The sequence below is a fragment of the Megalopta genalis genome, chromosome 5, assembly GCF_051020955.1.
Source record: "Megalopta genalis isolate 19385.01 chromosome 5, iyMegGena1_principal, whole genome shotgun sequence".
Classification (NCBI taxonomy): domain Eukaryota; kingdom Metazoa; phylum Arthropoda; class Insecta; order Hymenoptera; family Halictidae; genus Megalopta; species Megalopta genalis.
The window spans coordinates 1,620,264-1,764,442 of record NC_135017.1 but is presented as its reverse complement, the minus strand read 5'-3'; the positions used below and the strand labels follow the sequence as shown (position 1 = coordinate 1,764,442).

The window sequence follows — 144,179 nt, the reverse complement described above, 5'->3', positions numbered from 1 at the left end:
CGGTCGAGGCCCTCAGCGCCCGGCCCCTGCAGTGCTACCGCTGCCTTGGTGTTGGTCACACCAGGGAGCGGTGCACTGCCGCCGAGGACAGGACCGGCTGCTGCTATGGATGCGGCAGCCGGGACCATAAGGTGGCTAGCTGTTCAGCCGCTCCCAATTGCACGATTTGTGCGGGCGCGGGCAGGCCGGCTGGCCACCGCCTCGGCAGCCGGGCGTGTCCCGTCGGTGCGAAGAGAGGCAGGGGAGGCGGCAAAAAGCCGCATAAAGAATATAATAAAAATGAGGAGAAGAAAGCCACGGTGGCCAAGGCGGCGGCTACCGTGGCTAACAAAGAGAATATGGCATCACTTGATGCCACCGTCGCGCCCGCGGGGGTGGATGGAGCAAATACATCTCCAGACGCCACCGCTCCCGCGGCCGCGATGGACATCGAAGTGGGCGTATAATGGGGCCTAGTGGCCTCATAATACAGGCCAACCTGAACCACTCGGCCAGGGCACAAGACCTACTTGTGCAATTCCTGGCCGAGCGGGGTGCAGGGTTGGCCGTGGTGGCGGAGCCATATAGGGTCCCCGACCATCCTCATTGGATGGGGGACTCAGGCGGACCGCCGCCATATACTGGGTAGGTAGGCCGGGATCCCCGGCGTGCTCGGTCATCGAGCGCGACTGGGGATTCCTGGCTGTTGATTGGGGCGGCACCGCGGTTGTGGCGATCTACGCGCCTCCTAGACGGTCCCTTGAAGAGTTCGAACAGTGCCTGTCCCGTCCGGTGCTGGTCCTGGGGGACCTCAATGCCAAGGCTACGGCCTGGGGGTCTCCCAGGACGGACGCGAGGGGCCGCGAGGTGCTAGAGTGGGCGGCGGGACTTGAGCTCCGTCTCCTAAACACGGACTCGGTCCATACGTGCGTGCGGCATAACGGGGGCTCTATTGTTGACCTCTCGTGGGCAACAGCCCCGGCCGCGCGACGTATTACGGGGTGGAGGGTGGCGGAGGAGGTCGAGACATTATCTGACCACAGATATATTGTTCTCGGCCTCTCCGCTGTCGCATCGACACCCCAACGTCGCCCCGCCAATGAGGGTTCGCCTCAGCCGCGGTGGGCGCTGAAGCGTCTCGACCAGGACGCTCTGATGGCGGTAGCCCACGTCGTGGCCTGGCCAGGTACACCGGCTGGGCCCGTCGACAGGAAGGCGGAAGTCGGTGTACTGGTGGTCGCGCGCCATAGCGGATGTACGCACTGAGTGCGTTCGCGCGCGACGCACGTACGCCCGCGCCCGTCGACGACGAAGAGGAGACGACGTGCAGGCTGCACAGCTGTATGGGCGATACAGGGAGAAGGTGGTCGCCCTGTAGCTGGCCATCAGGCGGGCAAACGACCAGGCCTGGCGCTACTTCCTCGGCTCTCTGAGTCGAGATCCGTGGGGGCGCCCATACAAGATGGCAATGGGACGATTACGTCCTTGGGCGCCCCCCGTGACGGAGAGTCTGGATCCGGGAACGCACAGGCGGGTCGTGGGCGCCTTATTCCCTATTAGTGGGGAGGCGTCCCGGCCTACCCCTGTGCCAGAGGACTGTGAGTGGTCCCCGGATCTAGAGGTCACGCCAGAGGAAATGGACGGGGTCGTCAAATGGCTCCGGGGCAAGAATACTGCCCCGGGGCCGGACGGTATCCCCGGTCAGGTCTGGTTGCTCGCCATGGGCGTCCTGGGCGAGAGGTTCAAGGAGCTTTTTGACAGGCTCCTGAGGTCGTGGATTTTCCCCGACCTCTGGAAGGTAGGTCGGATGGTCCTCTTAAGGAACGATGGGAGGCCTACGGATTCTCCCTCCGCGAACCGGCCCATTTGTCTCCTGGATGAGGTGGGCAAGATCTTCGAAAAGATTATTGTTGCCCGCCTCTCGAGGCACCTGTCCCGCGACGGCCCCGATCTGGCGGACTGCCAGTTCGGCTTCCGGGAGGGGCGATCGACGGTCGATGGAATCGACCGTCTCAAGTCCCTCTCGGAGGATGCCGTGGCAAGGGGCGGGGTGTGCATGACGGTATCGATTGATATCGTCAATGCGTTCAACACCCTGCCCTGGTCCGCCATTAGGGAGGCCTTGGTAGAACACCAGGTGCCTCCCTATTTAAGGCGGGTGATTGGGGCCTACCTGCGGGGCAGGTGGGTAGAATACCCGTGCCGGCACGGGATGATTCGGAGGGAGGTGGACCGCGGGGTCCCACAGGGGTCCGTCTTAGGACCTCTCCTGTGGGACCTGGGGTACAACGCGGTCCTGGAGAAAGCCTCCCTGCCCGACGGTGCCACCATGGTCAGCTACGCGGACGACACGTTGGTGGTCGCCGTCGAGGACACCTTCGAGAGGACCATCCGACGAGCGGAGGATGCGGTGGCAGCCGTCGTCGCGAGGATCCACGACCTGGGGCTGACAATAGCCCCGGAGAAGGCCGAGGGCGTCTGGTTTCACGGACGGCCTCGGTCCCGGCCACCGGCCAGATCGTGGATCCGGGTTGGAGAAGCCTGCGTCGAGGTGAAGTCCAAGATGAAGTATCTTGGACTGATCCTCGACAGCCACTGGAGCTTCGATGCGCACCTTGACCGCCTCGTTCCCCGAGTGGATGGGGTGGCGGTCTCCTTAGGCCGCCTATTGCCCAACCTCGGGGGGGGGGGCGGAGGATTGGGTGCGCCGCCTGTACTTGGGCGTGGTGCGGTCCATGGCCTTGTATGGCGCTCCAATTTGGGCGCCAGCCGTGATGGCCAGCCGGCGCAGGGTCTTATTACTGCGCCGGCTGCAAAGGTGGATGGCCATCCGCCTTACTAGAGGTTACCGCACCACGTCCACCGTGGCGGCGCTTGCTCTGGCGGGAGAAATTCCCTTCGAGCTACAGGCGGCGATGCGCGCGTATATTTATAGGCGCATACGCGTCGCTGCCCAGGCTCGGGGGGAACCGCCAAAGCGAGAGGCGGTCGAGGGGTACGAGCTCCGGGCCCGGCGACTAGCGCTCGCCAAATGGCATGCGGAACTCTGTTCCCACGCCGGCGAGCGCGTCGCCGGGGCCCTCCTGCCACACTTTACCTCGTGGCGAGAGAGGCGGCATGGCAGGCTCACCTACCGGGCGACGCAGGTATTCACCGGGCATGGCAGCTTCGGTGTTTATCTTTGTCGCATCGGTAGGGAAGCGACGACGGTGTGCCACCACTGTGGCGCGGAGGAAGACTCGGCGCAGCATACGCTGGAGGAATGTCCCACCTTTTCAGCGCTGCGCCGAGTCCTAAATCGGGAAGTCGGTCACGACCTCGCTCTCTCCAACTTAGTTGGGGCCATGCTGGAGAGCCCTAGAAAATGGGCGGCAGCAATCTCCTTCTGCGAACAGGTAATGTTCCAGAAGGAGGCTGCCGGGCGAGGTCGTGATCGGGACCGACTAGCTCGGGGGCGGCGTGTGCGCCCACGCCTCAAGTCCCCGAGCAGCTGAGGGTAGGCGAGCGGCGGGTGAACCAGCTCTTGCTGGACTTAGTGCCCGCCACCCGCAAATAGAAGAGGTTCTCCCCTGTTGGGAGTGGGGGTGACGACTCGCCTCTTCTTTGAGGTGACTCGTCGCCCCCCCCCCCCCCGGCGGCCGCTGGGCCCAGGGCGGGGGCCCTGGGAACATTTTTGTGCAGCCGCCGTGACGCGGCGGTGCGGGGTGCGGCCCCTTGCACTGCCGAATCAAGAAGATTCAAGGGGAGAGGATTTATCTCCCTCCGGGACGCGGCCGGCCACCGCTTTTCTATCCTGGTGGCCGGCCAGGCAAGGGGGAGCCGCGGTAGTGTTCTTCAAGAGTTCCCGTGGCTCCCCCATAATCCGCCAGCGTCAGGCACAGCGTCCCTAGGTCGCCGTGGGGATTTCAGAGAGTCAAATCTCGCACTACCCCCGCTCCGCTCCCCCGGGCGGGGCGGGGGTGTCTGACCAGCAGATTTCCCCCACGTAAAAAATAAAAAAAAAGGTTTAATTTTATACATCTCTAAGAAGACTATGACATATTCAAATTTCACGAAGATCTTGAACTACTGTATCCAAAAAATATCCGAATTCACGTGGAATGACCCTTTCGATTTATATATGTTTGCGAATTCTAGAAACAAAAATAAAAATAACTGTAGAGAAAGGAGTAGTTAAGTTATTTCAATTTTATATTACATTGTAAAACTGAAGTTATATTTTCAATTATTTTAAACGTTAGCTTGTCAGTTAGTAAAATAATATAATAAAGAAAGGTTGGAAGAAGAAAATTTAGTGCGAGAATTTAGTTCGAAAATATAATAACATTTACTAGTAACTTTTTCAGATATATTTATATTTATATTTATCATATTTCGTTATATTTATCATATTTCCTAGCCAATTTTATTTTATTTTTTGTATAACGTGATAATGTATATAATCTCTACGATTAGTATACAAATTTGATTGCAATTTCAAATGATATATGGAAATGAAGTATAGTCGTCGCGTGTATGAATATGGATAATTGCTTGCAAATGTTCATCGTTCCAATGCATCCGAAAGAAAAAAACTAAAGGAGTACTGGCATGTATAGGAAAATTACATAGGCAGACATACAGATGCATACTGCCGAAGACATAACCATAATCCAAGCTTGCAACTAGCTCAGATTGCACGTCGACAGTCCTCTACTCATAAGGACTAACTATTAGTCCTACTTAGGAGTCACCCTATACGCACCAGTCTCACTATGTTCTCGATATTATAAATTCAGATCCTGCAAAACTATACTGAATCGCTCCCCAAGTTTTCGTTCTTATATGAGAATATTTTTCGCTGGAAAAATGTGATATTCGAAAGAGGAAGGTTCAAAGCAGCGCGACGTTTTCATGATTTCATCTAGAAATCTCATAGCATAAAAATGCTTGAATTCTATGACTCAATTTTTGACCTACTTTTCAACATTTATATTACTAAATATCTGCATAATAGCCTTAAATCATGAGGACGGTGAGCAGCTTGCTACCTTCCTCTTTCGATAGACTCATTTTCCAGCGAAAAATATTTTCATATAAGGGCGAAATCTTGGGGAGCGTAAACCCATCATTTTGTCGGTAACTATGTCCTCTATCTTTATCGCATCGCTGCGGAGTCCAGTCCCTTAGGTATAGTATGTAACAAGCAATAACTAATACGCGTTGCACCTAAGATATCGTATTCTGAATAGCGATAGTTGAAAAATAAAGTCTCCATAAACAATTGCACGACTCTGAGTGAACTAACACAAAAGACTCTGGATCCATATAAAAAAATTTCTATGGAAACAGTGGAATGTATTGAAAGATCTTGTAGAGATCGAATAAATCTCTGCATACAGGAAGGTCATATCTTTGAACACCAACTTCAAATAGATGATTTACTATGCATTAATAAAATAAAAATATATTTTAAACCAATGATTTTTCACAATATGTGATACATAATATACTTCATATATCAGATTATGTGCTCCCGGAAACTGTTCAACTTTTATTTGAAACATTTTTGAGTATCACCAATCATTTGCAAAATATGTGACTGAGTCCATTTAAATGGATCACCATGTGTGGCGACTTATTATTACATGAAATATTCACATTAATGATTAGTTTAAACATAGGGACTTATTATTACCTTAAGTATAGTGAATATAACAACATAAACTTTGTCGTTCTTTCAAAATGTTTTTCGTAATGTTCGACTCATTTTAGTCACGACTATACCAACCGTATCAGTCGAAGCAGTTATCATTCGCCGCGTGAATATGAAGTAAAACGAATGCCGTAACTTTTAATTTGCGCAGTGGTATAAAAGGAAAAACAAAATTTTCAGTTTCACGTTGAAATCAAACGGGAGCAAAGAAAATCAGCACAGACATGTCTCAAGTGTTTGGGTTCTATATCCTTATTATTTCTGTTTTGTGCATGTCGGGATGGTTGATTCCAACTACGGAGGCAGTAAGTAATCATTTGAAGATGCATTAAATTCGTTGTTACGGACTGCTGATATTTATATAAAATAAAAATCTTCTCAGACGATTGTACGAAAAAAAAATTAAATGAAAATGAATTGTTTCAATAATTTTGATAAGTTGAAAATGGTATAGCAATATTATTAAATTCTACTTATATCTTCATAATTTTTTTGTTATGTCTTCAACAAGTTATTTCGTTACGCAATTTTGTTGCAAATGCAAAATAAAATTTTTGCTACGAGTCCAAAATAAAATTTTATTGTCTACACTAATTGTAACATAAATGTTTATTCCACTTAATTATTTTAATATGTTGAGAATAATGCAACAGTATTATTAAATTCTTTAAATGTATCTTCTGTCTTATATTTCATGTACACATTTTTGTCTTATATTATAGTGTACCACCTGGATGAATTGTAAACATCCCTTGGCGAAAATATTATGCCCGGTAGAGTAACAATAATTTTATACATTGATATTAATATTGTTCTCAGTGCTTTCCCTATATATTTCATTAATTTAATTTATTTTATTATATATACATATGTGTGTATATTATATAATCTTTATTTATATTTAAACTTTCTATTTTCGATTTTATAGAATTACTGCAAAGCACGAAACGGAAAATAAATCCAGCTGTGCAACAGTTTGCATGAATTCTGCACCGATGACTTCAATATTGAGTGATGCAGTTATTATTACATTGGTAATCATGGTGAACAGAAAATAAATAAAACAAAAATTTTCCTGAGTCGACCATAACTTATTTATTTCATCCCTTTATCTTATTTAATACTATTTCTAAGTATTAAAATTTCTGCGGTTGATAAAAACATAACACACATTGCACATTCCATTTCATCGATTCGTCTATTATTGACAAGGTGTCTGTTACCGACACACGATGCGCGTTTTGGTTATCGATTATATTCCAATGCGTACAAAACACATCTCACTGTGTTTTGTTTCAAACTAAACCTTTATTTCATTTCCAGCTTGTGCGCGCATCCCCATCATTTTAGTGTAATAAAGTTATTCTCTATTAAACTATCTGTATATACACAGTGCGACAAATACGTTTCGAGACTGGCCGAGGAAAGCATCATTGAAACAAGATATATGAATATTTTTCGATTTTTTTATTCAAAATATTCTCCTCCAGTTTCAATGCACTTGTTACAGCGATTCAACAGTGATTCAAATGCGTGTTCTGGCTCATTTTGTGAAATTGCCTCTAATACTCTTGTTGAAGCTGTTTTGATAGTCGAAATGTCATTAAAAACACATCCTTTCAACTTCAATTTCAATTTTGTAAATAGGGAGAAGATACACGAGACCAAATCAGGCACATGCGGTGGATGATTTAACACACAGACTTGATTTTGAACCAAAAATTGGCGAACAATGATTGAGGTGTGACTCGGTGCATTATCGTACAACAGACGCCAAGTCTCTGTATCACGATATTCGGGTTGAATTCTGGTTGGATTCTGGCCATCAAACGCTTCAAAACTTCGAAATAATAAGTTCCAGTAATTGTTTCGCCAGTTGGAACTAATTCCCTGTGGATAATTCCTTTTCCATCGAAGAATGTAATAGACATTGTCTTGATTTTTTATGGAACTTCCGTGCTTTTTGGCTTGTTATGAATCTTTCGACTTCCATTCCGCACTTTCACGCTTGGTTTCTGGGTCGTACCGAAAGCTCCATGTTTCGACATCCGTAACAATTGATTTCAGGAAGTTTGGAACATTTTTGGCGGCTGCAACGACTTCTTTGGAATGATTATGACACGCAACGATTTTTGGTCATATTTCAACATTGACAAGAAAGTTGTTTAGGGAGAACTGTTACAACTTTGCTACTTATTAACCGATTGAACCAAACTTGATATTACCGGAAAGATGAATGTCACAGCTTCCAAACGTCGGTCTAAAAACATAGCTGACACTATTAGTTATTGAGATATGGTCCGAGTCTCGAAACTTATTTGTCCCACTGGGTACAGCAAAATACATCTGCATAAACTTCTTTGCAACCAAGTTGCCATTATCAATGTCCCAAAAATGTTGGAACCCCTGAAAGGGGCGATTCCTGGGGTCATCTGAAATAACCTTTCCCTTTACCAGAATATTTCCTGCGTTCCATTAACGAGTTATTAACGGAACATACGGACCAATCGGTGCGGTGGTATGGTTTGACTCACGTCCTTGCAACCATTCCCCCACGATACTGGCTCTCTGATTGGCCCACGTTTTTCGTTAATAACAAGTTAATAAAGCCGAACAGAACATGTTCATTCTCTGTTTGTTTCAAAATTGTTGAAGAACGTATAACTGAAACAATTGGTTTTAAACGTTCGATTGGATAGTGATGCCCTGCAGAATAGATCTGGTTGGCCATACTTTACTATGACTTTTCTAGATATTAAGTGAATTTCATTTCTATTTGAAAATAAATTCGGAGCACGAATCACTCCGAAACGAATAAAATGTAAAAAGGAATATAAATCCTGAAAAAATTACATTTACAATTGATAGGAGAATATCGCATAGTTTGTGCCGAGTTCAAAATTTCAATGACGAAGCAAATGTTTGGTAATCGAAACGAAATCCTATTAATCTTATAACTTCATAAAACAGTTATAGAACGATTGAAATTCAATAGACACACATTGATGAATCAGTGTATCAGAGCCATAATAAATTTACGGATGGAGGCATCAAAGTGACGCATACTTTATCTTTATTATTGAGTCACGATGTATCAATTCTGATACTGAAATGTACTATAAAATGCACATTATGGTTTAATGCACTTGCACGATTACATTCTACACGAGTATCATTATTCGGTAATGTATATAAAACACGAAAATCCAATCTGAGTGCATGCTGACATCAATAATTCAACGGAAGATCGCGAAACGCATCAATATTTTCCTGCTTTCTGCTGTTTCTGTCATTTTCCTAACGATTAATTCGGTAGTTTTCTGCCACAAGGGTTGATAAGCTGAAAAGGGTATAGGCATGTTAAGGAAGTCAAAACTGCCCATCAGCTAATTTAAACGGGTAATGTGCTATAAAAAATTATAACACTGCATTGCGACCACGGGGTCAATTATAAGGTATCCTCGATTTCACGGTTATCGATTGACTTTTCCCTACTGAAATGCATCCATAAATTTTGAAAATAAATGTGACACGTTATGGTTATCGAGGTGCATTTTTGAGAATTTGTAAGTAAATAATCCTACTTGCAAACAATGAAAAACTTGAAAAAATATGCAGATTTCTTATAGATGTAGATATTAGAGATAGACACTTATAATATTCTTAGAGTTACAACATGCTATCATAATAGTTCCTTCAGAATTTGTATAAAGTTTAAAATCTGAGAGTGAATCAAAGAATCGTAAAGCCGCTTAACTTACACCGCGGTTAGCTACAGTCTCTAGTCTGTGTACTTAAACGGTTGTCTCTTATCTTATCCAAGAGTTCTTCCAGGCCGAAAGATTCAGTTTTCGCGAACAGAGCACATGGAGACATGGAGACATGAAAATAAGATGTGACCCAGAGAATTCGGGCTTATTCCATACAAGAGTCGTCGCGGCGCCTATCAATGTTAAAAAGATAGTTGGCTAAGCAGCCGTGACCCATCAGGACTAGAAGTTTAAACTTTCAGGGATGACGTCCGTGTAATGTACGGACTCTCGAGCTGTTTACAGTGGCCTACATCTGTCTAGTGTCCGGACCATCGAGCGGCCACTTGATTCATCACGTTACTTATTTTTATTTCGATCCTGTGTTTATAAATCGTATCTTTTAACGTCTCTCCATGATGGCTGAACCACGTAAATATGTTTGCAGTATGCAGAGACCAAGTCTTTCAAATTTCTATCACGAAATGTAGTTTGATTCTATCAATCGGCGCTATGGCATCAACCTGTAAAGATATTTCGTCTAACAGAAATTTATTAGGAAGTATATGTGATAGTAGTGATAATACTAGTGAATGTGAGTATAACTCTAGTAAAGAAATTGACGATCATTGACGCGATTAGTGAATTGCATATAAGCAGGCAACGGCCTTTTTCTTTTCTTTTCATTGAAAGGACGTGGATATACGTGCAATTTACAACGGGAAGTTTTCTCTAAAAGAAGCGGACATTGCAACAATGCGGAAAATATGACAGATTCGGGGCAAAAGCGCCCAAATCTAATTTACCCTGTAAATACCCTCACGGACAAGTTACAGAGTTGAAGTTTTGCACAGATGGGTTTTTCTTGGTCAGCTATTGAACGGTATAATGCTCATTAGAAAACCTCTAAGGGCAATTTTGACCATCCTAATCGTCTAGGTCCCTTGTATGTTTTACAAACAAGGGAAATTATTCAAGATATTTCCAATTATTCAACACCTAAATAAGAAATTTCAAACATTTTATGATCCTGATTTCAATGTATGAATCGCTTTCTGCATGGAAGTGAAAATTGTCTTTTAAGCAGTATACTCCCCTCAACACTTCGAAATGTGGCATAAACCATTTGAGTTATGTGAAGTGAGTTGTAGGAACTTGTGGAAATTTTTAGTTTATACGTGCGTTATCTCTAATTGCGCCAAATACGAACAAAACTACTATTATTGCATTGCACCTTGCTGAATCATTTTCACGTCATAGATACACTATCTGGAAGGATAATTTTTACAATTATCCAAATTTGACTATGATACTCAAAATAAATGGTACAAACTGTGTAGGGTCTCCGGTCAAATAAAAAAAATTGAAGTTATAAAAAGGGGAAACATTTTCACAGCATGATGATCCTATTGTTTTATTGAAATGACAAGATGGGAAGACTGTGACCATGATATCAACGTATCACGATCATTTTACAGATATAGTAACCACGGAAGGAAAACAAAAGATCAAACTGAAAATTGTCCTTAACTACAATTAATAGATAGGCGATGTTGACTTGAAAGATCAAATGCTTCATAGTTATATGATCGAAAGGAAACGCTTGCGGAAATGGTATTAAAAATTACCTCGTCGCCTGTCAAATGCAACAGTACTAAATGGTATTGTAAAAGAAGTAGTCAAATTACAAAAGATGATCATTTACGATTTCGCACAATGTTAATCGAAAGTCTACTAGTGACACACAACATTAAAAAAAGAAATATATCAAGCACAGTACCAGATAATGCAGTTTCAAAACTTGCAGGTAAACACTTTATTTCAAAAATTCCTTCTACGGAGAATAAAACAAAACCTCAAAGAAGATGCGTAGTATGCTAAGAATACGGAAGAGAAAAAAGTCACCACATATGTTTGCTCTCATTATGACGTAGAACTATGTTTAGGAAAGTGTTTCAAAATTTATTTTACAATATTAAATTACTAAGGTGAGAAGCGAGTATTTTTCATTAGGAATAACGTAATTCTATTAATTAAATGTAGCTATGATAGATATGTAAAACTTCCAATAATTGACAAATATTATGGAAACATCCAGAGTACCTATCTGACGCAAAATATCGTCAGCTGCACGGTAAGAAACCGGGAAATTGTTACAAGTCGCATTAAGAAATAAGAAAAAATAAAAACGTTACATATTGCGTTATTATCTATCCTTCATTTGCTGTCCTTTTCTACGTTCGGAAAAGATAAAGTCGAACTCCAAATCTCGGTATAAGGCACTTCAATCTCAAGATCATCAGTCCAGCCTGGCATCATGCTGGCACGTCTAATATGAATACTCTCAGTTGAGCACGCTGTTAGCACGACTTGAGCCTAACACGTAGATGTGTCATGAGCTTAAGTAAGAGCGACCGCCATGGTTACGATCAGCCGAGAGCAGGATGCCTGCCACTCGTCACGTGAGCATATCAACCAAAATTGTTCTTCTGTGCAAAATAAAGCGGTTGACGTAATTGAGTAATGTGTTCACTCAGAGATGGTCCTCCCAATCGCATCGTCGTCGGCCGAACCTCACCTCGATTGTAAAGTCGCGCCGAAATCGGCGGCGACCTCTTTGATCGTCCATCGGTCCACGTGACCAATCACGAACAATATAAAATCACGTTTTGTATTTATAACTTTCAGGTAAATGAATTATAAAATTTACTTGTATGCAAAGTTCTATAATTTTTTTAATTACCGGGTTGCCAAAACTTCCTCGTAAACATGGCGCTGTGCGAGGCTGCCGCGCATGCGACGTCTGCCCCACTCCTTACATAGCCTTTTTTCGTGTAAACACTAAGTGGTGCTTAGATATGTGTATCAGTTAACCTTATAAGTACGGCTGAATTCTACGCGAGGCTATTTTCCTGGACGGCAGAGTCTGATATGTACTGTAGTACACAGTCTGATACTGTATGTATTCCGTCTGTATATTGTTAACACTGTTGTAAATCGATGTGGAGACAAAATAAGTGTGAAACAATGTATATAAAGACGATTATTTAATTCAAACGGTGAACGAGTGAGCTACTAGAGTGAGCCACTATAGTGGCGCGTCGTGCCTAAGAGGTTAAAAGGAGAGGTCCTCAGGGTTGACGCTCACTTTTCAATGAGATTCCTTGTGAATGATATGCGATTTTGAGGGCAGATGGCTTGTAGTTTTTGAGATAATTAATGTTAAAGTTGTTAATAAAAGACTAGAAAGACGCGCTAGCTTATAACGCGAGGATTCATGTAGGTCATATCGAACCTTCCACCTTTCCCCACTCCCTAATACTTTTTGGCGGCAGTTCGAAGGTCGTGGAAAAGGAAAGGAGTGGGGAGACGTTTCGTCCGGGGCCCGCTAGAGGACTCATCAGTAAGGCTATCCTAGTGGGCCCTTGCCTTAGACGTAACGGTGGGACGAAGTCTCGGTGTATATATAGGGATCGGAACGGATCGGCTACTAGCGGGAAGAGGAGCCCTCTGCTGGCAGGTCTGGAGGTAGCCGCCACATACCCCCCTGCCAGTGATAACGATATCTAAGATGGAGGTCCTCTCCATGCTAGGTGTTTGCTATACCTCGTGGGCATCGACGCGGTCGTAAGGATGCCTGCGTAGCTCTACTCGACTTGACCGCATTTAATGCCCGAGGTAGTGCAAACATTAGCTGATCCTGATCCTAACTGAATCAACCTACATCAGAGCCTTAAAGCTACTATGTACAATATTTACAATGATGTAGGTTGATCAGAAGGTTGCGTCGTCGTCGTTGCGTTCGTTGTCGGGGTCACCAGTTTGGCGGCTGTTCGTGTGGAATGGGAAAGGAGTGGGGAGACGTTTCGTCCGGGGCCCGCTAGAGGACTCATCAGTAAGGCTATCCTAGCGGGCCCTTGCCTTAGACGTAAGGGTAGGACGAAGTCTCGGTGTATATATAGGGATCGGAACGGATCGGCTACTAGCGGGAAGAGGAGCCCTCTGCTGGCAGGTCTGGAGGTAGCCGCCACAACTTCTAGTACTGTGCTGGTGTGGTACTCTTCCGCTCGCGTTACTGGTGGGAATTGTTCAGCTCTGACCGATGATGCCTGAACTATGCACCGATTCACATAATGCGTACGCTCCCTCATTCGGTCGAACACGTTGAATGCCACGCCGGTTTTACAGAAATTGTCCGTGACGCCACGATGAATTTTTTTTTATGTGATACATATAATGTTGAAATATTATCTGCAATAGATAAGTTACAGTGTATAACCATGTTCGACATGTTAATTACTACAGGGGTCACTGTTTGAATTAACGATGGTAATAATACAAAATTTTAGATATTGACATTTGTTTTAATTATATATATTTCTATCAATTTAGGCGCGCCGGTTACCGGTTGCCCCATGGCGTCACCGCCAAGTTAAGTGCCGGTCACCGGTGACCCCCGTGACATTCAACGTGTTAATGCATACGTGTTTATACGGATGTGAAGTGGTGCACGGTTCGAGTATCATAACAGCACAGTACTAGAAATATTAGAAAGTAGGGAAGAACTCATCTTTTATTTTTCTTAGATGTCTCCCGTTAGGAAACCTGTTTAATCACCATGTTTAATGTAATTTTTCGTGCGTTTGGTGAGTAATCTGTATTGCTCTCTTCCAATGTCAATCTTAAATGTGTGGAAGACTTATTATTAGATTGCAGATTTTATGCATTTATGGTAAAAATGAGTAGCTACAATTTAAAACAATGTAAAGGTAGAAAAAAATTAAAAATGTCAATGCATTAATTTGAACGTATTAAAATTATTAATGAAACAAAAAAATTAGTGCTGAATTTTCATTTTGCATAAACATCCACAATCTTGGCAAATACGAACCCACAATAATTATATTTCTATATTTCTTGTATTGTATTCTGTTTTTTTAAATCAAAGAATACATTAATTTTATTTTATTTCCAATATATGGCAAATTTTTTATCGTTAAAACTGTTTCAAGTCTCCTATAATTAATCAAACATCGATTTTATGAATGGAAACAGAGAGAGAGAGAGAGAGAGAGAGAGAGAGAGAGAGAGAATGGGTTTAGCATAATTCCGAACCTACAAATGTGTACATATAAATTATTCTTTCCATCTATATTTTCACGATTGATTCGTTCGTTATGCATCGCTGTATTATAGTTAACGCTTGGTCTGTAACCGCACTAAACATTATCCCTTTGAATCTCAGTATCTTACATTTCATTTCCATAATCAATTGGTAGCAGTCCAAAACACATGTTATTTAAATCAGTAGAAAGAAGGAGTTTTAAAGCAATGATTTTCCTATAATTATAAAATATTCTATATAATATGTAGCATTATGTAAATCAGGGGCAACAAACTACTTCTCCGTCGCGAGCCATACACCTTCGCCTTTTAACTAATTAGTTTTCCTAGTACCAAAAATGTGAGCAACAACTGACAACTAGTAATGAGAGGAATTGGCGTTTGTGCGAAGCGGGGTGCGAAGAACGAGTGACTGTGGTTACGAGACGCGCGGGCCGCCAGTCGGTCACTTCTGATGAACATAAATGCATGCTTATTATGGTTTCTTCATTGCATCTTCTACATTTATAAGATTTACTGACCTCTGGAATGTTGGAATCATTTATGGAATGATGTTAACATTTTCTTTAATTAGTTGATTCGCATAAAATATAAATACAAGTTAGGATTACAGCTCATTTTCATTGACTGAACAGTAATGTTCAGAGGTGCAGATGCATGCAGAGAACAGTTATACTTTTCATTAATCAATTCATGGAAAATTACGAATCACTATGAGACATTATCGTGGAAAAGTATGCTGAAAATATTACAGATTACTTGTTTCATCCCAAAATTCGTTTGAACTCAGAAGATATTCTTTGCCAATTGAAAAAAATATTCACAATTCTCATGAATGCATTAAGAATCATTGTACTTTCAAGTTATTAACAACATTCTATAATTAAAAGTGTCATGTTCTTCAATCAAATATGCCGAAAATTTTAAAAAAGAATAGAAGCAAAAATATTAAATAGGGTCGACAAGCCATTGTATTAAAGAGAAGCAATCTTTTTCATAAGAAATACTGCTCTTGAAATATCTAACTTTCAATGTTTATTACAACTATAGTATTCATTAAATTATGTTACTTCATTTCCAAGATATATGGACATTTAATAAGCGAAGCTTGTCGACTAGATATCGCTACGAGACATTTTATCTTTTGACAAAATTTCATTGAATTTTTTAATCCAGCTTACTGCGCGACGGTCATTCTCCGTTGGATGCTCAAACTGAATAAACGTAACTTTAAGTTTTTGTATTTTATTACCGAATCATAATTCACTTATTTCCTTACCAACTTATTTCCGACCCGCTCATTAAGATTCTGAATACACGTATTTCCTTGAACCAGTAAAGACTAAATCAATTTCCCCGAAATGACGGTTCAGATTAGGATGTTTTCGGTTTCTAATCTTAATGCAAACATATTTTCTTAGTACCGTGCAGCTAAGCTGCATGCTTCAATTACATATCAGTTCATGCCGTTTATATAGAGGTACACTCTTACACGAAAGTGTACGAACACTAGTATAATTTTGACTTCTACGCCATATATTTAAATGAATATACCTCGAAGGGAAAAATCCTTTACGGTATATTAAATTAGAGTATATAAATGTCAAAATACTAAAAACTTTCGATTTAGTATAAGGGTCGATGCACATCTACGTACTAGGTTCGGGTCGTGCTAGCAGCGTTCTCGATTGAGATTGTTCACGTTAGACGTGCGAGTATGGTAACCAGGCGGGACCGATGACCTCGGAACTGAAGTGTTTTAGACCGAAATTTCGAAGCTCGACTTTATCTTTTTCGAACGTGGAAAAGGACAAAAAATGAATGACAGATAATAACGCAATGTGTAACTTCTTTATTCTTTACTATTTCTTAATGGTGCGTGTGAACACGATTAAAGAATCGACCTTGGTTGACCTTGGAGCACGACCCAAGCCTAACATGTAAAGGGTGTCCCAAAAATGTTCATTCTAAGTAACTTTTTCCTTTGCGAAAATGCAATCTGCGGCTTTGTTTACGAGTTATTAACGAAAAACACTGACCGGACTGACGGGGGAAACCCATTGGTTCCGTGGCGCAATGGCGTCGATTTGCGACGTCGCCATGCCCCGGGCCAGGGTCTTCTCAAGGAAGGCGGTATACTGGTGATCGCGCGCGATAGCGGAGTTACGCACCAAGTGCGTCCACATGCAACGCCAGTACGCTCGCGCCCGTCGACGACGACGAGCGGTCGAAGTGCTGACTGTCCAGCTGTACAGGCGATACAGGGGGAAGATGGTCGCCCTGCAGCTGGCCATCGGTCGAGCAAAGGACCAGGCCTGGCGCGATCTCCTCGGTTCTCTGAACCGAGATACTTGGGGGCGCCCATACAAGATGGCAATGGGACGATTACGCCCCTGGGCGCCTCCTGTGACGGAGAGCCTAGATCCGGGGCTACTCGAACAGGTCGTGGGCGCGTTATTCCCCATTAGCGGAGAGGCGTCCCGGCCCGTCCCTGAGCCAGGGGACTTTGAGTGGTCCCCGGATCTGGAGATCGCGCCGGAGGAAATGGCTGGGATCGTCAAATGGCTCCGGGGCAAGAATACTGACCGCGTCCTGACTGGTGAGTCATTGCGGTCTTAAATGCATCAATACAACCACGACAGGCTATCTACAACAAATACGCAAACCGGATACTCTTTCGCACTCTACTTTCATTAATGCCTCAACCACTGCTGATCTACAGTTAAAATCGGGCAATGATGTAGAAGAAGCATTAGAAGGAATATTTTACACATCATATTGTAAAAGCAGCTACATTCGCAACACCGTTCACAACTGAAGAAGTCAAACAGATAATACATACAAGAATAAATCCTAAAAAGGCCCCTGAATATGACTCAATCACAGGTAAGGTAGTCAAAGAGCTTCCTAAGAAAAGTATTGCAGTATTGCGATTTTCAACGCCGCAGTACGCACACTTTCCTGAACAGTGCAAAATTTCACATATTATAATAATAAACAAACCTGGTAAGCCCCCATATGAAATGGCAACATACCGCCCCATCAATCCTTTACCAATTCTTTCAAAGTTATTAGAAAAATTATTGTTCAGGCACTTAACTAGAACCAATACTAACCGAATCTAAGATACTACCAGAACATCAATTCGGCTTTAGAAGACAACACTTGTCAGTCCAACAAATTCATAGGATTATATAAGAAAAGGTCCAGAATGCAAACGATATTATTCTGCTGTCATTTTGAACACTAAACAGACATTTGACTAAGCCTGGCACAAACGTATCTTATACAAACTAAAAATCTCTCGGGGCGGCGCCGCCCCGATCTCCGTGGCCAGGTATCCGGCATAGTTACAATAGAACTGTCGAACCCGCCTACGATGTGAGTACACGAGAACACGGCGACGGCCGTCGGAAAGTCGGTCCGAAAACGCCGACACTGCGAGGATTCCCGAGCTTTTCGAAATCATCGGTTTCGGATCCAAACTAGATCGCGAATCGTACCAGAATCTCCGAGCTAACCGAACGCGTGCGATTTCGCCATACGCCTCGGTGCCTTCGATGCAGGCTACATTTCTCCCGACAACACCAAGTTCCCGAAGAAACCTTCCGGGCGCGACGAAGACTCCGTGAAACTTCGTCAAACGTCCTCCCACCCCCGGGAACGGACGGAGTGGAGGGGCCCGAACACGCGAACCCCGAGTTCTCCAAAGGTCTACTCGCCCCCACAGCTAACTCCGAGCCACCACGTGATATTAAGCGAAAAATTACTGAAACGGTGCGGTCGCTCATCTGGGAAACTCACACTCATACCACCCACGCTTCATGGGGTCCTTTCGTGCAGACATAGACGACTTCAGGACGTCGAAATGTGGATCCTCCTTGAGGTTCCGATGTCTTGGTGGACTTTTGGTCTTGGTCGTCCCTGGGTTGGTTGGCCCGTGTGCAAGGTGTCCCTGATCATCCACCTACGCACGCGTAGGACGTTTTGAGGATGGTCAGCAATAGGGTATGGTCCCATTCCAGCGGCAGCCAAGGGATGCACTTTCCGAGGGTCGGCGGCGGGTACTCGGCCCGCTTCTAAAAACTTCGGCGGGTTCGGCCCTCTAGGATCGAATTTTCCAGGCGCAGGTACAGCAAATTTTTCCCCGGGGAGTACTCTCGTGCCGGCGTCGAGTTCGCGCGATACCAGTGGGCGTGATCCGGTCCTCTGCCATGGTGTGTTCCTCCGCTTATAAAATGGCGGGGCGTCGTCACAAAGTGCCACGTTACATCTCCCCCCCACCCTAAATGGGACAAGATCACCACCCGTCTGTCGCTTTCCGCGAATTCTTCTCGGTGGCTGGGAGAGCATTCCCCGGAAATTAATCCCTCACACTGGACAATACTTACGTTACCGGGTGGTCCGCCAGCCTTTTCGAACGGGGCACCTTTTCGATATCCGGACGGTACCTATCACGGAACGGGGTAGAGTTGACACGAAATGGATATCGATTTAGTACTGATGTACTAGTTTATTGAACATAAATTTCTAGCTGTGATGCTATACAATAACCAAATAAGAAAAAATGTATCTTTTTCTATCTCCTATACAAAGTTTTAGTTTTTAGCCCCCCCCCCCCCCATGCCGCCGATGTAACAGTTCCTCGGACGCCACTCCGGCCTACACACAGGTGCGGATCAACACCTTTGCCTACTCGCACCGAAAACAGTGGTGCGTGTGGGACCCAGAGTGCACACCGCGCCGGTGGTCGCAGTCGCGGCAATTCCAGCACGGGGCCTGGCTCCTTTTTCTCGGCCCCCGGTGTATCACCGTCCTTTTATTTCTGTGGCGCTCCTGGTCGGCCTCCCAGATCTCCCACGCCACGGTGTTCGCCAAGGGGGCAGGGGCCGCCGGGGTTTCCGTGGGTGTATCGAATGGGAACCTCCTCGCTGCAGGTTTTTCTTCCATGGGTCTCCCCGCAGCGGAGGGTGGATGCCATTGCGGCCGATACTGCCCCGAAGGATGCCCCCTCGACCGCGGGTCCCGGCCACGGGGGTCTAGCCACGATCTTCTTCAGTGCCCGGAGCTAAGCCGCCAGCGTCGCCAGTTCATCCTCCACGCGGTCGGCCAAGTCGTCGACTGTCTGCGATATTATAGCTGTTAGGGAGACAGTAGCCTCCCGTCGTCCTTCGGGACTGCCGTAGTTATTCATCTAGGGCGATAATGTCATGGTAAAAAAGTTGAGCCGGGCTGAGACCCGGGTAGGTGGAATGCCTTCAGGTCCTCAATGTGGACCATGCCGGCAACCTTCCCTCCGGCACGCGTAACCCATACACCACTGGGGACAGGTGTCGGGACACCTCCAAAGGGCCGGCAAACTTCGGGCAGAGTTTTGCCGCAGCATGGTTCGCGGCTGAAGACCATACGCGATTGCGTTTCAAAACCAAGTCTCCTACCCGAAATTGCGTGCCTTCCGATGAGTGTTGTAATATCGCGATTGTGTGACCACCCCACTTAGGGTGGTCCTTTTCGAGATACGAAATCATGGTTTCCGATACGCGGTTCATCCTCTCTATCGGATTTGACTGTGGGTAATATAGCGGGGTGATGGAAATGGCGATGCCATATTCTTTTGCGAGGTCATGTATCGCTTGATTTACGAATTCGGTCCCGTTATCAGTAATTAGCACCCCGGCCGTCCCCCATCGGGTGAAGACGAGGTTTTCGAGGGCCTCGACTTTCTACTTAGTGGAAAGGTCTTGTACTACCAAGAGATACGCGAAGCCGCCCGTACTGGAAGGAAACGGACCCATTATATCTACGACGGCAACCGTCCACGGGGCTTCAATGCGACGCCGATCCATGAGCCCGGAAGGGAGCGTCTGTTCGACATCCGTTAAGTGGCAGTTAGGACAGCGACACACGTATTTGACCACCGTTCTAAACATCCCTGGCGACGCGATTAGGTAATAGGATATCTCTACTCCCAGATAGCCCGCCTGCTCCTCGTCATGGGCCTCGCGCAATATCTCGGGCCTCCGATCACTGGATACTACCAGTTTCCATTCATCTAGGTTGCGACCTAGTACTTCCGCATTTAGAGCGTCGGTCCTGCGATGGAAGAGATTTCCCCCCGTGTATCGACCAATCCGGGTTTCCCTCTACTAGGCGGTATTTTTCCACGTACCACGTAAGTGATGGTCGCGATTACAATGTCGTCCAAATATACGAACGCATACGGCTATTTTGTCGTGAGGCTTAACGGCTGATCGCTGAGAATGCTCCCGCCACCGGGGTGCCAAGTTTGTCGTGGGGTGCTGCTTAGTAGAGTTTAAATAACGGGCTGCATAAGTACTAGAATGCAGTAAGTAATATCTTCTATAAAGCGAAAACATAACAATAATGTTTTCCAGCTAGTCTTGCACGCTGTATCTATTGCTGTCGTGTGGCGATCAGTAAGGAATACATACGGCGCATGTGCGTCGATGCGGTGCTTGCGTGGGGTGTTGATCACTCGCCATCGCGGTCGATAGGAATGCCGGCTCTCCTACTGCCTCCTATTATTCCCTACTGGCCTGCCGGCCAGTTGGGAGTAAAGCTTGCTAAAATACAGCAAAATTCCTTCCAGCCGACACTGAGTCAAGCCTGGAACTTCCTACTCAGTCTAGTGATCCCTGCCTGGGAAGATTGGAGAAGGCGACGATTTATCCTTACTTGGGCTCTTTGCGGGTGTTCCCGTTGGTTGGTAGATCATTGATTAGGTACCACCGGTTGCCTTGACCGGTAGTTCTTGCGTTAGCGGCAACGCACTAATTGGGCGTATCCCAATTCCACGCCCGTGTGTACGCCGCACGTTAAATCAACATAGATGAAACAGTATCTGTAGACCACACAGCACGGTTCCCGCGAGGTCGGTTCAAAGCGAAATTCCTCGTGCGGCTGCAACGCGAAGTACCATATCGCCCGATAACACTCTGTATTCTTCGCGGCAGCGCGCCTGCTCGTAGGTGCGTCGAGCCGAGGGCCCGGGGAGGCGCTCTCGCGGCTCGATGGTCGGCGAACGGCGGGGTGGTGAGGAGCCGTCGCGCTATTGATTTTCGCGTCTCATGCGATCGCCTTTCCCTTCCGATTTCGGCGATTTACACGCGATTCGTCCTTCAGCTCCTTCAACGTCGCAATGAATCTCAGTGGGATTGACGCACGTAACTCGCTCCTCACCCCCCCCCCCCCACAGTAGATGTGCTTGATTTTCCGATCCTCGGGCTACGATCGATGCAACCGCTTAAGCATCGCTTTCTATCGATTCCTGATAGACGGGCTCGCGAAAGTTTTTACGCCATGCGGCCGCGAATTCCTCTCAGCTCGATATCCCCTCGCAAGTGTCATACCACAAGGCTGCGACCCCCGTAAGGCAGACCGGTACGCATCGCAAGAACTTTTCATCGTCGAGTTCCGAATATCGGCGTATTTCGGCGAGCTTGGTTAAGAACGCTTCGACGTCCTCCCCGCGCTCGCCCGCAAACTCTAGATGCCACTTACGCATGATCTCGTAAGCCGGTCGCCTCCTAACGCCCTTGAGTCGCTGACTCCGTCCCCACCCGAATGTGACGGGCTGCACCGCGGGCAATTACGGTTCTCGAATTCCTTCCCGCCTTGCTCCGACACGCGGTGTCGCGGTGTCCTATTCACGGGGACGGTTCTACGGGTCCCGTATCCCGATGAGATTCCTAACGCGACGCGATCTGGTCGCGGCCCCATCGGGGGTGGATCCGGCAGCCGGCGCGCGCAACGGGTCCCTCCACGGAAAGCACGACGGACGTAGCCGTAACAGAATGCAGGAACTCCCAGCGAACGTCGGGAGTTTGATGATCGCACGGTTGCCCCCTAGCCTGACACGCTGTACAATTGCTGTCGTGTGGCACTTTGGGGGCAAAGCAAACCACAAAACTCCTTACACGGACGCGGAGTTAAGACTGGGTCTTCCGTACCCAGCCTAATGAACGATGAGCGAAGGCGGCGATTTACCCACGTTCGGACCCCTCGTAGGTGTTCCGTCGGGGGGTAGGTACTAAATTTCTTGTGTATGCCAGATCTGGCGAGGAAACATATCACGCCCTTTCTGAAAACTTCGACATGTTCGGCCCGCGGGGTGCGAATTAGCCGGGCGCAAGTACACCAAATTTATCCTCGGGGAGTGCACTCGTGCCGATGTCGAGCTCGCGCGATACCAGTGGAGGGTGATCCGATCCTCTGCCGCAGCGTTTTCTTCTGCTTATAAAATGGCGGGGCGACGTCACAAAAGCGCCACGTCATAATACGCATATAATATATAACTAACTGACTATGTATAATCACAACTACATCGTGTTAAGCGTGAATTTAATCAGGAAAACGAGACAAGTATGGCAATAATAGTCTAATTCAGGGAAACGAAATGTTTCGTATGGAAACGGATAACTGCCGTAATTACGGAGAGGTTAGTGAAATCGGCACTATATAAAACTTATAAAATATAACTTATATTTTTTCACACGAACATATATATAAAACCTTAACATTTTTGGAACACACACACACGCACACACAAAATTGACGTAGAATTGTTCTCGTACGTAAGGGCGCAACGAAACTTTTGAAGTCATAAGCTCGCAGGGGAGTGTTAACTGATCAGAACAACGCATATCAGACGAGAACAATATACACCTTGGCCGATGTTCGAATTGGAGCATCGTCAGGTGTCGATTGTCGGTGACTCGAACACGGCGTTCGAAGTATCCGCTGAGGCGGGCGTTTGGCGGTCGAATCAGTTGTAAATAATGGATATTACAATATCACCCACAATCATGTTTTGAATCACGCGCCATATAACATGTATGCACCTTGAAGTAGGGCTCCTCCTGCTTCCGTCGGAGCACTACACAAAGACAGTGTAAGAGCAGTCGTGGTCGTGGGTGCGTACTCCTGCTAGATTAAGTAACTAGAAATGTCCACGGAGAGACATAACCTAATTGTATTCATCATATCTTATTAAATAATTATCAAAACGAATACCACGAGCCTCGATTCATTATAACAGAATCAATGTACGTCGACGATGTAAACTCTTTATGGTACGGCGCCTTTCGCCGTTTTCTTGCAAAAAACGCCGCGTCTTCGTCGCGGTTGAAAGTCGAGCGCATATTGACCCGCGGCCGCGATACGGCCCGGACACCAAAAATAAAATAGTTGCATATTTTATTCCAAAGTCTGAGCTCACGCGAATCTTTCATGTTTTCCGAATACTTCGATTCTCTGTCTGCCTTCCTCTTACTGCTGGATTGCATATATAAAACATCTGATCGTTTATTTAAAGTATTTATTATAAATCATTTCAGGGTAATCGAACCATGGTTTCGTCGACGGCTTTAATCCAAGACTACCGTAAAGGATAAACCATTAGACTAGTCTAAAATTGGAAATGTTGTAGACAGGAAGTTAGATGCACAGTTGTATACCAGAGAGCCGATCCCAATGATAACCAATGACTCCAGTTTTCCATTGTCGGATACAACTGCAATTATACGATGTATATATCAGTGAATTGAAATTGTAAACATTATGTGATAAGTCAAATAAATTATAGATATACGTGAGGCGTTTGCAAAAGTTTTTTGTTAAAATTACTTGTATGAAGAGCATCGTATCTAATTACTACAATGCAAAGCCTATTATACAAATTTACAGTTCTTAAATTGATTCATAAAATAAGCAGTAAGATAAATTCAGTTGATTACATTGTAATTATTATATTGTAGTACAGGAGTGGAGCGATCGCGAAATCGTGGCATGACTAAATAATCATAACTTATAAACAACTATAATCTTTATTTTAAAAGGAGAGATCCAGGTCATGACCTCACTCTTTCATAGATTATAATGAAAGGGCTAAGACCCGTTAGCGAGAAGAGTAGTGGGTACGAAGGATTGGACTCCGTTGCGGCCGAAAAATCGCGAAGGATCACTGTCGAGCGAGCGAGCGAGCGAGAGAGAGAGAGAGAGAGAGAGAGAGAGAGAGAGAGAGAGAGAGAGAGAGCGTCAGGGGCCGAGAGAAGTCAGAGGCGGTAAGTCGTTTTCTGTGAACCTTCGTCGAATATCGTGTGGTGGGCCGGAAGTAGGCGCGAGGGCGAATAAACCTTCGGAGAACTCGAAGTTCTCGCGCGTGGAGACGCATCTCGCCCTACGACATCGTCCGTTCTCGAAGATGGGGGTACGTTTGACGAAGTTTCGCGGAGTCTTTGTCGCACGCGTTCGGCCAGCTCGGGGATTCCGATAAGATTCGCGATCTTGCTTAGGAATCCAGATCCTAAAATTTCGAAGAGCTCCGGAATCCCCGCAGTGTCAGCGTTTCCGTCGGCCAGTGACGTGCTCTCGTGTACCCCGCGTCTCGTAGGCGGCCTCGACAGTCAAATTGTAACTGTGCCAGACACCTGCGTTTCGTGGCGACTTTCGTTTTGGCCACGAATTTGAAAGAATTCAAGAATTCAAAAGAAACAACTGCGCGTCGCGCGGACGAACATCCTCTTCTAACTTTGTAACACAAACACGATTTTGTAATTAAAAATCTAATTTAGAGTCTATCTTCACGTCGTAATTCTATCCGCGAAATCCGCCCGGGCATTTGGATTACCCTCCCGTATTCTCGTGATCGAATCCTGGACCCCTATCCTGTAGATTTTTCACGCACCCGCCGGTTTCCGACTCAGCTGCGGAGGAAAGCATTTCGCGTTTCGCGTAGCACTCTTCTGGTGCCTGACGCTCCGTATCCGATTTCTCGGAATCAAACTTTTTGGCGGGTAAACCACGCACATGCGGTCGTGCGTGGCCTTGGCTAAGGGCCTTAAAATCCCGGAATGGCTCTTGTCCGTGTCTAGGAACATCCGAAGATCGGGATGACGTCACTCAACATATGTTAGCTCCTTTTGGAAATGTCAACCAAACATTTGTAAACATAGCTTAGATAATTAACTGCAGATAAGAGAATAATTTTATATGACATAAATAAATAATAAAAAATAATTTAATATGATAATAATTTTCCTTATTTTCACTTGTTAGGGATAACACTCTCTAATCGTGCGTGTTGCGGGTGTGTGCATCGTATATGTATTTTGTGTGTCGTCGCGATCACGTAACCTCAATCGCATCAATTCGGATGAGTGGCAGTATCCCGCAAGGTGGGGATGCAAAAACTCTACTCTGAGCGTTCTGTTTCGTTCTTACAGTCGATCCGGCAATAGAATTACGTTAGCAGAATCCAGTATTGAATTTATCGCTGTTGTAGTTACAAAATCTTGTAACAAGCATTAGACAAAATCTGGCTTAAGTTGTAATCGGACCGATACCGATGCCAATGATGATATTCAATCAATTCGATATCAAAATACTCAATAGGAAGTATCCATACCTGTTTGATACCTTACAAGAGTATTGATACACATTTGATACCTCTACGTAAGTATCGATACCTGTTTGATACATTGTTTTACTCAATCGCAGTTTGCCACACTCACCATGGCAACTCTGAACAAATGAACGAGACAAAACAAAAGATTTATAACGTTGCGTCGGGACGAGATAAAACTGTATTTAATTAAAGTAAAGCTAAATCCACTGACCTATTGGAAAGATAATGGTAAAATACAGCAAAATGTTGCGTTTGCCAAGAAATATTTTTGTATAATGGCAACTTCAGTGCAGGCGCGAATACAGAACGCGTGTACTCTAAAACTGAAGAATTGATTTAAAAAAAGATAAATAGACTGCTAATAGAGTTAATGAATTGTTATATCTTAGTAGTTATAATAATATTTTCTTTATACAGGGTTGCTCCGTCCTTCAACGAAATTTTCGTGCTGCATCCGTCTAACTTTTTTCGGGACGAATTACCTTTCTCTTTTATCCCTAAAAAACATTTATTGGCAGAGAATCTTCGGCTCAGCGAGATAAATTAACAGTCCTTCAACGAACGACGTGCAATCGACAAAAGGTCACGTTCGTTAGGCTTTCAATTTCGTAGAGTCATAGCCTTCTTCATTGCAGTTTCTAAGTTTATGATTTTTTCGAGCCGTCTTCTTTCCGACAATAAAGTCATTTCTGCACTTTCGAATAATGCATACCTCATCGGCAGCATTCCTTATAACAGGGTCGCTAGCACGCATCGCTTCGGTCGCTCGTCCAGGGTTTCTTGCTACCTGCGGCACTGCGTGCTACGTCACTTTTACATCCCCTTCCATCGCGTCACTGGCTAATCAATTTCTAGTCTTCTGTCCATGAAACGGTATAAAAACTCAAAACCGATTCTTCTCTTCGTCATTTTGTCATTAGTCATTCGTTAGTCATTTTGTCATTAGTCATTCGTTAGTCATTTTAGTCATTAGTCATTCGTCGGTCATCGGTCGTTAGTAATTCGACAATCAGTATCAGTTAAACTCAGTCATTCTCGTTCGGTCTCTAGTCCGCGACTTTGTTTCAACAGACACGCGCTGTTCACTTCAACTAAGTTCTGAATCGCAGTCAATCTGCTTCAGTCAACTTCAGCAGACTCCAGCTCACGCTAGTCTACTACATTCAACTCTTCAACTTCAATAGACTCCAGCTCACGCTAGTCTACTACACTCAACTCTTCAACTTCAGTAGACTCCAGCTCACGCTAGTCTATTATTCAGTTAGTGAGTCAACTCAACTTCAGTCAACTACAGTAGACTCCAGCTCACGCTAGTCTACTACTCAGATAATCTTGCAACCTCCGACCAACGAATTGAGTGCTTATAGTGCTTCAATTCATTCTCCAAAATTAAAACAGCTGTTCTTCTTTAATTAGACGAACAGCGATACTAATCAATTCCGTCGCTTAGCGTAATCGGCCTTACAACCCGAGAGATTTTGTAATCGCGGAGATTTAATATCGGGTGTACTCGCTGTACACCCTACAAGGGTGTTCCACAATTATTTTAACAGCTGAAAATGAGGGGTAGCTGAGGTCACTTGAAGTAACTTTTTCCTTTGCGAAAATGCAATCCGTGGCCTTGTTTACGAGTTATTAACGAAAAACACTGATCAATGAGAGGTGAGGGCGCGAATTACAACGTGGTCGATCGATCGAGTGAAACTTGCTTCGACCGTGGAGCGCGATAGAAGATGGGGGCTCCGTGCTGCGTTCGTATCAATGAACAAGTCACGGAGCGTGAACATCCGAATTTTAATTTACTACGTTACAGTAATCATTTCAAGAAAAACGCTGTTCACCTCTACTTTAGCACGTCTGAAGAATATTTACTTATTTTTCGGACCCGAAATAATATGTAGTTCAACCGTGACAGCCGTTTTAATTTTCTGGTATGCGTGACACCTCATGTGTACCATATGAAATTTTTATGCAAGGTGTATAGTGAAGATTAACAAAGTTCGTAAATGATATTTTAATTTAAATAATTTCATGTCTGAACAGAATTCAACGAATGATTCGCAAAGCTAATGTGATAATAAATAATCGCGTTAAGGTACGTAAAGGATTTGTTTATTACAGAAATATGAAACATATTATCAATAAGAAACTCACCCATTTAGTTGAGGATGCATTTGCTGACTCGTACGCACTTACCTCGTACAACGAACAGCTGATGCCAGGTCGATGACCGCAACATTCGAGGGATACTGTCGGTGGAACCTCTGGTATGGTTATTTACGAAGTTCACCTACACTGCATTGTCACCAACCACTGTACACTTAATTAATCACTGATCATACGAATCACTTGTGGATAATACGAAAAATCACTGAGACTCGTTCGCGGATAATCGTTTATTCGACGCGTTTGTTCGGGAGTCGACTTTCCATTGCCGAAAAATTCAGGCCTCGACCGTTCTAAAAGCGCAGGGTACCGTCAGTACAGGAGGTCGGCCGTAGTTTACGCCTCTGCACATCTGGTATATTTCATACCGCGGTACCCTGCGCATTTGGCCGTTCGGAAAAAAAGGTATCGGGTGTCATTTCCTCGGATGACCGAACAACGAACAACAAGGAACAATGATCGAGGCCTGAATTTTTCGGCAGTGAAATGTCGACTCCCGAACGAACGAGTCTCAGTGATTTTTCGTACCATCTACAAGTGATTCGGATTATCAGTGACTAATTAAGTGATCAGTGTATGGTGACAGTGGAATGTAGGTGAACTTAGCAAATAACCATACCAGAGGTTTCTCCGACAGTATCCCTCGAATGTTGCGGTCATCGACCTGGGATCAGCTGTTCGTTGTACGAGGTCAGTGCGTACGTGTCAGCCAATGCATCCTCAACTAAATGGATGAGTTTCTTACTGATAATATTTTTCATATTTCTCTAACAAACAAATCCTTTACGTACCTTAACGTGATTATTTATTATTAAATCAGCTCTGCGAATCATTCGTTGAATTCTGTTCGGACATGGAATTATTTAAATTAAAATATCATTTACGAACTTTGTTAATCTTCACTATACACCTTGCATAAAAATTTCATATGGTACACATGAGGTGTCATGCACACCAGAAAATTAAAACGGCTGTCACGGTTAAACTATATATTATTTTGGGTCCGAAAAATTAGTTAATATTCTTCAGACGTTCTAAAGTAGTGGTGAACAGCGTTTTTCTTAAAAATATCACTTTTACGCAATAAAAAAAAATCCGGAAAGTTCACGCTTCGTGACTTGTTCAATACTTCGAACGCGGCTCGAGTCCGTCCCGACCTTCTGTCAAAGCCTCGTATTGCGGACTCTCGAACTTCGCGCCGACAGTGTTTTTCGTTAATAACTCGTAAACAAAGCCGCAGATTGCATTTTCGCAAAGGAAAAAGTTATTTAGAATGACCTCAGCTATCCGACATTTCCGTATTGCGAGACATTTTTGAGACACCCTGTACAGACACCTGGCCTATGTTCGAAGGGAAGCATCGTCAGGTGTCGAAGGGCGGCCGTTGACTTGGCATAAAAAATGCCGCGTTTAACTTGTCAGCCGAGGCGAGCGTGTGACGGTCGGGTCAACGTACGTCGATGATGCCAATCGTTGTTTTGTTCCGACTTTCGCCGTTTTGCAAAAATCCGCGGCGTTTCAGGGCCGACTTTCCGTTGACCGCCGCCGTGCTCTCGTGCACACCGTATATCGTAGGCGGACTCACTTGACAGTCAAATTGTAACAGCGCTGAGCACCCGTGTTTCGTAGTGACTTTCATATTGATCACGAAATTGGTACGAATCTACTGTACCGTTGCCATGGAGCCAGAATTACGACAACTGCGCGCTGCGAACGACCATCCTCCGCTAACTTTGTAAAGAGAGCGGGCCCTCGGATGCAGACGCATGGCTGTGCGATTTTATATATAGCACATCTGCCTCAATTAAAAATCTAATTTAGAGCCTATCTTCGCGTCGTGATTCAGTCCGCGAGATCCGCCCGGCCGTATGGGTTACCCTCCCCTATTTCCGTGATCGAAATCTGGATCCCTGTCTTCTTCTTCTAGTTCTGTAGTGACTCCAAATCTCGAGGCACGAGCGAGTTACCCGGTCCAGTCTATCACTGGAGTTGATAGACGTAAGCGAGTGAGCGGTGTTGCCAACACAGTCCGCGTGGCCGATTCTGGCAGTGCTTCTGGCAGTGGCGAGCTGACCGGGTTATACCGGAGGTACCTCTAAGGTAAGAGGTCGGAAGCGTCACTACATCGGGCTGAGCGGAAGGATCGTACCGGGAACCTCCCAAGGCCAGGTTCTTGTGGTAGGGACTTACCAGCGTGGTTATCCTAGGTGCTTTTAGGGTATGTCGTCAGGGAGAACGGTACGGTTGAGGCACGAGAGGGTAGTGTCGGGAATCTGCCTAAGCCAGGTGCTTTTGGTGAGGACTCACCAGCGTAGAATTAAGGAAGATCTGGAAACGATACGTCAGGATGTTGATTTAGGTTAAAAGGATGAAGTATCTATCATGGTACTAAAATTATCAACAAATTAGTTTTACAAAAGACAGTTTTGGTACACACAAAGAGGGGTCATTATATAGCATAACTACTTTTTTTTTGTAAGTGAAATAGTGGAGAAGATTTCAAGGTCAAGTTAATTTTTCTAATTGGAAACATATTTTTATTTATTCATAACAATTCTGGAACGAAGTCAACGGTCTGCTACATAACATTCAATTTATACCACATAATTGTACGTCAAAAAATTTGAGACTATTTTTCCATTGTTTCAAATTAGACGAAGATGTTATTTGTTTTTATGACGGATTCGTGGATATCATGGACAAATAAAAATTATTCATTAATAACAGTACATTATTTACATGCCATGTTTTAAATTAAAAACTACACTTTAAAAACTAATGTTCTATTGCAATCACATACTCAAATTTAAATGAAATCTTCAAGAATACCTTAATCAAATGGAGTTTAAATAAGGATAACTGTAATGTATAATATGTAACTGACAATGTAGCAAATATAGTAAGTACGTTTATGACACTCAAGAGAGCGTATCCCCTATTTTTATCACATGTTGCAAGTAAATAAACAATGTAATATTAAAATAAGTAATAAATTATGAATATTTCACATTTCTTTCAGTTGCTAATAAAAGACGAGATCAAACATTCGAAAGATTTAATTGTAATTTTAAAAAAGTGTAAAGCGATTGTAAAAATTTTCCATCGCTCTTCGTCCGCGGAGGAGAAATTAAAAGTGGAGCAAAGAAAATATTACCCAAATCGTAAACCTTTCAAATTAATTCGTGATGTCGATGGAACTCGCAATATATTCGACGAGCATTAAATACAGTTTTGTGCGAATCACGAATGCCTGACATTATCAGTAGTCGCAAATGGCCAATGATTTAAGCCTCCGCGTAATTTGAATCATGCAGTGCCCGGTTCCGAGGGGAGTTGGATCACGGCCGAAAAAAATGTAGAAGTGGCAACTTGCATAAAAATTTCATATGGTACACATGAAGTGTCATGCACACCAGAGAATTAAAACGGCTGTCACGGTTAAACTACATATTATTTCGGATTCGAGAAATTAGTAAATATTCTTCAGACGTTCTAAAGTAGTGGTGAACAGCGTTTTTCTTAAAAATATCATTTTTACGTAATAAAAATAAATCCGGGAAGTTCACGCTTCGTGACTTGTTCAATACTTTGAACGCGGCTCGAGTCCGTCCCGACCTTCTGTCAAAGCCTCGTTCTACGGGCTCTCGAACTTCGCGCCGTCACCTCTCATTGGTCAGTGTTTTTCGTTAATAACTCGCAAACAAAGCCGCAGATTGCATTTTCGCAAAGGAAAAAGTTACTTAGAATGACCTCAGCTACCCCATATTTCCGTATTGCGAAACATTTTTGGACACCCTGTATAAATCTTTCAACGAACTTTCAAATGGACATTGAACATATTTTGGAAGATATAAAACGATACCCCAATGATATCTTCATAAGGTATCAAACAGGCATCGATACTTTTGACTGGTATCAAACAGGTATCAATCCTTTTTGTGGTATCGAACAGATATCGATAGTTTTGTAAAAAGTAAAACAGGTATCAATACTTCTGATACCTACATCCTTGATATTATTCCATTTGGCATCATAATTTGCGTACTGGTATCGTTACGTATCTATTTGGTATCGATTCGATCACTAGGTTAAGTGCATGCGAACTCGAAGAAAATTCACGTTCGATTTTCTCGAAAATAAAACCTCAAATGAACTCTTAATCTACATTTTCGATTACTTTTCATGCTGAATCACTCCTTTCTCAATTGCACATTTATCCACAGAACACTTTATACAGTAATTCTCCCTAATTGACACATTGTGCATAAAAATTAACCATTTAGGAAGAGGAGATAACGATTATTCGAGCCTTACGGCTCGTTTTTATAGTTGTTGACAATCGGTAACTATAAAAACGAGCCGCAAGGCTCGAATAATCGTATCTCCTGTTCTCAAATTGTCCATTTTTGTGTACAATCTGAATATCAATTAGAGAGAATCATAGTTAGTGCTGTTAAATTTCGTCGTTAAATGTGTTATGGAATCAAAACATTGAAGTGTGTAACTGTGTTTTAAAAGTAAGTATAAAATTGAATAATTTCTCACCTGAGTAAGCAGTAAGCAAGCACAGCAAGGTATATCCCAGAATAAGAAGATAATGAGGTGCCAAAAATATGTGACCCCACGTGATTTCCAACAATCCTAATAATTTGCAAGATCCACCTATTACTAAAGCTTTCCACAAGTGCGTCATGTTGTCCTTATCAGTTCTCGTTTGGTAGAAAAACTTCTTAATTCTCGTAAGAAAAACAACGACAATAAAAAAAGCAGCAAACGAGATAGCAGTCCGAAGTAACACTAAATAAAAGTTGCAATGTTCGTCGAAAGCAGGCTGAAATGCTTTCAAAACTTTAGTGTTCGACTCGCTGTAGTTGCATAAAGAAAGATTCCGGAATGATTCGATGAGCCAAATAATTATGACCAGTTTCCAACAATACTTCAAATCACAGTTGTAGAGGAGGTGTCTATACGCCCGTTTATCTAGTAGTATTAGATCGACTAGAATTATCGCAGGATCATACTCGATATATTTGTCAGCCAAGTGACCACACCTATCCTGAAATAGAAAATATATCAAGTCATTATTATTATTTATTCGGAAAATCGTGGTACAACCGGCAAGGGAGTGATTTTAAATGCAAAAATAAGTCGAGAAAGAGGAATAACATTTTTTTATTTATGGCTCCGTTTTCGAGAAAACTGAGTTGAAACATATTACAAGTCATAACGAGAAGTAGAATTGGTATATGATGACCAGACGCGCCAGTTGATTCCTATTCAATAGTATTACTTTTTCAACCTAATTTTTCTAAAAAACGGAGTCTTAAATAAAAAAAAATGTTATTCGTCTTTCTCGACTTATTTTTGCATTTAGAATCGCCCCTTTGCCGGTTGTACCACGAATTTCCGAACACCTTGTATATACCCAGCTTTTTTACTTTGCGATTATTAAAATCATACAGATATTTTCAGACAATAGATTTTCACGTTATATGTACAAATTGCAGTGAATATTCCGTAAAGTTTAAATGAACATTATAAATATCATATAATTTTCATAAGGCATTGCAATCCATTTAATATTAACACTCAGCATTTCTAATGTGATCAATACATTTAGTACATGATTGTGAATGTCTATACAATTAGGAAGTAGCTTTAAAACGTTGAGCGCCGCGTCGATAACATATGGGTGACACTAATTTTTAACTAGGTTTTGAAATTAATTTTGATTGGAATGTTATGTTCCAAACAGTATTTTACACTCTATTTTTTTTCCATTCGTTGAGAAATTCAATCGGTTTGTACCCTGGTTACCATAAGAAATTTTAAAAAAAATTCATTTACAAAAAGGCTCCAAAAAAATTAATTCACACAAAATAGCATTCAAAGGTTAACTTATATTGTGACATTTCGTAAGATTATATAAGAACGTATAATACATTCCGAAGACGTTATGCAAACGTTTTCAATCTAGAGCACCGTATATCTCATCCATCCAGGCGTTAAAACCACCAAAAAGTTCATGTGCACCTGTAATGAAGAAATTGTGATTGGATCCTGACAATCATTTTGATCATGTCCACAATTAGAAACCTCTCGTGTTGTTTTATATGGTAAGCAATAAGTTTCCAATTTTGCATTAAACAGATTTTCTAGTATTGTAAAACTGGGAGGTTTAGGCCGTCCTTTTTTCTTTAATCAAATTTGTCCTAGCTACACTTGAACCTCTGGAGAATGTTATCTGCATACATCAAATAGCTTGCTTGCAAAAACATAGCGAACAAAAGGAAGTGGAGAGGAGTAGAAAGGCAACCACTCAAATTTCACGCCTCCCGCGTGTTTGCCATGCGTGACAACCTTTGCCGTCGAAAAAGGGGACCCTACACTCCCAATCTAAAAGATAGCACAAGTGTGTTATCTTGTATTATAATCGTGACAACATAAAAATTTTGAATCGCACGTAGAAAGTACTTTATGTAGATACGTAAACATCCCTTAAACTGACTTGCTGTAAGTCCGATTTCTCAGAAGAAATGTAAACATATCAACAAGCACGGACAAAATGATAGCACGTTCAAACAATGTTCAAACCATTATAGCACGTTCAAACCATTTGTTTAAACGACATGACCGTTTCTGATCCAATGTTTGCATCGCGTAGATGTGCGTCTGTTCTGCTATGTCTTCGAACATTTCTTCGGTAACAAATAGTAAGTAAAAATCTTCTTCATACCATAAATAATCCAATAATGTTATTCCTGATGTACCCGTGAATGGTATAGTATGTATAAGTAAAGATTGATTTCCACTTGGATTTATCCATTGGTCTGGTAACATATTAGTAATTTTTTTGTGCTTCATTTTCACTTTCGCAACTATATACATTTCGGCGGCATTTTCGTCTAGGGCGCGCGGTAATCTCAATTGATGCATCGCTTGTCTCATCGGAAGATGATAATATAAATCTACGTGAGCGTCTAGTATCTATTTCAGTGGAAATAGAACTGGAACTATCTTCGTCGTATACTTCAATATTAACTATCATTGGGGCTAAAAAATTAAAGTTGAATAACTTGCTCAATGCACAAGCGAGGATTGCCAAATCGAACTAGGTATTGCAGCGGCATGGCCTCACCAAAGTTCAGAAACAAGCTCTGTTTGGCGGCATCAAAGCTTATAGAACGATTTTTACCTATGTAATGCCGGTCATCGCTCGTGTGTCGCCAATATACTTGGCGATAGCGGAGTGCAGATACGTAAACAGAGTATCCCAAAATTATCGTATTTCCGAGAAATGAGGGGTTCCTGAGGTCATTTGTAGCAACTTTTTCCTTAGCGAAAATGCAATCCGAAACTTTGTTTACGAGTTGTTAACGAAAAACAGTGACCAATGCGAGGCGAGCGCGGGAACTTCGAGAGCCAGCTGCACGTGGCTTCGGCAGAAGGTTGCGACTGATTCGGACAGCGTTCGAAGTAACGAACAAGTCACAGAGCGTGAACTTCCGAATTTTTTTACTATGTAAAAGTAATATTTCTAAGAAAAACACTGTTCACCTTTATTTTAGAATGTCTGAAGAATATTTACTAATTTTTCAGACACGAAATAATATTAATTATTAATTGAACCGATTACGGTGAAGATTAACAATAAGAATAACGATGAATTTCGCTGCACGGTATACAAATCTCCAGGTATACAGTTGTAAGATTCTTTCAGTAAGTCGCCAGGAGCAATCGTGGACATTATTAGTGCAATCTACGCACTCTTTCAAATGTCGGAGGATACCTTGTTAAAGAACTTTACGATATTTTACCTGGAGATTTGTATACCGTGCAGCGAAATTCCCCGTTCGAGGCCGGTACCCGTATCCTAGGCTCTAGGACCCCCCCCCCCCCTCCCCCAAGTACCGGCCGCAGTGTATAAGTACGTACTGAACAGTGAATTTCACGGCCCGGTATGCAGATAAAAAATCGTAAAATTCCTTAACTAGATTTCCAGTAGCAAGATTGGGATTTTTAGTCGTTCTTCAGTTTTCCTCGAGTCAACGTTGCAATGTATTCCTCGCAGGAAAAATATCGTATCTCTTCGGTTTTTATGGAGTGCGTCGGTGATGCGAACGAAACAGTGCGGAGGTTAAGGGAAGAGTCTCCGAAAATCCAAACAATTGGATGTCTGAGAAAATTAAAATATAATTTTTATCACGAGAGAGTTGTGGATTGCGGCGACAGCGGAACTGGCGGACGCGTTCCGTATGGACGTTAGAAGCAGAAGAAGCAATCCTCGAAGAGTTGGAAGCAAACGACACCATGAGCCTGTCAACAAGAGGAATCCAAAGGACATTCGCACATTTTTCCCGATTGCTGACGATTAATTAAGTGGCCAATGTTTTGTGACAGTGATATGAAAGTGAACTAATCAAGTGGTTAGTGTTTGGTGACAATGTTGTAAAAGTGAAATCCGTGTTTACAATGCCGATCCTACCTCAGGCCCCTCCGACCACATTCCTTCCTCGATAAGGCCAATGACCTGGGAACATTGTGCGACGTCAGTACATCGACATTGTGAATTGTGTCCGAAATTTCCAAGCAGCAAATACATCCTCATCTAATTGGGTAAATTTACTATTAATCATATTTTTCACAATTCCTAAATAAACATATCCCTCATGTTCTTTGTCGCAATTTATTGAATACACAGAATTGAAACAAAATTATCTTTTGCATGGGTTTGACGGGATTTCTTATTGTTAATCTTCACTGTAATCGACTCGATTAATAATTAAAACGGCTGTCACGGTTAAACTACTTACTATCTCGGATCTGCAAAATTAATAAATATTCTTCAGATGTTCTAAAATAAAGGTGAGTAGTGTTTCTCTTAAAAATATCACTGTTACGTAGTAAAAAAAGTTCGGAAAGTTCACGCTCCATGACTTCTTCATTACTTTGCAAGCGGCTCAAATCGGTCGTGACCTTCTGCCAAGGCCACGTGCAGTTCTCTCTTGCAGTTCGCGCGTTCGCTTCGACATGGTCACTGTTTTTCCTTAATAACTCGTAAATGAAATCACTGGTTGCATTTTCGCTAAGGAAAAAGTTGCTTCAAATGACCTCATGAACTCCCCATTTCCTGCAAGTACGATAATTTTGAGACATTCTCTATAATTGGGAATCTAATATTTCGTAATAAAGACCCACGATTGTCAAGTGTACTGCTTTACATCGACGAAGTATACATTTAATTAGATTTTCTAATACTGCTGATATATATAAAGGCTACGAACTTATTCCCTAACCTAATATATATATATACGTTTTTATATTTTCTTTTATTTTACAACGATTTTTTGCTGTTTGACAAAGTGTATAATATTCATTCGATAGAGCTCTTTCTGCTCTACAAAACTGTGCTAATCGTCTTTTCGAGGAGTTTAATTCTGTATTACTTTTGAGGCTTAGAAATGGAATATCCAGGAGGTGAAAAGCAAGATTTTCAACACCTTCTATTCTTCGCTTTTCATCGAGGCCAAAAAGCTACTGAAGCAGCCCGGAACATTTGCAAGGTATACGGAGAAGGTGTCATAGGCGAGTCTACAATACGGAAATGGTTTGCGAAGTTCAAAAATGGCGATTTTGACGTCAACGACACGCCCCCCAGCAGAAGACCTCCTGAATTAGTCGAAGAGCGTTCTCAAAGCACTTTTGAAGGAGGACGGTCACCAAATAAATCGTGAATTGGCCGAAAAAATGAACTACGATCATAAAACGATTCTCAATCAATTGGGAGCCTGGGTGCCTCACGAGCTTAACGAAAACAACAAAGAAAATTCCTTTCAAATAAAAAATTCTAATGACCATTCTTTGGTTATAGCCGCACACAAATCATCGGGCTTATTAAATGTTTTTCCTCTTAATATTGTTTCAAAATACTCAATCGAATTCAAGTCTAGTGATTGAGCTGGTCAGTTAGGAAGAACAATCTAATTGTCTTCAAAACATTTCATGACACTTAGGATCATTATTTGCATAAAGACTCATCCTGCCGATATATTATGACGTGCATGTGGTAACATAATTTCTTCTATGATCGCTTTATATTTTATTTAATCCAATTTGTCATTTATTCGATAAAGGGGGTCTGTTGCATCAAAAGAAAAACATATCCTTCGTGCTTCGCAGAACCTATTGTGTATTTGAGGCTAAATCTTGTATTTGCTGACCGTCTAACAAAGCTTATACCATCTGTATTCGATAAATTGAACTTTGATTTTTGCGCCACTTTTCTGTGGTACAATTGACATGCTCTTTGGCTAGGAATGACCTATGATTCAAAATGAACAGTTTCTGTGCTGCAATTCTTCCATACAGGTCCACAGGTCATCCACAGTTGAATCTGGCTCGAAGGACCAAAAATATATAGGGTGCACAGCGTCTACACCCGATATAAAAATTCCGCAATTACAAAAATCTCTCGGGTTGTAAGGCCGATTACACTAAGCGACGGAATTACTTAGTATCGATGTACGTCTAATTGAAGAGAAACAGCTGTTTTGGCGAGTCTTAACCTTGAAAGTTGAATTTGGAGCACTATAAACTAAATTCAATTCGATGGTCTAAGGTTGAGAGACTACGATAGATGGTTGACTAAAAGAGTAAAGTTGACTGAAGCAGACTGAGTGCGATTCAGAACTCGATTGAAGCGGAGTAGCGACTAGCGTGAGCTGGAATCGCCTAAAGACGAGACTGTGAGCGACTGAGAGTTTTGGTAGACTGAGAGAGTAGACTAGCATGAGCTGGAATCTACTAAAGTTGTCTAAAGCAGACTGACTGCGATTCAGAATTTAATTGACAGCGCGACTGTTTTGAACGAGATCGAGCGATTGAGAACTTCGCAGACTGTGATAATACTACTGACTAGCGCGAGCTGGAGTCTATTGAAGTTGACTGAAGCAGACCGACTGCGATTCAGAACATGATTGAAACATCGCAACTGGTTGGAGCTTGCGAATACTAGACCGTGTGAGAGCGAGTTGAATTGGTTTCATAGCACGCAGTGCAGCAGGTAGCGAGAAATCCCGAGCGCGTGACCGAAGAGGGAAAATATGGCGAACCTGCTATAAATCAAAAAACATGCTGCCGATGAGGTTGCATGTAAAATTTCTAACGTAAGTGTGAATGCACGTGCAGCGGACCCACAAGGTGGAATGGAAAGAATTTTTGAACGCGAAAATTCTATCCTCCTCAAATGGCATGCCTAAGACGACCGGATTTCAAGGACCGATCATAAAAGTAACGAAGTCCAGATGTTGGTCTGAGTCGCTTGAAAGTACAATTATTCGAGTCGATGACTTTCTGACTTGCACTCCACGCCGCAAATGTATGCGCTCATTTGAATCAAAACTTCCAAAATAGATGGATAGGCCGTCTTAGATCTGTTTGAATGTAATTATAAAAATGCTGATAATGATTTTATTGGCCCTTTTCGGGGCCACTCCATTTTAATGCAGGATCAAACAATTACACCATAATAAATCAATAAAAATACACACACCCTATCTTCGCCATGGGATACCTCTACAATTTTGGATTATCAGTATTTCGAATTATCAGTGATTAATAAAGTGGTCAGTATTTGGTCACAGTGCAGTGAAAGTGACCTTTGTGTTAACAATACCTGAGGGCCCTCCGACAGTATCCCTTTAACGCTGTGGTCGTCGCTCTGGGATCAGCTGTGCAGTGTACGCGGTCAATGCACCGACATCGTTACCTATAATTTCGAACAGCAAATGCATTCTCAACTAAATGGGTGAGTTTACTGTTAATGATATTCTTTACAATTCTTAAACAAACATATCCTGCGTGTTTTTTAACGGGATTATTTATTATTAAATTAGCTTTACGGTTCGTTTGCTGAATTCCTGTCGGATACGGAACTATTTAAATTAAAATATCATTTACGTAGTTTGTTAATTTTTACTGTACACCTTGCTTAAAAATTTCATATGGTACACATGAGGTGTCATGCACACCAGAAAATTAAAACGGCTGTCGTACTTATTATTTCGGGTCCGAAAAATTAGTAAATATTTTTCAGACATTCTGAAATAAGGATGAACAGCGTTTTTCTTAAGATTGCCACTGCCACGTGGTAAAACAAATATCGAAAGTTGATATTTTTCGTGACTTGTTCATTGATTTGGACGCGGCACAGAGTCCCCCTTCAGCTGTCAAAATCAGTGGTAGGAGCACATGGCACTCGTTCCATTGACCACGTTGTGTTTCGCGCCATTGTGTCTCATTAGTCGGTGTTTTTCATTAAGAACTCGTAAACAAAGCCGCAGATTGCATTTTCGCAAAGGAAAGAGTTACTTCAAATGACCACAACTACCCCGCATTTCCGTAATGCGAGACATTTTTGGGACACCCTGTGTACACATAGCGACGTTACGTACTGTATACAATACACATACCGGCGTACGTGCATTGCCACAAGGCAAAAACGTGCGTTCGCGAAAATCGGCTCAATGTGCGCACCAATCAGCGCTCTCATACTTCTTGCGTAACTGGCTCCCGAAAAGCAACTGTCCTGCCGCCCCTTTCCGGGTTCCAGGTACTTCTGGTACGACATAGGCTCTAGATCTCGTGGCACAAGCGAGTTTCCCGGGTGAAGGTGAGCAGTGCCTTCATCGTTCCTTCAGTTTAACACAGGAGTTGATAGACGTAAGCGAGAAAGCGCTGTGGCGAACACAGCACACGCGAGGCCCGGACATCAGTTCGCGATTCAACAGGGTCACGACGCGAGGCCACAGCAGCGGCTCGTGACCGTCCGATAGTTACGTTAGCGTTAAGTTAGATTGTATTTTTATTATCCAAATCAAAGAGCATTCTTTCTTTTATTTCTTCTATGTAGATACTGTAAGGAGCATAACTGAACCAATAACTATAAGCTGTGTATAAATCATGATTTATTGCTAAGAAGATAGGAGAATCTTAAAAAATAAACATTATAGTCATTTTTATAATAGCCAGAAGTAACACAAGAAATTTTTTCAGTAATTAATATCTCCTCGTTCATGACAATAAAAATAGATTAACTCGGTTTTGCACCGGTCCATAAAAGGAATGTTTACGTGGAATGTTCTTGCAGTGGGTTTATATCTAGCAGTTTCGTATGTTTACAAAATGTTATTACACGTCTTAGCACACAGTTTCTCACAATCAGTCGTTTAAAAAAAAGTAATTTCTCTTTTGAATGACGGCATGTCAATACGCCAGACGGCGAGAAAGTGTAGTATTAGTCAGTCGACAGTGCAGAGAATAAGAAAAAAATACTGTAAAAGTATATTATTAAATGTTGGAGGAAGACCAAAAAATTATCACTGCAGGATGAACGAAGAATTATACAGTTTGTCACATCTGGTGAAGCTTCAAGTGCCACTATAGTTGCAAAATTATTAAAAGAAGATACGAATATACAAATAAGCAAGAGTGGACAGTACGAAGAACTCCCTCAAAGGAACTGAGTTTAGAAGTTTAAAAAAAGAGAAGCCAATGTTATCGAAGAAACTAAACTTCGTTTGGAATTCGCCAAAAAATACCAAAACAGGACAACTATTGAATAGGAACGGGTCTTTAGTCAGATGAGACCAGAATTAACAGAATTTGTTCAAATAGCATGTCTTTGTGCTGGATTCGTAAAAATGAAATGCTTAAACCGCGACATGTAAAGCAAACGATAAAGCATGGAGACGGATCCCTAATGCCTTGGGGGTGCCTAATAGCATTTGGTGTTGGATCATTGTACCGAATTAATGGCATCAAGAATCACAACATGTAGAAGGATATTTTACAAGATCATCTGATAGCGGCTGTTGTAAATATGCCTTTTGAAGAAGAAAATGTAATTTCCATGCATGACCGAGATCCTAAGCACACTGCTAAAAGTGTAAAAAATTGCCTCAGTACTGAATAATTCTCTGTTCTGGATTGGCCTGCGCAGAGCCCAGATCTCAACCCCATAGAGAATCTATGAGGTTTACTAAAAAGACGACTTCGGGATTTATATGACTCCTAACCAACTTCAACCACAGATTTGTATAATAGAATTCAAGAACAGTGAGAACAAATATCTGCGGATTATTGCAGAAAATTAGTAGAAAGTATGCCAAAACGAATTAGTGCAATTGTGCAAGTAAAGTGGTTGTTCACGAAATATTAAAAAATAAAGAATATATTAAATATTGTCAAGTAGCAGACGTGGTGCAAAACCGATTCAATTTATTGTTGTCATTCCTAAACAACAAGACATTAATTATTGCAAAAATTTCTTACGTTACTGCTAACTGTGATGAAAATAACTATAATATTTATTTTTCGTTACTCTTGTATATTCCTAGCAATAAATAATGATTTATAGAAAAATTGTGGTTGTTGGTTCAGTTATGCTCCTTACTGTATGTATTAATTCAGGAAAGTTCGACCGTCATTATTATTGAATAAGTGATCAATGTTTAGTGATTCCTGCACATATTTCTGGGCACACACACACATAAAGTGGATTTACAATTAAATAGGTGAGTTTCTTATTAATAATATTTTTCACATGTAAAAGAAACGAATCATTTACGTTCTATAACGGGGTTATTTATTAATAAAATAGCTTTGCGAATTATTCGTTGAAATTAAAGTATTATTTACGTACTTCGACTTATTGTTAATCTACCGGGTGTTCTGTTGTAATTAGACTACATATTATTTCGAGTCCGAAAACTTAGTAAGTATTCTTCAAACATTCTGAAATAAGTATGTATAGCGTTTTTCGTAAAATTGTCATTGTCACCGTTGTAAACAAAATTCGAAAAGTTCACGCTTTGTGACTTGTTCATTGATTCGAACGCTACACGGTGCCCCCCTTCTTCTATCACACACCTCGGCCGAAGCACGTTGCACTCAATAGATCGATCACCTTGTAATTTGCGCGCTCGCCTCACATTGGTCACTGTTTTTCGTCAATAACTCGTAAACAAAGACGCGGAATTCATTTTCGTAAAGGAAAAAGTTATTTCAAATGACCTGAACTACCACCTTCTTTAGCACCAACAAAAAATTGTTTTGTGATACTGAGGACCACACTACTTATGTAGCAAACTTCCAAACTTTCAGAATTTTTTAGTTCGATAGCTTCCCTTGTCAGTCGATCAACAATCTTACAGTCCCCGCGTTCGCCTTTCATTTGTCACTGTTTCTCGTTAATAATTCGTAAACAAAGCCGCGAAATGACCTCAATGACTTCAAATGACCTGAGAAACCCCACATCTTCCACTTGTACAATTTTATGTAATATACATTACCTGGTTATGTAAATTACGGATTTTCCGTTGAATTTCATCTGGTGAGCACTCCAATTCAACTACCTTTTCATTTATGATTTTATTTTTCGTATCACGATCTCGATACTGTAAATTCTGTGCATTCCACAAAATTGAATTCTGCTCGTCCATGCTATTAAATGGAAAGTTTCATCTTTCGACCACGCTTTACGGTTAGTCATTTTACAAACACAACTTAAATTTATAACTCCTTTTAAATTTCAGAATGATTACAATAAGTCAAAAAAAAGGGAACAGCACTTTTTTGTTTGAGGCTTCGTTTTTGAGTACATCCGTGCTGAAAATTCCTTGGGTTCATGTGCATACACTTGGCTACACTATATAGTAGTTGTTATTGCGTCTGTATACTAAAACTTCATCAATGTGTCGACATACACTATTGGTCGTTTTCTATCACTTAGTAGAAATGTAGATAATCAAATTTTGCAATCCATAATAGAGCATTCGAGAATGAGATTGAATTGGAATACTCGATATATAAATAATTGAAAAACTCACATTTGTTATATTCAGTGATTGATACAATGTGATTTTAAACAAGGCACTTTGTCACTAGTTTTGTCATTGGTAACAATTATGAACAATTTTTAATGAATATTTTGTGCACCATTGATGCCATGTTTCCTAGAGATGAGTTCCAAACAAATTGTAGATCCGTTTTTTACACAGATAATATCACATTCACATTATACTTGAATTTTTGACGGAAATCTCCAATTTACTTGTTACGGCAATGGATTTTTATTTTCACATATCACGAGTTTACAGTGAGGCCAACACAAGTAGGGAACACTTGCAACAGAAAATACTGTCTAATACGTTGACTGCCGCATCACCCGTATTCGGATGATAACAAAAGTTCTCATTAGCCGACGTCACCCAGAATTCGAGTGACGCTGATTTGACTACTTACAAAGGATTTCCGAAAATATTTGGACAAATATATTCTACAGTAGGTAATAAAACTATTGAATTTTTATAAAAATGGTTCAAGATATACCCAAAAATTGGGTGGAAAAAAAAGAGAAAGAAAATTGAAAGTAGAGAGATGGAAGAACAAGCCGGTCCCCATACTTTATAAGAAAAACCCATGGTCTATGTCAAAGGAAAAGGAAAGAAAGCTAGAAATAGAAGAAAATGAGAAGGAAATTAGAAAGAGGACTTGGACAAAATAGACAGATGAGAAGAAGGAAAAGAAAAGAAATGGACAAGGAATGAAGGGAAAACACCATAAGAAGGAACGAATAAATGAAGAATCCCAGAAAATAACGAAAAAAAGGATTTAAGAGAGGCAAAGAACACTCAAGAATATGGAACGACAAGACAAAATAATAAGGAAGAAGAAAATACAGAAACTTTTTTAAAAAAATCTGGATATATATAAAGACTTTCCCAATCAGAAAAACATATCAAACATATAACAGGTAAAACTGCGAAAGAATGACAAATTCCAGAAAGGCAGAGAAAATAAGGAACCAAAAAACATAATGACCTCCACATTGAGATGGATTCCTGCCAAAAGATATGACATTTTGGAGAGGTCGTCCTCAACTGATTACAACAAACAACCCAGTAGGGACTTTCAGAAAGAAAGAAAAGAATAGCTGAGAATATAAGCAAAGTCTATACCAACACGAGGGAGGAAATAAGACAAACAAAGGAAGAAAACGCCAGAAAAAAATAAGAAAAATAGAGATTAGGAAAAAGGCAATAGAAACGGCTCTATGGGTCAAAAATTTTTAACCCGCATACATTGTAGGCAAAAAGAAAGAAGAGAAACCAATAATAGTGAAACAGAAAGACAACAAACAAGATGATAACATGAAAAAGCTATGGAAATCCTGAAACAGGAAAGGAATAAGAATAACACAAAAGAAACAAAAGAAAAGGGTCAGACAATTATATTACGATGTCTCGAGAGCAAAAACCAAAAAGAAGAGTAAACAGAAGAAAGAAAAAATAACGCAGTGACGAACAGCAATGGAAGAAGAAGACAGAGAAAATTCTAAGAAGAGAAAAATTAAGATAATAACGAAAGAAAAACTGATATATACAGAAGCAGTTTCCTTCCCGTGGGGGATGGTAATGAATACAGTAACAGACAAAATCTTAGAGATAAGGAAACTATAGAGAGTAACATCCTCCCCAAGGGAAAAACGAAAAGAAAGTATGAGAATGAATAAGCAGTATGAACGTGAGAGTGAAAGGAATCGTCGCGACAGTCAGGTAAGTCAGAATAATATAGTACACTGGGGACAGGAGTCCCCATAAATTGGTAAAACCACTAGAGAAGCCCAGATATAGAAAACCTCAATATAAATTGTATTTATTACAAAGAACAATATAAATATAAGACAGACAAAAGAGTTTGGTATTATTATACTAACCAATATGAACTAATTGGAATCGAAGTTATGGATAGTACTAACTGATAGGAACAGCGCTCCCTAACCTTGCGTGTATGTGGTGTATTCATGCGACGATCAATCGTGACGAGTCGGTTAAGTGGATGGGTCGATCCGGCAGGATCGGGGGAGTAATGCTCCATTCGATAACGAGCGAAACGCAAGCTGCTCGCGGCAGCAATTCGGTAAGCTGAGAGACTCAAAGAATCGTGTCTTGTGGTTCCTTGAGATACACTTTCAACTCCGACTCCGTGACACTAATGGAGGAACTACGGCAAACGACCACGAGATCGCTCCCGAGAGCCCGTAATCTTTATACAATTTTGACGACAATAGTTCGTTCGCAGCGCAACGTTGTCAAAAGAACAAGAATTTATTGCGACTGTGCGGTACAGATGGTCTCAAAAAGACACGAAATCGCAAAGCGCGGATATTAGGTGCAAATACAATTGACTTACTTCTCCAAGAGACGAACGCGAACACGACGGAGATCGTTTCTGCCTACACGCGGAGGAGCGGGCGCGTACTCGCGAATTCCCCTAACCTTCAGGACGCGATAAACAAGAGCGCGAAGGCTACACTTCTTTCGAAACGCAATTCCCTGAGAAAAACTTGCGAACGCGATTACGATCTAATTCAACACTAAATGTCCTGTCGTTTCCGGTGAAGCGCCGTAACGCAGAATACAGAAAGCCGACCTGAAAAGATGCTCGTCTTCATACTAAATTTTCCGAACCAGTTCCCGGCAGATCGCCGGACTGGTAATACTCCCGTAGCCACGAGACACTTTGACCGGTACACTAGTTGGTTCGCACGCGATTTAAAATGTTGTAACGTGACGTGAATTCGCTCGGCAGTGGTTCCTTGCGGTTTTCGACAGCGATCGCTCTGTCCTGTTTTACAAAGATGAAGAAAATAATTGTAAAGTTATATTATGGCAAAATACAACTTCATCGGGTGTTATCTAGCAGTCCCATCACGACGGTAGGCAATCTGGCCGCTGTGACGGCAAGTACTATAGAGGAAATCTGTGGAATCGACAGTGGGTTGCTCACGGGTAACAACATGGAGTCACCATTCATGGCGAGGAGGATCCTAGCCTGGCAGCGTGGAGTTTCTCTCAAACTTCGCCAAGGCTTTGGAGTACTGTTTGCAGGGGCAACTGATGGATAATCAGTTCGGCTTTACTAGACGTAAAAGCACGATGAATGCTATGAGCCGGCTTAAGAATACATGGAATACAGCAAAGCGTAGAGGCCTTCACTGTGCGATGGTGGCCCTAGACGTCAGGAACGGCTTCATACGGTGCTCTGGAGCAACAGCTTGAGAACCTTGGTGAGGAAGGCAGTTCCATCCTGACTCCTTGGCATTGTGAGGAGTTATCTGAATAACCGTTCGACTTCCTAAAGAATGCAGTCTTATACGTTTATTGGCCCTGCTTGTTAGCGTCCGCAGCCCTGATCAGGCGGTTGCAGTGATGCCCGAGGCCCTGAACAATTTGAGCAAATGGTTTTCTAGAAATTGATTGTTCTTAGCAAAGGGGAGACAGAAGTTCTCCACCAGACAAACTGAAAACCTGCAGAGGCACTCCACTAAAGATGGGCGTGGTTGACATTCGTAACCGGGTCGCGATCCGTTACCTAGGTTTGGTACTCGAGGTAAACTAGATGTTGGATGCGCACGTCGGCAGTGTTGCGAGAGAGCTGCTACATATGCGGATATGCTGGCATGGAAGGCGGAGACTAGGTCTAGAATAATTCATTATAGCGTAGTTGTAAGAATTATGTACACGGTTGGGGTACACGCGGCGTCCAGAGGCAAAAATTGACAACATATCAACGCGGTTTAAAGGACGATCCTTGCCCGTGTGGCAAGATCGTATCGCACCGAATCCCTCGACGCTGTTTATATTCTGGCAAGTATACCCCACCTCCGTTGGTGTTGGTGGCGGACGAAAAAAAATAGCCGCTACATGTCCCGAGCTGAGTCACTTAATATACCGCCTAAATCCCGCCTAATCTAATCCCTAAGATTGGCGACTGGACCGAATGGAGCCCTAAAATTCTCAACTACTATTTGACTTAGTTACTTACGGAGCATGGCTGCTTCGCTGAGTTCTCATTCAGGATAGGAAAAAGACAACCCTGAGCACACCCTCGTGAAGTGCGAGACCTTCGCCAACAAGAGGGCGAAGATGGAAGATATCGCCAATCCCATCCGGCTGGACAATGTCCGGCGTACTCGTCTGCCCCTCAAGCAGTACATCAAAATGATACTACAACGCAAGGAGGATCTCATTAACCCCTTAACTTGTACGCTTGAGTTAATTCGAGCGCGCTAAACAGGCCAAACTGAACATACTCGAGATAATTCGAGCGGCGTTGTATTTTATGCTGCTATAATTTTTCACACTCGAATATAATCGAGAATTGAAAATAACAATGTGAAAGCAAAGAAAAAAATCGTTTTATTGATATTTATCATTTACATGGGATTGTAAGCTATAACACTTATTTATTCAAGAATAAAATATAGCCTCTTTCCATGGAACAAAAGCGCAGTATATCAAAATTCTCCACCAAAAGAAAAGTTGAATCTGGGGCGGTAACAAATGAAATCCTTTGAGGATGAGGATTTGGTTGAATATTGCTTATCCATTTCCAATTAACGGCTATATCCACTTCTTCAAAAAATTGATTTTTTGGCCGGTTTTTTTCAAAAAAAACTGTGCGTTAAGGGGTTAAGGAAGAGCAGCGTCGGATCACAGGATACAGACTACCAACCAGAGTAAGGTCTCAGGCTAACCGTGGAAATTGTTAAACAACACTAAGCACGTGTTAGTACAGCTCTTCCTCTGTGCAGAAATCCTGAGAGAGGACATCGCGAAGGCCAGAGCTAAAGGGCTGAAACTCAAGGATGGGTTTAGTGAGTACACCTGAACTTATACTTATATCCAGGGACTTCCACATATCCAGCCAACCTACAACTTACATCGACGTACTTAATACATTTCCATCCTCAGGAAAAAAAAGTAAAACTCCATCAAGTACTAGACATTGTAGGCCAATAAAGTTATTATTACAATCCAAAAGTACTGAATTATAAAACATAAGATAAAAAAGTAGAGGAAGAAATAAAAACATTACCTTATGTGAGAATATTGATAGAAAAAAAAGAAGTCACAATAAATCCAACACTCATTTTTACGATAGATGATGGTAAAGTATGTAATACTCTAATGAATATGTTCTCTCAAAAATGTTTTATATGCGTATGTAGGCTCACGTGAAATGAACAAATAGATAGAATCGGCTACGATTTCGGATAATACATCGCTGCTTTGAGTGCTTCAATAAAAATTTCATGCCGTTTACAAATTAAAACAAAAACTGTTAAACGAGATAACAAAGAAAAAGATCGAATAATTGATCCGAGTCAAGATTCGAAAGATCAAGCGGCTCGAAAGAATCGAGTAGCTTAACAGAAATCAAACGGCTCGAATGTAAGCGAGCAATTCTTATACATCATACACAGCACGCTATGATCGAGCGTCCTGAGTTATCCGAATAAACTGTTCTACGTGTACAATAAACATATTGTACATATTACTGCTTTATCTTAGATATTTTCAATTACTGTCCAAGATATGTTTATACAGCTTGATGCGCACATTTATTCGGACACCCACAGTCCACGTAAACAAATGTATAGAATTCAAGCACGGCTTCGGATGAGCGCAAGGGCGCAGAACAAAACTCGTAATTGCAACCTCGCAGGGGAGCATTAACAATCATGCGTTATCGAAATGTGCGGCTGTATACAGGGTGTTCCACGATTATTTTAACAGCCGAAAATGAGAGGTAGTTGTGGTCATTTGAAGTAACTCTTTCCTTTACGAAAATGCAATCTGAGATTCTGTTTACGAGTTATTAACGAAAAACACTGTCCAATGAGAGGTGACGGCGCGAAGTTCGAGAGCCTGCAGCACGAGGCTTTGACAGAAGGTCGGGACGGACTCGAGCCGCGTTCGAAGTATTGAACAAGTCACGAAGCGTGAACTTTCCGGATTTTTTTTACTGCGTAACAGTGATATTTTTAAGAAAAACGCTGTTCACCTCTACTTTAGAACGTCTAAAGAATATTTACTAATTTTTCGGACCCGAAATAATATGTAGTTTAACCGTGACAGCCGTTTTAATTTTCTGGTATGCATGACACCTCATGAGTACCATATGAAATTTTTATGCAAGGTGTACAGTGAGGATTAACAAAGTTCGTAAATGATATTTTAATTTAAATAATTCCGTATTCGAACAGAATTCAACGAATGATTCGCAAAGCTGATTTAATAATAAATAATCGCGTTAAGGTGCGTAAAGGATTTGTTTATTAGAGAAGTATGAAGAATACTATCGATAAGAAACTCACCCATTTAGTTGAGGATGCATTTCATGACTCGTACGCACTGACCTCGGACAACGAACAAATGATCCCAGGTCGCTGACCGCAACATTCGAGGGATACTGTTGGAGGAACCTCTGGTATGTTTATTTTCGAAGATCACTTATACTGCATTGTCATCAAACACTGGCCACTTAATTAATCACTGATAATCCGAATCACTTGTGGATATTATAAAGATCACTGAGATTCGTTCGCGGATAATCGTTTATTCGACGCGTTCGTTAGGGAGTCGACGTTCCATTTCCGAAAAATTCAGGCCTCGACCGAGGGTCCTTGTTGTTCGTCATTCGGTCGTCCGAGAAAATGACACCCGATACCAGTTTCTTCGAACTGTCATTAATTACGTTCTAAGAGCGCAGGGTACCATCGGTGATAGCGGGTCAGCCGAAGTTTACGTCTCTGCACATCTGGTTTATTTCATATGGCGGTACCCCGCGCTTTTAGAACGTACTTAACGGCCGTTCGAATAAAATGGTATCGGGTGTCATTTCCTCGGACGGCCGAACGACGAATGACAAGGGCCCACAGTCGATTATCCGCGAACGCGTCTCAGTTATTTTTTATATTATCCACAAATAATTCGGATTATCAGTGATTAATTAAGTGTTCAGCGTTTGGTGACAATGCAGTGTAAGTGAACTTCGTAAATAACCACACCAGAGGTTTATCCAACAGTATCCCTCGAATGTTACGGTCAGCGACCTGAGATCAGTTGTTCCTTGTCCGAGGTCAGTGCGTACGAGTCAGCAAATGCATCCTCAACTAAATGGGTGAGTTTCTTATCGATAATGTTTCTCATACTTCTCTAATAAACAAATCCTTTACGTCCCTTAACGCGATTATTTATTATTAAATCAGCTTTGCGAATCATTCGTTGAATTCTGTTCTGTTCTGTTCATTTACGAACTTTGTTAATCTTCACTATACACCTTGCTTAAAAATTTCATATGGCACACATGAGGTGTCATGCACACCAGAAAATTAAAACGGCTGTCACGGTTAAACTACATATTATTTCGGATCCGAAAAATTAGTAAATATTCTTCAGCCGTTCTAAAGTAGAGGTGAACAGCGTTTTTCTTAAAAATATCACTGTTACGTAGTAAAAAAAATCCGGAAAGTTCACGCTTCGTGACTTGTTCAATACTTCGAACGCGGCTCGAGTCCCGACCTTCCGTCAAAGCCTCGTACTGCAGGCTCTCGAACTTCGCGCCGTCACCTCTCATTGGACAGTGTTTTTCGTTAATAACTCGTAAACAAAGCCGTCGATTGCATTTTCGCAAAGGAAAAAGTTATTTAGAATGACCTCAGCTATCCCACATTTACGTATTGCGAGACATTTTTGGGACACTCTGTATAGACACCTGGCCTATGTTCGAAGGGAAGCATCGGCAGGTGTCATATTGACCACGGAATTGGTACCAATATACCGTACCGTTGCAACTGCGCGCCGCGAACGACCATCCTCCGCTAACTTTGTAAAGAGAGCGGGCCCTCGGATGCAGACGCATGGCTGTGCGATTTTATATATAGCACATCTGCCTCAATTAAAAATCTAATTTAGAGCCTATCTTCGCGTCGTGATTCAGTCCGCGAGATCCGCCCGGCCGTATGGGTTACCCTCCCCTATTTCCGTGATCGAAATCTGGATCCCTGTCTTCTTCTTCTAGTTCTGTAGTGACTCCAAATCTCGAGGCACGAGCGAGTTACCCGGTCCAGTCTATCACTGGAGTTGATAGACGTAAGCGAGTGAGCGGTGTTGCCAACACAGTCCGCGTGGCCGATTCTGGCAGTGCTTCTGGCAGTGGCGAGCTGACCGGGTTATACCGGAGGTACCTCTAAGGTAAGAGGTCGGAAGCGTCACTACATCGGGCTGAGCGGAAGGATCGTACCGGGAACCTCCCAAGGCCAGGTTCTTGTGGTAGGGACTTACCAGCGTGGTTATCCTAGGTGCTTTTAGGGTATGTCGTCAGGGAGAACGGTACGGTTGAGGCACGAGAGGGTAGTGTCGGGAATCTGCCTAAGCCAGGTGCTTTTGGTGAGGACTCACCAGCGTAGAATTAAGGAAGATCTGGAAACGATACGTCAGGATGTTGATTTAGGTTAAAAGGATGAAGTATCTATCATGGTACTAAAATTATCAACAAATTAGTTTTACAAAAGACAGTTTTGGTACACACAAAGAGGGGTCATTATATAGCATAACTACTTTTTTTTTGTAAGTGAAATAGTGGAGAAGATTTCAAGGTCAAGTTAATTTTTCTAATTGGAAACATATTTTTATTTATTCATAACAATTCTGGAACGAAGTCAACGGTCTGCTACATAACATTCAATTTATACCACATAATTGTACGTCAAAAAATTTGAGACTATTTTTCCATTGTTTCAAATTAGACGAAGATGTTATTTGTTTTTATGACGGATTCGTGGATATCATGGACAAATAAAAATTATTCATTAATAACAGTACATTATTTACATGCCATGTTTTAAATTAAAAACTACACTTTAAAAACTAATGTTCTATTGCAATCACATACTCAAATTTAAATGAAATCTTCAAGAATACCTTAATCAAATGGAGTTTAAATAAGGATAACTGTAATGTATAATATGTAACTGACAATGTAGCAAATATAGTAAGTACGTTTATGACACTCAAGAGAGCGTATCCCCTATTTTTATCACATGTTGCAAGTAAATAAACAATGTAATATTAAAATAAGTAATAAATTATGAATATTTCACATTTCTTTCAGTTGCTAATAAAAGACGAGATCAAACATTCGAAAGATTTAATTGTAATTTTAAAAAAGTGTAAAGCGATTGTAAAAATTTTCCATCGCTCTTCGTCCGCGGAGGAGAAATTAAAAGTGGAGCAAAGAAAATATTACCCAAATCGTAAACCTTTCAAATTAATTCGTGATGTCGATGGAACTCGCAATATATTCGACGAGCATTAAATACAGTTTTGTGCGAATCACGAATGCCTGACATTATCAGTAGTCGCAAATGGCCAATGATTTAAGCCTCCGCGTAATTTGAATCATGCAGTGCCCGGTTCCGAGGGGAGTTGGATCACGGCCGAAAAAAATGTAGAAGTTGCAATTATTACTTGGCGGAACGCCCGGGGAGAAACCAGGCGTCGTGGAATGTACATAATAACTTTGTCCGACCGCAACTTTCTGCTCGGACTACCGGTTTGCCTCGCGAGACCGCCTCTGCAAGGGTTCCGAAACGTCGAACATCGATTAAGTTCCCACGGGAACCAGTGAGCAATTATTTGGCATTGATGATAGGGGTCTTGAATTGTCTCCAACCCTCTTGGTAGGAAACGCGACAAATAAAGACGCTATATTAGGGCACGAAAGTCGCGCTCTGTAGCACCATCTCTCCGAACTCGGCTACCATCGCCATAGATGCTCTTCAAGCGGAACTTCTAAAACGGGAATTGAAAGACGTCGAACGATGGTAGCGTCGACCCACGAAAATTCTTACGGTCGAGCTTGCCTACGACGCGCGTGTTTACGAAGTCCCAAAATCAGCGGGACGATTAAAATCGAAAACCGCGGGGCAGTTCGAATAGGCGGCATCCTACACAGAGAGCAGGATATGCCTCGCGACCTTGAGCCCCCGAAGGGGGCCACATGTGTCCGAACTGTATGTATTCTAGGGGAACACATCCGGTCAAAACCGATCGTATCAGTCCGTCGACCAGAAGGAAAGGGTTGGCGTCGCGGGGTTAGATGTTGCAGCGCGTCGTGGCGGTCCATCAGTCAAACAGCCGTCGGCCACGGTGACATGCTGGAACTGTAAAAACCGGGGTATCGCGCAAAAGAATGTCCTGAGGAATCTTGATGCCTCTATTATCGGCGCGGATCCCCTAATTATTTTTTCCGCGATTGTACCCGACATAATCTGGGAAACGGGAATACGAGTCGCTCGGCGAGGCCAGAGGCCGATATGAAATAATATCCGTGCGCGTCTGAGAAGCCATTAGAAACATATGCTTCCATCAACACGTGGACGATTCGGACATTAATCAACACAGGGTCAACGATAATATTTATTAGCCGAACGATAGCGAATCAATTAGGATCAGAAATTCGCACCGAGTGCTCAGAGAGGCCGTGTTATTTTTTATTGGCAACGGGTTGGTAGACCGAGCGGCCAAACAAGCCCATTTTGTGTTAATTTGATCGCGCCACTGCTATTAGCGATCGACGTGATCGCGACATTTTGCATAGTCGCAAATGATACATCGCCACCCTCCATATGTTGTGAGCTGTAGCTCCTCTCAGGGGTGGAGGCTGGACGCCTAAAAGAATTCCTTGACACCGCGTTGACCAACGATAATAAACTCTTGGGAGTAACGGACTTGATCCAGCACCGATTCGATCCCTCTCCTATTAAACAGAGTTATTACGCTGTGTCACCTAAGATTCAGAAGGCCGTCTACAAGGAAGTAGACAAACTCCTGGCGGAAAGGGTGGTCGAATCATCGTCAAATGCTTGATCAAGTCTCACTGTAATGGTGAAAAAGCCTACCAGCAAATACCGTTTTGGTTTAGAGTTTCGAAAGGTCAACGAGTTCTCCAGGAAAGATGCATATCCTTTGCCACTCATGACTCGGATACTCGATAAATTATGATCAGCCAAGTATATCTCCACTATCGACCTTAGCCAAGCGTATTTGCCGTACGAGTTATCGGTTAATTAGACTCCTGCATCGGTTAATTGGACCAGAAATGGAGTCTCAGAAATGGAACCTATTTGGACGACATAATCATCGTCACAAAAACATTCGAGGAACACCTAGAATGGTTAGGCCACGTAATAAATAAAATAAAATCGTCAGACTTTGTAGTAAACTCAAACATTGTAAATTTTGTAGACAAGAGGTTTGATACTTTAGCTTTGTGGTCAGCTACGAGAGGCTGAAAATAAATGCGAAGAAAATCGAGCATATAATCTCATAACCCCCTCGCCGTAATATTAAAAAACTGAGACGCTTCCTGGGGATAGCGCCTTGGTGTAGACGTTTCATCCCGGGTTTCGCAACAATTTTGGGACCCTTAAATGTGCTTTTGCGTAAGGGACAAACGCAGGAGTAGGGAGTCGACCAGGTGCTACGTCTTCCAAACGGATGCAAGTACCGTTGTGCTTGGGGCCGTGTTAAAGCAAGAAGTCGATGATGTAAGGAGAGTAAGTACAAAAATTTAAACTGTATTTGGAACGATAGCGGTTTACTGTAATCTCGGATCACAATAGTTTGCGGTGGTTAAATAACTTGTGTAATCCCTCAGGGCGGCTGACATATCGCCAGGGAGCATTATAAAGTAACACAGGAATCAGAAAAATACAAAAAGCTCAATCGAGGCGAAGGTTTCTATGTACTACCGTCGGACAGATCCACTGGTCGCAGAAGTATTGGAAAGTGATGGGGTTGAACAGAAATTAATGAACCCGGAGGAGGAGAGACAAGAAATACTCCGCGAAAATCACGATCGGGCCCAAGTTAACCGTTTCGTACCATCGTGAAAAACATAAGACGCGGGCCCACCTGTCAACGTGCGAAAGTGGAGCAGACACTCCCTTCCAGGTTAATGAACAGGAGGTACATTGAAGTCACGTAGCCGGTCGTCGCTGCCCATATAATGGGTCCGTTCCCAACGAGGAAAACCGGTCACTCCTACATCATAGTCATCCAAGATCTATTCACGAAGTGGGTGGAATGCACGCCACTCCGTCGTGACACTGAGACAAAAATAGAAGAGGCCCTGGAAAAGTTAGTTACACGATAGGGCGCCGCCGAGGTAGTACTGACCAATAATAGGACCGAGTACGCGAATCAATACCTAAGGGAATTCGCGGAGGAATATGGGCTCGAACTAACTACCACTCCACTGTACCACCCACGTGCGAATTTTAAAAACAATGATCGTGGCGTGTGTATATCGTAAAGATACATAAGAAATGGGACGTGCTCCTCTATAAGTTTTGGTTCGCATACACTACGGCTTGACATTCGGTTATGTCGAAAACGCGGACGGGCCGTGTTTATGAACTTCGAGCAAGAACCTCTCGCGTGCAAGAGGGGGAGAAACCCCTAGCGGAACTTGAAGTGATCGGCGAAGACGACTGGAGCGATCGGATGAAGCGACTACCAAACTTACGCAACTGGGTCGTGGAAAACTTGGACTTGGCCTACAAGCGACAGGTCCAGTACTATAATGCACACCGTCGAGATCAGTGATTCAAGGTAGGGGACTTGGTACTAAAGAAATAGCGGTTACTACGTATCGTCGGTTATACAAGGCGTCGCGGCGAAATTGGCAACAAAATGCACGGGGCCGTATAAGATTGCGGAAGAACTATCACCCGTGGTTTTCCGACTAGAAACGCTCGAAGAGAATTCAATCAACAAATAGCACGTGTGGAGGTCCGGAGAAAAGGAAAACCCATTTTAATTCCCCTTTGATTTTCCCTCACAGCCTAAAGTTTGAAGCAAGAATGACAAGTCAGCACCATATGACGCTGTTGGACCTCTCGGACGGGGAGGAGTGAGGCCCTCGGCGAGTCACATTTTGCAGATTGTGCGGCTCTTCTATGCGGGGTGTCGATACTGGGCCGATCAGGCCAACACCGATGGAGCGCAGGAAGAGGACGAAAAACGGAAGACGGTGGGGGATGGTACAATGAGGGAAAAGGTACAATGTTCCATCAAGATAATGCGAGACCTCATACAAGTTTGGTAACTCGCCAAAAGCTCTCCAGATCTGCCATCTTCGGATTATTACTTATTCCGGTCTCTACAAAAAATTTTCGGGAGAAAAACCTCTACTTCAAATGAAGACGTCAAAAATGGTTTGGTTTAGATCTTTTGCCAGCAAAGATCAGAAGTATAAGCGTGGAATCATGCTACTACCAGAAAGATAGCAAAAGGTATGGGCCAAAAATGGATAATATATAATTCAATAAAACATTATATATAATAAGAAAAGGTTTTTTCATTTTCGCAAAAAAAAACGAAATTACTTCTCAAACAACCCAATATTTAATACCCGAGGTCCCTTCCCATTGCGGGAAGTGCCCCAGCAATCTTCCTGTCAAATCTTGGGCATCCTGTACTATTCAGGTCAACGTCGGTCTTCCGTAGCATTGCGTGTACCGTGTGGACAAAGTTGTGACCGCGTGTGGCCTGACCTTTCATTCCGCAAGACCCGGAGACGTAGAATTCTCGATTTTTCGGAAACAGGCTTGGGAATAATACGACGTGACAGCATATATAGATATGTTATACAACATATTAATAATATTAATTAATTACATAGTGTTTAAAAATGTCGATGTATATGCCTTTTTGCTTCTGACTACAAAAAGTGCTTTCCAGATTACTGAACTCTCCAGCACAGTAAATTTCTTTCACAAAAGATACATTGAATTGCATAATAAGTTTGCTGTAGATAACGAGACGCACTTTAAAAAGCTTTACTGAAAATTGCTTATCATGCTAACTGAAATTAGCAAACATGTTATTTACCTGTTACAACGTTGATATATATGAAACCACCTTTTACCTACTTTTTGTAGCTTGAACTTCAAAAATTTCAGTTTAAGAAACAAATAGTACTTTCTAACAGGTTTCATAATTACATAGATATTTGCAGCTTAATGATAAATAAAATGTAATTGTATACAATTATTCGTTAATACAAATAAAAATTCAATTCTTATAAAACTGAAAGTTGCGAAATGAAACTGTTTAGTGATGCAAGATGAATTTTCTTATGGATCTTGAACCCCCCACCCCCCCCCCCTTTGTACACTGTTGGCACCAACGTATTTATAATGTGCTACAGATTAACCCTTCTACAGTGATCATAAAAATTTACATTAGTAGCGTTCTCAATTCACATAAACCCATTAAAAAACTATTATATGAAAAGTTATAGTATAATTAATATGAAAATACAAAAGAAAATAATTTATTTAAAGAATTCAAAAATTTGATTTTACTAAGGGGATAATTGGAAAAGTTATGTAGATCTACAGTGATAACTTTCATTAATATTCGCTTACTTTTTGAAACACAATAACTTTTAAAACTGGACTAGACGATTTTAATTTTTTTCTTAGATGATAGAGAAACTAATAGTATACTAGACAATGACTAAACTACTCTGTTACAATTTTACTATTATTTACAGTGACAAAACAAAATAAAAACTCGTTTTTTTGTAGATCTGGGTAAGTTATATGCATGTTAAAAATTTCATCAAAATCATTTGACCTCGATTATGGTTGAAGTTTGCAAAAATTGCAATTTTGTCCCGATTTTTTACACTTTGAGCATGCATATAATTTACCGAAATCTACAAAACGCATTTTCTACATTTTTATTATAGGCTCAGATAAAAAAGTTAAAAAAACGAGAATATTTTATTTTGTTATGTAACTCTAAGTAATAGCAAAATTGTGACAAAGTAGTTTATTGTAGTAGTTTATTCATTGTCTAAAATACTAGATCCTCTGTCATCTAAAAAAATTCAAATCGTTTGGTTCAAAAAAAGTTAGTCAGTTTTAAAAAAAGTTATTGCGTTTTTAAAGTAAGCGAATATTAATGGGAGACACTGCACATATTCAGGGTTATACACATCCGAAATGCTGTAGAAAGGTTAAAGAAATCTAAGTAAATAAATTCAAAAACATTTTTAATTTTTTGATCTCATTATCAGACTAAAATATCTGGTTATAGAAAGCTTTGGACTAATAGGTGAGGTTATGATAACATAACAAAATGCTTGAACTGCTACGGATTAAAGAACTTACAGTAGAGTCTCGTTTATACTGTTTACAAACTTTACACTCTTTACACTTGAGTCTCCTTTACACTTCCTATAGCCACTATGAAATTCTTAAAGAGCTTCACATCCCGAATAAGAATCCGAAAACCGAATTGCTCCATCACCCTCATTTCCCGAAATAAACGAGCTTTTGTAAAAATCCAGAATTTACGACAAAAGTGAGGTGTTGTATGAAAAGTAAAAACGTTAGAAAGTTCTAATCGCTCTTAGAAGATAGAGAAGAGTTTTCCGCATATAGTGGCATACAATTTATTAATGATTTTGGTCCTAAATAACTATAAATTATTGTCAGTTTAAAAATGTGCCGACGTGCGTAGTTTCTCCGCAATATTCTTGTATTTTTACAAGAAGTTCTTTCTCCAGTACGAAAACTCTACCCACGATCGGATTCTGCAGACATTTCTGAAGAAGAAATGGCCCGATAGAAGTGTCGGAATAATATACATTTCGAGCAAGCCAAGAAAATATTTGTCTGCAACGCGTGTACGATGTTTTACAGCCATGAGCTCCGCTGCTTGTTTCTCTCGGCTCGGCATGGCCGAACTATGCGTAATCAACACTGATGGAGAGATCCAATGGGACACCCACTTTGTGTAAATAATATTTGAATTTCTTTCAGACGCATTAACAAATTAAGATTACAAATTACATTAATACGTGTCTTATATATGATTGTCCAGTCCCAAAAAGTGAATTCAGTCAGCCATATAGGATGTTCCACAATTATTTTAACAGCCGGAAATGAGGGGTAGCTGAGGTCATTTCAACTAACTTTTTCCTTCGCGAAAATGCAATCCACGGCTTCTTTTACGAGTTATTAACGAGAAACACTGACCAATGAGAGCCGAGCATGCAAATTACAACGTGGTCAATCGATCGAGTGCAACGTGCTTCGATCATGGAGCATGACAGAAGAAGGGGGGGCACCGTGCTGCGTTCGAATCAATAAACAAGTCACGGAGCGTGAACTTTCGAATTTTTTTTACTACGTGACAGTGATAATTTTAAGAAAAACGCTATTCATCCTTATTTCAGAATATCTGAAGAATATTTACTAATTTTTCGAACCCGAAATAATAAATAGTTTAACCTTGACAGCTGTTTCAATTTTCTTAAGTGCATGACACTTCACGTGACGATTCGCAAGACTAATTTAATAATAAATAATCGTGTTAAAGAGCTCCGTCATGCCCCGCAGAATCCGCAACGAAGTAGGTAGCCACAATCCCAAAGAACCATGGCAATAGAAGATTTTAATGATTTTATCCCTTTTCGACCCTTTTCAGAGCCACTTTATTTGAACACAGAATCAAACAATTCGAAACCCTCCCCTTCCACGATAGGATACCTCTACGATTTTGGATTATCCGTGATTAATTAACCGGTCAGTGTTTGTTGACAATGCAATGGAAGTGAACTTTGTGTTAGCCATACCTGAGGTCCCTCCAACAGTACCCCTTGAACCCTGCGGTCGTCGGCCTGGGATCAGCTGTACATTGTACGAGGTTAGTGCACCGACATCGTGAACCACAATTTCGAACAGCAAACGTATCCTCAACTAAATGGGTGAATTTACTGTTAATGATAATCTTTACGATTCTTAGACAAATACATCCAGCATGATCTTTAACGCAATTATTTATTATTAAATTAGCTTTGCGAATCGAGACGTGTAGTGTCATACACTTAAGAAAATTTAAACGACTGTCACGGTTAAACTACTCATTATTTCGGGTCCGAAAAACTAGTAAACATTCTTCAGACATTCTGAAATAAGGATGAACAGCGTTTTTCTTAAAATTATCAATGTCACGTGGTAAAAAAAAATCGGGAAGTACACGCTCTGTGACTCGCGGCATGGAGCCCCCCTTCTTCTGTCAAGCACCGCGGTCGAAGCACGTTGCGCACGAGTGATCGACTACGTTATAGTTCGCCCACTCGCCTCTTATTGGTCAATGTTTTTCGTTAATAACTAGCAAACAAAGCCGCAAATTGAATTTTCGCAAAAGAAAAAGTTACTTCAAATGACCTCAACTATCCTCCATTTCCATATTGCAAGACATTTTTGGGACATCCTGTATTATGTCTTACTGTATATTATTATTGTAACAGCTACGACAAAATCAGCTAAAGTAATACAAGTGCAGTGAACTTCTGTTGTTCTGCAGCAAATGTCAGCAAATGATGATATAAATAATCCCATGTTGTTTGTTGTTAGTTCAGTTTAAACGAATATTACGTGGAGTGTTTCCCTTACGACTCTACATATATGAATAAGTATAATAAATATATAGTAAATTACATACGCATTCCAATAGTTTCAATACATTCGGGCAGTAAGTCCTATAAAGTTCTTCAATTTTAGCACCACAATTTACACAGTGGTACATTTATAATGCTTGATATTTTTCTGGATTGACACTGCAAACACACTGTAGATGTCTATAATGTAAATAGTCAAACGTCACCTGCAATGAGATATATAATAGTATAATAAGACATTGTATATATAGATTGTCCCAAAATTATCGTATTTCCGGGAAATGGGGGGATTTCTAAGATCATTTGAAGTAACTTTTTTCTTAGCGAAAATGCAATCCGTGGCTTTGTTTACAAGACATTAACGAAAAACAGTGACCAATGAAAGGCGAGCGCACAAGCTGCATGTGTCTTTGGCGGAGGGGCGCGACAGATTCTGGCCGCGTTCGAAGTAATGAACAAATCACGAAGTTTGAACTTTTTTTCACCAAATTTTTTTTAAAATTTCACGCTGTTCACCCTTGTTTGGATGATATCCTCACCCTCGATTTGAATCAGCACTAATGGATAAGCGGAGCGGAAGGGTTTAAAACCTAACAAAAAAGGAAAGGGTGGTACTCAGTTTACAAATTAGTACACGATTAAACAGTGTAACAAGTCGGGCAGGATGCCCTTACGTTTGTTAACAATAACGACAACAGAGACCGCTGAGTCTTACAATTTTCTCGTTTAAATTTGTACGGACAAAACGAGATCGTATTTCGTCGCTCGACGAAATGTCGAATTGATATTTTGTTTCAAACACAAAAATGATATTTTTGTTTCAATAATTTCGTATCCAAACAGTTATATTCACGTTGAAGAACATCAATAAATATGTTTGTTTGAGAATTGCAAAGAATATCATTAAGAGTAAACTTACCCATTTAGTTGAGGATACATTTGTTGCTTGAAAATGTGGGTTACGATTCACGATGTCGGTGCACTGACCTAGCATAATGTTCAGTTGATCCCAGTTCGATGGCCATACCGAAGAACAAGCATCTCAGTCGCACAAGCAGTGGGATCTTTCGGTCGGCGCTTTCGGACATTCCTTCGATTTATGTTCTTTTTCATTACACGCACGCGCTTCGTCTCGCTCGTGCCAAGCGACAAGAAACACTCGTTCGGACGACGTATTTCAATAATTCCATTGTAATTTTTGTTTGCTCGTTGTGAGCACATTTCAGTCGATGCATTCCAACAAGTATTTTGTGAGCACATTTCGGTTGGCGCATTCCGACAAGTATTTTGTGAGCATCTTTCGGTCGGCGTATTCCAACAATCGGCTCAATTCATTGTTAATAAACGTATGGGCATCCTGCCCGACTTGTTATACTGTTTAACCGCGTACTAATCTGTAAACTGTGATCCAACCTTTTCTTTTTGGTTCGGTTTTAAATCCTTCCACTCCATTTATCCACTCGTGCGGGTTCAAATAGAGTGGGTCGATCCTAACAATAGCATTTATCTTAAAAATATCACTGTCACGGAGTGAACAAAATTTGGAAAGTTCTTTACTTCGAATGCTGGAAATACGATAATTTTAGGAAACTATGTATATATTACTTTATGTATTAGCACAGGTCAATAGAAAATGTTTTTATAAATGACTATATAAACGACATTTTTTGATCAAATCTGTAAGTTGATACTCCTTTTAAGGAATTAAAAACTTGACCAATCAGTAGGATATCTGCCTAAACCAATATAGTAGTAAAAAATTAATTTCACTTGCTTTTCAGATTTTTAAAGGGGGTGTACATTTTTTGGTTCTATGAATAAAATTTATAAAATCTTCTGGTATGCTTTTGGTAGAAAGCAAGTAGTCAAATTCGATACTGTACTTTCCGATTACATCCCTGTTAAATCAAGAATACCACAAAGATCTCATCTCGAATCTTTATTATTTAAGCTATTTATCAATGACGTTCACACATGTTTCCATCTTTGTTTATTTCTTCTCTTCGCTAATGACTTGAAACGTCGTACTAAGACCACTACCAGACAGCTACTACCACAATACGAAACCGATTCGGTTTATGAGACTAGCTATCTGACAGTGACTCTAGTACGACTCAAGCTAAATACAGTTCGGCAAGACGCGAGGAAGGGAAAGGAGCCTAGCCGTTCCCGCATATACGAGGCTATAGCAACTGTCAAGAGTTTTAATCTCAGATGGACATGCGACTTTAAAGGTTCATTTCCACTGGCTTAGCTTTTGTCAATTGAGCATGTTATACAGCTTTATCGACACAATGATGATTTAGGTTTTGGCTTGGGTCGGTACTGAACGGTACGAAAAGCCAAACGTCGATATTCTTCAATCGAGCTATTGGCTTCATCGTGCCTCCTCTCGCGTTATGAGAAGTCCCGTACAAGTAAACTTTCCATGTTGTCCTTATCCATATCTGACAACCATACTCGTACAAAAGGACACTTTGATCAAAACGATTCGGCATCGTCTATGTATAACACAGCCTGGACAAATTTTATTTCAAATAAAAATAAAATAATAACTATTTGAAATCATTTACTTCATACCGTTATTTTCAGCATCGTTATTCGAAAATAAAAATAATATATTATAGGCGGGATAGCGGAATGAAACGGGAATTGGCCATGCCTTCTTCTCTTGGAAGAATGATATATCGGTTGAAAGGATGAAAAGATTGGATAGTGGACTGTATGATAAAAAAACACTGGTCTAATAAAATTATATATATATATATATATATATATATATATATATATATATATATATATATATATATATAACAAATAAGTAATATAAAATATAAAATAATAAGTAAAGTAATATAAATATAAAATAAATAAGTTTGATACAGAGGAAGGAGATATACAAGAAAATGATAAAATGTCGTGAAGCTCATGAAAGCAAAGGCAGAAGGATTACAAGCGTAACTGGACTAGTGCAACTAGTGCATACTAGACGTTCCTCCGACAGTATCCCTCGAATGTTGTGGTCATCGACCTTGGATCAGCTGTACGTTGTACGAGGTCAGTGCCCTTCGACATCGTGAGCCACAATTCCAGTCATCAAATACATCCTCAACTAAATGGGTGAGTTTCTTATTGATAATATTTTTAATATTTCTCTAATAAACAAATCCTTTACGTCCTTTAAAGCGATTATTTATTATTAAATCAGCTTTGCAAATCATTCGTTGAATTCTGTTTGGACACGGTATTATTTAAATTAAAATATCATTTACGAACATTGTTAATCTTTACTGTACACCTTAAATAAAAATTTCATATAGTACACATGAAGTGTCATGCACACCAGAAAATTAAAACGGCTGTCACGGTTAAACTACATATTATTTCGGGTCCGAAAAATTAGTAGTATAGTAAATATGCTTCAGACGTTCTAAAGTAAAGGTGAACATCGTTTTTCTTAAAAATATCACTGTTACGTAGTAACAAAAATCCGGAAAGTTCACGCTTCGTGACTTCTTCAATATTTCGAACGCGGCTTGAGTCCGTCCCGACCTTCTGTCAAAGCCTCGTGCTGTGGGCTCTCGAACTTCGCGCCGTCACCTCTCATTCGTCAGAGTTTTTCGTAAATAACTCGTAAACAAAGTCGCAGATTGCATTTTCACAAGAAAAAGTTACTTCAAATGAGCTCAGCTACCCCTCATTTTCGGCTGTTAAAATAATTGTGGATATATGTCCATATTGTGACGTTGCACTTTTGTGACGTCACCCCGCTATTTTATGAGTGGAAGAAATCGCCGGAGCTGAGCACCGGATCACTATCTATGGGGATACGCGAGCACGACACAGGCACAAGAGCACTTTCCGGCCGAGACCGTTGGAGAATTCAGGGACGTACCAAGTACCCGACTCAGATCTCTGAAAAGGGCACCCCTTTGCTGCCGCCGGAATGGGACCTACTTTATTGTTGACCATCCTCAAAACGTCCTATACGCGCGTAGATGGAAGAACGGGGACACCTGACATACGAGCGAACCAACCCTTCTTTCTTTTTCCTTTTATTTAATGTGGAGAAAATCTCCTCGCCAGACACCCCCGCCCCGCCCAGGGAAGCGGGACGGGGGAACTGTGGAGTTTGACCCACTAAAACCTCCGCGGGAAGCTAAGGACACTGAACCAGTCGCTGGCGATTCAACGGGAGAGCCACGGGAACTCTTGCAGAACACTACCGCGGCTCCCCCTCGCCTGGCCGGCCATCAAGATGGTAACGATGGCCGACCGCATCCCGGAGGCAGATAAATCATCCCCCCTTCAATCCAAATGATTCGGCGGTGCGGGGGGTAGCGAACCTACCCTGGGACAACTAGAACCAAAAGCCCATCAAAATATTGGAATTCCAAGGAAGATCCACATTTTGATGTCTTAGAGTCGTCTTATCCCGCAAGGAATGGCTCCGCTAGGCGTGGGTGGTGTTGAGGTGCCCTGCAAGGATGTTAGGAACACTCCTCCGGCCGTCTGGAGCGACCAAACTTGAGAAAAGACGGATTTGGCCTCGGTCACAGGTCTTCCGCGAGATGGTCCTGAGGAAATTCCATGTCGCGTGATTAGGAAGGCCAATTAAGCTAATATCCGTTAGCGAGTAGAGTGGTAGGGGGTATGAGGGTTCGGGCTCCGTCGCGGCCGGGAAATCGCGAAGTCGAGCGTGCCGGATAGTTTAACGAATACAAGTGTACGATTGGCACGAAGGCGAGAAGACGAGGACGAGTGAGAACGAGAGAGGGAGAGAGAGAGAGAGAGTGTGTGTGTGTGTGTGTGTGTGTGTGTGTGTGTGTGTGTGTGTGTGTGTGTGTGTGTGTGTGTGTGTGTGTGTGTGTGTGTGTGCGATGGCGAGGACGAGTATGAGCGAGAGGGGCAGAGAGAGAAGAGAGGACAAGGAAGAGTGGAGGAGCCGCGTGAGGCTGGGGGCGGTAAGTCGCATTCAGTGATCCTTCGTTAATTTTTTGCGTAATGGCTCGGAAGTAGGCACGGGGACGAATAAGCTTTCGAACGTTTCGCCCTATGATACCATCTGTTTCCGGAACGGAACGTTTGACGAGGCTTCGCGGAGTCTCCGTCACGTCCAGGTTTCCTCGGGGACTTTGCGTTGCAAGGAGAATTCGGTACGATTCACGATCTTGCTTGAAAATCCGGATCCTATAATTTCGAAGAGCTCGGGAATCCCCGCAGTATCAGCATTTTAGAGCCGACTTTCCGTCGTTTGCTGCCGTGTTCTCGTGCACCCTGCGTATCGTAGGCAGACTGTCAAATTGTAATAGCGCCGAACACCTGTGTTTCGTGGCGACTTCCGTCTTCACCATAGAATTGGTACCGATCTACCGTACAGTCGCCACGGGGAAAAAATTACGACAACTGTGCGCCGCGGAGGGCTATCTTCTGCCAACATCGTAAAGAGCGCGGAATCTCGGGTGCAGCCGCGTGGCTGCGCGATTTTGTAAAATCCTAACTCGATTAAAGTCTAATTCAGAGCCTATTTTCGCGTCGTAATTCTGACGTGAAATCCGCCCGGCCGTACGGATTACCTACCCCTGTTCCCGTTCTGTCTCTTATAGATCTTTCTCGCGCCCACCGGTTTCCGATTCAGCTGCGGAGAAAAGCACTTCGCGTGTCGCGTGGCACTGTTCTGATGCCTGGCGCCTGGACTTAATATCGCGCTCCGCATCGGTTTTCCGGGGAATAGAGCTTTGTGCCCGGTAATCCATGTACATACGGCCATGCGTGGCCTGGCCTAATGGCCTTAACCTCTTGCACTACTTTCACGAGTCTGACTCGTGATGAAAATTTTGTGCCAAAATTGAATATCACGAGTCTGACTCCTGCTACAATTCCATGTCAAACATGAATATCACAAGTTTGACTAGGATATTCAATTAATTTATATATTATAATTATTTTATAACATTAATTAATATTATATCACTAAGGTGTCGTGTTTCAGATTGCGCCACTCGAGCTCCGCCGCTCGGCTCTTCCAGCAACCATTCCGGCGGACAAGTTTGGCACGGCTTTTTCCGAGTTTCGGCGTAGTGCAAGGGGTTAAAAGCCCGGAGTCGTCCTTGTCTGCGTCTAGGGACTCGCGGAGATCAGGGCGACGTCACAGTGTGTGTGTGCGTGCGTACGTGTGTGGGGGGGGGGGGGGAGAGGAGAGAACTGTTAGATTTGAAAGGTGATGGGCGTACACAGTCGCTTGACGTAAGCGAAAGAGAGAGCGTACAATTGATATAAGGCGTAGAGATTCATAGTTTAAGCAGCAAAATGAGAGTGTTTTGGTGTAATCAATTCCTGACACCAGAAAATCCCTATAATAATGCGGACGAACTCGCTTCAGAACGGCAAAAGAGTGCTCTTTTATATTTTATTTTATCATAAGTTTCTGAAAATGCAAAAGAACAACTTGTCCTACAACATTTTTGCAGTTGGTCAGAATTAAAAGAACAATTGAAAAGATTGTAGACGAGATAGAAAACATTACTGTCAAATAATAGAGGACCTGAACAATTGTAAACAGCTTCGTTTTGAAAATATAAGCTTATATTATCAAAAATTATTAACTCTATCCTCAACGGCTCTCAGTGCAATGCAGCAGTATTCATCCGATGCTCTTGTAATACTCTCAAAGCAAAAATCAGTAAAAGAGATAGCATTAAACCGATTTGTTTACTATAGTTTACTGTGAATTTCACAAATGCTGAGATGAAAAGAATTTAATAATTTAAATTCTACATATACTACAGCGCTTGTGGTAGAACATGCCTTAAATATACACAACTATAATAAGTATAAATCTTGTACCATTTGTGAGGGACATAATCACGAAACTTCACAATGTAGGATCTTCCGGACTTTCCGGTTCCGATCAGAATAGAAATATTAACAACGTCAAAACTTCCCAACTAAATCGGCTCTACTATCAGAAACAAACATCTCATTAATTGCAAGGCTGTAAATCAAGCACCGATTCGCATTTCACTCTCAAGACAAATTGATCCTTCACGGTCCAAGCCTAAACAATTCTGCAGAAACTGTAGGAAGTTGTTCAATTCCCGAGCAATTTGAAAATTCAATAATTGATACCAAATTCTAAATTCTAAATCAAGCAACAAATGTCCCTTATAACGACTTGTTAGGAAAGAATTTCTTGCAGAAAAAATTTGCTGCCATCGATTATGAATCTCGCATGCTTACGCTCAAATCCCAATCGTGCATCAAATTGTACAATACACCTCAAGGCTCCAAAAGGAACTCCTATCGAAATTGAATACCGAATTCAAAGAAGGTACCATTCCTGAAATCAAGTTGTATCAGAGCGTTCATTTATCAAAAGTAATTACAAAAGTGAATAAAAGTAATAAAGATCATGCTACTATTCTAAATACGTAAGTAATAGATTTATACATGAAACAAATTTCGATTAACCTGCACCAACTTCCGCCTAATTCAACAATTCTGTTATCTAATAATCCTAACAGTCTTTAATAAAAATAATGGAAAACATTAGTGGAAAATTTAAGATTAGAGCATTTGAATTCAGTGTACGCAAATCAATCATAGACATACGCATAGGATATAACGATCTATTTCATTTCTCTGACGGCATTTTAATTATCACTAACGATATACAGCATGATATTCATGAAGTAAATAGACAAATAGAGAAAATGCTTAATTACAAAACTTAAGTAAACATTTGTCGAAAGTCAGTTATTCTGAATACCTCTACATTGACGAAGCTGCAATAAACAATGAAAATATTTTTAAAAGTATGTTCTGCGAAATCATACATTACATTTTCAAAGATACGAATATTAAGCCTACTGTTTTAGATACTAACCATGCTATTCCAAAATCGAAAGAAGAAGTTACACGAATTGTACAAAACAACAACGATTCTAAGTTGGTGATTCTGTTTTTTTTAGATCCTATAGAAGAATCAAACAATTTTACATGTGAGATTACGAAAAAAGATATAAAAAAAGTTAATGCCCATCTTATTAGGTGAATGAAACCAATTTTTGACCATCCAAATCATCCGTGCAAATAACATCCACATCAAGAAAATCTTTCGAAAGGTTACTGCTTGATATTGTTGAACCCCTACCGCAGATTATAAATAACCGCTCCATAATAACCATGCAAGATAACCTAATAAAATTCTCTTACGCTTAACCCATAAATTACGAATCACAAATTGTTGCTACAGAATTAACATTAACTAAGTAACGCATACAGAACTAACCATAACCATGTTCGGAATTCCTAAAAGAATATTAACAGATCAGGGAACAGATTTTATATCACAACTTACGAAATATCTAACTAAATGATTAAAAACGAAACATTTATTATCTTTTCCTTACCATCCTCAAACAAATGACGACTTAGGAATGTCGCATTTAAACTTAGAAAAGATTATCTCAAACACTACACAAACAACAAACAATCAGATTAGAACGAGTTCGCAATTTTTGCAATGCACGTGTGTACATGTATACAAATCTAACGGATTTACGTCATACAAAACTCTCTTTGAAAGCGAAACACATTTACCTAGCACCATAACTTGCGCGGACCTGTACTAAATTATTCATATGTCGATTATATAGTAAACACAAAACAAAAATTAAATTACACGCAGAAAATACGTAGGAATTGGTATTGCAGCGATAGGTTTCATTATGAAGATATTCGGCCGCGGGTCACGTACGCCGAAATCGTACGATCGAGTGCGCTAGTCAAGTGCTGCGACAGCGCGGACCCTCCCCATGGTATGCGCTCTGTTATCAATATCGCGAGCGCCTAGCATTTCGCGTGAAGGCGAACAGGGTCTTCGTCGCTTTTCCGGTTTGTCCGAGCGACTTGTACGCAAGCGAGACGTAAGCAAATGAGCAGCGTCGCGAACCCACTCCGCGTGGCCGATTGAAGTTGCTGCCTCAAATTCAGATTGACGCGTGAGAGGTACTTTCTCGTCCGCAAGGTTCATCTGGGGGAATTAGTCGACTGTGTCAGACCCGGATCCTTCCGGGGTGAAACGCCGTGGTCTCAAATAGATTTGGGTCAAATGGCAAGAAGTGGATTTGGAAATCATCCAAAGAAAAGTTACAGAAGAGACACATCCTTCCTACTGTCAAATTTGGAGGGGGAAACATAATGACCTGGAGATGCATGACTGTTGAGGTTGTTAGAAGTAACCACAGAATAGGGGGAAGAATGACTGCCAAAAATTATGTTAATATTTTGGACCGTTATTTGAAGAATAGCATAGAAAAATCGGGAAAAGAAGATAATAGGGTCATTTTCCAACAGAATAATGACCCGAAACATACCGCGAAGATGTATAAGTTATGGTTACAGGAAAAACAAATTAATGTTCTTGAGTAGTCGCCTCAACCCCCTGATCTTAACCTCATAGGAAATCTATGAGGTCTTTTAAAAAGATCAGTGGCGGTCTGTAACCACGCCAATACTAATTTAAACGCTTTTAAAGCGGGGAAATAGATAGAGAAAATGTGCAGATATTGCACAAGATTGTTGTAAAGCATTAGTGCAGAGTATGCCAGGACGCATCGAAGCAGTTATCAAAGCAAAAGGTGGAAACACTAAATATTGGTTAATAAATAATCACAGTCACATAACTGTTCATATCAGTGTACAAACTATGTATTCCATTCCTTATATAAACTTTAATTTTTCTTAAAACTTATTCACTTACAACCTTCATCGCCAACATCTCTTGAAGTTTTACAATATTACGGCAAAAGCCCTGACTGTAATTTCGAAAAAAATAACATGCTGAGAACATGTGAACAAATGTATGACTCACTGTAGAAGAAAAGTGGAAGTTATGGAGTCGAAGCAGAAAATAAGTGTAGGTATAGGAAAAAGGTTTAAACAGTAAAATATAAAAAGTTACGAACAACGAAGCTTGGGAGGTTAGGGTCCGCCCTAGACTCACATCGAGGTACAAAGGTACGAAGGAACAGAAAAGAAAGACCCAGAGAACGACGTTCCCAGCTCTATCTACAAATATCGGAAGATCGACTAAAAATGGAGCTGGTGAACAAACTGGTGGAATATATGAGCATACAAAACGGCAAAGAGCCAATAAGAAAGAAGGACGAAGCCGAACTCAGAAAAAAACCGATCAAATCAAAGGAGCAACAGAAAAAGGATCAGATTGAAGAATTCTAATTCGGACGGCGAAGAAATAGAAGAGAAAAGGTGTAAAAGGAACGACGCAAGAAAAGCGTCCATCTAAAGTGCCGCAACGGAAAATCTGAAAAGCCTGGCCGCGTTACTGGCCAGCGAAATAAAGGCCCTGAAGAGAGACCAGAACGCGCTGTAAGAGATAGCGGCGCAGGAAAGAGTCATGAACCCAGCAGTAGTCGTAGCGGGGGCCATGGCCAGAATTGAGAGCTTACGGTCTCTTGCATAGTGGCCATGGAGACCCGACTGCAGGCCGTCCGATGGTCGGGGAAGTGACGCGAAACAGGTTGATGGGTGAAAGGGAGGTGGATTGTCCGGGGGGACTCAGCCCGGGGAAGGGGAGATGCAGGGCACTCCGGGTTGCCGGCTCCCGGCAGGAGGCGGAGAGGTGGACCCTGGTGACCGGGAAGGGGCGCAAGAAGATCGCGAATAAGACCCGGATAGCGACGCATCCCTCGGCTACCAGTAACAAAGTGGTGAAGAAAGGGAAGGATCACTCGGCGGAAGAGAAAGCGGCGGCACCCAGATCCGGGAAGGAAAAGGGGAGTCGCGGGCTAGGCCACACCCCGAAGACGACCGCTGTGACCACCACCTTAGGCGATAACTATAAGCTATCTTATATCGAGATAATGGGAGCAGCAAAGGAGAAAAACGACCTAAAGTAGGTCGGTATAGAGTCTGGAGTATGGCCCAGAAGATCGAAAACTGAGATCGGCTTTGACCGCCGCGGGGGGATGCCCCAAGGCGGACATCAGGATTGGGGAGATCCAAAGTCCCACCTCAGCGGTACGAAAAACCGCGGCGACTGGTCGCCTGCTGATCGGGTGGACAGCGGCGAGAGTCGAGGTGCCGGCGGAGCTGCCGCTCCAGTGCTTCAAATGCCTGCAGACGGTACATGCGCACGCGCAGTGCACTAGCGTAGTGGCCCGCTATGTGCAGACTTTGGCAGGTCATCGGAGCACAGCCTGGCAACAGTAGTGAGGACATCAGGCATGCGAGAAACTCCGCTAGCTGAAGGATCTGGTGACGGGACCATGAAAACCGCCAGAGGAGCGCAAGGTGACTTTCGCTACTACGGGTGACTATAATCAGCCGCCACAAAGTGTCGTCTATACCCAACGGGGGACTATAGTCACCCGCCACAAAGTTCTACCTATGCCCGACAGGCGACTATAGTCACCCGCTACAAAAATTAAGCTAAAATTTAAGACAAGTGCATAGAGACACTTGTTTAACACAAGAATAATTATACTCAGTCAGTCGTAAGTCAGATGAGTCAGTATAGTTAATTATAGTATAATTATATTAAATTTATACCAATAACATATCAGACGTACAACAATAGAAAGGCATAACTGATTATTTTTCTAAACTTTGTATGATCCTCCAATTGCAATATATTTTTAAAATTTTCATCCGTTCTAGAAAATGGTTAGAAACAGTAAAAAATCAAAATAATAAAAGAAAGCGGTATGATGAGTCGGAATCGGAAGATGACCGAATTATTTCGTACAATAGAATTCGAAGCAATGTATTGAGCACCTCTGAATCCGAAGAACAAAATTCAGTAGCTCTTGAAAAAGATATATTGGATAGTACATGGACCACCGACCCAGCCCGACTCGAAGTTCATGACTTAGTTATTCTGCATCAATTTTCTGGACTATTTCCTGTTATTCTTCTCTGAGAACTTTGTAGAATTTATTGTCAATAGAACAAAAGATTATGAGAAACGCGTAAATAATAATAATAATAATGCTCTAACATAAAGATGTTGATGTTACGTAACAAAAAGCTAGCTCATTCTGAGTATTGGGCAAATGACGAGCTTTTGAAAACATTGGCGGCGGTTGAAGTGTGTATGTTCCGGGTGCGGAACGGAGTGGGGAGACGTTTCGCCCGCGGCCCGCTAGAGGACTCATCAGTAAGGCTATTGTAGGGGTTCTGTGTGAAATTAAATACTCCAGGTTCCCTACTAGACGTGTGCACACTTCGAGGTTCAGAGACGGAGAGCCACGAGGAGGAAAATGTGCTCCTCGTGATGGCGGCAGAGAGACACCGCGCCTGCGCCATACGCTGGCGGTCGGAGTGGGGGAACCACGTTCCCACAGACTCCCCCCCCCCCCCCCCCCGAGTGTGAACGTACTCATTTTATTAACAAAAATATAAAAATTTTTACATCTTACGGCGGTGGCCGGTGCTACACCCATTGACGTTAAGCTCAGGCAAACCAAAGCCTTGTACGAGACGCGCAAAGGTAAAGACGCCAGACTAGGTAGCATCGTCGTTCCGGCGGGGGCCGACGATGCAAAACATAGGTTAGCGGTCGAGGCGTACAAGGTGTGGCAATCCATGTGGAATTCTTCCCACAAGGGCCGCACCACCTACGTCTTCTTCAAAAACATAGAGGAGAGAGTAGCGGCCAAGTGGACGAAACCGAACCACTACACCACGCAGGTCCTCACCGGCCACGGAAACTTCCGGTCGCGCCTACGCGAGTACGGAGTTTCCGACGGTGAGGAATGCGCGTGTGGTCACGGATCGGACACGGTCGATCACTTCCTCCTCGACTGTCCTAATTTCGAACCGCAGAGAGAAGCCCTCCGCGAGGTAGTACCAGACGGAGACTGGAAATGGCCGGAAGCGGCACAACACTTCGTGTCGTCTCCAGAGGCATTCCAGGTCTTCTCCGACTTCTGTAGGGAAGCCCTTTGGCTAAAGGGCTTCATGTAGGCAACCCCGGACACCTGCACTCCCCAGGACCCGGAAGGGGACGACTCACGTCCCCATCATCAACAACCCCAAACCCCTACCCATCCCTCCCAACTCCCATCCTTCCTCCTAGGTCTTCGCTTAGTGGACGCGAGGCGTCGCGTCACGAGTTCGCCTCCCCGTGGTTCCCCGTAGGCGCTAGCGAAAGGAGGGTAAAACCAGAATTTCGCTAGCGGCTAAAGAACTCGTCCATTGCAAACGGCTCAATGGCACGTGCGGACTTTTCCTCGGCCCGTCCCCTTGACGGTGGTTGAACCGGGGGTAGATGATAGTTTAGCTGTGTATGCCCGCAAGGGCGAGGAAACATATCCGTGTCACCTTCGTGGAGACCGGATTCACACTAAATGTCTTCCTCGAGGGGTCTACAAAGTCCAACCCCGCCTCCACGCGGCGGAGACCGGGCAACGCAGATCTGTATTTGCGGCAAAAAAAGGGCTATGGCACCCGCCCTACCTTCCTTCCCCATCACAGATTCCTCCCCATCATGGGTCTGTGGAGCTGGAGCCGCGGTGCGGTAGTCACACCGCCCGCCGCCGCGGTCGACGGCATCGCTATGCCCGTCCGCCCGTAAACTCCGAAGGAGCAGCTCAAAATGATCCAACAGCATGGGCTGGCTGCCTAGGTCTCGGCAGTCAGGTCTTAATGCATGTTGGAATCATAAAATAGAATTGTCACTCGCCTACCTAGCACGCTGCAACTTGCTGTCGTGTGGCACATGGGAGTGAACACAGTCGGCGAAGCCGTCGAAGCGACGGTGGCGTGCGGTGCCGAGCACCCGCCACCGCGGTCGCAGCAAAATAGACCGTCCAAAATACCTACAAAGATAGTTGGAGTAGGATACACTGCCTACCCAACTTAAAATAAACCAGAACACTCCTTACACGGACACGGAGTTAAGACTGGGTCTTCCGTACCCAGCCTAATGACCGATAAGAAAAGGCGGCAGTTTACCTACGTTCGGACCCATCGTAGGTGCTCCGTCGGGGGGTGGGTTGATCATCGTTGTGTATGCCCTGGCGGGCGAGGAAACATATCCGCGTCACCTTCGTGGTGGCCGGATTCACAATAAATGTCTTCCTCGAGGAGGAACGTCGGTTTGAGAAGTTCGGTGGAAACGGTGCGCACCGTCCCATTCACGTCGATTTGGTAAACTCTCTCGGAGTTGCGTTTGACCACTTTATGTGGTCCCGAATAGGGCAGTTCCAACGCCCTTTTGGCCATGTGCCGCAGAAAAACGTGCGAGCACGAACTTAGTTCTTTGAATACAAATGAACGTTTAAAATTTTTATGAACGACGGGAATGGGGCGCACTCGTCGCATGTATTTCTTAAATTCCTCGAGGAAGACATTCGGATCGGGCGTGGTATCGCCCGAGAGGAAGAATTCCCCGGGAAGCCGTAGAGTGGTCCCGAACAAGAATTCGGCCGGAGAGGCTCCAACATCGATGGTAGTACACGTGTCCAATCCTTAGTCGCGTGGCACATTATCGATGCTTTCAGAGCTCGATGCCACCGTTCTATTAGTCCATTGGATGCCGGATGGTAGGGAGAGGTCCGGACTCGGTCACACCCGATTAGCGTCAGCAGGGCTGAGAACAGTCGCGACTCGAACTGGCTTCCTTAGTCCGTAGTAATGACCTTGGGAGCCCCGTAAGCGCGACATCCACGTTTCGAAGAATGCTCTTGCCACCGACTGCGCCGAAGTGTCCCGCAAAGGAGCAGCTTCTACCCAACGGGAGAATCGGTCAATGACCGTTAAACAATAACTGTACCCGTCCGACACGGTCAGCGGGCCAACAATGTCCAAATGGACGTGGTCGAATCGACCATCCGGGGCAACAAAGTGCTCGGGCAAGTGGTTAGTATGCCGTGAGACTTTAGCTCGCTGACATTTAATGCACTGCTTGCACCACCGTGTAACATCCCGGTGAATGTTGGGCCAAATGTACCGCTGTCTAATTAATCTGTCGGAAACCCTGGCACTCGGCTGGGCCAGATTATGTACAGTATTAAAAACTGTCCTTCGCAACGTCGCGGGAATGTATGGGTGGATCGTCTCACCAGATATTTCACAAAATATCGGTATATTGTCCGAACCGAACAGTAGTTTCTTTAATTTAATCGAGACATCGGCGGATTGGCATAATTGCTTTAGTTGCTCGTCCGTTTCCTGATACTCGGAGATTTCTTTCAAATTGAGTTCAACGGGAAGGTGGAGTGCGTCGACACGTGACAATCCCTCGGCTACGACGTTGTCCGCCCCCGGAATGTAGTAAATGTTCGTAGTAAACTGCGCGATGAACGAGAGCTGGCGGATCTCACGCGGAGAAGCCTTCTCGAGCTTCTGTCGAAACGCGTAAATGAGCGGCTTGTGGTCGGTAAGGATTGAAAATTCCTGGCCTTCCACATAATGCCGGAAGTGCTTAATAGTCTTGCATACCGCCGTCAGCTCGCGATCATACGCGCTGTATTTCACCTGTGCGGGTGAAAACTTGCGCGAGAAAAATGCCAGGGGTTCCCACCGTGATTTTAAACCCCGCTGTTCAAGGACCGCCCCCATTGCAAGATCGGACGCGTCAGTGACAATGCGTAAGTCCGCGCCCGAACGAGGGTAAGCCAGGAGAGTCGCTTCGACTAGCGCTTCTCTGGTTTTGACGAAGGCATCAATAGCCTCTTGGGTCCACTTGATCTCGCGTGTATCGTGCTTTTTCGAGTCGCGAATGAACTCGTTAAGCGGCGCTTGCAAACGTGCCGCATGAGGTATGTTCCGCCGGTAGAAATTTACCATGCTCAAGAAACGGCGGAGGTCAATGACCCTCTTGGGCCGCAGGAACTGCGATATGGCTTTGACGGCTGATTCCAAGGGACGAATGCCCTGCGGACAGACAAGATAACCTAGGAATTCTATTTCCTTAACCGCGAAAACACATTTCGTGAGGTTCACCCTTAAATGGTGTTCCTGCAGGCTTCTCAAAACAATACTTATATGACGCATGTGTTCCTGTTCCGACTCCGACGCAATTAAAATGTCATCAATGTACACGAATACGAAATCCAGATCGCCCAGGATCCTATTAAGGAAGCGTTGGAAAGTCTGGCTAGCATTCTTCAGACCGAATGTCATGAAGAGGAACTCAAAAAGCCCAAAGGGTGTTATTACCGCCGTCTTTTCCACGTCTTCCGGAGCCATGGGAATCTGGTTATATGCCTTACAAAGGTCGAGTGACGAAAAATGCGTCTTCCCGCTTAAATTGGTCGAGAAATCGTGTAGAAGGGGAGTCGGATACTTGTCCGGAATCGTCTGCTTGTTCAGCCCTCTGTAATCTCCGCACACGCGCCAAGTGCCGTCCTTCTTCAAGGCCATATGGATGGGACTAGCTCATGGGCTTGAGGAAGGGCGGCAAATTCCGGCCGCAACCAACGCTTCAAACTCCTTCTTCGCCGCGCGGAGTTTGTCCGGATTGAGTCGGCGAACCCTCTCTGATACAGGAGGACCGGTCGTTAGGATGTGGTGCAACACATCCACTGATTTGGAGGGCGGCATCTTAGCGGCGCCAAACACCTCCGGGAAATCCGCGAGTATATGCTTCACGCGCGGGTCCGGAACAACGGAGCTTACAGTGCTATATACTACAGATTTCGCCGTCGCCACGCTGTAGAGGCTGGTCATCGAGTCGACCAGTCGGCCTCTACGAAGGTCTACCAACAAACCATAGTGTTTGAGGAGATCCGCTCCAATAATCGCGAAGGGCACTGCCGCGATGCAAAAGTTCCAAGTTATAGCGCGGCGCAATCCTAAATCGAGGGTCCGAAACGATTCACCAAAAGTGTCTATTGTCGTACCGTTGGCCGCATATAGACGGAAACCGGTTTGCCTGCCATGGATCCGCGAATTGGCAGGGACCACGGACAGATCGGCACCCGTATCGATAAGAAACTGCTGGCTTGTAACGCGGTCGCGTACATGTAATCTGGACGTCTTGCGCCTCCCTTCCAAGCCCGTCCCAGCAATGGAAGGTTTATTTAGTTTCCCGTGGTGAACTCATTGTACTTAGCGCACTACGACTTGCAGGAGCGGGGCGACTCGGGGAAATTCGCATGCTCATAGCACAATTTACGCGCCGGACTCCTATGTGGGGTACGACCGCGTGATCCCGACGACCTCGACAAACGCCTTTCCAAAGCCCCGAACTTGGCCGTCAATGTGCCTATCTGGATGGTCAGGCGGTCCAGCCTTTCCTCAAGCACCGTTAGTCTCGTCGCGGTTTCCGTGGCGGTGGAGTGGTCCCCAGACGCCGGTGCAAGGGCTGCTGCAACAGCAGCCGCACGCACACCAAAATGGCTGACGCGCACGCAAAAATGCTGAATCACGGCAATATATTCGACACGCGCGTTTCTGGGGTCTCGGTGGGTTCCGAGAGCCTCTGACGGTAAAATTACTGGCGATACCTCGCCGAATATGCACCGGTGGCGGAGATTCCGTCCGCAACTGCGTGCCACCCGGTCTTCCGGGCCCCAGGAAATTCTGCGGTCCCCGGACGGTATGATCACGGGCGGACAGGTGTCGAGAAGGCGCCGGTGGCAGTGGCTTCGCGCTTTACCTCAGCAGGGAGCAGGCCGTCACGGAATTGTGCCGGGAACCTCTGGAGCCAACGTCGTCTTCCACGTGGTCGAAGCAACAGGTGGTTTTCCAGCTGGAAATCGATGAAAAGGCGCCGGTGACGATGGCTTCACGCAGTCCCTTCGAGTTGCACAGTTAGCCGGCGGCAGTAGGCTTCTACCTCGTCAACGTTGATGCACACGGAAAAACGCGTTCTTAATCGAACGTCGGGGTCACCAATGTAGGGTTCAGTGTGAAATTAAATACTCCAGGTTCCCTACTAGACGTGTGCACACTTCGAGGTTCAGAGACGGAGAACCACGAGGAGGAAAATGTGCTCCTCGTGATGGGGGCAGAGAGACACCGCGCCTGCGCCATGCGCAGGCGGTCGGAATGGGGGAATCACGTCCCCACACTATCCTAGCGGGCCCTTGCCTTAGACGTGGGGGTAGGACGAAGTCTCCGTATATGTAGGGATCGAGGCGGATCGGTTACTAGCGGGAAGAGGAGCCCTCTGCTGGCGGGTCTGGAGGTAGCCGCCACAAAACTAAAATTTTTGGCGAAATAATGTCTAGGGACCGATTTTTATATTTACTAAAAATATTACATTTTAATAGCAATGATATGTAAGCAAATGATAAATTGTACCAAATTCGCGAAATCTGTGATATGCTTAGAATAAGCTTTAGGAATGCACTATATCCTTTTTAAAATTTATACATCCACGAAAGTCTACTGTTATATAAAGGCAAGTTGTCCTTCAAATATATTCCATCAAAGAGGAATAGATTTGACATTAAATCCTTTGTGTTATGTGATAAGGAATCTGGATTTGTTAATTTTTAAATTGATTTTTAAATTTACGACGGATTCATTTTCAATATTACCAACGTAGATGCAAATATAGGAAAATCTGGGAACATTATTGTCCAGGTACTCAGACCTTATTTAGACAAAAAACATTCCCCAAATATGTTGATAATTGGTACTCAAGCCCTGCACTATTTATGTTTTTACATCAAATTGGTACTAATGCCTGTGGAACAATGAAAAAAAGACGCAAAGGTATGCCAAGTATGGATGAAAAATTGAAAAAAGGCGAGGCGAGTTTCTGGTCGTCGAAATATTTACTAGCCATGAAATAGCATAACAAAAGGGATGTATATATGCTATCAATTTTTAACACCAAAAAATTTGTCAATACGAAAATCCATTATCGTAAAAAAGAATGATTATAAAACCAAAATGTGTCGTGGATTATAATCGTTTCATGGGAGGCGTGGATAGAACTGACATGATAATAAGTACAATTCATTCCCAAAGGAAAAATTGAAAATAGTGTGAGAAGTATTTTTTTCATTTATTGGATTTATGTATATGGAATGCCCATTGTTTGAATAAGTTAAAAATTGGGAAACATATATCAATGACGAAATTCCACCTTGATTTAATTCGATAAATTTTAAGACGCTATCATTCATCGAAAGCCACGCAGAATTTTAATAAATCTGATCATATTAACACAACGCGTCTTACTGCAAGACATTTTCCATCACCTTATATGAATAACAAGACAAAGAGAAAAAAATGGTTTATGTGTGTATCCATGTTTTGAGAAATTTCATACAGTATATTATTATTAAAAGATTATTAGTCAATATTTTAGTATAATTATAGTTATTACTTTGTTGTGTAATGTAAAAATATAAATTGTATTGTTGAATTAAAAATATATTCATGGAGCAATACAGAACACAAATCATTTTCCTGCAAAAGCAATGTGACAAAGTTGTTTCCGAGACGAAAGTCTTGGTCCCGAATGCTGAAGACTGCGAGCGCTTAATGATTCCACTTTCGGCACGGCGATCCGTTCCACGCGAGGCACTTCACGTCGAAGCCCGCCGCACAGTGGTATACGGTATATTACAGTGGTAAAAGCCTGAAATCATGGCCAAAATCCCAAAAATCGAAGTTGTCGTTGAGGAGTTTTTGACTTACGGATTGGTTAGTTTAATTATGCGTCCGAGTGGTGGGAAAAACGAAATGACCCATACTTTCATATCTGAATGACAATTGCAAGCGACAGACTTACAATTTGCATTTGTTACACTACAAAAACAAAACGTATACGATGATTCGAAAGCAATCAAAAGAAGAATCACTCTCGAGCAGTGTATTCCATCATTCTCCTCTATAATGTCACGTAATAGCTTTCGCCAGATTTGGAACACGTGGCATTTTTAGAATAATCAAACAATAACCAAATCCAATAAGCTCGGAAAGATTCAACCCATACTCAGTTATTTACTAGATAAATTTAAATCTGTGTACACGCCTAGGAAAGAACTTTCGCTTGATGAAAGCATTATTGCATGGCGTGGAAAATTATCTATAAAAACATACAATCCGGCAAAAATAATAAAGTATGGCCTACCAAAGTAGGCCAAATCGTATATTAGTAGTGGTACGACAAATCGTATATTATGCAAAGCAAAAAATGGATATATTTCGAACATGGAAGTGCGGAAGGCAAACAATTGGACCAGACTATAATGTCATTACTAGATAAAAATATGTTTAGGATATCACGTATATGTAGACAATTATAACAGCATTCATACCGCAGAATTGTTTATGAAAAATGGTACACGAGTTTGTGGTACGATTAGAGCAAATAGAGACGTTCCGTAGTGTTTAAAGCATGTCAGATTGAAAACTGGAGAATATGCATTTAAAAGAAAAGGTGAAATTTTAGTATAGGCGTAGAAGCCAAAACAAAAAATCGTATTCATGGTTTCGACAATACATTCGAGAGAATTAACAAAAACGAATAAAGTGCATTGGAAAACAGAAAAAGAAATTGTAAAACCGCATTCCGTCATAGATTATAACAAATATATGATAAGTGTAGATTTGGCTGACCAGTATTTATCATATTATTCTATCTTGAGATAAACGGTGAAGCGGACAAAAAAACAGTATAGTTTCTTTTAAATTACACAATGTTTAATGTATTTAGATTTTATATTGAGTTAAATGGCAAAACCATAACATATAAACAAATTTTTACACGCTGTTGGACGTTCCTGGATCGAAGAATACTCAAGTCTTCAAGATACATCAAATGATAATGATTTACGTACTTCTGTACTCGTTCTCACACCACGCACGCCAATATTTGATTACCCTCAGATACTTTTGGGTGATATGAAGACCCATAAAGTGGTTAAAATTGTTGAGTCAAGAAAAACAAACCGATATGTACGACGTCTGTGTAAAGTTTGCTCTGCTAGCAAAGAAAGAAGCGAGAGTAGCTTTATATGTGCTCAATATCTAGTACCCCTACAACTTGGACAATGTTTCGAAAATTACCATACATGCCTTAAATATTAATATTTTTGTTTTCTGTTTATATTATATGTAACTATATTATATACAGTCCTGGACATATGTGCTATCTTTAATTTCTCGAAAACTACGTGAAATTTCTCAAATGTAAATTATAGTATTTAAAGCTTACGACACGAAAGGAAGGAACATCTTAATAGACAAGACCGTTCTCACTGATATTCGTAGTTCGTCGAAATAACGTGTAAACACAAGGGCTGAAATAATAGCACACTTAAACTTCGTTACCATTAATCAGTAGCTTGTGAGCTTTTGATCAGGTATTAACCAGTGCTACAGAATACACAATCAGGCAACAGTAAGGGGGTCACGGAAATAAATTAAGTGATAGTGAGATTATAGAAATAATTGAACTCAAGGGTCGTAATTTGAATGTTTCTCAAATTTCAAAGATCGTGGAAAGAAGCAGGAAAGTTATACATAATTTGTTAAAAGACCCGGCACATTATGGGAAAATAAAAAGTTCTACAATTAAAAACAAAATCGATATTTTTAATTTATATTTTTCGTTTCTGTTAAATTGTATATGATGAATATTCAATCAAAATATACCATTTGCGAAAATGTATAAAGTTTTCGATATTTTCTTTAGCTACTCATTGTTCAGAAACACGCAAATAAGGCCGGCGTTAGGACTTTAAGGGGCTGATACGTTGCCGGCACGCAGGCTATACATGTCTTATATGTCGCCACAGCTTAATCTGTTAAATACCTAAATCCGACAGTAAAATTTGGTGGCCATAATGTAATGGTGTAAGGTTGTTTCTCACGTAACGACTCTAATTCATTAATACAAATAAAAGAAACAATGAATAGATTTGTGTATTGCGACATGCTACAAAATTATATGCTGCCATTTGTCAATGAAAAAATATTATCAGGGTGATCATTTCAACACGGTAATGACCCCAAACATTCTTTTAAGTTAGTTGAAACGTTTCTTGAACAAAATGTTAATGTAATCAAGTGGCCAAATCAATCCCCAAATTTGAACCCAATTCAATCCCAACATCTGTGGGGTTACGTTGGACGTCAATTAGGAAGACATTCTTTTACCGATAAAATAGAGTTAATGGAAAAAATCACGAAAATATGGTCAGAAATACCGGTTGAGTTTCGTATTCGATTAATTGTATCAATGCTAGGCAGATGCCATGCAATCCTCAAATCCAAGGGTTATACATCTTATGAGTGTTATGAAAATTACAGACGTCTATACACCGCTGTTTTGATTAAAGATGATTATACAGGGTGTTCCACAATTATTTTAACAACCGAAAATGAGGGGTAGCTGAGGTCATTTGAAGTAACTTTTTCCTTTGTGAAAATGCAATCTGCGACTTTGTATACGAGTTATTTACGAAAAACTCTGACGAATGAGAGGTGACGGCGCGAAGTTCGAGAGCCCACAGCACGAGGCTTTGACAGAAGGTCGGGACGGACTCAAGCCGCGTTCGAAATATTGAAGAAGTCACGAAGCGTGAACTTTCCGGATTTTTGTTACTACGTAACAGTGATATTTTTAAGAAAAACGATGTTCACCTTTACTTTAGAACGTCTGAAGCATATTTACTATACTACTAATTTTTCGGACCCGAAATAATATGTAGTTTAACCGTGACAGCCGTTTTAATTTTCTGGTGTGCATGACACTTCATGTGTACTATATGAAATTTTTATTTAAGGTGTACAGTAAAGATTAACAATGTTCGTAAATGATATTTTAATTTAAATAATACCGTGTCCAAACAGAATTCAACGAATGATTTGCAAAGCTGATTTAATAATAAATAATCGCTTTAAAGGACGTAAAGGATTTGTTTATTAGAGAAATATGAAAATTATTATCAATAAGAAACTCACCCATTTAGTTGAGGATGCATTTGCTGGTTGGAATTGTGGCTCACGATGTCGAAGGGCACTGACCTCGTACAACGTACAGCTGATCTTTCACTGGACTGTCACCAAACACTGATCACTTAATTAATCACTGGTAATCCGAAACACTTGTGGATATCACGAGGGATGTCTGAGACGCGTTAGCGGATAATCGTTTATGCGACGCGTTCGCGAACAATTGTTTATTCGACGCGTTCGTTCGGCAGTCGACGTTTCACTGCCAAAAAACCCAGGCCTCGACTGTGGTTCGGAAGTCGGTGACAGCGGGTAAACAAATCCTTGGCTGTAGTGTTAAATAAATAAATTTTACGTTTATTTTTAAGCGTGCTATCTTTTTGTCCTGACACTGTAGGTCATACTGTTTTTGATAACATATTCAATTTTAATATTTCTACAACATTTCGAGATGCGATTCTTGGATTTCGTCGACACTTTTGACAATTCGTCGATATTCCTTCGCGGTGGTACAACGTTTATGTCCGCGACTCTTTACATTTTCAACGGTTTTGTGTACTAAGTATTTCTTTATACATTTTTTCTACTTTACTTTTGGAAACACCGAACTTTTTTGCTATCACACGATAACTTACTTAATTGCGGCAGTCCGATATAATCAAATAACGAATTTGATTTGAATATTATTAATTTTATTATTAATTCGATATCACAGCGTAAGGATGAAAGCAATGCTTCACATTTATTTACATTTTTTGACTTGGAGCGTCCACGAATGCCCACGTATTTTTGTCCCTCGACACCCTGCTTTTTCTTTAACACGTTAAGTGCCCAGCCCGATTTGCTTGCCGTTCCGTTCAGGCCCAGACGCGGCCGTCACCGCTGAGGGACGAGCCGAAATATCGGCCTGAGGACCGGAATTTTCTCTACCGAGGGTCCTCCTCTCCACTTAGCCTCACCCTCGCCTTGGGAAAGTGCCTGACCTTTTCCAATTGCAATAAACCCTTCTTTGTATTCACATCTTGAGTTTTCCCAAAATCTCCACTTCTTGCCAGATGATACAAAAACGAAACGCGAGGCTAAACGATACCTGGATGTCTAACGAAACCTCAGTTGCACCTCAGTTGCACTATAGTAGATCTACCAGTTTTCTTGTTCACCATAAATTCAAAGTTTTTTATCGCCCTAAAAATGTTGAGTGGATCAGAAAGTGATACATCGAGCGAATTAATTTTGCCGCCTAGAAATCGTCGTCGCCGTGCTTTGCTCTCATCCGAAGACGATACTTCATTAGAGAATGTGCATATACACAACGATATACCACAAGATCAAGAGTGGTTTGATCCGAGAGGGAATCAACCGAAAATCATAACCTTCACGAGTGTGTACGGTGTTGACACAAGAAACATAGAACTGCAGAATTGTGTCAATATAGCAGACTTCTATGCGTTATTAGTCACTGAAGAAATGCTTGAAGAAATGAGTGAACAGACGAATATGTACGCAACACAAAAGCAATCGATGATGACTTCGAAGCGTATAGAGCGGTGGGTCCTTACCAACAAGGAAGAGATCAAGCGCCTTTTTGGGCTCATTATTTGAATGGGACTTATAAAATATCTAGGTACAAGTTTATACTGGTCCACGGATCCTGTATATTATCATCCGTTCCCCCATAAAATAATGAGCAGAAATCATTTCCAAATACTTTTGAGAATGCTGCATTTCACAAACAATCCTACAGCAGATGTCACCAAACGCTTATGGAAAATACAGCCAATTTTAGATGAGCTCAACAAAAATTTCAAAAAGTATTACAATCCAACAGAACTTGTCTGTGTTGACCAATCCATGATCCTATTTCGTGCACGGATTGCAGATTGGGATACACGTACAACTTCCGTGTCTACAGTGGAAAAGTGTCAGATGAAGTCAACACAACGCCGACAAATACGGTTATGAATTTGTGCCAAGACATATTTCACAAAGGCCACACAGTATGTACGGAAAATTGGTACACAAGCTTAACTTTAGCGAAACAACTCCTGGAACGGAATACGCATTTGATGGGTACTCTCCGAAACAATCGGAAAGGCAATCCGAAAGATGTAGTGGCCAAAAAACTGAAACGGGGAGAGTGCTTTGCACAAGAAAGTCGGGAAGGAATCACGATTTTAAAATGGAAGGAAAAGCGTGACGTATTATTACTTTCCACTGAACATTCTTCCGAAATGGAACCTGTTCGCAAAAGAAGACAAGTCATCCATAAATCTAAAATTGTAATTGATTACAACGTGGGAAAAAAATCGATCGACCTTTCGGATCAAATGACCGCATACAGCAACCCATTGCAAAAATCAATGAAGTGATACAAAAAATTAGCACTCGAACTTCTGTTGAACACAGCCATTGTAAATTCTTTTTTTATATATCGAGAAACAACAGGCCAGATAATATCTATAACAGAATATCAGAAAAAGCTGATCCAGGCACTCACACAGCGCAAGGACGAAGAAGCTGACAGCAGAACAAAACCTCGGCATCATTTGATGAAAAAGGAAGGCACTGCTCATAAAATTCGGAGATACTGCGTCTAGTGTTATAATAATAATTCCCGAATATTAGGTTCAAAGATGGCAAATAATTCAAGAAAAAAAGTTAGCACCTTCTGCAATGAATGCAAAAGCAAACCACACCTCTGTTTACCCTGTTTTAATAAACTACATTATCTTTTTAAAAATATTATATTCTTTTTTTTCAAGCCTTGACTGAACAAAAACCGATGTCCCCTAAGCAAAATATTTAGTCTCACGTCAGTGCGTAAGGACCGACACGCGCGATCATGTAATATGAACCTAAAGTCTGCGGCCGGTCCCCCAGGGACCGGCGTATATCTTATTTCAACACCAGCTCATTCTGAGCGTTAACGTTCTTTTTGTTTATTTCCTCTTTTCTTTGACATTTTAATGGCAACAAATGAGATTATTTTACATTAGATAATACTATTTAGTTTCGAAAGACGGTATAAGAACTAACAATAAGATTTTTACATAAGTAACGTTAAAATCAAATACAGTGAACGATTTTAAAAAAGATTACTGCTCACTTTTTCACATCTTTGCCCCAAAGAACGATAAAAAGTAATAGATTTTAAATTACATATAATTTAAATTATCTGATTAGTTTATTAAGAGATTGATAATTATTGTTAAATTGCAGACAAACAATATTCTGAAATATATACAGTGAGTCGCATTAATATTCGGATTACAATAATAATAATATTAATAATATCAATACTATTCGAAAAATTATTACTCCCTTTTATTGTTTATGATAGTATTATTGAATCAATTTTTCTCTCATATAATACAGCACTTCTTATAGTAAGTAGAAACATAAATTTTGTTTAAATACTTTTGTTCCAAATACTTCATTTTGTCCATAATACCATCGATAAAAACTAGTTCACCTACACGTACAGATAAGATATAATCCCGCACTATTACACTCCTACCACCATGTTTCACTGTCGGTTTTAAATTTAAAATATTTAATTCTGTATTTTTTGACTGTCGGATCCGTAAAGATTAAATTTGTTTTCATCCGAAAATATTACATCATTCCACCATCAGTTGTCTTTGTAAAAATATTCTTTTGCAAAGCTCAATCTTTTCTTGCGATTTGCATCATTCACATACAGCTTTCTACGAGGAACTTTTTCGTTGTAATCATAAGTTTTTAATACCCGTCGCACTGTGTTCGGGTGTACCTTCTTCCCAGATTCTACGAACAACTCTTTTGTTAATTTTGTAGCATTTTGTTCAGAATCTTTCTTTACTTTTCTTATTATCTTGCGTTGGTCGCGAGGATCTAATGAAGGATTAAATCGATTCAATCCTCACGGATGTACCGACGTGTAATATCTTCCACACTATATCCGTGCTATATCTCTATATGATTTTCCCTTTTCCTTGTGATAAATAACCAATTGTCCGATTTCAAAAGACGTATTTCTTCCTTTTCGTCCCACTTTCACAAGTAAAACGTCTGATATCATCAATACTTTCTCTGATACCGAATTCTCGCAACGAATTAGATGTTGTGTTTATAAACAATATGTGTTGACAACGTCGTCAATGTAGTACAGTATCTTACTCTGGCATCTAAGATGTTGTGTCCGAATATTTTTGTGACGTAAATAAACAAAATTTTTGATTCTACTTTAAGAAATGCTTTATTATATGAAAAAACAATTAATTCAATAATACTATCATAAACAATAAAACGGAGCAATAATTCTCCTAATAATATCATGTATAACTCGAATATTAATGCGAGTCACTGTATGTAGTTCAATCGTTGGATAAAGCATAAAGTTCGCGAGATCGGACCGGAATGCCACAGATAGCACCTCGACTGACTCAATAGGATAAATAGACAACCAAGCTAATTAAATTGCGTGCTACGCCGCACAGTGGGCCTATCGCATACCAAACGCGATAAAAAGTCTTTTTTTTTTAATATTTCTATAGTGAAGAATGTATTCACATATAGTTAATTAAGAATGTGAGCCATCATTTTGTATTATTTTTTTTAACATTTATCAATTTTGTATATTTAGAGTAGAGGACTTTAAAGTGGTTCATCTCGAAATCATCCGAAAAAAAGATCGTCATTTATAATTGTATCATTTTTTGAAATTGAATGAGTAGCAAAATCAAGTCCACTTAGTATAGTTGAATTATACCAAACTTCGTATTTATATACCTGCTACTTTTTAAGTTATACCTAATTGAACGTGATCAATTTTCATTTAATTTTTTAATTATGAATGCAGTGGGATGCAGGGTTCGCTTTGGTTGCATTTTGTAGCCTGAAGCCTTACCTTCATTTAAAAAAAAAAGTAGCTGCCAAGGCTACCAATGCGAAAATTACAAAAATATATACTTGCTTCGGCATGTGCGAGTGTTCTTTATAATCCCGTATTGGGTGTCAATTACGCTCGCGATTCCGCGAAACAAATGGAAACACAAACATCCTCGTCTCGGAAACATATGCAACAATCGCGCATTTCGAGCATTTGTTATCTGTCCTTCGCGAGTGCAGTATTTACTCTGTGTGGCGTGTACCGACTATTTAATGGCGTGTCTAGTTTAAAATGTTTATTTGTTGAAAAAATATTGTGTAATCATCGAGTGAGCCAATTAAGTATATACTCGAATTTAGCCATGCCTCTTTATTTTTTATGAAGGCGTATTTATTTTTATTCCTTCTAAGCAAAAGATTCTTTTTTATGACACTTTTCCTTAATTTCAAGGTTCGTTAAGAAATAAAATTTGTTCTATGATGGAATTATACGAAATTATGACACAGCATGAAGATAGTAATTTTGATAAGAAGCTCGAATTTTTAGAATCCACATTGATGAGTCAAGAGACTTATTACACAGAAGACACAAAAGTTATAACAGGGGCAACCACGCAAATATTTTGCAGAACTGTATCAATGTGGCAAAAGAAAGAGGACAGAAGATATGAGGGTCAACTTAGAAGCGGAAGAACTACAATATGCAGCAGAGTCTAAGTTCAGAATGTCTGGACAATTAGGTGCATCTAAGCTAATAAGGGAAATTGGAGAATCTTCAGGTAGTGCGAAAAAAATGAGAATGGCATATCTAAATGCAGAAAAAGACAAAAGAAAGCCATTAGCGCTGTTAGAAGCTCTACAAGTATATTTTGATGCAGATTTGTCGCGTAATCAATATAATATTATTAGGACGATCGATTTAAAGCTTTTTCCACCATATAAAAAATTACAGATCGGTAAACCTGATTGTTATCCGAAGGAAGAAGCGTTTCGAATTACGGATACCTCTGCGGAAGTAAACATACAAAACCTGCTGGACCACACAGAGAAAAAGATAATGAAATATTTAGAAGATGAATTGTTTATATTAGAAGAAAATGAACATGACCTAGAGCTAATTAGTAAATGGGGGTGTGACGGATCCCAACAGTCGGAATATAAGCAAAAATCTCAAAATAAAGAAGATTCGAATGCTCAATTATTTCAAATAACAATGGTGTCATTGCGCTTGATTTGTGGTAAATGCATCTATTCAAATTAAATGTGTTTAGTTCACAGGAATAATCTACTTGAAAAATATTTTTATTCATTTTGTAGGAAAGAAAATTATATGACAAAATCCGCTTCCGTCATTGCCATACTATTGCCGCCCAATCAGAATCAAATTTGAGCAGGAAACACCTGATGTTATTAGATTTGAAATAGATTATATGCAGAAACAAATCGACCAATTAATTAAGACTCAAATAGAAGGTCAGAAGAAAGCGATTTGAATAACTTTTAAACAATAATAACAAATTTTATATATTTTTATATTTTACTATAAAATTTGATACTTTTGTTACTTTAAAATTTGATTACTCCAAATTACAGAATCTCCAATATGTATAAAACATACCCTTACTTTAACAATAGTCGATGGTAAGGTATGTAAACGCTGCTACTAACACGGTATCGACCATGAAGTGTTACATATGCGGAACAACATCAAAAGATTTTAATAACCTTTCAAGAAAAGGTTATTATAAAAGTTGATCCGAGTACACTGAAGTTCGGTTTATCTATATTACTTGCAAGAATAAGGTTCTTCGAACATATATTACACTTGTCGTATAAAATAACTATTACAAGATAGCAAATAAGAACTGAAGCCGAGAATACTATTGTTTCCCAAAGAAAAAAGGAAATTCAAGAAAAATTCCGAGAAAAACTGAACTTGTTAGTAAATATGCCGAAACAAGGATACGGTAATAAAATTCAAATATTTACCATCAATTTGAAAATAAAAATATTTACTATAAAAATGAATTTGGAAGAAGTGAATTTTTATATAATGTTTCAGGCAATTCCAATGATGGAAATACAAGTCGAAAGTTTTTCAAGAATGCGGAGGTAGCAGCTACAATCACTGGCGTATATATGTTACCGTGAATGACCGAAATTGGAGAATGTCGACTTTCACCGGTGAATGTCAACAGATACCAAATACGTCGGTGAAAGATCGAATATTTCATTACATTGTTGTACATTCGGAACCTCTCCGGTGTGTGTCGACAATCACAGATATGCTCTGGTGGAGGTCCAAAACAGAAGAGTCAAAAAACAAGTGACTGGCTCTCTCCCGCCAAATCCTTTGTTCTGCTCGGAGTCAATCAGCTTTGTCAGTCTTATGCAAGCTTTGATAACGCGAGCAACGTTTTCTTAATTTTTTTTCCGATACCCTAATTTATACTAAATGGATACTGCAGTAAATCGTGATCTTTTTCTTGAAAAGTTAAATGCATTAATTGTGGGTAAACGAGAAGACAATTGTTTTTATTTTTCTCAAGAAAAGTATTCTAAAATACTTTCTGAAGTGGTTTCTGCTAAAATTAAATGCAACACACCTTTGGATTACAGACGATTAAAACGTTTTGATGTTTTAAAAATTAATGATGAAGAGAAGTTAATTGTACCATTAAAACCAGGGGAAACGAACATACAGTATTATGTTACCAATGAAGAATTGCACAGTATACTATATGAAACTCACACCAGAATAGGCCACGGAGGAAGAACACGTATGCTTAAAGAGTTGCAAGTTAAATACAAAAATATTAGATATGAAGTTGTAATGATGTATTTAAATTTATGCAAACAGTGTCAAATGAAACACAATGCACCTAAGAAAGGTATTGTTGTGAAGCCAATGGTTAGTTCTGAATTAAACTCAAGATGTCAAGTTGATCTGATAGATCTGCAGTCAAACAGAAATGGCGAATATAAGTTCATAATGGTGTATCAAGATCATTTAACTAAGTTTGTCCAGCTACGACCTTTGAAAACTAAAAGAGCTGAAGAAGTAGCGCATCACATTCTTTCAATATTTTTAACATTTGGTGCACCAGCAATATTGCAATCAGATAATGGCAGAGAATTTAGTAATCAAGTCATATCCGAAATATGCGCTATGTGGAAAGATGTTAAAATAGTTCATGGAAAGCCTCGTCACAGTCAAACACAAGGCTCAGTTGAAAGGGCCAATCAGGATATACAGAATATGCTAACTGCATGGATGAACGATAACGATACAAATAAATGGTCAGATGGTTTATCCTTTGTTCAATTTGCCAAGAACACTACATACCACGAAGAAATACGCCAAAGTCCTTATGAAGCCATGTTTGGCGTTAAAGCAAAAAGAGGCATAGCATCGTCTTTTTTGCCTGGCGAACAAATCGCAAATATTAAAACTGAAGAACAACTCGAAGAAACTGCCAATACTTCTGAAACCGAAGAACAGCTTGAAGAAACTGTTAATGCTTATAAAAAAAATTTGAACGGTGGTCATACCGAAAACCATATTCCAAAGAAAAATATTGAAGAGGACCTACAACCTACAACGTCTTCACATTAAATTCTGACTGAAAAACACGAGTTAATTTCTACAAAAAGAGCGGCCGCGAAAGAAAATCTACTGCAAGCAACAAAAATGTTACGAGCCTCACAAAAATAATTTCCTCCTGCTCAAATTGGTGATAATGTACGAATACAAGTCCCTGATGTCGACCGTGGTCGTACAGACATCCGAAATGTGTTAGCGGTTGTTGTTGGAATAGAAGACTCCGACTTACATAGATGAGATTTCTTTTCAAGAAATGTCGCTGAGAGATGCAGCTGCAGCTAATTCGAGAAGCGGGGGACAAGGCTATAGACGCTGTCATTGCAAAAGGAAGTGTTCCACAAATAAATGCAGTTGTAAAAGCAAGGGACTCTTGTGCAATTCAAAGTGTCATAATAGTTTAAGTTGTTGCAATAAATAAGATTTGAATCACATAAGTAAGTAATTTTTTTATTACTATTATCTTCTTTTCTCATGTAGAATGTACCGTGTATTTTAAATTCTTGGTCATTCCTTTCAGAAAGAGAGGCGAAAAAGTTACGTCACCCTTGTGGCGTTTTATAGCGACTGAATTACGGAGAAGAAAATATAAATCTCCAACATGTTCAACATTCACCATTAGTGCATGGTGAATGTCAACATTTATCGGTGTAAGTCAGAAATAAGGGAATTTAGCAAATATTTCGGACATACACCAAGCGACTATGTGAATGTTGACATTCACCGGTGAAAGTCGACATTCTCCAGATTTCGGTGTTTCACTGTAACATATACACGTCTAATAACAAGATATAGACTAAAAGCGAATGCTTTCTTTCATTTCTTCAATGATACTCATTCTACGAAAATGTTGTCTTCTGCTAACATTTTTGAAAAAATTTATTTCTATTACGAAAATAGACTGAAAGTTATATTAGAAGTTATATCTAGTGGATACCTCATAAATATTAATAAATTCAAGATTTATACTATGGATGCGGCAAAACTGTACGTTCAGTTATATAGCTGATATCCATTGACGCCAACACTCCATAATCTTATACATGGGCCAATAGTGATTGAAAATGCTTTAATGTCAATCGGTCATTTATCAGAGGAGGCAGCAGAAAAATATCGATTGCAGCATGAAGAAAATGTAGTAGACAAGTATGCAATAGGGATATTTTGAACTGGTCGAATTAAATACCGATATTCTAACTTACTACTATACATTATAACTAATGAAAAAATCAAATATTATTTAATCACTTTAATTATGAATAGGCTTTTAGGCTGATATCTTCTCTAAGAAAACCAGTAATTAAAAAATCGAGCTCTTATACTGAGGAGAGTTTGGAGATGTTTCTTCAGGAAGAAGAAGAAGAAGGACAAGAAAACGATAAAGATGAGGAAGATGAAGAAGAAATGGTTCAGGGATCATCAAGTTCCAAAAAAGTTCCAAATGTGTATTTACATGAGTTATTAAAAATCGAAACGCACTAAAAGCTAGTGGAGGAGTAGCTGTATCAGTAAACAACTCACTGTTTGGCGAAGAAATCCATATTAACTCAAACATGGAGGTAACTATGATTAAAATACATTCTTCTGCGAAATTACATGTTTGTCATATATATTTACCTAATAGCTACCACCTAAATAAAACCGAACTAAATAATCTTATTGATCAGTTACTGAAACCCTTCATTGTGACCGGAGACTTCAACAGCCAAAATACTCTTTGAGGCTCAGAGGCTCTTTTATTAAACCATAATTTAATTGTGTTAAACGACCTAAAACCGACTCATTTCATCGCAGCCAGCGGGACCTCCAGCATAATAGACTTAACTCTATGCAGTGCAAACTCATCAAAAAACTACCTCCAACCAACTCCCAGATGGAAATTTAAATCAGCAAATTGGAATGATTATCGTAGGCTAATCGAACTAAACATCCCAGCTCTAGGCACTGATAATAATAATACTAACTCACACAATATAGATTATATAACCAAAGAATTCGTCTTTATAATAACAAATACAGCCGATAATTCAATTCCAAGAACAAATTCTAAAATAGGTAAAAATCTCTACACCGTATCTTGGTGGAATCAGGAATGTGAGAAAGTAATTAAAAACTATAAACACGCCTTTAGTAGGTATAAAAATCAAAAAACAACCGAAAACACGATAAAATTTAAAGAACTTAGAGCTACGGCAAGGAAAATTATAATTAAGTGTAAGAAACAATCCTGGATAAACTTCCTATCTACAATAAATAGTTCTACCCCAACAAAAATCTTATGAAACAAAATCGTGATCACAAAAAGTGATCCAAAACACCTACCGTAAAAAGGAGACAAATCTATGAACAACAATTATACAGACAGCAAACTCACTAGCTGAAACATTCGCAAAAAATTCAAGCGATTTTAACTATGACAACGACTTTCTCAGTTACAAAGCAAACCAAACATTTCCTGGAACCGAATCGATAGCCAAAATTAATAACCACCACCTATAATTAATTAACAAATATTTCACAAATGAAGAACTAACAAGAGTACTAAAAAAATTGTAAAAATTCCTACCTTGGTCCTGATGGTATTCTCTATATCCTATTGGCAAAGCTTCCCTAGAAAGACTCAACATCTGTCAAAAATCTACAATATAGTATAGAAAAACGGTGTTTTTCCCAAAGTGTGGAGTGAGGCTATAGTTACACCAATCGCCAAACCGGACAATGACCCATTATTATCAGGAAGCTATCGACCCATATCGCTAACAAACAACATTTGCAAAATATTAGAAAAAATGGTTAACCAGAGGCTGCAATGGGTACTAGAAAATAACAATGTAATATTCCCACTCCAAAGTCGATTTAGAAAGCATCACTCTACCATGAATGAATTAATTAATATAGAATCACAAATATGCGATGGCTTGATTAACAAACACTACAGTGTACTTATATCCATGGATATCGAAAAAACATATGATATGATCTGTAGAGAAAAAAACCCTAAATATCTTGAAGAAATTAGACTTCTATGAAAGTATCTTATCATTTATTAAAAATTTTCTAGAAGTCAGATCCGTTAAAGTGATAGTGAACAACTGTTTTTCTGAGTCCATGATTTTACAAAATGGAGTCTCCCAAGGCTCCGCGATAAGTGTTACATTATTCTTAATATCTATAAATGCCATTCTTTCCATAATAGATTCACCAGCTAAAGCCTACTTATTTGCAGATGTCTTAACTATTTTATACAAAGAGAAATATTCAAAAACCACTCAAAGCACGCTACAAAGCATACTAAAAAATTTACAAAGCTGGTCAAATAAAAATGGCTTCCATTTCTCTGAAACAAAAACAAAATATATAGTTTTCTCTAAACAACACATATCACCTAACATCAAGCTAACATTGGGAAATTCAGAACTGAAGCAAGTTACTGCAATCAAAATTTTAGGGATAACATTCAACAAGTGGGGTTAACTACCGGTCAATTTGACTGTTTCTAAACTTTTATACAACTTTTGCTTATTTAAACGTTATCACATCACCATCAAACTTTACAGCTTTTCTTAAAATATGCATACAATGTGTAGCGTAGAGTTTTTCTTTCGTGCAAACGGTCAACGTAATTTATGACTCTCGTTCGACTTAGCTATTTTTGAGTAAAGCCATTTTCGAGTGTTCTCAATATCAAACAGAGAACGCCGTAAATTAAGCAATTATTTGAAGAGTACTTGAAACAAACTTGTCGGTCTTTTGCCAAGTGGATGTGGTGCGGGTGGCCAAAAGAAATGCCTCACGGCGTTATCACGACAAACTTCATCTTCTGCGATCACCTAACCGTTCGGAAAACAAGCACACTAAGGGTATAAGGAATAGGCAGTGAAACGGAAAAATGAACAGCTCTGATTAGAAAGACCCAACGCGTGGGTTAACCAATCGGGGTTGTTTAGGATTTAGCTGAAACTTTGCACGTTTGTAGATTTAGTCATCCGGTTCAAGAAAATATAGCATTATAAGGTTATTTAACTACTCAGTTTTTTATTTTATGATTAGAGCTTTATTACTACCTTAACTACAGATTTATTTCAAGTCATTACCGAGTACCATTGTGACTTAGCGGCAACATCCGAAGGTTCCTACAGGCTGCGATTCGGGATTTGAAACCTGTCTGTAATTAATAGTTTTTTTTCAATCTATTTTGTATTTTGTATTCTTCTTTCGCCCATAAAAACATATAATCTTAAATAAATTGTGAATAACATCTTTTGATAAAATAATTTATTTTCTACACTTTCTTAAACCAGTTTTGATTAAACCTCTTGCTCATGTACAGTGACTCGCATTAATATTCGGACACGATATTATTAGAAGAATTATTGCTCCTTTTTATTGTTTATGATAATATTACTGAATCTTTGGCGGTGGTAATGTGTGTGTGTGTTAAGTATTAAAGGAGAGCCCGTGCGGGCCCGTGCCTTAGACGTTGGGATATCAGTAGGAAGGACGAAGTCTGCATATATACAAATTGAGGCGGATCGGTTACTTGCAGGAAGAGGAGTCATCTGTTGGCGGGTCTGGAGGTAGCCGCCACAAATCAACACAAATAATAAAGCACTTCTTAAAGTAAGTACAAACATAAATTTTGTTTACTTATTGCACATGTTCTTTTGTATAATAAGCGATAAACAAGATTGTGACAAAATTTAACGTCGCAAAAATATTCGGACACAACATCTTAGATGCCAGAATAAAATACTGTACTACATTGACGACGCCGCTAATACACATTGTTTATAAACAAATCTTATAAACAAATAAAAATTCGTTGTGAGAACTCGGTACCACAGAAATTATTTATGATATCAGACGCTTTACTTGTGAAAGTGGGACGAAAAGGAAGAAATACATCTTTTGAAATCCGACAATTGGTTATTTATCACAAAGAAAAGGGAAAATCAAAGAGAGATATAGCCAAATTATTAAATATAAGCAAGAGTAGTGTGGAATGGTGGCCGGCCAGGCGAGGGGTGCGACGGGTATTAAAAACTTATGATTACAACGAAAAAGTTCCTCGTAGAAAGCTGTATGTGAATGATGCAAATCGCAAGAAAAGATTGACAGTCAGAAAATGGTGTGGCGTAAAGTAAATACAGAATTAAACATTTCAAATTTAAGACCGACAGTGTAACACGGTGGTAGGAGTGTAATAGTGTGGGGTTATATGTCGTCTGTAGGTGAAGGTGAACTAGTTTTTATCGATGGTATTATGGACAAAATGAAGTATTTGGACATTTAAAAAAAAAAATTTAATTACAAATGCTATAAATATGGGTATACGTATAATTTTAAGCTTTATCAGGACAATAATCCTAAACTCAAGGCCAGAATTGTATAGGAATATTTATTATACAATTGTCCAAAAGTACTGCATCCTCCCCAATCACCGGATTTAAATCCGATTGAAAATTTATGGGATCAATTGGACCGTAAAATTCGTACAACACTTACATGGACAACAACAGTGATAAAATAATATTTGTTAGACGAATGGAAATGGATTTCGCCGGAGTATTTAAATAAAATCATCTGTAAAATGCCGAAGCGATTACATGAAGTAATGAAACAAAAGGGTCAACCGACAAAATATTAATATTATGATAACATGATTAAAAATACTTTCATTTTATATAAAATTAATGTAATTCATTCACTGTCCGAATATATTTTTGCGACGTTAAATTTTGTCCCCAATTTGTTTATTGATTATTACACAAAATTACACAATAAATAAACAAAATTTATGTTTCTAACTACTATAAGAAGTGCTTTATTATATGAGAAAACAATTGATTCAATAATACTATCATAAACAATAAAAGGGAGCAATAATTTTTCTAATAATATCGTGTCCGAATATTAATGCGAGTTGCTGTAAGTATTAGTTACACTCTGATAAACCTTCTGACCAAATCTGGGCAAAAGTTATTATTATCATTTGAAAAATCATCCTCCGGATTTTCATCCAAGGAAATTCGTGGCCATCGAAATGTATTCTTCGATCAGTCAGCTTTCATCCAGAACCATAGTAAAAAGTCAGAATGAATTCATCAGCCTCTTCATTACAATCTTCATTAGTTAATATCTTCGTCGAAAGCGATTGTGCAAATGATCACAATGATTGATTATGCAAATAAAAAGCAGCAGTTAAAGGATGCTTTAGCGTATTCGGAAGAACGCCTTCGTAATAATAATTTAATTGCCAGTGAAACATCTACTGTGATTTCTGATGCAGACATGGCAATGGGTGATAACATATTTGAAAAGATCGTCGACATAATGAACGATATAACCTTGACATAATCACGTTATTACAGAGGAAAATCTCATTGCTAATAACGATTCATTATCAGATAAGGAGAATATATATCAATATGTCATGCATGAGAATTCCTTCGAGGACGAATGGTATGAACCCGAAGAAAAAGATATCGTTTGGATAATATTCCATAAGATAATAAAATTAAAGTGGTGGTTCTAACACGTCAGTATCCGTCATGGAATATAAAGACACTACGGGTTAAACGAAGCATATTTTTTGAATGAGGAAGGGGGAACAAAATACGACAAATACCATGCAATTGTGGATCTGTGATCGATTTAAAGAAACCAGTGAAAACTTTCAACAAGTTACTACTCGCCAAGTCCAGCAGTGGGCGTTAGAAGAAGCCTCCTAATATCAATCTAATAATTTCATATTAATAATATAATAAATAATATACTAAATATAATAAATAATTTTATACTAATAGATTCAAATTCTCCTCGGTGGGTTTTACATTTTAAAAGTAAACATCGCATTCGACAAAGAAAAATCACAAAATATGTTTCATTCAAAAAAACCGAACATTTAGTAAAATATTAAAAGCCGCCAAAAACTTTGGAAAAATAATCAAATTCATTACATCATAAGTTGATATCAACTACATAAATAATACGGATCAAATAGGGTACGAATATCAATCTACCTTCGATGGAACCCTAACAACGAAAGGAGAAAAAGCTGATGTTGTTAATAGAGAAAGTATCAACAAAACTACCTATTTATACACCGCACAATACACATTAACAACGTCAGGAACCCAAGGAGAAAATCGAACCACATGTGCAGGAAAAAATAGACGAGTTAACAAAAATATATAAAAATGTTATTGTCACATGTTCCCAATTAAGAAAACTAACGCGAGAGTTATATAGAACATATTTAAAATCAGTGCTACAGCCTTATGTAAATAATGACAAATTTCTTCTATTAATTGATTCTTGGGGAGGACAAACAAATCATGCAACCGAAAAATTTTAAAAAAATTCTTTTAATGAAGAACTATGTAGTTAGAAAAATAATTTCTAAAAATAATTTATACCAGTTGCAGACGATGAACTAAAAATATTTATTGTTTCCGATATTTTAATGAGTTTAATTCCTAAGGTTATTGGACCAAAAATAAAAGCATAGAAACACCATATTTTAAAGATGTTATACCCCGTAACTGATTTATCTTTAACGCTACATTTTTACATTTTTCTCCAATGGCTCATTAATAAGAATTCAAGAAGTTAGATATTAATAATAAGAAATAAATTTCTTTCGAATGTATGCACCAAATAAAAAGATATCGATTGATGAATTATAGATGTATATGTAGTGATGCAATGTAGAAGCCATATACATTTTATACTCAATTTATTAGAACTAAATGAGCGAGATTTGGTATTAAGTGTTGTAAACTATGTGATTCTAAAACGAGATACATACACAATTTTAAAATATACGTAGGAAAAGATAAAACTAATGCTAGATCTGCTAGCAGAAATGTTGTTATAAATTTATTAAAAAAGATTAGACTATTACACAAAAAATATTGTTTATTTATTGATAATTACTACAGTTAACCGACTTTACATGAGGAATTATATAATACGCAAACAAACGTGCAAGGAACAGCGAGATTGAATAGGAAAGAAATGCCTCGGGAACTAAAATTACTCGAATTAGAAAAGGGAGAAGCTGTTGTATTTTCTACGATATGGCGGTCATAAAGTGGCAAAATAAGAAAGATGTTGTTTTATTAACAACTATGCATAACTTAGATTTTGTCCAAACGGACGAACTAGTTCACCTACACCTACAAACGAGACCCCACTATAACTATAACCCCACACTATTACACTCCTACCACCGTGTTTCACTGTCGGTCTTAAATTTGCAAAAGAATATTTTTACAAAGACAACTGGTGGTGGAATGATGTAATATTTTCAGATGAAAGCAAATTTAATCTTTACGGATCCGACAGACAAAAAATAGTGTGGCGTAAAGTAAATACAGAATTAAACATTTCGATGGTATTATGGAAAAAATTAAGTATTTGGACATTTAAAAAAAATTTAATTACAAGTGCTATAAATATAGATGTACGTACAGTTTTAAATTTTATCAGGACAATGATCCTAAACACAAGGCCAGAATTGTATAGGAATATTTATTATACAATTGTCCAAAAGTACTGCAGCCTTCACCTCAGTCGCCTGATTTAAATCCAATTGATAATTTATAGGATCAATCGGACTGCAAAATTCATACAACACCTACAAAGACAACAACAGAGATAAAACGTTTATTAGACGAATGGAAACGGATTTCGCCGGATTATTTAAATAAAATCGTCTGTAACATGCCCAAGCGATTACATGAAGTAGTAAAACAAAAGGGTCAACCGACAACATATTAATATTATGATAACATGATTAAAAAGTTTTTCGTTTTATATAAAATTAATGTAACTCATTCACTGTCCGAATATTTTTGCGACGTTAAATTTTGTCACAGTCTTGTTTATCGCTTATTATACAAAAGAACATGTGCAATAAATAAACAAAATATATGTTTTTACTTACTTTAAGAAGTGCTTTATTATATGAGAAAACAATTGATTCAATAATACTATCATAAACAATAAAAAGGAGCAATAATTCTTCTAACAATATCGTGTCCGAATATTAATGCTAGTCACTGTATACAACATATTAAACGTCATGGAACACCGACAACGTTCCCCGTAAAGTGAGACCTAGAAAAACTGATCAAAGAACCGACCGTAAGATACATCGATTATGCAAATCTGACAGATTCAAAACTGCTATTGCTATTCACAGTGAAATATTACCTAATCTCCAGGAAAAAATAGCTGTCAGAACTGTCCAGCGAAAACTGAATGAGTTTGAACTATATGGACGCGTTGCCAGAAAAAAAAACGCTTATATTAGAAAAATATTATCGAGCTCGAATCGTATTCGCAAGGGAACATTTAAATTGGACTATTCAGCAATGGTCCAGAGTAATTTTTACTACAATACTAGATGTGCAAAACTTATCGAATCCATGCCGCGAAGATGTGCTGCTGTTATTAAAAATAAAGGTCTATATACGAAATATTAATGTGCTACAATCTTCACCCAAAGAAACCTGTGAAAATACAGAAATTTCTGTATGTACTTAAATATGTGTCCGCAGAAAATTTGAGATCTACGCATAAAAATGCAAGAAACATTTTAATTGTAGTAAATTAAAAAAAGACCATTTTGTCATTTTCTTATGTATATCGTAAACTTGAAAAAAGTATAATTGAATTTTGTATACTTGCTTTATGTATAAATGCATAATCAATAATATTTAATTTTATTAACTGTACGTAAGTATATGTCCGCCACTGTATGTTAATTCGGAAAGAAACACTTTTTAAATGCGATATTTGCGATGTAGCATTATGTAACGATCATTTTTAAAAAATACCATGTTAAATAAACTCTGAGAACCATACGGAAGTCATTTATTAGTGAAAATAATAAAATTGCCGATATATGGCCACGCGCGGTGATACGGGCCAACTGTCAGTTGAACGCCGCTAATGTCTACACACAGAAAGGGCCTAGCCGACTAAGATGGTTAAAATTTCCCTTAGTGGTTTTTAATGAGTATAATACCGTTCGATAACTCATAAAGAAAAACTCATCTGTGCAAAATTTCTATGCTGTAACTTGTCCGTGAGGGTAGTTACAGGGTAAATTAGATTGCGCGCTTTTCCATGCATTTCCCCCCTTCGGTGGCTTTTTAAAATTTTTTAAAACATGTGGCTTATTTTAGGCATCAAGCGGCATATTATAGAATTTTTTCAGATTTTTCGGTTGTAAGTTATGGTTATCACATATGGAAAACCAAAAAAGAAATCGAAAAATTGAAGATTTCTCGAAAACAAAAATAGGATCTTTTTTTATATTAATTCTCTAATAAAGTACTATCACAAGCAGTGCACTAAATTTTTCTCAGATTTTTCATTCGGTTGGGTCATTGTCAAAAAAAAAAATGAAAACCGAATTTGTCGACGTTTTTGCTGTGGGAAAGAAAGTTATTACTTGTTGGGTTTATTACAAGTATAGATTAAGTAATTTAGAACGTTATTACATTGAAACAAGCAATTTTTTAACCTAGAAAATGTGATTTAAGAGAAAGAAAAAATTGTGATGTGCACATTGCGATATATACCTAAATGTTCGTACATGTTTCAAGATCGTCGATTGGCGGAGTGAGTAAGCTGGTCGATTACGGAAATATACTACGCTGGGATTCGAATCCTGTTGTAGACAGAGTCTTTTCCTATATCACACTTCATTTTTCCAATTTCATATCACATGGTTTATTCGCATTACTTTAAAAATATCTTTTTAATGTTTTAAAAATATTTTGTTTAATTTTTGAAAAATATTGACAAGTCGGCAAAATATATTGAAAACGTAAAACGATATCTTAAAAAAGAGTTGGTTTCTAGGATGAAGACTTAAATATTTTAACGTAAATATTTTTAAAAAAAGTACTAAAAATAATATTTTTAAAACATTAAAAAGATATGGTGTAATAAATGTAATAAAGTTAAAAATTACTTAATCTACACTTGCGGTAAACCCAACAAGTAGTTTTTTTTTTCTCATAGCAAAAACATCGACTTTATCCAATACCACGAACAATTGGATTATTTAATGACATGTTACACATCATTTCCCGTAGATTTTTACACGCTGATTTCATACCTAATTGCCAAATTTACCTACGGTTTTTGAAAAAAATCGATTTAAGTGGAAGAATTAACGAGAACCTACTAAGATAAATCTATCATTATTTCGACCACTGCATAAATAAATCTTGTGCATGAAACTGTTTTCTTCACAGATAACGGAAATATAAGCAAAGTTTAAAGTCTACTTGTTTTTAAATACTAAACCTTGAAAGACACGGAAGACTAAACGCTTCAAGGAAGTGTCCTAATTATCGAATTCCTCAAGGCTGGAAGTGAAGTGATCAGAGTGAAAGTACATTCGTATCGTAAGTCGCAAGGCATGTAGCATAAGGTGAAGTCCGTGTCCGGCGGCTCAACCAGTTTCAGTCGAGCGACGGTGTTCCCACTGAACGGTACCAATGGAGTCGAATACTATCTTGCTTCCGAACGGACAGTGCATGCCTCTGCTGGGCTTCGGCACGTGGCAGGTAAAGTTCTTTGTTTCCATTCAAAATTCGAGGGTTCTTTTTATTTATAAATTTTATTTTCTTATCTGGGGTTCGTATTCATCAAATATGCTATTTCGGAAGGAAATTTAAGTGTATCTCAAAAGTAACTGTGTTAAATAACGTATACAATTATTGACTCCTATACAGTAATTGACCTTTTTCTCAAAAAAGTGGAAAGAATATAATTCTATATATAATAAAATTAAACTATATTTTGATGAACATCTTCGTTACAAATATACTTTTATTTAATTACGATTCACACATTGTAAGTTGATCCAAAAATCCTAACACAACAGCCAATGATTTTTCTATGTTTTTACTTAATAAGATTTTTAACTAATATCTGTATATCACTTCCTTAATTAAGATAATTATCTTTATATATATAAAAAGTTGTAGAATCATTAATGAATATTATTATAATTTTTGCGTTTACTTTGTACTATATTAGAAAATATAAATTGCTAATAATATAATTAATATTTTAGCAATAATAACAAAAACAGGATTAAATTTTCATTTCGTCGATGTACCCGCCACAAAAAAAGAGTAAATAATATTATTATTATATGCAAAAATGTTTACATTAGTTTAAGAAAATGTGAAGATTGTGCATGACCAATACAATCATAGTATTGTCAGATAAGAAAACTTCGATAATCGACCGCACGCAATGTAACGTGATTGAAGTGCACAATGTAATTTTCGAAATTAGAAGATCACCTTCCTTTTTTAAACTGGAAAGTAATATTTTCCTCACTGTAGATCGAAAGAATATTAAAGGGTATAACCGGGTAAGAGGGTCGAAAATGCCCTTGAGTCGAATTAAAATCTACATTTATAAAGACCGACATCAGACCTTCTTGGTTCAGTTCTTTCCTGACCTTCATGCTGTTATTATTGTCATCAAGGTGTTCACTTTTGGTAATTGTATTAAAATTAATATGAATATTCTGTTTGTGATATTTATCTTTTATGACATTTTCATTCGTAATTATGTGCTTAATTTAATCTTTTGACATTCGAAAGTATTCATAAAAATTTTGAATTATGAACGATTAATTTTTTCGAAAACGGAAAGTTGTTTGTTGTTACACTCTGAGCTCTTTTTCTATACTGTATTCTATAATATAGAATTTATACTAATCAGATGATATGAGATGAGAAGCAGGGGCTCGGCAGGAACAATGGCAGCAATCTCGTGTTTATATACGGATAAAGAACTTTATGTACAGAAGATGTAATTCTCGGATTAGTATCGGCCTGGAGACAGACTGTATAAATAGACCTTAATACATCGTCGCACTGTGTGGCGTTTATATAAGCGTTCGAAACAAAAATCATAACTTCTAAGCTAATGAATTTTCGCGCGAGCAACATGCTTTAATAATTTGCCAAAAAAAATACAAAGATGCATCGATTTGCATTTAAAAAATTCCTGACACCTTTATTTTTTATCGAATAAAAACTATTATGCAGACTTTTATTAGCACAATTTACTGATAACTAAATACTGAGTAACTTATGTCCGAAAGATTTTTTCATTAGTTTTGTGTTAGTGCCTGAAAATTCGTAGCGATCGTTTCGCATATTTGGATTTGAGACCGGTTTTAGCTAAATATTTTGTTAAATAATTCGGAAGATCGTAACTTTTTTCAAAAGAAGTTTTTATAATATTAAAATGTTGCTATCTGACGAGTATGACGGAATAAGAACCCCAGAATATATTTTAAGCCGATTTTTTTTTGAAACCTAATCTGAACTGTAGACAAATAAATTGAATTTAATTATTTCACTTCGGGTCATTTCGGGTTATAGAGTAATTACAATTATGTAACGCCTGGCCATTACCTTCTACAAAGATTACTTGGCCACTATGTTGCGTTGTGAATTAACGTACTATTTGATCTTCCTAATATTCACTCGGAAAACTCATTTGAAATTAATCTGCTGCTCAATTCTTTTAACATTCTGTTGCTAAATATGATTATTTAGACATTTTAACACATCAATACACATAGTTTTAAATAGATATGAAGCGATGACTTCCTTTAATTTTTGTCCACTGACAGCCATATCGTGCGTCGATGCACCATTGAATAGGGCACCAAGAAAAAACATACTGTGTAAAATTTTACCCCTGGATTATTCCACGCCAAATCGATCACTTTTTTCTCTGAGTGTCTGGATTTTATTCAAACTGAAATATGATATAGTCCATGTGATATTATGGTGGATTTAAGTCATTGGTTTGTTAGTTTAGAAATTATTTAAAAAATACAATTCTCTGAAATTTACGATTTTTGCTCATTTTTTACAAATTTTTTTTTTACAAATTTTTATCTTGAAAACTATTGATCGTATCGAAGTGCACCTTTTCGTTGAACTTGGAAAAGTTCATCCTTTCTAAATAAATTTTGATCTGATTAAAACGTTGATTCCACAACGTTGATAATTATAAACAAATTCTTATTGTTTAAATACGAGTTTGAGGTTGCGTTTTTAAAAAATCGAGGAAAATACTCTAGTATTCCTTAAACTTTTCTCTACAAAAATATGTGTTCCGAAGGATGATACGATGCATGTTAATGTCACAGTGAAGTGCCAAAGTTAGCGATACGCCGCTATGACAATCGGAAAACCAAAATATTGAGTCGGCAGGAAAGTAATTTCGGTATTTCAATGTGAAATAAAATTCAATTTTTTCTATACAAGAAATGAACTTTACTCAGTCAAATATTTTCCACTCTGCTCGATGACCTTTTGCCATCTTTCTGATAACTTCATGATTCCACGCTCATAAAACTTCTGGTTCTTATCAGTAGAAAACCCACTCAAGTGCAATTTGTGGCTATCGTTATCATTGAAATTTTTACCATTTGATAAGTTTTATAAACTTCGAAATAAATGATAATCCGATGGTGCAAGGTCAGGGCTATATGGAGGATGTAACATCACTTCCCAACCAAGCTCCAATATTTTTGCACGTGTTGCTCAAGATGTGTGAGACCTCGCATTGTCGTGATGGAACACAATTCCTTTGCGATTTGCCAATTCTGGCAAATTGACAGCATGATCTTTTTCTGATACAATTCAGCTTTCGATATGGTTTGTACTGGTTGTTCATCGTGCTTGGACCATGACCATTTTCGATTAATGTTATTATAAATGATCCATTTTTCATCACCAGTAATATTTCATCTCAAAAAAGGGTCGATTGGATTACATTTAAAATGCGTATCGCAAATATTGATTCGTAGTATTAAGTGAATTTTTTCCAATTCATGTGGAATCCAAACATCGAGCTTCTTAACAAGACCAAAACATCTTATGTGATATTCAATTGTTATGTGTGATGCATTTAACCTTTTTGCAATCTCTCGTACAGTTATATGATGATTCAATTCAATTATGGCCTTGATTTTGTCATCATCAACTTTAGAAGGAAGACCAGAACGTTGGTCATCTTTAAGTGAAAAATCTTCAGAATGAAATTTTTTGAACCAATTCTGACACGTGCGTTTTGTTAAGTAATGGACACCACAACTTCTCTTTGTGAGCCTCGGCCGCTTTCTTGCCTTTATGAAATTAAAGTTCATGTTCATTTTTGCACTCCATGATTAAAATTGACAGGAAACTATCAGTTGTAAACAAAACTACACGGAATTTGTTCCTATAGTAACCTAAACATGTCAACTACCAAAGCTGAAGACAAAAAAATTGTAACCTTAACAAAAGAATGACAATACAAACAACGCTATCTATTGGTGCAAACCGAAATTACTTTCATCCCAACCCAATACTATTAACCCATATTACTAGAATGAAGTCTAAAATCATGATTAGCAAGGCTAACGTCATTACTAACATGTTCGTTCATTTAGTACCTGTGAAAAAGTATCATTGTTCAATGGAAACCACAGGAAGGCGGTGGACTTATTCCATCGGGTAGGGCGAGAAGATTGATAAGAACGAAACCAGAAGGATGACAAGGATGGGGTTAGTTTAAATGTTGAGGTTAAGGGTTACGAGTATGGAAGTGGTGGAAATTATGATATTACGTCGAACTATGGAAGCTTCTAAAACCACTGATAGTTAATGCTGCTGCAAAGCGAGCTTGTGAGCTAGCAGTATAATTTTGCTGGTCGTCCTGATTTACGTAATCGAAAGAAATGTTTGTAGAGCATGCTTTGGCATGCAAATAAAGCTCCAGGTGTAAGAATTTGATTTTTTAATGATCGTTGTAAGCTTGTGCCTATTGCAATTCTTTCGACGGTTCCTCCAATTCCGACATATAGTCTTTTACCATGTGCCGTTGCAAAAAATGCTATTCAGCAATAAAACCAAAATCGCTAATGTGATGAGGACTAGATTTGTTTTAGTGGACAACAGATATAGTATCCATGTGTCGGTGATGCCTTGTGCAAGGCCGCATGTCCGCCGCGTAATGCCTGCAGGATTATTGTAAAAAAAGAAATCAGGCCAAGAGTAGGTTAGTAAATTTCTTCTACGGATATAAATAACACTATCCTGGTGGCTGTAAGCCTTGCTAATTATATTTTTAGACTTCATTGCAGTAATATGGGTTGATAGCGGTTCAGTTCTTCGACCGTCGTAACAGAGCGCGTCGCTCCGTCCATTCACCTGCGACGAGGACACATTCGCTACCTTCGGTACTTCCATTCTACAGAACATATATTTTTGTACAGAAAAGTCCAAGATAAGAATTTGTTTATAATCCTCAACGTTGTAGAAACAATTCTTTAATCACATCAAAATTTAGTTAGAAAGAATGATCCTTTCCGAGTACAATGGAAAAAAATGCATCTCAATACGAGCAATAGTTTCCGAGATCAAAATTCCTACGTTCCGCCCATTTTCACAAAAATGGGCAAAAATCGTGGACGTATACGTGAAAAATGAATACACAACAAAAATCGTTCGATCCATTTAATATTTATACAAAAAAAATGTAATTTTGTGTGGAAAAATGATAAGGCATTTTGAATATGAAATAACAAAAGCATTCAAATGAATTAAAGTTATATAGTTTAAGTTATGGTAATGTGAGGACTGTTATAAAATTTATTCAAAGCTGTGTGAATAGCGCTATCTACTTAAAATTATTCAAGGAACAGATAGAGACTTACGCTCACAGAATTGCTGAGACAAAATATATATTTCAGAAAATCTTAATGGATAAGTCTCAATCGAACATTATATGAAGGTGGAAAAGTGTATAATGCAGTATCCGAATTAAAATTTGCAATTTTAGAAGCTCGAAAAAGCTTGGATCAAAAGTATATAAAGGATCTGTATAGAAGTTTACCAAGAAGAATAATCGAAATGATACATTGTAACGGACAGTCCACACATTGCTAAAACTTAAACATACTATATAATTTTATTTTATTTGAATGCTTTTATTATTTCATATTCAAAGTACCTTATATTATCCACGCAAAATTTCACACCTTTTGTATAAATAACAAAAGGATCCAACGATTCATTTAATTTCTTCATATATTACGTCAAAACTATTACTTTATTTTATTGTGTAAACTTTTTCCGCGTATATGTAACAAATATATGTCTTTATCTAACAATCTTAAGGTGTCTTATCAATCTATCCACCAGTATAGTGTTACAAGCCATGGACCAGGCAGCATTGCGTGGCCGAAGGTTTGATGCGCTTTTGGAATTTTGATAAGGGAATTGTATGGACTAGCCAATGTTTATCTCATCACCGGGGCGCCACTATAGAGATAAATGTTTCGTGAACTAGCCGATGTCTATTTCATCATAGGGACATCACTAGGTATGGTAGGGTAGAGATTTAGAGTTTGGTTACCTCGTAACTTTTACAAAGAAATGAGATAATTGAATATGGTAACTTAATAGACTCGTAAAAGATAGTCTATTACAAGCTTTCAGTTTAATACAATTGTATGTTGTTAAGTGTATCGCGGATTCTTGATCGCACTCATAGTTTGTCGTACTGGGTAGGCGGGACCTTATAACCTTGAAATGATGTACGTACTCGGTTAAAATGCTCGAAAGAAAGTCAGATTCTATCTCGCTAAAGTTCCTTTGTCAGTAACTGACTTGAAAATAAGCCAAATTTTAGTCGCGTTTGGGCCCTTTATATACCCAAATTTTCTTGAAAAACAGTAGAGGAGATGTCCATATGTGCCCTGATCCCAGAAAATTCGTCATCGTATCCCTTCGAGGATATTTGACTCACAATACAGTAAAGTCTCCCTAATTGATGCTTAGATTGTGCACAAAATTGGACAATTTGGGAAGAAGAGATATGATTATTCGAGCCTTGCTGTTCGTTTTTATAATTATGAATTGTCAACAACTATAAAAACGAGCTGCAAGGCTCGAATAATCGTATCTCCTATTTCCAAATTGTCCATTTTCGTGCATAATCTGAGTGTCAATTAGGGAGACATTAGTGTATACGTTCCTAGAAAGGAGTAAGAAAAATACGTCGGAAATTCTCCATACGTTACAATAGCAAAATGATGACTTAAATCCACCCTAATATCACATAGACTACATCATATTACACTTTAAATAAAATCCCCGACATCGAGGGAAAAAAATGATCGAGAGACTGGCCTGGAATAACCTCCCTATACCTTGATTGGGAGGGTAATTATGGGATAAAATCGAAAAATCAGTTTTTTGCCTGTTTTCCCTAGTTAATGATATTTAAAAATTCTGAGGAAAATCTGAGACATCCTAGGCGCCAAAACATAGAGTCCGCAATTTTCTTCAAATTTTTAAACTGAAAATCCTGTTCGTAAAAAATCAAAAACATCAAAAAAAGTAGTGAAATGCAGATTTCACATGAAAGTGCTAGAGTGACAATGTTGAAGTTTTTACAGCAACGATATATTATTATAATTATTGTTCATGATTTTTTCAGATTTTTTAATTGGCTGCGTCGTAGCCAAGAAACGTAAAAAGTGATGTTTTCGACGTTTTTCCCGCGAAAAACTGAGCTAATCTTAAAATTGTTTAAAAAAGTATGTTTACCGAACATTGGACAAAAGATTATATTACCGATAAATTTCTGGACACATCATAGTCCACAAAATTGCTTATACCGCAGGAGTACAAGCAGAAATTCTACATGTATCTAAAAACACAACAGATTTAATACAATCGTTAAATGTATTAGAATATGGAAAACCTTTGCACACAGCTTTTCTGATTCCATCGTATCACATGATCATGAAATAAATTTTCACGAGCAGAATAATATAATAAAACTATAATCGTCAACGCACAATCAGTTTTCGTCTGCAGGATTTAGAATTGTATTCAAATACATATATTTGGTATAAAAGCAGCTACATAGGAGACCGTCCAGAAAACTTTGACAATTCGGTTGATTACTGTTATTTTAAAAAGGTATACACATTCCGACGTGCGTGGTGCAAAACATTTTTGGCCTACAACATTTTTTTCAAAAGTATTGTTATTGTCACAATTACACAGAATAACTTATCGTTATTCATTATAAACAGGATTTGTTATTAAACATATTTAACATCTATATTCTTTGTTTTATTTCTATCTATTATTAATAACCTGTAAATTATAATTGCATCTTGGGCCAAATAATAAACATCGTAGAAAAGTTAATTGCAGAAACTTTCAAATAATAATCTACGTCGAGAAGTTAACTGCTGCAGATAACTTCTCTGAGTGGACTATTAATTGACCATTTGTACAATAAAAAATATAAAATAGATTTGCACGAATTTTTCAAACAAACAGTCAATTTTGATATTTAAAAAAAATGTCACGATAAGAGCTATTTACATTATTGTAAAGAGCTCTTGACAGGCTATTAAACCAAGTATATCCAAAAAATAAAATTTCAAAAAATCAAGGGGAATGGGGGTAAGTTATGGAAACAAATTTTCTGTTTCAATTACAGCCACATTATAGAGCACAACATACTTTGTATATAATCATTTTTTAATATCTTACACCATTTTGAATATACTGACGATAATAAGGAAATTCGTAACATTTTTGAGGGGCTGTTTTCACCCCAAGAACCGTTTTAGAACATACTTAGGAAAATTATTTCATTTTTAGGATGACTTAAACTACATTTGTACAAAGTTGTAGATTTTATCGAATTTTCGATACCGATGTTCCCAGGTGAGATTCATTGATAGCCATAACAACTGTCTACCCTACTCATTGCAACAAGAAGTGAAATGAATAGCTTTTGTGATTATCAGCATACCTCAGGCAGCACAAACATATATTGCGCTTATCTGTCCATATCAGAACGATGATAATACCTTTACTTATTTAAAATTTGAAATTTATTTTAAAGTCCCCGACATCTTACACGCAATTGGCCCTCGTGTAATAAAATAAAAACCATAGAGAGCCAGATTATCAGCAAAACACCTAGTTACGTCCGTTCGCAAGTCACCCTAACGGGCCTTTCTACCAAGTAAAACCCCATCTAGCGGTTATTTTCTAACCATCTTGGGCCCATCCGTAGTGGGCCGTCTTATACCCTCGTGAAATTTGTAGTGGGCAGTGATCACTTCGCCAAAAAGAGACACTGTCCAAAGAGAAGTTGTCTAATTAGACAAGTACGAGTCCTCCTGATGTACATTTCTCATATAAAAACGCGACACTGACCAAAACACGAAAATTCACAATTTGCTAGTCCTGATGACATAGTTGTCGACGTTTAGATAGTCAAGCAAGTTATTTGCACATAATATACGATATTATGTTGTTCCGATAACAAATACTCGCACAAAGTTAATTCGGCGTGTGTAAGTCACGATAGACTGAGGTACAACTTACTGAAGATCTCGCGACCCAACACTACTACGTACAGTACCGAACAAAAATAAGTTAAACCACGTACGAAAACAAGAACACGAAGACAAGACACGAAAATACGAGCCACGAAGCTCCTGGAAGAGCACAGGATTATGGACAAAAACACCTTTTTTTATTTCATTAAAAACATTATTAAATTACTAATTTGTATCATGCAAAGAAAATATGTTTAAACTAAAAAATGTCTGAGAAGTCGAAATATATTTTTAGTGCATTAAATAAAAATTCTAGTATTTAATGAGAATTTCGGCAAAGCAAAAATTTATTTTTGGTGGTGGCTAAAGGTGACTGAGTTAAGAAGAAGGGAAAGGGAAACGTTTCGTCCGGAACCCGCTAGAGAACTTATCAGTAAGGCTGTACTAGCGGGCCCTTGCCTTAGATGTTGGGATGTCGATAGGACGGACGAAGTCTGTATACAGGGTGTTCCACAATTATTTTAACAGCCGAAAATGAGGGATAGCTAAGGTCATTTGAAGTAACCTTTTCCTTTGCGAAAATGTAATCCGCGGCTTCGTTTACGAGTTATTAACGAAAAACACTGACCAATGAGAGGCGAGTGCTTCGGCCGTGGAGCGATAGAAGGGTGATAGAAGATGGGGGGGGGGGGGCTCCGTGCTGCGTTCGAATCAATAAACAAGTCACGGAGCGTGAACTTCCAAATTTTATTTTACTACGTTACAGTGATAATTTTAAGAAAAACGCTATTCATCCTTATTTCAGAATGTCTGAAGAATATTTACTAATTTTTCGGACCCGAAATAATATGTAGTTTAACCGTGAGAGCCGTTTTAATTTTCTGGTGTGCATGACACATCATGTGTACCGTATGAAATTTTTAAGCAAGGTGTACAGTGAAGATTAACAAAGTACGTAAATGATATTTTAATTTAAATAATTCCGCGTCCGAACACAATCCAACGAACGATTCGTAACGCTAATTTAATAAATAATAATCGTGTTAAAGGACGTAAGAGACTTGTTTGTTAGAGAAATATGAAGAATATTATCAATAAAAAACTCACCCATTTAGTTGTAAATCCACTTCATGCACGGAAATGTGTGCAGGAAGGTAGTGCATTGACCTCGTACGATGTATGATGTACTGTAAAGCTGATCTGTATCCGACGGTAACGAACAATCTCCAGGCAGGCTATTCCAACGTTCACTTTCACTGCATTATCACTAAACATATATCAATAATATCTGCTGACGAACTTTCCTGGGTTAATATGCATGGCCCTGAAAAGAGACAATTTTTTAATGCTGCGTGTTCAAAGTTCGTATCGTTAACAACACGTACTGCGTACGAACCGCAGAAGATTAGCAGGATGGACGACAATGTTTCGTTTTCCTACGAGCGAGTTTCAACTGTTTCCCATCGAACGCGAACATTGTTGGCCATCGTGCCAATCTTCAGCAGTTCGTTCCAAGCATTAATATGAAAAGGACATTGCGAGAGAATTTTCTTAATTATTCTTGTACGGCGCGATCAACGTGTTTACTTCAAGGGTGCTGTAAAGGGTTCAGGAGAACATTACGAAATATGTCAACGCGATACGTGTTTTTAACGGAGCAAACTTTGAACGTGTCGTATTCAAAAATCGGCTGTTTTCAGGTCCATGCATATTAACGCAGCAAAGTTTGTCCGCAGATATTATTGATAAGTTATCAGTGTTTAGTGATAATGTAGTAAAAGTGACCGTTGGAATAGCCTGCCTGGAGACATCCTTCTGTTCGTCGCCGTCGGATACAGATCAGCTGTGCAGTTCATCATACATTGTACGAGGTCAATGCACTATCTTCCTGCACACATTTCCGTGCATGAAGTGAATTTACAACTAAATGGGTGAATTTCTTATTGATAATATTCTTCATATTTCTCTAACAAACATATCCCTTACATCCTTTAACGCGATTATTATTTATTAAATTAGTTTTGCGAATAGTTCGTTGACTTGTGTTTGGACGCGGAATTATTTAAATTAAAATATCATTTACGTACTTTATTAATATTCACTGTACACCTTGCTTAAAAATTTCATATAGTATACACGAGGTGTCATGCATACCAGAAAATTAAAACGGCCGTCACGGTTAAATTACTCATTATATCGGGTCCGAAAAATTAGTAAATATTCTTCAGGCATTCTGAAATAAGGATGAACACCGTTTTTCTTAAAATTATCACTGTCACGTGGTAAAAAAAAATATCAGAAATTCATCCTCCGTAACTTGTTCATTGATTCGAACGCGGCACAGAATCTCCCTTCAGCTGTCACACTCAGTGGTAGGAGCATGTGGCGCTCGATCGATCGACCACATTATGGTTCGCGCCTTCACCTCTCATTGGTCAGTGTTTTTCGTTAATAACTCGTAAACAAAGCCGCGGATTGCATTTCCACAAAGGAAAAAGTTAATTCAAATGACCTCAGCTACCCCTCATTTTCGGCTGTTAAAATAATTGTAGAACACCCTGTATATACAAATTGAGGCGGATCGATTACTTGCGGGAAAAGGAGCCATCTGTTGGCGGGTCTGAAGATAGTCATCACAGACTTAAAGGTACGGTAATTGGGTCATCTACCTTACGTACATTTCGTGGAATAATACAGAAAATACTAAAGAAATTGATGCTCAAAAAATTATTATGATCAAATATGCTATATTTTTGTCCAGTACTGTACATATGTAGTTACACGCCCACATACACAATTATGTTTTATTTATATGTGCAGTTATAAATAAACCAAATGAAAGCACAGAATTTAATTAACATTTATATGTATAACTAATAATTGTAGACTCCATATCTTTATTTTTCTACATAAAGATTTTAATTGTAAGTAAGACAAATACAGCACGAAATGTTAGCTACGAATGTATTTATGTATTACAAACATTTTTAAATATATTACAATATACAGATATTCGTTATTAGAGCAAAATTTATTTTAAACAATCTATTGAAAAGAACAATTATAAAATTAAACATAAACAAAACAAAACTCAAAATGATACATTGAATATTTCATGCAACTATTATTGTGTTAAATTAACGCAAAAATTTTCTTGAGCACTTCGTGTATACATAGGTAAATGTTTCTATCACTCTATCTCCAATTTTTTGTGAATAAACACTTAATTTAATGTTTTAAACTTTTAATATTTAAAACTTGACGGCGATCTACGTACATACTTCTAACTAATATATCTACCTAACCTAGATCTACCATTTGAAGTTTTTTACATATCTCAGTACATACTTAACAATATATCAATAATATCATGGAAACATAATTGAGATATATGGAGAGACTGACTGCATAATATTATCAGATTATACATATATTATAAACCTAAAATTCTGGACATTTTAATCAATCCACACTATTATATGAAGTGCTGAACGAGAGAATAAGTTAATATGTACAAGTTGAGGGACTATTCAAGAAAATTTACTGTATAAATATAATAAAGACACTTTCATAAGAAATCATTCAATACATTACATTATTAGAGCAACGACTAAAATAAAAAATGTGTAAAATCTAACTAAATTGTATCTCCACATTTTTATGTGGCAATGTATATCAACCAATTTTGCTGTTAAACAAATTTACTATGCAGCAGACATTTCTTGTATTTTGTGAGATAATTTATACTTTTCATTGTGTTCTCATAAAATAAATTACTGAATAAAAGACAAATGAATGTAATTTCTAAAGAATTTCTGAGAAAAAGCAAATTTTTAAGTAGCAATACATTTTGTTTCAGTGGAAACAACTATTATTATACAACTGTTACTACATTAAAATGTAAATCTCATCATTAGTATTTGTATAACAATTACTATAACAAATACTATGCTTTTTGTCCATGACTGAATATCCTCGAAAAAGCAGCACCACAACAGTTACGGCAGTGATTGTTTCTGCATTCATAATTATCCACAATTAGGCGTGAAAATAATTTGTACATTCAGATGTATTGTATAATCTAAACTGTTTTATAATGTACTCTCTTTTCCATTTCATATATTGTTTTAGTGTTATATAATATCACTCTCTCCCCCCTGTTTAATTCAAACAAAATAAGAATCTTATTTGAAATTAACCTAGTAATGCAAGCGTTCTGTAAACTAATATTGAAATAGAATGAAGTTGCAGTGATAAAATGAAATTAAGATTCATAAGTGTAAGATTTTTGTCCAAAATGTGTATGAACAACTTTAATTTACACAAACATATCTGTAATCTCTTATAACTCCATTATTTAAAAATATTGGATAAAATAAACATAAATCAAAATATATGTGCATAGAATAACATAAATCCCAACATATATGTCAAGGTTATTCATCAATATTCTTTTACAACTTAATATATCCTTTGTTCAACTATTTCTATTATGTGTTTTCTATACGTATAAATAAATTCATGATCAGTTTTTCTATTATGTGATCAAAAATCACATTTGTGTGACATTTAAAGAACCTCGTAGATAATTTCAAACAGAAAATCTACTAGTTAAGATAAAATGTAGAAAACAGGAAGTAGGAGCAACTAGGTATGAAAGAAGTTTTGTCGAATTAAGTTACTATTATATACTTCAGTTTTATTTACAACACATTTGTATACGGCATAAATTTAGTAAACAAGTGATATTAATATTTGTATTTTCGTATATGCAAATCTGAATATGTCAACTGTTTGTCAAAACACAAAAATGAAGTATAAGAAATAAAAGACATTTACTACATAATATTTTTGAAAATGGGAGAATTCATAGATGTGAATGCTATATTAGTTACTATTAACAAAATCTAACGATCATTGGCAAATATGTTAGAAGACAATAAGATTAAGTTTTTCAAGAAAAGTAATAAAACAAAGATTGCATGAAGTTGAATTAAAATGTTGCAAGAGTAAATATAGGTCACATATTAATAAAACAAATGTGAAGAAAAAAATATTTGCTTTTATGAAAAAATATCTGGCTAAGTTATTTTAATTTGGAAAAATGTAATATGGAATAATGAAAATAACAAATTATGGCAATTTAAAAAAAGCATCAAGTTTAATGATGAATAAATTAATCATATCAGAAATCATTTATTACGACAACTGTTAAATTTGATGGAGCATTATTGATGATGTCAGAGTAATTGTCAATAATTAAAATTAAATTAAATTAAACTAATATATTAAATAAAAAGTTATAAGAAGCACTGAAATTGAAAAAATTGATTCTGATAAATGATCTAACAATAAGACACAACAGAATCTTATTAAATATGTATAACAGAGACTAATTCGATACAGTGATTCAAAGCCAAAATTGTGCACCACATATCAGAAAATGTTTTGTCTCATAAAAAAGTTTAGGGATCATATGGATTAGATCATCTCACAGCTAAAATCGTATATTACTAATATCCCTATTATTTTTCACAGGGAAGCCCTGAAAATAAATGAAAATTATAAAACATATGGAAGTATATAGTGCTTAGCTCATTGGGTTGTGTTGTAAAGTTGAAAATTGAAATTCAGATAGAGATGAAGCAAACTACAATAAAATAGCAATTAATTGTTGTAAGAAATTTTCAAAATGGTAAAAGTTATCGCAATGTTAGTACTGTTCAATATATCGTGAAATGATATCAAAATGAAGATAGAATAAATAATATGCCAAGAAAAAGCTCCAAACGAGAAACTGAGTGTGCATGATAAAAGATAATTAGTGCCCCTAAACTTACTAACGAAGTTGAAACATATTTAGGAAAAAGTGTAAACCTCAAAACAATAAAAAGAGTATTAGAAAAACAAAATTTATTTTAAGCCTCTCGTGAGTGAGGAAAATAGAAAAAAAAATTATATTTTGCAAGAAACTGTTTGAACAAAGATTTTAATTTTTGAAAAGGACTATTTTTAGAGATGACAACCTAATGAAGAGTTCAAAATAAAAAATTTAAACTGTACTATGAAGCATGGAGGTCAATTAATGATGATCTGGGGTTGTACGTTTACTGCTGAAATGGGTAGTTTAGAATTTATCGAAGGCAATATGAACAAATATGATCATATATATATATATATGTAAATATTTTGAAATAGAATTTAAAAGAGCAGTGTTGAAAAATTGGGAACAGTAGACTGGCTAAACCGTGGGAACCCAATAAAATATTAAAATTTAATTTAAGCAACTTATGTAACTTATTAAACGATTTTTTTAAATGTACGGTTTTAGCTATGACGCATTTTGTAGACTAAGTACTAGTAATTTCATTTTTCTGTGTACATAAAAAGGTTCATTTGTTTTTGTATTACTACATAATAAATATAGGTAAATTTATAATATATTTATCCATATTTGCATCGACTGCAAGATCATTAGCAATAGAAAACATTAATTATTCACTGAATAATATATACATTTACTGAATAAAATATTTATCTTATAATAAAGGAAATTGAAATACATATATGACTGCAACATTAATTCGATAAACAACTGCGTATATATTGCTATATTTGTATCATTGAAGAATACAAACTTTTTCTTCGACATTAATACTGTTCACATTTTTACTTATGTTAGATTATAATTGTACTCATGTGTCTGGAACTTTATGACGAAACTATGCATTTAGAACATTCACAGTTTATTAATATGTATGTCTGTTCAAGGAAACGTAATCTTAACTGTGATACATACTTAAGCAAAATTGAGGTTAAGAATCGAACCATCCATAAGGATAAACTGCTGAATTTGTTCCTTATTATAAACTTTCTAATTATTCCACAAATTGTTTACCATACTTCTCTTTATAATAACATATCAAAACAATATAACAATATTGATGCAACACATTATTGAAATATCTTAATAAATAGTACTAAGTTTACAAGCATATTAATAACTACTAAAAAGATCTTTAACTTACTTAGTTGTTCATGTGTATTCTATTATTCAATCAAAACCAATACTATGAGTTCAACAATAAATTTCACGTTCATCGAAACAAGACCGGTTTCTTGTAACACATATGGCACATGTAGTAAATACTTCTCATCTGCAATTATCTATGCTCTACAACCGTATGTACTTATTCGAAATACGCTTCTAAGTAGGGATGCTATTTCATCTTTCTTCTTATTGGCTAGCGCAATTGAACATATATTATGAAAATAGTAAATTTGAAATTTTGTTTTAAGCAATAATTTCACTTTATTCATATAATAGTGTTTTTATTAAATCACTTTTATTCCATCTTTTTGATCTGAATACAATTATTTACGATTACATGAATTCATTTATGTACTTTCATTAGATTTTGTATTGTATTGTATTGTTTATTTGTATAAATGAACAAAATTGAAAACAGTGTTATTTAATTACTTTTTTGTATTTTTTAACATCAATGAAAATATGATATTAGCAATACTTCAACATGTTTAATAGCTACTATAGAGTAGATATTATTATAGAGTATAAAATATAAAATATATAATTTATCTCAATTTAAACAGTAACATTCGATGTTAATGTAACTATTAAAGATATTTCTATACAATTTATTTATTTTTTACATAACTTATTGCTTTTTTTGTATTTTTGAACTTAAAAAAATTCAAAGTTAAAAATTTAATTTACGTTCTTTCGAATAAGACAAATCAGACCTAGACAAAAATATTTTCCTTTTGAATTATTATTAGACCAGGAATCTTTTGTAAGATACAGGAACAATTTAGAAATTTCTACTTTTTGATTAATAAATTTAATAAATTGAGAATAATATATTCATACTCTCCAATTGTTTTAATCTTTCTACTATTGCAAATCATAGTCAGTCATTTTTGTCATGAATGTATAAAATCCAGAACTTATTTATTTAAATTTGAAATGAGAACACAAACATTTAAACTATAATAATGAAAGAACAAAAATAGAATCTAATGACATCATTTCTTTTCAAGGCAACTAATGAAGAAGAGCTGGAAACCGCTTTAAATATTGCCTTGGAGGCTGGATACAGACATATAGACACAGCTCCAGTATATGAAAATGAAAAAGTAATTGGTAGAGTCCTTAAAAAATGGATTGACTCTGGAAAAATAAAACGATCTGAACTCTTCATCGTCACAAAGGTAGTATAAACACAGCTATAATTTAACTACTCTATGTTACTCTTACTGAATCCTTTTTATTTTCCTAAGTATTTATTATTCAGAAAATTATTCGGAGTGTAGCATTTAAAACATGTCATTTAAATATTTTACATAGTATTGTTGATGGGGAAAAATGCATCAAATAAACCGTGCTTGGTCTTGAAGGTATATGTATAATCTGGTGTCACTAATTATGAAAGATATAAAGGAGACATAGAGGAGATGAAATGTCAACTGGATTTTTTAAATAGAATACCTTTTTGTATTACATTAGATCAGTGCAAAAAATCGTACCTTATTTCAACAACATATTTTTGTATTTTGACAATATTTACATTGTAAACAAAAATTTTGAAAAAAGTAAAAGAAAGATTCCTTTGTGCCATGTCATTCTCTACAAATTTTAGAAAAATGTAATGGTGGTAAATACTGTAAAAGAACGTTCGATACGTTTAGCAAAACTGAACAGTTTTTGTAAATTGTCTACAAGTAATTGTCTACAATAGTTGGAGATCTTATGCTTAATTTATTGTACAATTATCCCAATAGCAAACTGAAAAATTCCACAGAAATTCAAAAAATCAACCTTCCCGCGTTTTAAAAAATGTTAACTAATGAAATTTATCAACTGATCTGTTCCCACTTGTTGTTGGTATATGTATTGCTACTATAATTACTTATAACAGTTATAATACAATGACATTCATTCACATTTGTTTCTATTCATCTATATACTTCTATTTCTGAAGAAAATTAAAGAAATAAATATTCCACAATAAACCTTAACCAATCATGACATGCAATGTATAAGAAACGCTTACGCTGATAGATTTAATGAAATTCGTCATGAGGTGTTACTAATATTTCAAATTATTAGATCTTATATCAAGGTTGTTGATCTGACCACTTGTATTAACAGTGAGTTAATAGATGTATTTCCTTATAGAAATATCCTAAAACTATTATTACACAATCTTCTATTGGAGTTGACCTTGTACAAACTTGAACGACTTTCCCAATACATATCCATTATGAAATACTGTGCGTTACATACATTTTATGATATTTTATGACATTTATAATATTTTCTCTTGCAATTCAATAGTAATTTCGATTTCATTTTTACTAATTCATTGAATATATGGCGAACGGTAATAGTAGGAACTATAAATTTTCTGCTCAACCTAACAATTTAGGTTTGAGAATGGTAAAATATTATAAAAAATGTATATTTTTGTAAATGAGAAGATCTATAGCAAAACAAAAAGAATTCTGGAAGTTTTAATATTTGATTCTTGGTTTCCTGTAAAAATGATGATTAAGGAAAGAAACGATTTTCAAGTTAGTACTCAGGGCATCAAAATCAGGAATCAAGTATTAGTTGTTGAAATGCAAAAAAAGAAGTTGAAATTATTATATTAAATAAATACGCTGTGATTGAATGGAGTAGTAAAATTTTATTTTTTTTTTACTAAAGTTTACAATCCATTTACTTAAAATGAATTTCATTTATGTTCATCTCCATTACAAAATAAAAATGTATAAATCAGAACTTTAAAGTACTCCGATTTCAATGGCCCTAAAACATGTTGTAAAGGACGATATCCTGAACAACTTTTTCCTTTTCCATTTACGGCAGCCGAACCTTAGTTTTCGAGATATTAAGGAAAAATTGTTGTTGTTGCTGCATTGAATTGTCTATGCGTGTGTGAAGCAAGGCGACACTCCAATAAACGAACCAAAACCTAACCGGATACTCATTGATAACAAATGTGTATATAAACCCGACGTGCTCTAAATAAAGTAGTCATTAACCAAGCAGATTCAAACCAAGCAATATCTCTTTATTTCGTTAATACTATAGACCTTTTCCACCAGTCACATATTCTAATTGCTATGTTCATATTCTCTACGTAAATATTCAATAATTATAGTATTGTCTAGATTCCTTTGATTCCACGGACTTTGAAATAATTCAAGACAAAATCGATATTTACTTTGTTCATACCGAGATAGTTCCTCACGCGAACCGGTGATTTTAAGTATACGGTAAGAAGAGAGTTAAAGAGCTATGTGTGTATAGTGTGCGTAAGCTGCCAATCGCCGCTCCTTCACTGTTTTCTTTCAAACATGATGACGCACCAGGAAGGACGCTTGGTCAAATATAGAACATAATCAGAGGTTTAAGATAGGTAATCTTGCAAAAATGCCTTCATAATATAAAATACCGCCAACATTAGTAGTAACCAATATGCACTACGAAGAGTTAGCCCAACAACACTATGACAGGGTGAAATTTGGTTACATTCGAGAGCTAACCCTGTTAGTTAAATTTCCACTCCACCTAATTTGAACCTAACTCAAACCTAACTGTGTGGTTAGGTTAACCTCGAATATTTTAAACTTCTTTTTGGCAAAATTTTTATACTTGTATTTATTATGCAATTCTGCTTCTAAAACTGTATTTTATGCAAACTATTCTGCTTTTAAAATTGTGAACAAGAACCCCAATCATTAGTAATCTTTTTACATGCGTTGTGCCTAATGAAATTTCTGTTTCTTTTCTTAAACTCTTTCTTCTTGTCCGGTAACATTACATTAAGATTAATATTGAAGTTATCACTGAATGTTATGTTATTCTAAATATTTTCATTTTATATATATTGCTCTGCAAATTTTAGGTTATACATATTTCTAGCAAAGGGACGGATCACGAAATTGCTTGTGTTAAGACTCACTTCTATTGCGTTGACTTTGCCCTGCCATGCTGTTCTGCCGACAGACTGAGCTGATCCTAATAAAATCCGCGTTTCCATTGCGTCGGCATAGGCCAATCGGGAAGGGAATTAGGCAAAGACAAACAAGTTGGAAGTGTTGAGTATCTTTTTAGTACCATTTGAGAAGAGTACAGTTTCACTTGAGAAGCCAAACGCTATATGCTGATTCGTTTTCCATCCGATGTCGGTAAAATATCGAAGGAAATCGTGCTAGATGGAAAAAAAGAACCTTCAGTCATTATTTGAAATATCATTTCAAATAACATGTTATTTTTTATTACAATTATTTGAATGATTATAGAGTTTTTAATATTTGGAGCTGGTTTACACCTCTTCCCTTTAAACAAATTGTTGTGTAGATTTCATAAAATAAAATCTTTTTGTTCATTATCATTTTGCAGATTATTTCGTTTGATCAGTTTGAAAAAAAAGAAATAATGAAATAATTTATTATATTTAAAATCGCTTTATCTCAAATAAATTGATAATATTTTTATGTCCAAATAACGGTACTGAAAATAATGGTGTGAAGTAAATGATTTCAGACAGTTATATTTTATTTTTATTTGAAATAAAAATTGTGCAGTTCTGTGTATCATCTATCGGTAGATCTCATCCTGCGAATTTCTCAGTTACGACAAATTTCCACAGAAAAAGCTTCTCATTTCTGCGATATATGCGTCAAAGCGAAGCGATTGATGTATAACATATGCAATTTCGTGATCCGTCCTTTTGATAGGAATGTTCCAATTTTAATTTGTACTCTATGCGATATTGCTATATTTCCTCTTAATAAAATTGATATTACATTATCATTAGAAGGTTAATCTACTTATAATTTCATATAATGAATAATTATTCTTCAAGATTTTTAAAAGTATTGCTGATCATCCTGGTTGCTTGATTTCCAAATTTGGTATAAAAAGCTTTTACCATACTTTTTAATGTAATAAGTATGTTTGCGATTTGCATCTGTACCTTTTTACAATTTCCCAGATCTATAATTCAATGTTTTGACCAGCGTATACACGAAAATAAGTTACGCAAAGGGATAGGCGATGCATGCGCAGGAGTTCCGCACAGCGGTGTGGTGCGTCTCCCGCGTGAACATTATAATTCTGAACTATGATTAGACAGAGGCCTAACGTCGCGTGGCGATTGTAATTTAGAATTACATATAATGTTCGCCCGGTAGACACGCCACGCCTCTGTGCAGGACTCCTGGCGCATCCGTTACCTATCTTATTCCTTGGAAGAGCTAACGAATGTCCCTATTGTACTACAGCTGTCGCTGCTGTATAGGTATCGCGTAGTGTCGCATCTGTAGCTAAGAAATGCGATACAATAGAGACACTTTTCAGCTTTCTGAGTGTCTCCGACACCGCCGCACGAGGCTAACTAGCAAGGATCGCCCCACCATATCACTTTCCTCCGCTCCCTAAAGTTGGAATTTAGCAGCGAATCCTGATAACCAGGATTATAACATACTAGGAAGAGAAAGATAAATAAAAGTAATTACTTTAATCTCATCAACTTTATTTTATTAAAATAAATCATCAAATAAAAATATCCGAGTTATTAAAATCGCTATTAAAAGCGTTACGAGTTTATATTTTCTTTTACTGCTTAAAATATATAACTACAACAGATTTTGATTTTATAGCTATAACAGATTTTGATGATTGTTTTTGCACGCCGTTTCAGTCACCGATTTCAACGGCTTTGGAATATGTTATAAGGAACGATATTCTGAACAAATTTTCCCTTTAAAAAAAAAACAGCGGTCAACCCTATTTTTGGAGATATTTGTGAAAAACTATTGCCATCGTAACGTTGAATTCTGCCTATAGTTGTGCATCTGTGAGTGCGTATGCATCAATTTGATTGCTCGTCGCTGCGCCGCACCTGCCGCTCAACTTCTGTTTATGGACAAGGATCATACATGGACTTTTTGTATGGTCGATCTCATAGCTGAACCCTATTACGTGATCAACTCCAAATCGGCGAGACCGTAGCTTTTCGACAAGTTCACCAAAAATTTAATTACATCCTTTTTAGAGATAGATCCTTAATTGCAAATATCTGGGAAACTAGAGAAGTCCACATATATTAGGGATGTGATTAGGCTGTTAGTGAACATGTTGAAAAGCTACTGCTGTACGTACAAAAATACATGCAAAATGCGGATTTCTTGCCGCTTCTGTGTATGAGATTTTTATTGTCTGTCAGTTATCGCGACTGTACAGAGTATCTCATTTGAAGTTACTCATTTGAAGAACTCAATTTTCTCCTAAACTATAGCTCGTTTCAAAAAATATTTCAAATGAACTTTACACTGTTTCGGGGGGGGGGGGCACCCTATAAAGATCACGAATTTTGGCTGCTTCCTAGATATCAAAGTGATCTTTCTTGGTTCTTTAAAATTAAACTGCATATTTTTTAATATAAGCAGATAGTGCATTTCATGATCAATTCATTGACTTATAATACTTTGGTCGCTCAAGGTTATTTAATGCCGTTTAAAGTTTACTTTCGTTATGTACGAAAAAATGTTCCTTATCTCATCTATTGAAAAGGACGACCACGACATGGATTAATTCTGTCTCTGAATGATAGCTTCGTATCCTTCAATGGTCTTCAATTAATTTGGCGGCAAACATCTCTAATTCCGTTTCATATTTTCAACGGTAGTGGGTTCTGGTAAACTTCATCTTTTATGCAGATCCACAAGAAAAAGTCTAGTGGTGGTAAATCTGAAGATCTGGGTGGGAAAGGGATCTAGAATTGTGGGCGGTAGCACCATCATGTAGGAACCACATTCGAAATCTGATAGAGAGGGGAACGTCTTCCAAAAGATTTTGCTGTTCATTGTTCAGAACATTGTTATAGCGTTCTCCTGATAAGTTTTGAACGGCATTAAATAACCTTGAGCGAGATCTGGTCTTCAAAGATCAAAGTATAATAGGTAAATGAATTGACTTTGAAATAAATTCTCTGCTTGTAAAAAACATACAAAAACACTTACAGTGTTCGATTAAAAAAATCAAGGACACCTTGAAATCTCGGAAGTATGTCCATCCAGCAAAAATTTGGACCATTATAGAATGTCCACCTCGAGATAGGGTAAGGTTCACTTTAAACATTTCTTATAAGGAATTATAGTTTAGGATAGGACTGGGTAACTTCTTTCGACTGCAAGCCATAAGCTCTCACCGTTGGAATGGTGATTTGGCGGTGGTGGGTGCGTGACTGTGTTAGGGAGAGAAGGAGAGGGGGAGATGTTTCTCGTCCAGGACCCGCTAGAGGACTCATCAGTAAGACTATCCTAGCAGGTCCTTGCCTTAGACGTTGAGATGTCGGTAAGAAGGACAATGTCTGTATATATAGAAATTGAGGCGGATAGATTACTTGCGGGAAGAGGAGCCATCTGTTGGCGGGTCTGGAGGTAGCCGCCACAGTGGAAAATGGGCAATTTGGGAAAAGTTATAGTTACCGATTGCGAACAACTATAAAAAAGAACCACAAAGCTCGAATAATCGTATCTCTTCTTCCCAAATTGTCCATTTTTGTGCACAATCTGAGCATTAATTAGGGAGAATTTACTGTACTTAGGTTCCGTAGACATTACTGCATGCACCTTACTATACACAACCAGTGCAGCCAGGAAATGTCACTACGCAAGACGACGCATACTCAGAGAGTTCCACACAACAGCGTGGGGCGTTTACCGGGCGAATATCGCAATTCTGAACTGTGAATGCGACGTGACGCAGAGTCTTTGTCTGATCGTAGTTCAGAATTGTCATGTTCGCACGGTAGCCCCCCCCCCCCCGCCGCGGTGTGGGACTCCCTGCGCATGCGTTGCCTTACGTAGTGACTTTTTTCCTGATTGCACTACACATAATATGGGTAACCTCGCGCACAGGAAATAATGTCATATCGTTTAATTACCACGCCGCAAGCGATGGTGTCGTATGAGGGTGAGAAATGTTTGAATATGCATAGCAGTAACAACATTAAGTATTGTAGGTAGCAGTAACAACAGCTCTATCTTTTTCTATCTCCAAAACTGGAGTCGATAAACAGAAAATCGTCCTTCATAACATAATTCGAAACAATTGAAATCGGTAACTGTGTAACGTTTTGACAACTTGACCCTTACTTCTTCAGTTTATATAAAAATAATAAAAAAATAAAAATAATAAATTACACTTTGGATTAATCATTACATTTCATGATTTTACGAAATACAAGCCACGTTTACATGTTTCCATCTCAACTATGACAACAATCAGGAAGTATCTCTTTGTTGTACATTTGTTCTTATATACGCCATCTCTCTCAGCCATAAAAGCATACGTATCATTTAAGTACAAAATCATGTTTGAGTCTACACTTATTCATAGCACTATACATATATTTAAATTAAATGTTTTGTATTATACAAGCGCCATTGACTGGTTTATTCTTTAAAACAATTTTCACAGCTGCCGCCATGTGGAACTACACCAACAGGTGTTGAAAAATGGATCAAAAAATCCTTGGGAGATCTTCAATTGGAATATTTAGATCTTTACTTGGTTCATACTCCATTTACATTCGTTGAGATAGATGACAAATTGTTTACGCTTGGAGAAGATGGGAATATCATGATGGATACGACTACTGATCATATAAAAGTTTGGAGAGAAATGGAAAAACAAGTAGAGTGCGGTCGAGCACGAGCCATTGGCTTATCAAATTTTACTAAGCGCCAAATTGAACGTGTTATAAAAAATGCGAAGATAAAGGTTTCTATGTTACAAATCGAATTGCATGTCTACTTTCAACAAAAGGAATTAGTAAGTAGCTTGCATATTTCAATAGTGAGTAACTCAATTGCTTAGATTTTAATTAGTATGACCAGTGGTAGACTAAAATATACTGTAAAGGAGTGGAAGCGAGACCTCATAAATGGGATTGGATGGTGCCAATGGATTCCAATGGAAATTTAAAAAGACAGTGTCGCTTAGCATATTTCGACCCACTTCACTACTCTGCAGCACATTCCAGACTACCACTGACAAGGAGAACTTTATTATGGAAATTGCCTTTGAAATGAGAGTGGGTTGAAGTTACAGTACATACCTAACACATCAAAGAACTATAATAAGATTTTTCAAAATACACCTTCGTTTTTGACATATTTTAATTTAAAGTTTGTACGCAACGATTTATGTAGATAATATATATATACACGATGTTAATTTTAAAATTTTAAATCTAAATCGAGAACAACACATTTCCAGGAAAAATGTTAAATACAAAAGTTACTTGATTTAAAAAACAAATAATCAGATTTTTAATAAATTGAAAAATTAGTTTACTTATTAAATGAAAATGAATGAATTAAAAAATATGAAAATTGCAACCTTTCACGTAGCATTTTAACAAGCACAAAACATAAACACTGCGATTTCTCATTTTCAAAATTTTTCATTTTATTAAATATCCTTGTAAAGTAAAATCTAATTAAAAAATGTTTCATACAAAAGTTTATTCTATTTTCGTACAGAATAAAAATCTGTAATTAAAAAAATATTTTTGCATTTAAAGAAACAAAATTACCCTCCAAATAACCTTCAAACCGAACAACGAAAAAAAAATAAAATAGTTGTATTACCCCCTTGAAATCGAATATTGAACATTCTTCCAAAAAATGTGCTGTTTTCGAGATATTTAGATTTAAAGTTTTTAAGTGAGTTTTGAAGTGTATACATGGTGTCCTAAAAATGTCTCGCAATACGGAAATGTGGGGTAGCTGAGGTCATTCTAAGTAACTTTTTCCTTTGCGAAAATGCAATCTGCGGCTTTGTTTACGAGTTACTAACGAAAAACACTGGCCAATGAGAGGTGACGGCGCGAAGTTTGAGACCCCGCAGCACGAGGCTTTGACAGAAGGTCGGGGCGGACTCGAGCCGCGTTCGAAGTATTGAACAAGTCGCGAAGCATGAACTTTCCGGATTTTTTTTTATTACGTAAAAGTGATATTTTTAAGAAAAACGCTGTTCACCTCTACTTTAGAACGTCTGAAGAATATTTACTAATTTTTCGGACCCGAAATAATATGTAATTTTACCGTGACAGCCGTTTTAATTTTCTAGTGTGCATGACACCTCATGTGTACCATATGAAATTTTTATGCAAGGTGTACAGTGAGGATTAACAAAGTTCGTAAATGATGTTGTAATTTAAATAATTCCGTGTCCGAACAGAATTCAACGAATGATTCGCAAAGCTGATTTAATAATAAATAATCGCGTTAAGGGACGTAAAGAATTTGTATATTAGAGAAATATAAAAAATATTATCGATAAGAAACTCACCCATTTAGTTGAGGATGCATTTGCTGACTCGTGCGCATTGACCTCGTACAACGTACAGCTGATTCCAGGTCGATGACCGCAACATTCGAGGGATACTGTCGGAGGAACCTCTGGTATGGTTATTTTCGAAGATCACTTATACTGCATTGTCACCAAACACTGGCCACTTAATTAATCACTGATAATCCGAATCACTTGTGGATTTTATAAAGATCACTGAAACTCGTTCGCGGATAATCGTTTATTCGACGCGTTTGTTAGGGAGTCGACGTTCCACTACTGAAAAATTCAGGCCTCGACCGTGGGCCCTTGTTGTTCGTTGTTCGGTCGTCCGAGGAAATGACACTCGATACCAGTTTCTTCGAACTGTCATTAATTACGTTCTAAGAGCGCAGGGTACCATGAGTGACAGCGGGTCGGTCGCAGTTTACGTCTCTGCACATCTGGTTTATTTCATATGGCGTTATCCCGCGCTTTTAGAACCTACTCAACGGTCGTTCGAATAAAATGGTATCGGGTGTCATTTCCTCGGACGACCGAACGACGAACAACAAGGGCCCACAGTCAAGGCCTGAATTTTTCGGCAGTGAAACGTCGACTTCCGAACGAACACGTCGAATAAACGATTATCCGCGAACGAGTCTCAGTGATCTTTCTTAATATCCACAAGTGATTCGGATTATCAGTGATTAATTAAGTAATCAGTGTTTGGTAACAGTGCAGTGAACGATCAGCTGTACGTTATACGAGGTCAGTGCCCTTCGACATCGTGAGCCACAATTTCAGCCAGCAAATGCATCCACAAGTAAATGGGTGAGTTTCTTATGGATAATATTTTTCATATTTCTCTAATAAACAAATCCTTTACGTTCCTTAACGCAATTATTTATTATTAAATCAGCTTTGCGAATCATTCGTTGAATTCTGTTCGGACACAGAATTATTTAAATTAAAATATCATTTACGAACTTTGTTAATCTTCACTGTACACCTTGCATAAAAATTTCATACGGTACACACGAGGTGTCATGCACACCAGAAAATTAAAACGGCTGTCACGGTTAAACTACATATTATTTCGGGTCCGAAAAATTAGTAAATATTCTTCAGACGTTTTAAAGTAGAGTGAACAGCGTTTTTCTTAAAAATATCACTTTTACGTAATAAAAAAAAAATTCGGAAAGTTTACGCTTCGTGACTTGTTTAATACTTCGAACGCGGCTCGAGTCCGTCTCGACCTTCTGTCAAAACCTCGTGCTGCGGGCTCTCGAACTTCGCGCCGTCACCTCTCATTGGTCAGTATTTTTCGTTAATAAATGTCTTTTTCAGACATTCTGAAATAAGGATGAACAGCGTTTTTCTTAAGATTGCCACTGCCACGTGGTAAAACAAATATCGAAAGTTGATATTTTTCGTGACTTGTTCATTGATTTGGACGCGGCACAGAGTCCCCCTTCAGCTGTCAAAATCAGTGGTAGGAGCACATGGCACTCGTTCCATTTACCACGTTGTGTTTCGCGCCATTGTGTCTCATTAGTCGGTGTTTTTCATTAAGAACTCGTAAACAAAGCCGCAGATTGCATTTTCGCAAAGGAAAAAGTTACTTAGAGTGACCTCAGCTATCCCACATTTCCGTATTGCGAAACATTTTTGAGACACCCTATGGATTATCTACATGGTTTCATACAAACTTTATATCAAATAATCTCAAAAACAAAGGTCCATGTTCAAAAATCCTATTAGTGTTGTTTTTAAATATTAGGTATGTGTTATAACTTTAACACATTCACTGCTAACTACGAGATATCTCATAGTAGACGTCCACCACGACACGTCTGTTAAAAGTTCATTACTAACAAAAAAAGGTTAATTTATACATTGTTACATATTATTATTTTTGCAGCGTGTTTTACATCAGTCATTGTCGCGCCTTCTATCGTTTCCGGTCGGAGTTCGTTCTGTCCGAACCTTAAGCTAAAAAATTTTAAGACTCAGCGGACACCGCTGTTCGTTATTATTAATAAATGGAACGGCAAACTGTCCGTATTTTGTTGAACAGTTTAACCGCAGTCTAATTCGTAACCTTCGATATATTCTTTCGTTTTCAGTTAGGTTAACAATGTCAATAATATTTAAAAATTCAGTACCAAAAAGTGTCGGTCTTAAATTTTTTAAGCGATAATTCGAATCAATTAAATACTACATTTTTACGTATTTATTGTACATTTTGTGTAAGATCTTTACAGTTAAAACACAAAAACATTTAACTTACAAAACAATATTTTACAGGTCGAATATTGCAAGGAACGAAATATTCCTGTGACGGCTTACTCGCCGCTTGGCACACGAGGACTTGTTAAAATGATGAAGAAGGATGAAGAAGTCCCAGATATGTTGCAGAATGACGTGGTATTGGAAATAGGAAAGAAATATAAGAAAACAGCTGCCCAAGTTTTGTTGCGATACATTGTACAAAATGGAATTGCAACTATACCAAAGAGCACAAATCCTGAAAGAATCAAACAGAACATACAGGTATTTGATTGGAATCTTGCACCTGAGGATGTAGAGAAATTGAAGAACCTCGATCAAGGAGAAGCAGCTAGAATCTGTGATTTTAGTTTTTTGAAAGGAGTTTTTCGTCATCCTGAATTTCCTTTTTAAATATTCTAACACATACGCTATTTGCACCAATACACATACATATCAGTAAGCAGTGATATATAATATATAATTATAATCATATTAATAATTGAGTTCTTAGAATACAATATTCAAAGAATTCAAGTTAGTGTTATATAAATATTATCTAAAATTTTATTAATAAAGGAATGGAGATCCTAGTTTCTATTTCATTAAACTGTGTACTTGAAAGAACTTCATGCAAATGAAATAATAATTGTTATATAATAATGATATACAGGTATTGTAATAGTATTACGTGCTCACTGTGCTTCGCATTCGTATAACCTTGCGTCGCTCACTGTGTCCGCGTCAGTTCTTCCTTCCGTTGGTTGTGTTGCTAAGCAAATCCTTTCCTAAGCCAATTCGCAATTCTCCCCCACCTTTTTATATTCTGCCTGTCAACACTGCTCCAAGGCCGAATCATTCTTACATTTGATTTACATTCGAGTGTTCACATTACGCGTGCCATGTCACCCGGCACCGTCCAAATGTGTTCACACTTGCAGGCAGACCTGGGCTAGGCTTGCTTCGCCCGTAACCAAAACAAAGCGAGACGGAATTACGAAACTGATAGGATGTGCACAGAGTGCTCAATCTTTCGTTCTAGAATCAATCTAGAATCATTTCCCGATTTTTTACGGCTTTCAACGCGGAACATGATGTGTACACAGTTATTCATTTAAAAAGTTCATTTCGAATTGTACAATAAAATATAAATTGTAGTGTAAGATTCATTTACACAAAGACTAAAATGAACATCGACACACATAGTACCGCACCAAATTGAGTGGACATTCTTCAAAACGTAGTATCTCTTTTAAAACTTGGAGTAAACGACTAGAATTTTTTAAAAATGATGATGAGTTTTTAATTGATCGATCTTTAATTGTTTACAGCTTATTTCAAGGTCGACCGATTTCGATGAAATTTTCAGTACGGATATAAGACCTACAAAACGCATTTTATAGGTTCAGAAAAATAAGTTAAAAAGATATGAGTTCTTTATTTTTTGTTATTGTTTCAAGGAGTAGCAAAATCTAAAAAAGCATTATAGTCATTGTCTAGTAACTAGTCTTACTCTCATTTAAAAAAATTCTAGTGGTTTAGTCAGTTTTGATAACGTCTCGGATGGTGTTTCACTGGTTTCCTAAAATATTTAAGTTAGTGTTAATATGAAAAGTATATTTATATTTTGCGTAAAAATCACTATAATCTTATAAAAATAGTATCGTGATTGGTCCTATTATAATCAGAAAAAGCTCACGATTGCATTGGAAAAGACCCACAAAAAAATAGTAAAAAATAAAGAAGTTACACATTGCGTTATTATCTATCCTTCATTTGCTGACCTTTTCTACGTTCGGAAAAGATATGGTCGAACATCGAACCTCGGTCTAAGGCACTTCAGTCTCACATAAATGTGCATCGACCCTTATTGTACATTTGGTTTGTTTTCAGGCATAATTAACTTTATATTTATCGAATGAGATATATTAAATTGTTTATTAGAAATTTATGACTCAGAAAACGATCTGTTAAAAATCTATGATACAAAGAACGAGCTTTTCTCAAAGGAAGTTCTGGGATAACGGCAGTGAGGTCAATCACAGTCCTCCCACTAGAAGGCATTGCCTTCCTCACCTCGTGATCAGATTCTTCGGAGACAAAGTCCCAATTCTTTGGCAAAGTGGCGTCAGGCCGCTTGCCCTGTTCAAACATTGTTTCAATCGGCAACCTGAGGCGTCCGATAGGCAGATCTTCAACCAACGTCCGTTCCCAGATCTTAGACTCATTCACTCATCCCTGAGGTCACTTGCATCTCAAGATCTTATCATAAAACTGTATAATACAGTCATTCTTCTCGGACTCTCTCTTTCTAGAAACGTGTTGCGGCTAACATGTTTAATTAAAATATAAATAAAATAGAAGAATAACAAAATTTAATGTCTTATTCAAATCAAAGGCACAGCCCCCAGTTGGTCACCCTCCAGTAATCGGCTCCATTACCCTATTGTACTTTGTTAGCAAATTGATGTCATTTTGGTGTATTGAGGTAGGTGTGTGACTATAGAATCGTGGCATGTGGCCTCCAAATTGCCTTCGAATCATGACAAAAAATTAGAAATAAAAAGTTAAGTCATCGTTTATATTCTAGCATGTCTATGTATTGATATTAATGTACACCGGCATTTCAATTCCAATCTCCGAACTTTTGTGAGAGAAATTACTGCATACATTGTAACGCCGAGGTTCGTGCTCAACGGGGGAACAGGCGATGAAATAAATTTTAAATGTTTGTTATTTAACTCTTAAATCTACTGTACAAAAACTAAGAAACGCAAGGAAACTTCGTTTGATAAAATATCAACACAGTGATACTGACCTACGCAGATTTCTCCGGCGGAGGGATTGTCCAACGACTCGTCAGCTCCTTTTTTGCACGGCGCGAAACTATGCCTCTCAAGATCCCACTAAGCGAGAACCGAGATTCGAAGTGCGTAGATGTGCGAGAATCGCACGCAACGCTATGCATTCGCACGAGCTTAGCGAGATCGAGAGAGTCATACCGTAATCGGCTAATCTTGTCGTGAATATTAATCGCGAATTGGATCAAATCCGCCCGGGATTTTGTTGTTTCAAGGCGGGGACGCGACTGACAGTGACTTCGCGATTAATCTTCCGGAAAAGCTGGACTTTTGTCCAATCGAAGAATTCGTTCCCTACCTCTACTCAATAGGATGAAGCTGCTAGGTCGCAAGAGAACTAGCAGTTCTAGATCTAAGATTGAGGCCTAGACAGTAAGTAGCAAAAACCGAAGGTAGAATATTGAATTGTCTGTGCGTGATGCGTTGCACTTACTAGACTCTCTTGTAATCGATTATCTTGCCTAACTGCAAGCAGATCGCGTTTCGCTGGTTGCGGCACCAAGGATCGCAATCGAGGTGGCGTGATCGCGACGACATCCGGGACACACATACGGCACGCACACTCGGTACAGGCTCGTGACACACACACGCAAGAGTAAGGAGTGCTGTTCCTACATAGTTGCTTTTATTATTATTTTATAATATTTTTTCCTTATTGGGCTTCTCTCTCTCTCTCTCTCTCTCTCTCTTCGTGTGCTTTTTTCTAAAGTCTTTTTGCAAAATTACCAAATTAAGCATCCACTATTTTACTCACTGAAGCGTCCACTTTATCCTCATCAATTCTAGGAGGTGGGATTTCAGAATGGGGTTCGATCGTACCGAGTGAAACATTAGATATGGGTATCACATCGCTAACTAGCGAAATAAGGAAGTGGGGAAACAAGTTACTGTGGCTTACGGACCGCCAGTTGGACAGTTGGCCAATTGATTATACATGTGCAAGATCTGTGACCCGAACTTACTCTACAAGCTTCAATAGATTCTACAAACACAGAAAGTGAATCAATAATTTTACAAAAACACATAGAAAAAATTACACGTTTGAGGTAGATATCCTGAAAAACGGACAGTGGTTAGAAATAATAACATCGATAATACTGACAGTGATTTGAGTGAAAATATTATTATTGAAAAAGTTAAGGAGAAGTTAAAAGCGACAAATTTAGTCACATATGAACAGTGGGAAAATAATCGTTTTGAGGTCAATCATCTATTTAAATGTGCCTATGATAATGGTGACGAATACTAAACCTTGTTAAGTTTAGTTGCTAAAAATGGTTACATTAATATAGTAAAAGTTCTAATAAGGAAAGGAACAATTGTTAGTAAACCAAATAGATAGTACTCCTTTACTTTTGGTTGCCAGCAATGGCCATTTGGAAATAGTCAGAGTTTTCATACATAACGAAGATGATGTTAATAACCCAAACAAATACGGAAAATCTCCATTTTTTTGTGCAGCTAAAAATGGTCACTTAGAAATAATGAAAGTTCTATTGAACAAAGGGGTTAATACTAATATAATAGCTTATGACGGGTCGACTCCTTTGCATTGTACTTCTGGTAATGGCCATTTAGACACAATAAAATATCTCGCAGAAGAGAAGAATGTTAATTTTACGGTTGTTGACAACACTGGCCGGACTCCTTTACATTGTGCTTCATACAATGGTCATCTGGATACGATAAAATATCTGGTAGATGAGAGGAACGTTACTATGATGGTTGTTGACAACGGTGGCTGGACTCCTTTGCATTGCGCTTCTTGTAATGGTCATTTGGACACGGTAAAGTATCTGGTATATGAGAAGAATGATAAATTTACGGTTGTTGACAATGCTGGCCAGACACCTTTGTATTGTGCTTCATTCAACGGTCATCTGAATATGGTAAAATATTTGGAAAATAAGAGGAATGCTATTTTTATGGTTATCGACAATGCTGGCTTTACTGCTGTGCATTGCGCTTTTTATAAAGGTCATCTAGACGAGAAGAATGTTAATTTTTGCGGTTGTTGATAACGATGATCGGACTCCTTTATTGCTTGCCGCTTTAAATGGCAAATTAGAAATAGTTAGATATCTGGTAGATGAGAAAAATGCTGATTGTATTGTTGCAAATGTACATGACTGGACTCTTTTATACTTTGCCATTGTTGTCCAATGCAAGTATGACGTGGTAGAGTAGTACTTAGTGAATAAAGGTGCAGATGTTAATTTTGCTACCAAAAAGGGCAGGACTCCCCACTTCAAGGTGCTGCCTATTTTGGTAATCTGGATGTGGTGAAATATCTTATAGAAGACACAAAGATGCTAATATTAATATTCATGATAAAAATAATCACACTCCTTTGTGTTCAGCTGTTGAAAAAGGTCATTTAGATGTAGCAAAATACCTTATAGAAGAAAAAGAATTTGATATTAACATTAAAGATAGATCGGGTAGGACTATTTTACTGTCCACAGTGGTAAATTAAATATGGTAAAATATCTTATAGAAGAGAAAGGTATGAAACAAGAAGAACTGATAACGGTTGGACTATTTTACACGAAGCTACATCTAAACGCTATCTGGAGATAGCAGAATTTCTTATAAGCGAAGGAGAGCTATGTTAAATGCGTTTGATAAATATGGTAACACTTCTTTACATAATGCTGCTAGGAAAGGACATATGGATGTAGTAAAATTACTGGTAAACAAAGGGGCTAATCTGAATCAAAGTAATAATAAGGGCCTTACATCTTTGTATTACAGTACTAAAGCAGGTCATTTAAATGTTGTGAAATTTCTTGTGGAAAAGAGAGCTAATTAAAAGAGTTCCATGAGTTTAGTCCTTAAGCACGGTACACGAGATATTATACCATTTTTTAAGAGTACACTAAGCGGTAGTTTTAAAGGAAATACGTACATACTGATATTTCTATAAAATCGGTAGTATGTAAAGATGAACCTTATGTTTGTGTGTGAGGTTGATAGTGTACATGCATGATGACAGATTAAGCGCACAGTATGATGTATAATGTGTGGCGGCTACCTCCAGACCCGCCAGCAGATGGTTCCTCTTCTCGCAAGTAACCGATCCGCCTCAATTCGTATATATACAGACTTCGTCCTTCCTACCGACATCCCAACGTCTAAAGCAAGGGCCCGCTAGGATAGCCTTACTGATGAGTCCTCTAGCGGGTCCCGGACGAAACGTCATCGTGAGACTGTTATGTTATTATATTGTTATGTGTTTTGTGTCTGCACTCGTTTGTAATACGAAGCGTTTCATTAAATTAAGAAGAAAGGTGTATCAGATTATTGTATTGAAGCTTTAATATTTTTATGTAACGAATGACAAAAATCGATAATTCTATTTAAATTGTTTACCTCCATATGTCCTTCACGCATCCACCTAAAAAAATCTTATTCATACCAGACTACGTACCCTCTATAGCTATTCAACTTTTGTTTGAAATATTTTTTAGTATCATCAACGGTTTCGAAGAAGATTTTGAGTCGATTTAAGTACGTCACTGTGTATACATATTTGTCTGAGTTAGGTGATGATTATGACTTTATATTATAGATAGATTATGACTTTTGTCATAAAATTAAAAACACATCTAGTAAAATTTATGTAAATGTTTGAGGTAATAAAAAAAGAAGATGAATCAAGTAGAGTACAGTAATTTCTCTCAAACCTGCACTCTTTCAATGTTCTCAGTTTCGCGCTGTGATATTACTACGGCCCTGCAACTTATCGATTTTCACGCTACGCAGATGATAAGGTTCGACGGAGTTTGTCCAGCGTGTGATGCGTCACGAGACACGGCTCCTTTGATTCGAATTTCCGGAAGACAACTCATAATGTAATAACATAACTTTTAGAAATTTTAACATTTTTAAACTAATTTTTTTTTAACATATTGCTGTGTGACACTTTTCTGATTGAAATGAGACCAAACATGATATAGTTTGGACAAATATTTCTGATTGCTCAAAATAAGAACAATCACGATGCAATTGCATCAATATGGACTGTTTTGGCCTCATTTTAATTGGAGGAATCTCACCAATATGATGAATAAATTTTCATGTGTAAAAAATTAGAAATAAAAAAGTTAAGTCATTGTTTTTAACCTAGTATTACAATCCGAATTTTAAAATTCCAAAAACAAAATGGCGAATCAAATACGGCCGATGGGTTGTTGAAAAAATGATATGCGGAGCTGTATTTCGTTGGTCTATGGAAGCTGAAAGGTTGAAGATGAAATTTTATTAGGCATTCTTGCCGTATTAAGAGTGTATATTTTGAATTTTTCATAATCAATCAAATGATTATCGAATCATGAATCAATCATCAATCTCGTGACCGCTTGAAATGGCTTGTAACATAACATAGAATTGTATTGGAAGAAGGACGACCGCTTAAATTTCTGATTTTATTGCTAACGCAGGCGGAGGGCACTCGAAAAAATACCGATTCTGCCAGCCATTTTTCAAATTTTCCGGTGTACGTTCCTCCATTTCCATCTCAAGGCAGAAAATAATTTTGTCATGGCTTGTGTCACGTCATCGTTCATGTCGACCACAAATCCTTCTTGCTTACAATACCTTTTGCTTAAAATATTCTGTTGCGACGGCAACACCAAAGGTCAAGCGTCCCTGGCCATCCCTTGAGCAATTAAGCGATATACCTGCGACACTAGAAAATGCACCCAAGCGAAGGTGCCCTTCGACCCGACGACACAACTCATAAATTCCATATTTCCCAAAACGGAAAATTTACAACCCGAACTTTCGAACAGTTTCCCACTCCTCAAGTTCCTTCCGACACACCCATCTCCAATCAAAAACGCTTCATTTCCTCCACCAAAACCCACCATACACTAATCAACAAAAAAACCGAGGCGACAAGCGAAAGGGCACCTAGAACGTTACACAGAATCGTTAGAACCACCAGAATCGTCAGAACCACCAGAATCGTTAGAACCAACAGAATCGTTAGAACCACCAGAACTCCTAGAGCGTATAGAACTCTGAGAACGCAGATAAGACCATAGCTGTAATATTATTAAAGTGTACGTAAAGGCAACCAGCGACTTCATTAAACTTAATTCCATTTGGAAACATCGCGCATATACATATTCTATTATTAAGTTATTGTCACTATTCAAGTTTTCTTTAATAATAAGGAACAATCCTTTCTTAGTTAAGCAGTATTGACTGTCACAAGATCCTGAAAATAGAAAACCAAAAATTGAAACACTTTTTTCAATGTAACAAATTTCATTTTTTTCAAAATAATTTTCGACATTACCTAGTAAAGTGTTTTTTCTAACATCTCAAAACAATGTAAGCAATTTGGCACTATTTTTAGAAAGTTATTCTGTCTTAGATACTCTCATGAGACAGTTTCTCGTACGTTGACTCTGAAAAAAGTGCAACGTGATGCAGCCAATTTTTTAAGTGCAGCTAGATGAAACTATAAACTATGGCTCCAGTAAGTTTGAAAGCAGGTCCTCATAAGCCGCAAAAGTTTCGACTATAACTTTAATGTAAATGCATTACATTTACTCTTATAATTTGAATCTACAATTTATCGATTTACTAATGTAATAGTTAACAATTCGTGAAATGTTAGCGGTACAAAATGTTGTACTTACTACCAGGAACAATATCCATTCTACACGATTGAAAAAAAACACTTCCACGAAAAGATACACGCTTTAAACTATCTACTTCGTAGTGTCGGTCACGCTCACGAGTAATGACTGCCCAATAAACTCGAAATTCGAAGTGCAACTGGCATTCAGGTATAAAAGTATGGGTCGTTTCGTTTTTCCCACCACGCGGACGTGAGGGACCACGGCGTTCTGCCCCAGAAGGAACTAGGGCTAACACAGCCGACAATGCTGCCCCCTGATATAGCTGGCGGGTGCGAGGCTGTCTCTCACGGACTGATCTAGATCAGAGCCAGCAACTTGGATCGGCCACGCGGGGTGAGTTCGCTACGTCGCTTACGTCTTCGTTGCGTACGAGTCGCTCGAAAAGACAGGAGAACCGACAAAGACCCTGTTCGCCTTCACCCGGGCAACTTGTTCATGCCACGAGATCTATAGTCCGCGCGGAACAAGAAGCACCTGAGACCCAGATGTGGGCGGTGACACAGGGCCCTTTAGAGCCTTTACTAGCCGGGCTTCCGGTTAAACGCTGTTCGATCTTTTTTTTTATTTTTATGTCTTGAAGTGATGCATGCGTCGGTCCCTGCCTGTGTGCCAGGCTCACCAGATGAATGACGTTTATTGAGTTACCTACGGGTAGTGAAAATTTAGTAAAAAAGTGATTATTGGAGGAAAATTTGCAAAACAACTCCGTCAGGTAGGTGGAAGAATGTAGGTAGGGGGGAAAAGGAAGGAGTGCCAGCAGTGTGGATTGTTTGATATAATACAAGTGATGTTATTGCGAGAATAGATTGTAGGAATATGAAACATGTAATGAAGTGTAAGGTTAACTGCTAGTTAAGAGAATGAAGGGTGGTAAGTTGTGTACTGGAATGGTTATTAGAGTTTATTTAATGTAATATGTGCTGGGGAGGGAGGGATGGGCGATGGTGGAGATGGGAGTGAATTGAAAAAGTGAGAAGAATTATAGTCGAGACAGGCTATTACTGGGAATGACAAAAGAAATAAGATTTCAATTTTTTTATGATATATAATTTTTTTAGATAATCTTTTTTTTAGATGATAGAGGACCGATCTACTAGACCATAATTAGAATACTTTTTTACATTTTATTATTGCTTCGAACGATAAAAGAAAATAAAATCTCTCGTTTTTTTTCACGTTTCTATCTGAACCTATAACGAAAATATTAAAACACATCTTTCGTAGATCTCGGTAACTTATATGTGTGCTGAAAATTTGATCGAAATCGGTTAACCAAGAGTCGAGCTACAGGTGTTGAAAGATTTAAAAAATTGTAGATTTCTTACAGTTTCCGATCAAAATCGTGACAAAATTGCAATTTTTGCCATCTTTGATTTGCTGTAACTCATAAAAACATCAACCGATTTCGATAAAATTTTCAGCATGCGTATAACTCTCCGAAGTCTACAAAACACGTTTCTTAAATTTTTGATATTGGCTCAGATAAAAAAGTTAAAAAACGAGAGTTTTTCTTTTCTTTTATCGTTCTAAGCAATAACAAGATTTAAAAAAAGTATTCTGGTTGTTCTGGCCGGATCGCGGCCCGCGGATCAACGGTATACGCGTTTCGCCGTTTTTGTTGAATAAACGGCGAAGCGACAGGACAATAACACAATCGACGTACGTTGACCCGACCATCAAACGCTCGCCTCGGCTGTAAGGTAAACGCGGCGTTTTTGCCTCGCCAAGGCAACAACCGGTCTTCGACACCTGACGATGCTTCCCCTTGGACATCGGCCAGGTGCCTATACAGGGTGTTCCACAATTATTTTAACAGCCGAAAATGAGGGGTAACTGAGGTCATTTGATGTAACTTTTTCCTTTGCGAAAATGCAATCTGCGACTTTGTTTACGAGTTATTAACGAAAAACACTGGCCAATGAGAGGTGACGGCGCGAAGTTCGAGAGTCCGCAGCACGAGGCTTTGACAGAAGGTCGGGACGGTCTCGAGCCGCGTTCGAAGTATTGAACAAGTCACGAAGCGAGAACCTTCCGGTTTTTTTTCTACGTAAAAGTGATATTTTTAAGAAAAACGTTGTTCACCTCTACTTTAAAACGTCTGAAGTATATTTACTAATTCTTCGGACCCGAAATAATATATAGTTTAACCGTGACAGCCGTTTTAATTTTCTGGTGTGCATGACACCTCACGTGTACTATATGAAATTTTTATGCAAGGTGTACAGTGAAGATTAACAAAGTTCGTAAATGATATTTTAATTTAAATAATTCTGTGTCCGAACAGTATTCAACGAATGATTTGCAAAGCTGATTTGATAATAAATAATCGCGCTAACGGACGTAAAGGATTTGTTTATTAGAGAAATATGAAAAATATTATCAATAAGAAACTCACCCATTTAGTTGAGGATGCATTTGCTGGCTGAAATTATGGCTCACGATGTCGAAGGGCTCTGACCTCGTACAACGTACAGCTGATCTTTTACTGCACTGTCACCAAACACTGATTACTTAATTAATCACTTATAATCCGAAACACTTGTGGATATTACGAAAGATGTTTGAGACGCGTTCGCGGATAATCGTTTATTCGACGCGTTCGTTCGGTAGCCGACGTTTCTCTGCCAAAAGATCCAGGCCTCGACCGTGGGCCCTTGTCGTTCGTCGTTCGGCCGTTCGAGGAAATGACATCCGATACCATTTTCT

General features: G+C 38.9%; 3 protein-coding genes and 3 long non-coding RNA genes across 18 annotated transcripts; 5 read left to right on the top strand and 1 right to left on the bottom strand.

Annotated features, from left to right (window-relative positions):
• The first annotated feature begins 5,825 nt into the window (after window positions 1-5,825).
• On the top strand, window positions 5,826-6,753 carry LOC117226648 (uncharacterized). Its single transcript, XR_004491847.2, has 3 exons — window positions 5,826-5,979; window positions 6,397-6,447; window positions 6,603-6,753. It is a non-coding gene; the product is annotated as an uncharacterized LOC117226648 (long non-coding RNA).
• Window positions 6,754-23,870: 17,117 nt separating this feature from the next.
• On the bottom strand, window positions 23,871-124,397 carry Arv1 (ACAT-related protein required for viability 1). Of its 8 annotated transcripts, none has more exons than XM_076522405.1 (5): window positions 120,342-120,503; window positions 101,364-101,529; window positions 61,573-61,734; window positions 32,684-33,194; window positions 23,871-24,079 (listed from the first exon to the last, which is right to left on the bottom strand). In XM_076522405.1, the coding sequence occupies exons 3-5, from the start codon at window positions 61,654-61,656 to the stop codon at window positions 23,970-23,972; spliced, it is 705 nt and encodes a 234-aa protein (XP_076378520.1). In that variant the 5' UTR covers window positions 61,657-61,734; window positions 101,364-101,529; window positions 120,342-120,503; the 3' UTR covers window positions 23,871-23,969. The 8 variants fall into 8 exon arrangements, 7 of the variants coding, with proteins under 7 accessions (XP_076378520.1, XP_076378522.1, XP_033337111.2 ...); XR_004491841.2 differs by lacking the exons at window positions 23,871-24,079; window positions 101,364-101,529 and adding exons at window positions 29,157-30,233; window positions 30,329-30,466 and having other exon boundaries at window positions 120,342-120,506; XM_076522407.1 differs by lacking the exons at window positions 101,364-101,529; window positions 120,342-120,503 and adding an exon at window positions 124,305-124,388.
• On the top strand, window positions 89,390-94,543 carry LOC117226644 (KRAB-A domain-containing protein 2-like). 4 transcript variants are annotated; one of them, XM_076521684.1, is made up of 8 exons: window positions 89,390-89,738; window positions 89,835-90,066; window positions 90,240-90,525; window positions 90,605-90,760; window positions 90,881-91,254; window positions 91,350-93,325; window positions 93,409-94,034; window positions 94,152-94,543. In XM_076521684.1, the coding sequence occupies exon 6, from the start codon at window positions 91,743-91,745 to the stop codon at window positions 92,901-92,903; it is 1,161 nt and encodes a 386-aa protein (XP_076377799.1). In that variant the 5' UTR covers window positions 89,390-89,738; window positions 89,835-90,066; window positions 90,240-90,525; window positions 90,605-90,760; window positions 90,881-91,254; window positions 91,350-91,742; the 3' UTR covers window positions 92,904-93,325; window positions 93,409-94,034; window positions 94,152-94,543. The 4 variants fall into 4 exon arrangements, with proteins under 4 accessions (XP_076377799.1, XP_076377797.1, XP_076377796.1 ...); XM_076521682.1 differs by having other exon boundaries at window positions 89,390-89,629; window positions 89,739-90,066; window positions 93,409-94,543; XM_076521681.1 differs by having other exon boundaries at window positions 93,409-94,543.
• LOC117226642 (aldo-keto reductase family 1 member A1) lies at window positions 104,325-133,626 on the top strand. 3 transcript variants are annotated; one of them, XM_033481217.2, is made up of 4 exons: window positions 104,325-104,479; window positions 121,375-121,545; window positions 128,831-129,184; window positions 132,998-133,626. In XM_033481217.2, the coding sequence occupies exons 1-4, from the start codon at window positions 104,411-104,413 to the stop codon at window positions 133,370-133,372; spliced, it is 969 nt and encodes a 322-aa protein (XP_033337108.2). In that variant the 5' UTR covers window positions 104,325-104,410; the 3' UTR covers window positions 133,373-133,626. The 3 variants fall into 3 exon arrangements, with proteins under 3 accessions (XP_033337108.2, XP_033337110.2, XP_033337109.2); XM_033481218.2 differs by lacking the exon at window positions 104,325-104,479 and adding an exon at window positions 105,377-105,427; XM_033481219.2 differs by lacking the exon at window positions 121,375-121,545 and having other exon boundaries at window positions 104,365-104,479.
• LOC117226645 (uncharacterized) lies at window positions 106,897-110,115 on the top strand. The gene is made up of 2 exons (XR_004491844.2): window positions 106,897-108,995; window positions 109,069-110,115. It is a non-coding gene; the product is annotated as an uncharacterized LOC117226645 (long non-coding RNA).
• On the top strand, window positions 113,556-118,367 carry LOC143259541 (uncharacterized). Its single transcript, XR_013033544.1, has 2 exons — window positions 113,556-116,490; window positions 116,623-118,367. It is a non-coding gene; the product is annotated as an uncharacterized LOC143259541 (long non-coding RNA).
• Window positions 133,627-144,179: the final 10,553 nt, after the last annotated feature.

What these genes read in the sequence shown, in the direction of transcription:
- Arv1 (XM_076522407.1), bottom strand. Translation starts at nt 61,656, where the DNA reads ATGTACCACTGTGTAAATTGTGGTGCTAAAATTGAAGAACTTTATAGG. An exon ending in TATTGAAACTATTGGAATGC is followed by an intron (nt 33,195 to 61,572) that starts GTATGTAATTTA and finishes TTTCTATTTCAG; the next exon opens with GATAGGTGTGGTCACTTGGC. An exon ending in CTTGCTTACTGCTTACTCAG is followed by an intron (nt 24,080 to 32,683) that starts GTGAGAAATTAT and finishes GTATAATTGCAG; the next exon opens with TTGTATCCGACAATGGAAAA.
- LOC117226644 (XM_076521682.1), top strand. Translation starts at nt 91,743, where the DNA reads ATGGATACTGCAGTAAATCGTGATCTTTTTCTTGAAAAGTTAAATGCA.
- LOC117226642 (XM_033481217.2), top strand. Translation starts at nt 104,411, where the DNA reads ATGGAGTCGAATACTATCTTGCTTCCGAACGGACAGTGCATGCCTCTG. An exon ending in TGGGCTTCGGCACGTGGCAG is followed by an intron (nt 104,480 to 121,374) that starts GTAAAGTTCTTT and finishes TTTCTTTTCAAG; the next exon opens with GCAACTAATGAAGAAGAGCT. An exon ending in AACTCTTCATCGTCACAAAG is followed by an intron (nt 121,546 to 128,830) that starts GTAGTATAAACA and finishes CAATTTTCACAG; the next exon opens with CTGCCGCCATGTGGAACTAC.